The following is a 144179-nucleotide window of genomic DNA, read 5'->3' as shown; positions in this document are numbered from 1 at the left end:
TTAGCGCCCATAGGAATATTTTTCTGTTGGTTGCTTTTTTTCTCCTATGTACATAAAATATGTTTCAGTTCCCTTGCATGTTTTATAGTTTTTAGAAAAATTGACATTTCACATAATATATTACAGCATATTTGTTATTTAATTGCTTCCTCACCTTCAGGGTTTGCTATTTTTGCTTTTTTTGTTGTGTTTTTCTTATTCCTTCTTCTTTGTTAAGTTTCCAGGATTAATTCTGTAAATATTTTATTCCTCAGTGTCAAGCCCATGGGTTATCTGCTTCCTAGGAGCCACCCTGACTCAGTGTAATTTAATATTGGTTGATAATCCTTTGCCAAGGATAGTGTGTATGAGAATATGTGCTTAAAACTTCAGTTAGTTTATACAACAGCCTTAGCTTTCACTTCTTCTTTGCCTAGGTCCTGAGAGTCAGCCTGAAGTAAATGAGTGGTGGGCCTTTCTTCTTTCTCAGCTGTCTCCTGGGCATGCACATGGCTTTCTGTGTTTGTGAGGGACTTTAAAGCTCCAACAATATGTCAGAGCTTTTCAAAGCTCCTTATGATTATCTAGATATTCAGGATTTTCTTTTAAATTTCTGACCAAGCTCTTATTTACCTGAATTCATAGTTTTATTCAGCTGTGCTTTTCCTAGCAGATTGATATTGTTTAAGCCATCCAGTGGTAAGACTTTTTTTCACTGAGCTGAAATCTTTGTCCAAAAAATAGCCAAAATATCCTGGGAACAGAGGTGCAATTTCAGACAAAATATCAACTGTGCTCAGATGATAGCACTTTTAATAGAGCATCACATGACATCAGTCCTCTCAGCTGGTTGCTATACTGCTGGCTTTTAATACATACTCTGCCAATGAGCTTCAAGGGAGAGGGAATTGAAATAGCCTCAAATGACAACATTATAGATCTCTCCATCTTTCTGAAGTTTACTAGTATCTCAGATAACTTTCTGTTTTAGCTGTGGCTTTGATTAATTTCCAATGCTCTGAAATCATTACTTTTGGTTGTTTTGTCAGTGCTTTCTCTGTTTTTGCTAAAGGAAGATTTCATGGTGTTCTCAGTCTGCCATTCCAGAAGTCAATCTCTTAGCATTTACATACATAATTATTCTAATTTCTTATTCTTTTACCTCACTTCCTATCAATATAAAATGTAATACTCACTAAATGGAATCAACATAATCCAGACTCTTTTAAACACCTCATACGCAGTAGACCCCATACAATTAAAAGTTCCTAGACATGTGAAGAAAGAAGCAAGAAAAAAGAAGGTAGTAACAGAAACTAGGTCATTTTAAGATAGCTATATTTATGTCTTCATTGAATTTTCATTTGCATTAAATGATTTATCATGTAGAAATTTAACTTATTAACTTCATACATCCCAAGTTATTTTTATAACTAATGAAATATAACAGTGACCAAAAAAAAAAAAAAAACAAAACAAAAAACCTGAAGACATCACCTTACCTGACTTCAAACTATACTACAAGGCTACAGTAATCAAACCAGCATGGTACTGGTACCAAAACAGAGATATAGAACAATGGAACAGAACAGAGGTCTCAGAAGTAACGCCACACATCTACGACCATCTGACAAACCTGACAAAAACAAGCAATGGGGAAAGGATTCCCTGTTTAATAAATGGTAATGGGAAAACTGGCTAGCCATGTGCAGAAAGCAGAAACTGGACCCCTTCCTGAACCTTACACTAAAATTAACTGCAGATGGATTAAAGACTTAAACATAAGACCTAACACCATAAAAACCCTAGAAGAAAACCTAGGTGAAACCATTCAGGACACGGGCATAGGCAAGGACTTCATGACTAAAATACCAAAAGCATTGGCAACAAAAGCCAAAATAGACAAATGGAATCTAATTAAACTTAAGAACTTCTGTACAGCAAAAGAAACTATCATTAGAGTGAACTGGTAACCAACAGAACAGGAGAAAATTTTTGCAATCTACCCATCTGACAAAGGGCTAATATCCAGAATCTACAAAGAACTGAAACAAATTTACAAGAAAAAAAACAACTCCATCAAAAAGTGGGCAAAGGATATGAACAGATACTTCTCAAAAGACATTTATGCAGCCAACAAACATATGAAAAAAGCTCATCATCACTGGTTATTAGAGAAATGCAAATTGAGATACTATCTCATACCAGTTAGAACGGCAATCATTAAAAAATCTGGAGACTACAGATGCTGGAGAGGATATGGGGAAATAGGAACACTTTTACACTGTTGGTGGGAGTGTAAATTAGTTCAACCATTGTGGAAGACAGTGTGATAATTCTTCTAGGATCTAGAAATAGACATACCATTTGAACCAGCAATCCCATTACTGGGTATATACCCAAGGAATGATAAATCATTCTATTATAAAAACACATGCACATGTATGTTCATTGCAGTACTGTTTACAATAGCAAAGACTTGGAACCAACCCAAATGCCCATCAGTGATAGAATGAATAAAGAAAATGTGGGACATATATACCATGGAATACTATGCAGCCATAAAAATGGATGAGTTCATGTCCTTTGCAGGGACATGGACGAACCTGGAAACCATCATTCTCAGCAAACTGACACAAGAACAGAAAACCAAAAACCACATGTTGTCACTCACAAGTGGGTGTTGAACATTGAGAACACATGGACACAGGGAGGGGAACATCACATACCAGGGCCTGTTGGTGGGTGTGAAGGCTAGGGGAGAAATAGCAGGGGATGGGAGGATTAGGGAGGGATAACATTAGGAGAAATACCTAATGTAGATGACGGGGTGATGGATGCAGCAAACCACCATGGCACGTGTATATCTATGTAACAATCCTGCACGATATGCACATGTACCCCAGAACTTAAAGTAAAATAATAAAAAAAAGAAAAACAAACAGAAAAACCCAATGACTTCAGTAACTAGCACGTATTCTGTTTTTATTTGAAAATGTAATGGAAACTTACATTTCTTATATTTTAAAAATCTATTCTTCAATTATATGTAGGTTTCTAGTGACACAGAGACAATGCTGCCTACTCGCTGACTTTCCTTCTTTTTGCAAACACAACTCTAGAACTGTTATAAGCATTCTGACTTACCAAGAATGGTGAACGTCTCTTTTCTAACAATACTGCAAAGGCTCCTGAGAAGATAAACTGGAAACAAAGATCACATTTATTAATTCCCAATCATTATGCTTATGTATAAACTTAAAAAGTAGGAGAATTCTGGAATGTTTTAACATAAAGAATATGAGACCATTGAGAAAATCATCCCGGACATAATTCCAGGATGTTTAATATTTGTGGAGATGGGAGAAAGCCATAAAGTCTCTGGTTACTAATATAATGTATGTATTGGAAATAGAATCTCAGGGCATTCTGAAGTGACTTTACGGAAAAAGGAGTATCAGTGTTTCCATAGTTTTTGTCAATCACAACTTAATTAAGTCCATATGTGAATTATAAGAAAATGCACCCAATTAATGAATTTACTACTGTGCAATGTTATATCTCGGTGACTTCATGTGAAAATACTTTTAATGTAATGCTTAAATATTTTATTAATAGAAAATGTCATTCATAAAATATCAATGATTCAGTTTACATATTTAAATATAAGAATTACATAATGTCTTCCATAAGTAGCTTGTTCTGAGATCTTGCATCATTTCGTGACACTTGTTAGAAAGATGGCAATTATGGTGTATCAGAAATTTATTTTTCTCACTGGTGCAACATTTACAAATACATAAAACTTTCCACAGCATTAAGCAACAAACAGGTCAGTTAGTAGTATGGGAAAGGGATGTTCTTTTCCCAGAAAAATCTGGAAACTAACATGTCAATACTAAATAGAATTTTGAAGTAAAGAGGATCTGTGTTTGAGTTCTTTGTTCTTTGCTTTCTCTGTGACTCAGGAAAAATTATTTAACCTATAACTTAGTTTTGCTTTTTCCATTGGTAAAATGAGGATATTCTGTTACATTGTTTTATTGTGATAGTGTTGTAATAGTTGCATATAATGTTTCAACTTTTTTTTTGTGGCAAATTAGGGGCTTGTAGCACACTCTAGCCACTTGGAAATAAGAAAACAGTGCATAAGGATAAATTCTGTAAGCTTTAATTCAAGAAGGAAAATAGAAACTCACTGGTGTTGTTAAGGACACCCAGATCCTAGGGAAAAGGGCATGGGCAAACAGTCCCTGTGATGGTGTCTGGCTGATAAAAGTGAGTGAAGTCCCAGTGTGTGAGAGAAGCAGAGAGCCTCCTTCTGTGACTCATCTTTCCATTGGAAATCTAAGCAACCCAGGCTGAGGGTGAGCATTTTGTTTCTCCCAAGCTCTGGAGCTAACTGGAAAAGCTTGGAGATACAGAAAGGGAAAGACGCTGGGAAAAGCTGCAGACATTTTCCCAAACCCAGGCCCCATCGCAGGCCATCATTTTTTTTTTTTTTTTTTTTTTTTTTTTTTTTTTGAGACGGAGTTTCGCTCTTGTTACCCAGGCTGGAATGCAATGGCACGATCTCGGCTCACCACAACCTCCGCCTCCTGGTCTCAGGCAATTCTCCTGCCTCAGCCTCCTGAGTAGCTGGGATTACAGGTACGTGCCACCATGCCCGGCTAATTTTTGTATTTTTAGTAGAGACGGGGTTTCACCATGTTGACCAGGATGGTCTTGATCTCTCGACCTCGTGATCCACCCACCTCGGCCTCCCAAAGTGCTGGGATTACAGGCTTGAGCCACCGCGCCCGGCCCGCAGGCCATCATTTTTAATCTGAGTGTATACAAAGTCAGTCATTCTACTGTGAGCCTGTCGCATGGCCACGTGAGGGTCATAGTCTTGGACCAGAGATTGGAGTTCTTGCCCTGGAGTGGGTTAGGAGGCTCCACAGCTAGAATTGTGGAAAGTGCCTCAGCAGTAAGCACTGGAATTGTGCTCTCCTGTGTTGCAGGCCTGAGGTGGGAGCAGAGCTGCTACAGTTGTGGTTCTTTCTGGCAATGAGACTTTCACCCATAGAATGATTTAGGGAGGATTCCCTCTTTATCTTTTGGAGTAAGTAGTGTCAATACGATTGGTACCAGTTCTTCTTTGAAGGTCTGATAGAATTCTACTGTGAATCCATCTGGTGCTGGATGGGTTTTTTTTGTTAGTAATTTTTTGTTACCTTTTTAATCTCACTGCTTGTTATTGATATGTTTACTGATTCTATATCTTCCTGGTTTAATCTAGGAGGGTTGTGAATTTTCAGGAATTTTCCCGTCTCCTCTAGGTTTTCTAGTTTATGTGCACAAGGTGTTCATAGTAGCCTTGAATTGTCTTTTGTATCTCTGTGGTGTCAGTTGTAATATCTCCCATTTCATTTCTAATTGAGCTTATTTGGATTGTCTCTCTTTTCTTGGTTAATCTTGCTAATGGTCTATCAATTTTATGTACTTTTCAAAAAGCCAACTTTTTGTTTCATTTATCTTTTGTATTGCTTTTCCTCCCAATTTCATTTAGTTCGGCTCTAATCTTGGTTATTTCTTTTCTTCTGCTGGGTTTGTATTTGGTTTGTTCTTGTTTCTCTATTTCCTTGAGGTGTGACCTTAAATTGTCTATTTGTGCTCTTTCAGGCTTTTGATGTAGGCATGTAAGGGTTAAACTTTTTCCTCAGCACTGCCTTTCCTGTATCCCAGAAGTTTTGATAGATTGTGTCACTATTATCACTCAGTTCAAAGAATTTTTGAATTTCTATCGTGATTTCATTGTTGACCCCATGATCATTCAGGAGCAGGTTATTTAATTTCTATGTGTTTTCATGGTTTTGAAGGTTCCTTTTGGAGTTGATTTCCAATTTTATTCCACTGTGGTCTGAGAGAGTACTTCATAGTATTTCAATTTTCCTAATTTATTCAGACTTGTTTTGTGTCCTATCATAATGAATAGAATGTATATTCTGCAGTTGTTGAGTAGAATTGTTCTGTAAATATCTGTTAAGCCCATTTGTTTCAGAGTATAGTTTAAATCCATTGCTCTTTTGTTGACTTTCTGTCTTGATGACTTGTCTAGTGCCGTCAGTGTCCCCCACTATTATTTTGTTGCTATCTCATTTCTTAGGTCTAGTAGTAATTGTTCTATAAATTTGGGAGAGCCAGTGTTAGGTGCATATATTTTTAGGACTGTGATATTTTCCTATTGGACAAGGCCTTTTATTATTATGTAAGGTATTTCTTTGTCTTTTTAAACTGCTCTCCATTTAAAGTTTGTTTTGCTTCATATAGGAATAGTTACTCCTGCTAGCTTTTGGTGTCCATTTGCATAGAATATTCTTTTCTACCCCTTTACCTCAAGTTTACGTGAGTCCTTTTGTGTTGGATGAGTCTCTTGAAGGCAGCAGATAACTTAGTTGGTGAGTTCTTGTCCTTTTTGGAATTCTGTATCTTTTATTCTAATACTGTCTTCTGAATTCTGCATTCCATGACCAGCAGGCTACTTGACATCTCCAATTGAATATTAAATAAATATTTCCAACTCAACATTGTCAAAACAAACTCATCATCTTCCTCTGAAAACCAGTTCTGTACACAGTCTTCCCTGTATCAGTTGATTTCAAGTCATTCCTATGAGCTTCAACAAATACCCTGGCATCATCTTTAACTTCTTTCACACTCTACACCCAATCCATCTATATATTTAATTGGCTCTACCTCAACATACGTCTAAATCATTACTTTTACCACCTTCACTACTAACAACTTTGTTTGAGTCTCACCTGGACTTTTATTTTATACTTTAAGTTCTGGGGTACATGTGCAGAACATGCAGGTTTGTTACATAGGTATACGTGTGCCATGGTGGTTTGCTACATCCATCACCCTGTCATCTACATTAGGTATTTCTCCTAATGCTATCCCTCCCCTATCCTCCACCCTCTGCTATCCCTCCTCACCCCCCTACCCACTGACAGGACCCAGTGTGTGATGCTCCCCTCCCTGTGTCCATGTGTTCTCATTATTCAACACCCACTTATGAGTGAGAATATGGGGTGTTTGGTTTTCTGTTCTTGTGTCAGTTTGCTGAGAATGATGGTTTCCAGCTTTATCCATATCCCTGCAAAGGGCATGAACTCATCCTTTTTTATGGCTGTATAGTATTCCATCACCTGGACTTTTGAAGTAGCTTTCTAAAAAGTCTATTTGGATCCCTTTATTCTCTTTTTAACACAGCAACCAAAATGATTCTTTTAAAACCTAAGCCAGGTTATTTAACTCTGTTTATGAAACACTCTAATAATGACAATTTTAATTATGGTAAAAGCTAAAATCTTTACAATGGCTTACATAGCCCTATATTATCAGGGACCCAATTATTTTTTCTAATTTTTTTTTACTACTATTGCTTTTGCTCACTCTGTTCCAGAAATACCGACTACATTTTTCTAGGAACCCTTCAACCGAAGACTTCATCTGGACTAGACTTCAATCTGACTGTTGTCTCTCCTGAGACCTTCTTTCCCCAGATACCTTTGTGGTCAAAACTATTAATTTTTCAAGTTTGCTCAAATGCCACTATGGTATTTTGAATTCTTGGTCACAATTTTTTACTTTTAGGTAACAATAATATATTTTCATACTCTTGCCATGATCTCATGGTGGTTGGATTATGCTTCCCTACTCTTTAATGTAGGATTTGATGATTTTATTTGTTTAAGCTGGGATTTTAACAAACATGACCCAAGCCAAGGCTTGAAATGGTCTTGTTTTATTAGGATTGTCTTATTATGTTCTTGCCTTTCAACATGAGCACAGTATGTCTCTAGTAGCCACTAGTCGAAAGGCAATAAGATACATATGGAGTGGATCTGGATCTGTCCTATAGCTTGAAACCAGGCCAAGCACAGCTGAATCTCTGCCAAGTCTGCACAACTAGAAAAATAAATGCTTGCAATTGTATGCCTCTGGGTTTTTGGTGATGTACTATATAACCATAGATCATTTTAGAGTCACTTTTTTGATGAACCCTACCTTGACCGTTGAATTTTAGATGATAACAGATATCCCTTTGCCACTTTCCCAAAAATTCTAGTCCCCCTTAGCCTACTCTTTCTCTTCTATAGCCTTATCATCCTTTAACATACCACACTATGCTTGAATAAAAGCTCCATAAGAACTGGGATCTTTGTTTTGTTTGCTAATGTATCTCAGGCACCTAAAACAGTGCTTGGCACATAATGATACTCAGTAAGTACTAGTTGAGTGATCAAACTTCAAATGTGATATTTTCATACTCTTGCCATGATCTCATGATGGTTGGATTATGCTTCACTGGTCTTTAATTTAGGACTCAGGATTCTGTGGGAAACATGGCACATCAACCATCATCATATCCTTCTTTATGATACTCTTTAAAGACAAGGACGCATCACTCATCATACTTTCAGATGCAGTAAAATTCAATTTCAAAATCTCTGTTCAATTTTACCGAATACTTTGTGAATACAACAGGAAGATTTTATTTTTCTTTCCCTACACAAATTGTATATATCCCACTATTTCTGCTGCAATTATGCTCTCTTATTTTTTACTTGCCCCACTGGCAAAATAAATAGCATTTGGGCAGTTGAATAGTCACTAACCACTTTCTGTTTTCCTAAAATGCCCTTTGTGCAGCTTACCATTTTTTTCCATATTCGAGAAGAATGTACAAGGTAGCCTTTTAACAAAATAGGCTTTTATTATTAAATAATATCACTGATATTATTTAGTTTTTGAATCTAAATATTATTTTGCTTTTGAATCTAAGTTTTTTCATACTGGTATATTATTTTCAACCAGATAAAATGAGTTCCTTGAGAATAGAGATTGTACATTTTCAGTGTTCAGTCTCTAGCACACTGCTTGACTGATAAACAGTCATTAAATGTACTAAATAAATTAGAGAATAACAATAAGAAATTTGATTATTTACTCACAAGCAAGGATGACCAAAATGGGTATCCTGTTAATAGTGCAAGAGGAACATACATGGCTCCAAATGCAACAATTTCTGTGAATAACAAATATATCCAGAGTAGTCCCAGGCAGTGAATAAATATGCCAGTCATTATTTGTATGACCTGGAAGAAAATAACACTATCATTCATTACTATTTTAGTTCAACCTTTGAAAGGGATATACATCAAGAAAGAGCCAAGGTGAAAATGGAAGGTGATGACCTAACAGAATTTTAAATTTCTCAACATTCAACTCAGATAAGGAGAATTTATTATTATTTCAGAGCAGTTTGTAGATATAATGACTATGTAAATATCTAATAACATTGTGCTAGGAGTCTGTTTATCTGATTGGTTCAAGGGATTATATAGCATTAGTCCTGGAGTCCAGAAGAATTGATCTCCTTTGAGAATTCATCAGTCCCTGTGTGTCAACAATCCTTGACCTGTATGGTCAAGAATTATTGACCTAGGTCAACAATCCTATGTTCTACAGGCAACTAGACTTGGTGTTTCTGATCTTACCTAGATTTCTCTGATCTTACCAAACCTGCTTTTTGGACTTTTGTTTCTTTTGTTCTTCCCACCTCCATAACATCTATAACTGATTTGTATCATAGTCCTGGGTCCTTTACAAATAAAAGGATAGTGAACCTTTGGGATCTTGGTTTTCTGTCACTTTTCAAAGTGGCTATCACCTGATGTGGAGGTCTCAGATAGTTCGTACCCACTGAAGTTATAGGTCAGCTATGACAGTTTCTGAGACATAGGAGGAGGACAATTCTAAGTTGTATGAAGAGCCCTCTAACATATCACTGTAAGGCCTTTCAGTTAGTTTTCAGATAGGTATTTCTCAGGGGTGCTTTTTTCTGCCACAGCTGAATGAGCCACCATTCTGAACCTCCCTACCTACACCTCCAGGTAAGCACAGGGGTTAAGTTTCAAAAAGCTGAAGGAGCAGGACTGGGGTTCCTAACTTAGCATCTTTTGCCTTACTGCAACTGTATTTTCACAATGCTGGGGATTCTTGACACATTTTTCTCACAGATTTTCTTAAAACACTGGACACCGCTACTTGAAGTTTGATATGAGCTTCTGTTTTGGTGTGTGATTCTGGGGAGAACCAAGAAGTGGCTAATTAATGAAAATACTATTCTCACTTACAGATTAACCCCTAGGCAACACAGAACTATGCATTTAGAGGTATTTCAGGCAGTCTGTGGCAGGAAGCAAAGGGAAATTGGAATGGATAGGACTTTTTCCACTGACTGACATGCTGTACACATTTCATCTCCTTGCTTGGCGTGGAACACAATGACTTTCTCTGAAGTCTGAGTTTAGTGAAGGATGTGGAATTAAAAAAAAAACACTTTATTTTTAAGTAATTATAAATTCATACAAATTTTCGAAACAAGTATGGACAAGTCCTTGCGTCCTGAATCCAGATTCTCAGAATAGTTGCATCTTACATAACTATATGACAATATCAAAATTAGGAATCAACTTGGTACAGTGTGTGTGTGCAGTTATGTGTCATTTTAGCACCTAAGCATATTTGCATAGTCACAACTATAATCAAGATACAGAACTATTCTGTCACCATAAAGATAACCCTCATGCTCTATCTTTATAGATATTCTTTTAAATATTTCAAGGCTTGTTTTATGACCCCAAAACACAGTTTTTTTGGTTAATGTTCCATGGGCACTATTTAAGTTTCCTGGGTTTTCTTTTTATTTTATTTATCTCAAACTGGGTGTCCAGGTGAGATATACTTACTAATGTTTTGAAACTGTAGGTTTCAAAACATAAAATAAAAAACCTAGGAATAAATGTGTATTCTTAAGAGCAAAGACAGAGAATCAACCTAAATGCTCATTAACAGTAGACTAGGTAAAGAAAATGTGGTACATATACACTATGGAATACTCTGTAGCCATAAAAATGAATGAAATTATGTCTTTTGCAGCACCATGAATAGAGTTGGAGGCCATTATCCTAAGTGAACTAACACATGAACAGAAAACTAAATACTACATGTTCTCACTTATAAGTGGGAGCTAAATGTCCAGCATACATGAACACAAGAAAGGAACAACAAATGTCAGGACCTACTTGATGGTAGAAGTTTGGGGCAGGGTGAGGATCAAAAAACTACCCATTAGGTACTATGCTTATTACCTGGGTGATTAAATAATCTTTATAACAAACCCTCAAAACACACAATTTACTATATAACAAACCCAAACATATACACCTGAACCTAAAAGTTAAAAAAAAAAAGTAAAAAAAAAAAAAAAAACAAAACAGAGTATATATTCTGATGTTAGCTATTTTAAAAACATTAATTATATCTTACTGGTATTGTGTTCTTATATATACTTGTTTTTCTTGTTTATATCCATGAAATTTTTATTTTAAAATTTATTTTATTTTTTATTGGCATAATGTTTATACATATTTGCGGGGTACATGTAATATTTTGCTACATTTATAAAATGTGCAATGATCAAGTCAGGGCATTTAGAATATTTCTATGTGTTGAAAATGTCTCAAATCCCTCTCTTTTAGGTATTTTGAATTGCTTTGATTATTTGGAGACTTTTTTGGTTCCATGCAAATTTTACAATTCTTTTTTCTATTTCTATGAAAAATGATGTTGGTATTTGGATTTGGAATACATTGAAATTGTAGATTTCTTTGGTTAGTGTGGTCATTTTTCCAATCCTTGAGCATGGGATGTCTTTCTGTTTGTTTGTGTTCTCTTCAATTTCTTTTATCAGTCTTCTGTAGTTTTACTTACAGTTTTCCTTTCACATTCTTGGTTAAATTTATTCCTAGGTATTTTATTTTATGTTTTGAAATTGCAGGTTTCAAAACATTAGTAGGCATATCTCACCTGGGCACCCAGTTTGAGATATATGAAATAAAAAGAAAAGCCAGGAAACTCACTACCATATTATTCCTTGGGCTCAAAGGTCCCTAAATTTTATTATTTTTTTATCTGTACTTTTCAGGATCTTCTTGTATTTATCCAAAGTCTTGGATATAAAATCAGTGGTAAGAATAGGGAGAAATGTATTGACTCCATCTTGTCTACAACTGGCAGCTGGAATGTCACAATGCATGAACTAAAATCAGAGCTCTGTGTCTTCTTAAATAACAGTAGATCTCATTAGAAAGACAATAATATGGTTAATAACACATTTTTTAAAATTCTCAAATACATTTCAACTAATTATTTCCCACTACCAAGACCACATAAGTGGGTAAGGGGATTAGGAATCCACATTTTTTAACATCATAACCTTGAAAATGAGGAGAGAAAATATTGGATTCATTGCTTGTTTTGTGTAAGGATCTTTGTCTGATTCTGGCAGAGGATAAGGCAGATCTTAAATAAGTAGAAGTAATGATAGACGTGTGATGTTGGGGATTATCCTGAACCAGACTTTAATCCTGCTGTTTTAATCTTAATCTGGTTCTACCATCCAACAATATGGGTGGATAATGCAAAATCATCCAGCAATATGGGTGAATACCTGCTATATTTGATGAAGTTGACTGAGAAAAGAGTTGTGTGTTTCAGGGGTAATCTTGAAAACATAGTGCTATTGTGACCACTGTTCATAAAGCTGCAGGGTCTGCAGCTTCTCTTGAATGTAGTTTCCACAATCTGCTCATCCCATTTAGAACCATGTCGTCAGCTTAACTTGAAATAATTTATAGATGTCAAAAAGATATTTCTTTGCCCATTTCCAGAGTCAGGGTTTTCTGAGAGCATGAGTGGGTTTAGATGTTGTTGGGTTATTTACATGTAGCTGATAAATTCATAATTTCTGCTTTATTTACATGAGCCTGATAAATAGTTTACGTGTTCAGGCTGAATGTGGAACATGCAGAGGCTACATAACCATTTCGGGACACTTGTATTAACATTCCTCCATTTGAGGAGTTCATATAGAGGTAGTTATAGTCTCTTCCCTTTATATTTAGAAATTGCAACACTATAATCATTTATTCACTCAAGTGGCATTTAGTTCTTACCCCCAACATTCTTGTTTCCTCTCTTATCCACAGACGATTTCGTGGCATTTTTCACTAAGATACAATAAAGGAATGAAGAATAAATGTGTTCCTTTTTCTGTAGGAAAATAGGAAAATAAATTAATGTTAATCATTTTTTTGGAGGTAAGAAACTTAAAACTTTAGAGGGAAATCCAACCTACAGCTGCTTATTTTTCACTACTTTGTGTCCCTTGAGAGGTTTTTCCATGAAACCACCAATATTACTATCTTGACAAATCCATTAGTTACCTCTCAAATTGTTGTTCACTTACAAACCTTAAATTAGACTGTAGTAAATAGAATATGGTGACTGCCCCAATAACATCAATCGCTCTGAAAATTACTCATATCCCCACATTTACGGGGTCAAAAAATTGGACTTTTGGTTGCCATGGTTTATTCTCTTACTCATTGTTGTTCCCTCCAAATTAAAGTCTGGTTCAGGGGCACCTGAGCAGAAGAACCCATGTCACATCCCTCCACCAGATGCAGGGGAGGCTGGAAAATGAAGTGATGTGTTATATTTTGAAAAGGTGGGCTTCATAAGTTAGGAACCAATAAAAATACAGGGAGGGTGTTCAACAGATAAGAAAATTAGAGCTCACAGGCAGCTATCATTAGAGTTGTATAAAACATTTGTTATTCTCCCTAGCATCCATATTTAATATCCATGAGAATTATTCTTTTATCCTAGCTGATTGGGTCAAAGGTAAACATCTAAATCAAGGTGAGTTCATGATATACTCTTTACAAGATTGTTCAGGCTGGTCTCTTGTTGAGAAGACGTAAAGATTTAGGAGCAGTGGCATTATCATGCTCTTCTCACGAGAGTGAGAGGATAGAGAAGACACCCAGAGAAAAGCAGAGATGGAAAAACAGAACTTCCCAAGATTTTGATGGCTTTCCATTTTCTAGTTCCAATTTCTTTTGGAAACCTGGCTGATTTCTGCCCCTCATACTATGTAAAATACTTGTTCATATATTATAACAAATATATCTTTTTTTTTTTTTTTTTTTTTTTTTTTTGAGATGGAGTCTTGCTCTTGTTACCCAGGCTGGAGTGCAATGGCATGATCTCAGCTCACTGCAACCTCTGCCTCCTGGGCTCCTGGGTTCAAGAAATTCACCTGCCTCAGCCTCCCAAGTAGCTGGGACTACAGGCGTGCGCCACCACGCCCAGATAATTTTTGTACTTTTAGTAGAGACAGAGTTTCACCATGTTGATCAGGATGGTCTTCATCTCATGATCCACCCGCCTCAGCCTTCCAAAGTGCTGGGATTACAGGCATGAGCCACCGCACCTGGCCAACAAATATATCTTAATTTTGCTAAAACTAGTAAGAGATAGTTTCTGTTTCTTGCAACCAATTTTTAAAAATTGCTTTATAGGCTCTGTGTGGTGGCTCGGGCCTGTAATCCCAGCACTTTGGGAGGCCGAGGTGGGTGGATCACGAGGTCAAGAGATTGAGACCGCCCTGGCCAACATGGTGAAACCCCGTCTCTACTAAAAATACAAAAATTAGCTGGGCATAGTGGCAGGTGCCTGTAGTCCCAGCTACTCAGAAGGCTGAGGGAGGAAAATCGCTTGAACCCGGGAGGCAGATGTTCCATGAGCCGAGATCATGCCACTGCACTCCAGCCTGGGCCGCAGAGTGAGACTCTGTGTCAAAAAAAAAAAAAAAAAAAAAAAAAGGAAAAATCCCTTTGTCTTATAACTTTTCTCATATGGTTTTGGTAGTCTCCGCAATCTGCTAGGGGAGATTGTCAGAGTCTAAGCTCTTGTGTTTACATTTTTTCATTTATAAACGTTTCTTTTGACTTATATAAACCATGAACTCCTAAGGTTTAAATTGCCTTTGAGATGGCCCCTTGAGCTTGAAATGGAAAGATAGAGTGAAAAGAGTCAAACTCGAGTTCAAATCTTACCAGCTGTGAGTTCAAATCTTACCTTTTGTGACCTTGTTCATATCATGTATTCTTTCCAAGTCTGTTTCCTCAGCGCCAAAAAACAAACAAAAACAAAAAACAAAAAACAACAAAAAAAACAAAAACAAAAAAACCCCCGTGACACTGTATTGGAGAGCAAGCAAGAGAAACAGGTACAAAATTGAAACTTGAACAAGAGGAACTTACGGTCCGCACCGGACAGTGCCCTACGCTGACTGGATCACAAGGCCAGAGGGGCGTGATCTTGCAGTTGATGCCCTTAGTTCCTGATCTTCCGGCTTCAGAGTTCCGGGGGCAGCCCCTGGCCGGTGGGCGATGGGCGATGCTTCCTCGGTGGTGATGCGAGGTTCCAACGCTGCAGTTATGGTCACGAGCTGCTGCCAGGGGACTGCGCGTGGAGACCCGCGCGGACGCAGATGCTCTGGGGGCCTGGAAACTCTTCTGAGCCTGCTGGCTCTCGGGACAGGAGTGAGAGATGAGGCGTGGGGTGGGATCTGACACACACGAACCATTTCCTGCCCATAGTAGCGTCATCCTCGCTGCACCTGACTCCAGCCTCAGGCCGATTCTCTGGCTGCCTCTGCAGAGACTTTGTTATCAAGCAAATGCCCTTTATCACTTTTCTTATAGGTTAGTATCGGCAAGTCTTTTTACCTTTAATCCCCACAAGGTCTAGAGGGAAGGGTACTACTCAACAAGCTTGGGCTCTGGCCTTTAACTTTCCCTTTTATTTGATAGTTGCGTGTTTGAGCAAAATATTGATCTTCCCTGTTCTTTACGTTGTTTTTCTGTACAATTAAGTGCGCATTTTTGGGGTACCGTAAATTATAAAATATAGAGACCACAGATTTCAGTGTGCTCTTAATCTTGTGCCTGGTGATGACCTGCCAAATGTCAGGCAAACAGTCAAAAAACAAGCAAGCAACAACAACAACCAAAAAACCCAAAAACCAAAACTGAAGTGCACAATCACTGCAGACTTTTTCAGCTTCCTATGAAAACTCTTTAGAGATAATAGTTTATGCCCAGTGAGACTCTGTGCTTAATTCAAATTGCTCGATATAGATAAAATAGCTTTCCATAGCCTGAAAGTAAAATGCGTAATATGAGATATTAGATATAATTATTATGTACATGTATTTTATAAATCAGGAAGTTTATAAAAGAGAGAAAGCACCCATAACATGATGCTTTTATGAATTATTAATATCCTTGTCAGTTGATATTATTTATAGACTCTATATATGATATGCAATTTAAACTTAAAAATATGTCACAAAGTGCTTGGTGTATCAGAACTAAAAATACTTTTCAGCAGAGTGAGCTGTTGGCTGTTTCTCTGTGTAAGTGAATACTGAATGTTATTTTGGAGTGCATCTTTTTGAATTCTTTCCTGACTACATATGCAGCTATACAAATTTAAGGAGATTAGCACCTAAAGCAAAAAAGGGAAGAAATGTTTGTGGAGGGATTGGAGGCTTGTCTAATTGCTCTAGCTAGAACTTCTAGTTGTAAAATAGCAGAGGTGGAAGAGGGCATCCTTGTTTTGTTCCTGATCTTAGAGAGAAATCTTCCAGTCTTTTACCATAGATAATCATGTTATCTGTATTTGTTCATAAATATCTTTTATAATGTTCAAACATTTTTCCTCTATTCCTAGTTTTCTGAGTTTTTGTCATGCAAGGTGTTGAATTTTGCCATATGAATTTCCTGCAACAATTGAGATAATCATATCGCTTTTTCCCCTTTGTTTTATTAATGTGATAAATTACGTTGATCATTGATTTTCTTATGTTGAACCACCCTTGCATTTCTGGGATAAATTTCACTTGGTAATTTTAAATAATTCTTTTTTTTTTCCTTGTAAATAGTATGCTGATAGGTTTGACTTGATAATATTTTGTTGATTGTGTTATCTTCAACAATTAGATCTATAATCTACCTGGAACAAATTTATTTTTATGAATTTATCAAAAGTTATAAGTAAATTTTATTCCAGTGTAAGACAATTTATTGAAAACTATACTTTATATGGCTCTGAACTGTTCTTGTTATAAATCATTTAACAAATGTGTGCATCTATTTCTGAACCCTCTATTCTGTTTTGTTGGTATATTTTACACATGCACTGTCTTAATAACTGGGACAGTTATTAAAAATAACTCTTAATTGCTATGACTCTGACAACAGGCTCTGTAAGTGGCTTCTCCAGTTCTGCAGTCTCAGTGTGGTTATACTTCTTACGCGGCAGCTCAGGGCTCCCCCAGAGAGAAAGTGTCTCAAGAAACAGTAGCTTTAGAATAAGTCTTATTATTGATAAATAAAGCCTTACTACTGTCATTTTGTTACTTGCTTTATAGTTGTGTAGCTTTTCTCTTCCTTTCTTACTGCTTTCCTTAGTGTGTAAGTGGTTTTCTCTGGTAGTATGTTTTAACTCATTGCTTTTTATTTTTAGCATCTCAATTATAGGTTTTTACTCTGTGGTTCACAGGATGCTTATATGAAACATCTTATAGCTATAGTGAGTTGTTTAAAACTGACATCAACTGAACTGATTGTACACAAAGAAAAAATAAACCCAGTATACATTAACTACCTTCTCCTCCCGCATTTTGAATTTTTGAAGTCACATTTTTCTTTATAACAATATTTTTAATAAAGTTTAATTCAAAAATATTTTTAATAGTTTAAAATATTCTTATTTTTAATAGTTTTGCCTTTTAGTCTTCTTACTAAAGCTATAAATGGTTTAAACACTATAATTACAATATTAGTTTTACAATCACCTTAGCATGTTATTCTTTGGGTTTGAAGAACTTCCATTATCACTTCTTGTTGGACAGGTCTAGTAACAATATACTTCCTCAGCTTTTGTTTCTCTGTTAAAGCTCTTTCTTCTTTATTTCTGAAGGATAGCTTTGTTGGGTAAAATGTTCTTGCTTGGCATTTTCTTTAGCACTCTGGCTGTATTGTTCTACTCCCTCCTGGCCTGTAAAATTTCTGGTGAGAAGTCTGCTGCTGCCACGTGTATTGGATCTCTCTTATATTTTGTTTTTGTTTCTTTTGCTGCTTTTCAAATCCTCTCTGTCTTTTACCTTTGAATGTTTGTTTATCATATGTCTTGGGGTGTTCTTATTTGTGTTGAATCTGATTGATGACCTGTAACCTTCCTGTACCTGGAAATTTATATGTTTCTTCAGGTTTAGGACATTTATGTTATTTTTTTGGATAAGCTTTCCACCTCTTTTCCTTTTTCAATTCCCTCTTTAACTCAAATAACCTGAATATCCTTTCCTTTAATATTGTCTTATAGGTCCTGTAAGTTTTATTTATTTATTTTCATTTTTTTCTCCTCTGACTGTATATTTTCAAACAATCTGTCTTTGAGCTCACTGATTATTCTGTTTGATCACTTCTGCTGTTTATGCTCACTATTGCATTTTTCATTTCATTCACTGTATTTTCCACCTTCCAGATTTCTGTTTGATTTTAATTATTTCAATCTCTCTTAAAATTTCTATGATTAATTTCTAAATGGATTCTCTGTGTTTTCTTAAAGTTCATTGAGCTTCCCTACAGCAGCCTTTTTGAATTATTTATCAGAGAGATCACACATCTCCCATCATTTTAGGATTGGTCTCTGTTACCTCATTTTGTCCATTTGTTGAGGTCATATTTCCCTGAATGTTCCTGATGCTTGGGTAAGTGTGATAATATCCATGCATTGAGGGATTAAGTACTTATTTCATTCTTCACAGACTGGCTTTGTTTTTCCCTGTCCTTTAGAGGGATTTCCAGGGATTCTAAGCTGACTTACTGTTGTTTTCCTAGAGCCTGTGACCACTGCAGCTATCTCAGCATTATAAGACACCCTAAGCCCAGGCTTATTGTGAACCTCATGAAGACTTCCAAGGTTGACACAGCTTTCTGGCCCAGATGGACTTGGGGAAGACTCAAGAAGGTTACTGGGGTTGTATGAAAATGCTGAATGACTGTCCCAGTGGCCCAAATAGGCACATCTCCTAGCAGGTCTCTGTACAGGTGGGCTGTGTCCCCAAGTGCAGCAAGAGTAGCTAGAGTTGAGACTGAGCCCTTTTGGGACCTCCTGTGAGAATGAGGCTAGTGGGCCTATCTAGTAACTAGTAAGTTCAGATAAACATGCATGCATCATCCAGCAGATTCTTCCACAAGTGGGCTAGTTTATTGACTGCAGCAGGAAGGGCCAGAGCTAAAATTGGCCCCTCTCAACATCTGCTGTGAAACAGAGGCTGGCATGTTGGTATAGCTGCCTGACTATAACAGGAAGGTTTTGAGCTAAAATCGGGCCCCCCACTTAGAATTTTTAGTGAGATAGAGTATGAGGAGCCCATTCTCAGCATAGAGGACTGCATGCCACCCAGCAAGTTCCTGCAAAGGTAGGATAGTTCCTCAACTGCCATGAGAGGGACCAGAGCTGAGATTGGGACCCCCCTCATGATCTACTGTGGGATAAAGGTTATAAAGCTCTTTCTTGGTGGCTCAGAGGGCACATGTCTCCCAGGAGGACCCTGCAAAAATGGGATAGTTCCTTGACTGCAGAAGGAGGGAATGGAGCTGAGACTGGGCTTCCTTGAAATCTCCTATAGGATGGAGGATGGAGAGCCCCTCTTATTGACCCAGACAGGTAGTCATTTCTCAGCAGATCTCAGCACAGATGGGATAGTTTCTCAACTGCAGTGAGAGGCAGTGGAGCTGAGAGTGGATTCCCTTGGGATCTGCTATGGGATGGAGGTTGGCAAGCCCATCATAGAGGACTTCCAGGTTACAATAGATGAGTAAATCTCCCTCTGGGGTCCTTGTGCGAGTAGCTCTGAGCTGGGACCTCAGCTAAGGAAGAGCCACAGTGTACTTTTCAGGTTCACTGCCAAGATCAATGTCAGCAGGCAGACAAGTCTTTCCACCAAGGCACTGGTGTGCATGATTCCTTCTGGAACCCTTGATAGATGGTTTTGGTTGTAGGCTCAAAGCCACGTGAGGCTGTAAACAAGCCCCTTTGAGGACTAGGACATTAATGGGTTTGAATCTACAAGCAATCTTGGAAAATCAGCCACCTGGGTGTTGGTCTGCACTCTAAAAATGACTTTCCTGGATCTTGGGCTCCCCTGGAATTTGACAACTCCTACCTGAATCCCAAGGCTTCTGCAGAGAGACTTTTGACTTTGAATGGGTGCAGAATTGTTGTTGTTATGGGAGATATGAGTAGGATTTTTCTAGTCTGACATCATCTCTCAGTGTTTTTAACTAACATCAAAATCAACCAATCAATTTATAACTGATCTTTCCTCTGTCTCCATATATGTATTTTCAAACTGCTTAATTGACATCTCTACTTTGATGTTCCATGGTTATCTCAAAGTCAACTTATCCTAATAGAATTTATCATTTTACCCAATTCTGCCCTGCCTTTTTTTTTTTTTTTGGATACAGAGTTTCACTCTTGTTGCCCATGCTGGAGTGCAGTGGTGCCATCTCAGCTCACTGCAATCTCTGTCTCAAAGCTAGGATTCAAGTGATTCTTCCACCACAGCCTCCCAAGATTACAGGCATCCACCACTGTACCTGGACCATGCACAGCTGTATTTTTGTATTTTTAGTAGAGATGGGGTTTCACAATGTCATTATGTTTTAATATACTTATTTTAGCTATGATCTCTCCCACATTTCTAATAAGCTAAAGTCTTCTATTCAAAATGTCTTCCTAATTTTCTCCTTGGTAAACTACTAATTCCCTGCTCAGGGGTCTTTCCTACAGCTTTATTCCTCTTATTTCACATCTGAAGGATTATTATTTCTTCTGTCTTATTTCTACTTTTTCTTTTTGAGACAGAGTTTCACTCCGTTGCTCAGGCTGGAGTGCAATGGAACGATTTTGGCTCACTGCCACCTCTGACTCCCAGTTTCAAGCAATTCTCCTGCCTCAGCCTCCTGAGTAGCTGGGATTACAGGTGCATGCCACCATGTACAGCTAATTTCTGAGGTTTCACCATGTTGTTCAGGCTGGTCTTGAACTCCTGACCTTGTGATCTGCCCACCTCTGCCTCCCAAAGTACTGAGATTACAGGCATGAGCCACTGCACCCGGCTTATTTCTACTTTTTTATACTCTGTTAATTTATGTGTCATACATAGTCTTAACTTGCTAGCTGTTTGTTTCCTCCCTTAAAATAAAGTCTCCTAGCCATCAGGTACCTTGTTAATTGTTGATACTCCTGAGTTTAATACACTATTCATTGGTATACAGTAGAAACTCTGAAAAAAATGAGCTAAGCGCTGAAATTCTTAGACTCAAGTAACCTTACTTTACATTGTTAGGTAACAAACAGTGCAACAACTTTCTGTGGTAATGTTCTACATTAGAAGAGAGAGTGAACTGAATTCAGAACAGATTTCTAGAAAATTCTCCTGATTTGGAAAGGCAGTCTGTTTGCTTTGAAAAGCAGTTGAACAGATGATCCAAACAATGATAAGAAAGAAGCCAGGGGAAAGAAAGATAAGAAAGACAGCAGGTAAGTTCAGGGCAGAAAGTTACTTTAAATAAGGAGAAAAGAAGTCAAAGCACAATGAAGAAAATATGAATTAGAGGCCTTTTGATTCATACTTTGTTAAAGTAGAAGCTAGTTAATGTAGAAGAACCGGATTGTAAAATGTGCTTTTTACTTGTATGGACATCAAGTATTTAAAGTTTTCCTGTGAATTATATAGCAGCATGCCCCAAGTCTTTATAGCCTTCACTCTAGAGATAATAATGAATCTTTTTTTACGGTCCCTTACAAAAGCTCTATTATGGGGAGTTGACAGCTATTCAGAATACCTAGATAACAAATCATCCTGTAATGATCTCATATTTAAATAGGGAAAAGCTTTCCCCTTGCAGCCTAGAAAAACATGAGCAGAGAAATTTCTTGAATGCTGAGGAGAAAAATTCACCTTGTTTGTATTTTATTTTGCACATAACTGCTTTGGTATACAGAGATATCATTAGGACCCACATCAGGCATCAGCAACAGCAAAATTCTTACATTTCTAGAGTTTTTAAAAAGAGCTCTCAGCTTCCTCAGGAACAGATGTAGCATCACCTTCATGTCTTTGAAACTGGAAAAAAATTAGCCTCTTACAAATCGTATGATGTTTCTTAATTTTATACAAGTAACAAACAGATATTTTTCTTAAAAAATATGGCAGTATTGATATTTATAGAGTAAAATCTTAAAGTATCCAATTTCTGTCCCATGCCTTTATTCTTCCTCCCCTCCCCTCCCTCTCCCCCTCCCCTCCCCCTTCCCTTCTCCCACCCTCCTTCCCCTCCCCTTCCCTCCCCTCCCCTTCCTTAGACAAGGTCTTACTCTGTCACCCACACTGGAGTGCAGTGGCATGATCTCAGCTCACTGCAACTGCCTCTCAGGCTCAGGCTCAAGCAATTCTTGTGCCTCAGCCACCCGAGTAGTTAGGATTACAGGCCTGTGCTACCATGCCTTGATAATTTTTTTGTATTTTTAGCGGAGACAGGGTTTCACCATGTTGGCCAAGCTGGTCTCGCACTCCTGGCCTCAAGTGATCCTCAAAGTGTTGGGATTACAGACGTGAGCCACCATGCCCAGCCTTCAACCTACTTGTAACTTTTTGTATACCTCCAGACTTTTATAATAAAAATATCCATAGTCTTCTTGAGCATAAATCTTAATAGATGCCTGCACCCTAACCTCTCATGACATTTCTCAGCTACTACCTATTCCTTCCCTTCAAGGTAATGATCATTTTGACTTTTAGATAAGGTCATCAATTCTATCATTTTTTCCCTAGTTTCATCAACTAAGCTTGCATCCCCAAACACTATACTTTAGCTTTAGTTTTGCCTGGTTTCAAACTTCATATGAATGGGATTTTTAAAAGTGTGAATCTTTTGAGCTTTTATATTCTACATTTTATTCATAAGATCCATCTATCTTGTTAAATACAAGTATAGTTCCTTGTAATTACCATGTCAAATTTCACTAGAGTAATATACCTCAACTTAAGTTTATCTTAATGCATATGCTCCAACATTGCTGTTGGTTATATACCAAGGACTTAAATTATTGATCATAGGATATGCACATCTTAATATTCAGAAGGTAATGCCCAAAAGGTTTTAAAAGTTGTTGCAGCAACTTATATTTCAACTAGGAGTATGAGAGATACTTCTTTTATCCATAATCTTTGCTATTAGTTGGCATTATCAGTATTTTGAAATTCAGTCATCCTAGTAGGTATTTTAAAATATCTCATTGTCATTTTAATTTATTTTAATGTTATTATTACAAGGAATAGATTTATGTCTGACATTTTGTTATTTGTTTTATACAGGTCTCATATATTTTATTTTCCTTTTCTTTTCTTTGTCTGCCTTTATTTCTTTTATTTTCCTTTCTTTCTTTCTTTCTTTCTTTCTCTTTCTTTCTTTCTTTCTTTCTCTTTCTTTCTTTCTTTCTTTCTTTCGTTCTTTCTTTCTTTCTTTCTTTCTTTCTTTCTTCTTTTTTTTTGATAGGGTTTTCCTCTATCACCTCGGCTGGGGTGCAGTGGCATGAACATGGCTCATTGCAGCCTTGACCTCCTGGGTTATTCTCCTGCCTCAGCCTCCCAAGTAGCTGGGATCACAGGCATGTGCCACTATGCCTGGCTAATGTTTTTATTTTTATTTTTTTGTAGAGACAAAGTCTCATCATGTTGCCCAGGCTGGTCTTGAACTCCTGGCTCAAATGGTCCTCCTGACTTGGCCTCCCAAAATGCTGGGAATACTGGTGTTAGCCACCAAGACTGGCCCTTGTGTTCTTTCTTTCTTTCTTATTTTTTTTTAAATTAAACATACTGTATTTATGTTAACTCCCTTGTTAATTTTTAAGGTATAATATTTTTTAGCTTTCTTAATCGCTAAATAAGCACCCTAATTTATCACAATCTACTTCAAATGAATGCTAATTCAATTCCAGTAAAATACAGCAACTTCGTTCCCATATAACTAATTCTCTTTCCTTTTCTTTGTGCTATTATTGTCATATATTCTATATATACATATTACATAACTACCAACATGGTGTTATAATTATTGCTTTTATAATCTTGTAAGTTAAAATTCAAAAGAAAAAAGGAGAACCTATCTATTGAAGAAGGGTTGGTATGATACATGGACAAAATCTAGCCCACTGCCCATTTTCTAAATAAAGTTTTGCTGGAACAAGCCATATCCATTCATTTATGTATTGTCTATGAATACTTTCAAGCTAAAAGGTGGAGCTGAGTAGTTGTGATAGATGGATTAAAGTTACTAATAACACAACCTTAAATTAAGGTGATCATTTTGGATTACTTGGGTGAGCCCAGTGCAATTAATGCAACTATCTTTTAAATCAGTAAAGAAAACACAAAAGACGTATTGACACTGATTTTCATAACCACCTACATAATTGCTTTTACTGGGACTTTTTAATTTATTCATGTGCATTTAAGTTTCATCTAATGTCACTTCCTTTCAGTCTGAAGAACTTCCTTTAGTGTGTCTCATAAGAAATTTCTGCTAGCAACACATTATCCATCTGTGAATGTCCCTATTTCGCCTTCATTTTTGAGGATTAGTTTTAAAGGATAAAGAAGTCCTGCCTTACTGTTTTTACCCCCTGCACTTTAATATCCGACTCCACTACCTTCTGGCCTGCACTGTTTTGTATGAGAACCCAGCTGCTAATCTTACTGTGGTTCCCTAATATACGAAGTGTCATTTTATTTTCTGCTGCTTTCAAGATTTCCTTTTTTATCAGTTTGACATAGAGATGTCTAGGAGTGGATCTTTGTGTTTATTTTACTTGCAGATCATTGAGCTTTTTGGATGTATTGAATATTTTCCATGAAATTAGGAGAATTTAGGGCCATTATTTCTTTAATTTTTACAGTTCTCCCCATTTTTATGGGACTCTCATTATACATTTGAATGGTATCGGAAAGGATTTGGAGGCTCTGTTCAGTTTTCTTCTTTTTTGTTTTTTTCTGTTCTTCGGACTGGGCAGTATCTTTTTTGCTATCTTTATGTCTCTTTATTTTGTCTTTTGTCAGCTCATATCTACTCTTGAATTCCTCTAGTGGGTTTTTCATTTCAGTTATTGTATTTTCAAACTCTGGAATTTCCACTTTTTTAAAAAAATAATTTCTCTCTTTTATTGGGTTTTATTTGATGAATGATTTTTGTCATCCTATAATTCTTCAAACATATTTACTTTACTTATTTTTGAAGTCTTTCTTTGTTAAGTCTAACATTTGTCTTTCCCTCACTCCAAGACACTGTATCTATTAAATGTTTTGAACCATAAGGGTAACTATTTCCTATTATTTGCATATTTTTTGTTGTTGAAAACTGGATATTTTATAAAATATATGGTAGCAATTTTGGATTCTGATTGCCTTATTTCCCAGGAGTGGCAGTTATTGCTAACCACCAGTATCTTGGAATACTAGAAATCCTAACTCCCAGTAACTTGGAATGTGACTGTATTTAGAGATAGGGTCTTTTAAGTAGCATTGAAGTTATAATGAGGTAATTAGAATGAGCCCCAATAGAATATGATTGGTGTGCTTATAAGAGGCTAGGACACAGACACATAAAGAGAGAAGACCATGTGAAGACACGGGGAGAAGACAGCCAAGTGAAAGCCAAGGATAAAGGCCTCAGAATAAACTAACCCTGCCAACACCTTGATCTTGAACTTCAAGCCTCTAGAATTGTGAGAAAAATAAATTTGTTGTTTAAGCCACACAATCTGTGGTGCTTTGTTATAAAAGCTCTAGGAAAGTATTAGATACCTTAAGCCAGTAAGACTTCCACCCTTTCTCAATATATAGCTTGAGCAATATATTCAAAGTTTAGGCTGCTCCAGCTTTTACTTTATTTTTGCAAGGCCTCTTGTTCAACCAAGGGCTCACTAGGACCTTCTTCAGTCTCCTTAGTATGTGTATAGCTTTGCACGTATTTATATTCTTCCAGACCATAGGGGATAAGTAGGATGTTATCAAGGTCCACTGTGACTGTCCTGTTCTCCGAATTTCTCTGTTAAGTTTCCGACTGGTTGCAGTACACTTTTTGTCCCAAAGTATTGTGATCTTAGTCAGGCTAGGAGTGACATTGGCTTTATCTGCTTGTTTGCCACAGGGATTACTGTTGTTTTAACAACCCTCATGGAAATTTCTGACCTCTGCTCCATATAAAACTAGTTATCTCAAGCTGTGAGGCTGCTGGGGGTCACAGTCTGACCCACCAATGTAACTTCTGTGTAACGGAATCTGAGGGTGGTGGTGTATTAGTCCCTTTCACACTGCTATAATGAACTTCCTAAGACTGGGTAATTTATAAAGGAAAGTGATTTAATTGACGCACAGTTCCACACGGCTGGGGAGGACTCAGGAAACTTACAATCATGGCAGAAGGCAATAGAGAAGCAAGGACTTTTTTCACATGGCAGCAGGAGAAAGAAGAGTGAATGAATGAGGAACTTGCTAAGCACTTATAAAACCATCAGATCTCATGAGAACTCATTCACTACCATGAGAATATCATGGGGAAAACTGCCCCCATGATTCGATTTCTCCCACCAGGATCCTCCCCCAACACCTGGGGATTACAGTTCAAGATGAGATTTGGATGGGGACACAAAGCCTAACCATTACAGGTGGGAAGAGCAGGAAAGTCCCAAACATGCCACAGACATCCACTGTTCTTATTGAGGCCCAGCAGATTTTCATAAATAAACACTTGTCAATTTCTTGTATGCTTGGCCAACTTCCTTAATCTTTAGAAGGTTGTTTATTGACAATTTTGTTTAGTTTTATAATTTCATTTTTAGGGAGAGTTGCCATGTCTTCAATCAGCCATTCTGGAAATGAAACTCATTCCCTCTCTCTAAAAATACTTTTACCATATAGTCTTATAGTTGTTTCTGTATTTCAATTGGTTGTTGATTGCAGTAGTCTTCCCTGACCATTCTATGTAAAATAATCTTGCCTTATCTCCTTACTTTGCTTTATTTTACTCCATAATATTTTTTCACCACTTGACATTATTTTATATTTTTATGTGTTTGTTGATTGCCTTTCTCCCACAATGGAATGCAAGCTCCTTAATGGAAAGAACATTATTTTGTTAATCATTGCATCCTTAGTACCTATTACAATGCCTAGCAAATAGCATGCTTTCCATAAATATTCAAGAATGAATGAGTGAATTGTAAGTAATATAGTCTTTTAAGCTTGTGAGAAAATAATCATTCTCATAAACTTTTGTGAGTTGTTATAGTATTTGGGGATGTTAAACTTGATATGGAAATTACATTTCTAGGAATCAACCACCTAAAGAAATAGTGGTTCTGTATGCAAAAATATTTCTATTTATATGTTCACTTTATCATTGTTTATACTTTAGAAAAAACTGGAAACAAAGCTACATATGCAGTAGTTAGGGAATGTTTAATGCTAAGAAAAACAATGAAGGTAATAAAAGGCATTATTTAGATATGTTTTGTAATGGAAAGATATTTCTAATTATTGCAAAAATGCATGTGACAAAGCAATGTGAATATAATACGTACAATTAGTAAAAAAGAAAATGTGTGTGTATTTGTCTTTTTTTGTATAGAATTGGATGTGTGGGTATGATGTAGATTATATTAAGGAAACAGTTTTTACTCTATATGCTTTTTACATTTAAATTTAGTTTTATGTATTACTTGTATAACTTTATGTCTTCTATTTATAAAACAAAAATAAAAAATAAAGGAAATACCACACATTCAATTTTTATTAGTTCTAAACATTTTGTATCAATGCACTTCATCTCCTCATAGAGTGTGCTTACCAGAAATCAACATGTTTGATTTGCCAGAGAGTGGGTAAATACTTACCAACTTACAACAGCTACATATTGAGTATGCAAGTGCAATAGAAAATTCCAAAGGATAGAAGAACAGTAAAATACGTGATACTTCCCTTCCAAGTTTCTATAACCAAAAAACAGGGAGGAATCTTATGTTATTATCTTTAGTGGGTGCAATCATGATCATGGAAGGAGCTACTGGTATGAGAGTCAAAAACAGGAAGGAAAATAAGAACAGATAAACCCTTCACCATTTGCTTTCCTTAGGCATTTCTACTCCTCTGCCCTCTGCTACACTTTCTCTAGCTTTCAGTTCCTCAGTTCAGCATCTGTGGCTTCTGTACTTGATCTCCATTGCTTAGCATTCTTGTCTCACTTCTGACACCTTTTACAGAGTTGTTGGCACAGCTCACTATCTAAACTCTTCAGTTACTAAGATTTGAGTCTCCTGTCTCTCATGATAAGGTGGCCACCAACAGATTTATCAAGCAATCCTTTTCTCTTAAAGCTGCTATTCTTAATGACAGCCCTTCTCAAATTTACGTATGTGGTGATAAAACTCTCACATAGATATTGCTCTAATATCATTTAAAATGATTAGTAAATTGAAAACGAGTTCAAAGAACATTTAACTTGGAAGCATAGATGACTGTGGTTGCTGGAATAAATAAAACAAATATTTTCAACTACAAATCCGATTGGTTAGTTATGTGAATAATATCAGTGCTTATCCTGAAAACATGGGTTTTGTGCTGGCTGTATCTAGAAATAATGACATCATAATTCACTCCCCTCCAATTTCTTCTCTAACTCTTCCTCCTCCTTCTTTGTTGTATTTATTTAATATCTTTTATATTCAAGAAACTATCTGGTGGTAAGGAGTAGATGATAGGAATGCAATGACACATAAAAACTTCCTGATTTCTCAGAGTTTATAATAAAGTAGAAGAGATAGAAAGACAATATAAGGTACCATATAAAATGGATAAAAACTTGCTCAATTATTATTGAGAACAGGAGGTTCACTCTAAGCTATTAGTCTCTGGGAAGGCTTCACAAAGTGGTAAGACATTTAAAATAAGAGTAGGACTGAGAAAAATGAAGGGAGTAAGCAACATTCTAGGCAACTATTTGTATTTGCTTCTTTCTTTGTAACCTATCTTGTTTCAGAAGAAGTTTAATAGCATAAATTAAAAGTATGACAAAATAATTTTAAAATTGAGACATAAAATAGAACCAATAGTAAAGCTAAGATATATATCAGAACAACCTATGGTTTTTAATGTGAGAACAAAACTGAATGTAAGCAATATAACATTTTGAGAAAATGGTAAAACATGTTTTAACTGAAACATAGTGTTCATTTATATATGAAATAAACAGGATGATAAGGAAAAGATGTAGAAGGTATGAAACACCAAGGTAAATAATTTTGATTTAATTTTGTTGGCAGAAACGCACAATCATAAGATTTTAGCTAGAAAGTACTTCTGACCTCTTAGATGACAAGACTGTGAAGAGTCACTTTGCCCATATTCATTATTATTTTTTAATTTTTTAATTTAAAATTTTTTTTAGACCGAGTCTCACTCTATCACCCAGGCTAGAGTACAGTGGCACAATCTTGGCTCACTACAACCTCTGCCTCCTGTGTTCAAGCAATTCTCATGCCTCAGCCTCCCAAGTAACTGGGATTACAGGCGCCCACCACCATGCCCGGCTAACTTTTATATATTTAGTGGAGATGGTGTTTCACCATGTTGGCCAGGCTGGTCTTGGATTCCTGACCTTAAGTGATTTGCCTGCCTTGGCCTCCCAAAGTGCTGGAATTACAGGCGTAAACCACCAAGCTCGGCCCCGTATTCCTTAATTTATATGAGAATTTATATGAGAGTGCTATTTTAAAACTCTCTCCCTGACTGAAAGTGGCAAAAGGTCAGCCAGAGCAGCTCAAATATGAAAACAACTGAGGAGACACGCACGTGTGTGCGTGCACACATACACACACACACACACACACACACACACACACACAGAAAGAGAGAGAGAGAGAGAGAGAGAGAGAGAGAGAATGAGAATGAGTCCCTGGGTCCTTGGCACCCTGGCAGATGATGTAAACTGTAAGCTAGCTTCTGGACCAAGCTTAAGTCAGTAAGTGACCCTTTTTGTCTTAAGTCAACTTGGGTGGAATTTCCTGTTAATTAAAGCCAAGATAACCCTAATTCATAAATACTTAAAAGAATAAACAATATTTGATAATTATAAAGACAGTAGAAAGATGAGGTATTACATCAAGGTTTTGTGTGTAGGAGATTGAAACAAAAAAGTCTTGCAGTATAGTACTTAGGAGGAGGTAAATAATTTCCATTTTATATCTGTGGAGTTTGATACAATAGTGATAGAAGCAGAGCCAAATAGAAAAGTCAAGCTAGCCTTTAAAACAACAGACCGGGAGTTTGGAAGAAAGAACAGAGCACTTAACTAACAGGCATTTTCTTCATTTTACATAAAATAAAACTTGGAAACAGGGAAGTTAAAAAAAATTTCCAGGGGGTTACACACAGGGAGTACTGAGGACAGTATTAAATAAGTGCTCTCTGATTCTGGAGTTTATACTATTTAACCATTTTGCTATATGAGGAACATATTTCAGATGCATGCACTTTTCTGACCCTGCCTGGGAACACAGATAACTTGATAAGTTTGTAACATAAACAAGCCCCTTGTTCATGTTAGAAAAATTGGCATGCAAAATTCCTGTAAAATGTTGGCTGTCTTAGCAAGCGTAAGTATATAATTCTATAATGCCACTAGAAAAAGTTGGTGGCTTAGAGATATAATTCTAATATACAAGTTCATTTTGTGTAACTAATCACAGCAAACTTGTGCTGAAGCTTGTGATTTTGAGAGATTGTAAAACTGATCATTATTCAGATAAATATAGACTACAGTTGTTTGTAACACTGACTGCAAAAGGCAATCCTTGGCAATTATGCCGTATTGAACTGATGATTAAAAGTTTATGGATAAGATGGTTGATGACATATAACTTGAAACAATTGTGCACTTAATAACTTAAGTCCTCCTTCCCTATTCTCTACCCCCAAAATTAGAACTAAAGGTTCCTAAATTGAATGTCTAGGGCAACTGGACAATTTTCTTACAATTTACAGGAAAAATCCATGTTTGTTTAAATAATCACTCATTACACATAATATATTTTGGAGTATTATTGCATTTTTCTATTATTTCTCACTGTCCTCCAGGGTTTTGTTCTCCAGGTTTGGATTCTTTCCTCTGATGACCCCTTTAATAACATGTCACAGGTATGGAGAGGAAGTGTGTAGGGGAGGAGGAGGAAGTTTATCCTCCACCTGCAGTGACTCTTCTACTCATTACTGAAATTGCTACTTGTTTTGTTCTGTTGATAAAACAAGGTGTTTCACTCCAATTTCCTCATTTTAAATGTGAGTCTTTTTAAATGAGCTTTGCTAAGGTCTTTTGCAGCACTATATTCTATGATTCTGAATTTAAAACCAATATAATTAAAATAAATCTATTGTGTTAGTAGGAAAAATCTTCACATTTACTGGATAACTAAATGGAAACAAGCTAGGCTTATTTATATTTAGCATTTTTGGACCTAAAGCAAAATTCACATAAGATGCAAAGATATGCTATATATGAAAAGCTCTATGTTAAGCCAGAAATTACTAGGTGTCTACAATTAGAACTGTATGTGTCAGTAGCAGAATATTTTTGTTTATTTGCAAAATGGTTTTATGGTCCAGGATTATACTTTTCTTGTATTAAGAGAATCATTAAATTACTCTGTGCCTAAAACACAGACACTTACCATTGAAGGTTTCACATTTTTATTTAGTTTAATTCAGCAAGTCAAGAATTCAAATATTCTTTTAATACTTACTAAAACCCACAGTTTAGAATTTTTTGATTTAAAATTTTCAATCAAGAGCTCATTAGAAAATCAAAGAATTTCATGAGGATCAATAAAAGCCTCATGTTACTTCCTAAGATATCATTAAAAAGAATAATTTAAAATCATTATCAAAATCATTAAAAAGAATCATTTAAAAATTAATATGTTCCCATAGAATTGGTCACTTACCGCTTGTCCATAATTCCTATATGACACAGACTTAAAATGAGACAACTCAATTATTGTTAGAGTTACAGCAATGATTGTAGTCATTATGCAGAAGACATTTATGATTAAAGTACATACAATCTGAAAAGGAGACAGAGGGTAAATATATTATATTCAGAACAAACACTCTGGTGTAATAGTTTGCATTGATGAAAAAAGTCATCTAGTTAAATCTTTGATCTAGTTTCTGAAGTCTTAGAAGTATTAAGTCTTAGAAGTCTCAAGTATTAAGAAAATATTTTTCTAATTCATATAAAGGCCAGTTAATCTAGAGGAAACATTAACATCATCAGTTCATTATTCATCAGTCTTCCATTTTGGCTAAAGATTTTGTATTTTTCAGTGGAGCCCATGGCAGCTCAGCAAGGCCACTGCAGGCAGACAGTGTCACTAGACTCCCTTCTTGCTGGGCAGGGCATCTCTGAAAAAAGCAGCAGCCCATCAGGAATTTATAAATAAAGGCCCCAGCTTCCTGGGACAGAGCACCTGGGAAAAGGGGCATTTGTGGGTTCAGCTTCAGCAGACTTAAACATCTCTGCCCAGCAGCTCTGTATGGGGTAATGGATCTCCCAGCATAGCACTCGAGCTCTGATAAGGGACAGACTGCCTCCTCAAATGGCTCCCTGACCCTCATGTATTTTGACTGGGAGACACCTTCCAGCAGGGGCTAACAGACATCTCATACAGGAGAGCTTTGGCTGGCATCTAGCAGGTACCCTTCTAGAATAGAGCTCCCAGAGAAAGGAACAGTCAGCAATCTTTACTGTTCTGAAGCCAGTACATGTGATTCCCAGGCAAGCATGGTCTGGAGTGGACCTCCAGCAAACTTCAGCAGGCCTGCAGCAGAGGGGTCTGAATGTTAGAAGGAAAACTAACAAACAGAAAAAAATAGTTTCAACATCAACAGAAAGGACATTCACTCAGTGACCTCATCCAAAGGTCACCAACTCCAAAGACCAAAGGTAGATAAATCCATGAAGATAGGAAGAAACCAGCACAACAAGGCTGAAAACTCCAAAAACTAAAATGCATCTTTTCCTCCAAGGGATCACAACTCCTCACTAGCAAGGGAACAAGACTAGATGGAGAATGAGTTTGATGAATTGACAGAAGCCGGCTTCAGAAGCAAACTTCTTCGAGCTAAAGGAGCACGTTCTAACCCAATGCAAGGAAGCTAAGAACCTTAAAAAAAGGTTAGACAAAATGCTAACTAGAATAACCAGCATAGAGAAGAACATAAACGACTTGGTGGAACTTTGCGAAGCACACACAAGTTTCAAAAGCCGAATCAATCAAGTGAAAGAAAGGATATCAGAAATTGAAGATCAACTCAATGAAATAAAGCCAGAAGGCAAGATTAGAGAAAAGAGAGTGAAAAGAAATGAAGAAAGCTTCCAAGAAATATGGGATTATGTGAAAAGACCAAATCTATGTTTGATTGGTGTACCTGAAAGTAGCAGGGAGAATGAAACTAAGTTGGAAAACACTCTTCAATATATTATCAAGGAGAACTTCCCCAACTTAGCAAGGCAGGCCAACATTCAAATTCAGGCAACACAGAGAAAACACAAAGATATTTCTTGAGAATAGCAACCCTAAGACACATAATCATCAGATTCACCAGGGTTGAAATGAAGAAAAAAATGCTAAGAGCAGCCAAAGAGAAAGGTTAGGTTACCCACAAAGGGAATCCCAGAATCACAGTGGATCTCTCAGCAGAAACCTTAAGCAAGAAAAGAGTGGGGGCCAATATTCGATATTCTTAAAGAAAAGAATTTTCAACCCAGAATTTCATATCCAGCCAAACTAAGCTTCACAAGTGAAGGAGAAATAAAATCCTTTATGAACAAGCAACTGCTGAGAGATTTTGTTATCACTAGGCTTGCCTTACAAGAGCTTCTGAAAGAAGCACTAAACATCAAAAGAAGAACCAGTACCAGCCACTCTGAAAACATACCAAATTGTAAAGACCATCAACACTATGAAGAAACTGCATCAACTAACAGGCAAAACAACAAGCTAGTATCAAAATGGCAGGATCAAATTCACATATCACAATATTAACCTTAAATGTAAATGGGCTAAAAGCCCCAATCAAAACACACAGGCTGGCAAATTGGATAAAGAATTAAGACCAATTGGTGTGCTGTATTCAGGAAACCCATCTCACATGCAGAGACACACATAGGATCAAAATAAAGGGATGGGGGAAGATTTACCAAGCAAATGGAGAGCCAAAAAAAAAAAAAAAAAGCAGGGGTTGCAATCCAAGTCTCTGATAAAACAGAGTTTAAACCAACAAAGATCACAAGAGACAAAGAAGAGCATTACATAGTGGTAAAGGGATCCATGCAACAACAAGAGCTAACTATCCTAAATATATATGCACCCAAGATAGGAGCACCCAGATACAGAAAGCAAGTTCTTAATGACCTAAAAAGAGACTTAGACTCCCACACAATAACAGTGAGACTTTAACATCCCACTGTCAATATCAGACAGATCAATGAAACAGAAAATTAACAAGGATATCCAGGACTTGAACTCAGATCTGGAACAAGCGGACCTAATAGACATCTGCAGACACCCTAGATCCACAGAATATATGTTCTTATCAGCACCACATCACAGTTATTCTAAAATTGACCATACAATTGGAAGTAAAACACTCCTCAGCAAATGCAGAAGAATGGAGATCATAACAGTCTCTCAGACCACAGTGCTATCAAATTAGTACTCAGGATTAAGAAACTCACTCGAAACTGCACAACTACATGTAAACTGAACAACCTGTCTCCTGGATAAATAAATAAATGAAGGCAGAAATAAAGATGTTCTACAAAACCAATGAGAATGAAGACACAACATACCAGAATCTCTGGACCACATTTAAAGCAGTGTTTCGAGGGAAATTTATAGCACTAAATGCCCACAAGAGAAAGCAGGAAAGATCTAAAACTGACATCCTAATGTCATGATTAAAATAACTAGAGGAGCAAGATCAAACAAATGCAAAAGATAACAGAAGACAACAAATAACTAAGAACAGAGGGTAACTGAAGGAGCTAGAGACAGAAAAAAGCTTTCAAAAAATCAGTGAATTCAGGAGGTGTTTTTTTGAAAAGATCAACAAAATAGATAGACCACTAGCCATAATAATAAAGAAGAAAAAAGAGAAGCATCAACTAGATGCAATAAAAAATGATAAAGGGGATATCACTACCAATCCCACAGAAATACAAACTACCATCAGAGATTACTACAAACACCTCTATGCAAATAAACCAGTAAATCTAGAAGAAATGGATAAATTCCTGGACACTTACATTCTCCCAGGGTTAAATCAGGAATAAGTAAAATCCCTGAATGGACCAATAACAAGGTCTGAAATTGAGGCAGCAATTAATAGCCTACCAACCAAAAAAAGTCCAGAACCAGAAGGGTTCATAGCTGAATTCTACCAGAGGTACCAAGAGGAGCTGGCACCATTCCTTCTGAAACTATTTCAAACAATACAAAAAGAGGGACTCCTGCCAAACTCATTTTACGAGACCAACATCATCCTAATACCAACACCTAACAGAGATACAACTAAAAAAGAAATTTTGAGGCCAATATCCATGGTGAATTTTGAATCAAAAATCCTCAGTAAAATACTGGCAAACCAAATCCAATAGAACATCAAAAAGCATATTCATCATTATCAAGTCAGCTTCATCCCTGGGATGCAAGTCTGGTTCAACATACACACATCTATAAACATAATCCATCATATAAACAGAACCAAAGGCAAAAACCACATGATTATCTCAATAGATGCAGAGAAAGCCTTCGACAAAATTCAACAGCCCTTTATACTAAAATCTCTCAATAAACTAGATATTGATGGTACACATATTAAAATAATGAGGGCTATTTATGACAAAACTGCAGCCAACGTCACACTGAATGGGCAAAAACTGGAAGCATTCCCTTTGAAAACTAGCATAGGACAATGATGGTGTCTCTTATCACTTCTATTCAACATAGTATTGGAAGTTCTGGCTGGGGCAATCAGACAAGAGAAAGAAATAAAGGATATTCAATTAGGAAAAGAGGAAATCAAATTGTCTCTATTTGCAGATGACATGATTGTATATTAAGAAGACCCCAATATCTCAGCCTAAAATCTCCTTAAGCAATAAGCAACTTCAGCATAATCTCAGGATACAAAATCAATATGCAAAAATCACAAGCATTTCTACACACCAATAACAGACAAACAGAAAGCCAAATCATGAGTGAACTTCTATTCACAATTGCTACAAAGAGAATAGAATACCTAGGAATACAACTAATAAGGATCAAGGAAAACTACAAACCACTGCTTAAGGAAATAAGAGAGGACACAAACAGATGGAAAGACACTCCATGCTTACGGTTATGAAGAATCAGTATCATGAAAAATGGCCATACTGCCCAAAGAAATTTATAGATTCAATGCTATCCCCATCAAGCTACCATTGGCTTTCTTCACAGAATTGGAAAAAAAGAGAAAATCTTAAACTTCATATGGAACAAAAAAAGAGCCTGCATAGCCGAGACAATCATAAGCAAAAGATAATAATAATAATAATAATAATAATAATAATAATAAAGCTGAAAACCTCACACTACCTGAATTCAAACTACACTACAAGGCTACAGTAATCAAAATAGCATGGTACTGGTACCAAAACACAGGTATAGACCAATGGAACAGAACTAAGCCTCAGAAATAACGCCACACATCTGCAACCATCTGACTCTTGACAAAGCTGACAAAAACAAGCAATGGGGATAGTATTCCCAATTTAATAAATGGCATTAGGGAAACTGGCTAGCCATATGCAGAAAGCTGAAACTGGATCCCTTCCTTTCACCTTATACAAAAATTAACTCCAGATAGATTAAAGATTTAAACATGAGACCTAACACATAAAAGCCCTAGAAGAAAACCTAGGCAAAACCATTCAGGACATAGGCATGGGCAAAGACTTCGTGACTAAAACACTAAAAGCAATGGCAACAAAAGTCAAAATTGACAAATGGGATCTAATTAACCTAAAGAGCCTTTGCACAGCAAAAAACAAAAACAAAAAAACTATCATTAGAGTGAACCAGCAACCAACAGAACAGGAAAGATTTGTTGCAATCTACTCATCTGACAAAGGGCTAATATCCAGAATCTACAAAGTACTTAAATTTACCAGAAAAAAAGAAAACAGCTGGACTGCTGGGAAGATGGCCGACTAAGAACAACTCAGACTTCAGCTCCCAGTGAAAGTGCAGAGGGTGAGTGGATGTCGCATTTCTAGATGAATTTTTATTGCCCACAGACCAGGAGATTCCCAGGCAGAGGGGTTGCCAGCACCGCTGTTTCAGCCGGCAGGGCTGATTTGGCCTGCGGCTGCTTTGACTGTGCCCTGCCAGGAGGTTCTCTGTACAAAATCCACTGGTCTGGGAGCCCTCTTAGCTGGTGATTGGAGCCCTGAGATGGCAGAGTTGCCCTTTCATCTGAAATAGTGAGCCAGGCCAGGAGATTCCTAGGCAAAAAAACTGCTAGGAACCTCAGCACTGCTGTTTCAGCCAGCTCAGTGAGTGGCAGCACGGGAGATCCCAGTGCCTTTTCAACAGGCGACTGGAACACTGGGTCGTTCAACTGAAAAAAAAAAAAGAACTTGAGTCAAGGAGCCAGGTGATCAGGCTCGGTTGGTCCCACCCCCCACCTCCCACCACCAACAAAAACAGTAATTGAAAATGCTCTGGGTTGAGCATTTCACAGCAAGCACAGCTGAACCCGGGACGGTCCGGCTCTGTGGGGGAGGGGCGTTTGCCATTACTGAGACTTTCCACCACTACGAAGGCAGCCTGCCTTTGCAGAGGCAATCCGCTGTTGCTGAGGCAACCTGCCACTACAGAGAGAGTCTGCCATAACAGAGGCGGGGCCACCATTGCCGAGGCAGTTCTAACTATGCCCATATAAACAGAGCTGCAGGGAAGATCACATGGCAGCTGGGTGGAGCCCACAGCAGCTCAGCAAAGCCTCTGCAGGCAGACAGTGACTAGATGGGATGTTAGCTGGGCAGGGCAGCCCTGAAAGAAAAGACAAAAAGGGCAGCAGCACAACGGAAACCCATAAAGCCCTAACTCCCCGGGACAAAGCACCTGGGAACAAAAAGCGGTTTATGAGTTCAGCTGCAGCAGACCTAAACCTACCTGCCCAGCAGCTCTGAATGAACAACGGAGCTCACAGCTCAGGACTTGAGCCCCAATAAAAGACAGACTGTCTCCTCAAGTAGCTCCCTGACCCCCATAGATCCAAAGACTCACCTCATAAAGGAGAGAATGGACTGACAGTAGGCGAGCATCCTTCTGGGACAAAGATAGCAGAAGAGGACACTGGTAGCAACCCTTACTGGTCTGCAGCTGCTGCAGGTAATCTGCAGGCAAGCAAGACCTGGAGTGGACCTCAGTAGTCCTATAGCAGAGGGGTCAGACTGTTAGAAGGAAAGCTTAAAAAAAAAAAAAAAGAAGTAACTTCGGCATCCACAAACTGGAAGCTCACTCAGAGACCCAATCTGAAAGACAGTAACTACAAAGACAACAGGTGGATAAACCCACAAAGATGGGAAGAAACCAGCGCAAAAAGGATGAAAACTCCAGAAACAAGAACACTTCTCCTAAAAGGGAGCACAACTCCTCACCACCAAAGGAACAAGACTGGATGGAGAAGGAGTGTGATGAAATGACAGAATCAGGCTTCAGAAGGTGGGTAATAAGAAATTACAGCGAGCTAAAAGAACATGTTCTAACCCAATGCAAAGAAACTAAGAACCTTGAAAAAAGATTGGATGAAATACTAAAGCGAATGGACAACATAGAGAGGAATATAAGTGAATTGATGGAGCTGAAAAACACAACACGAGAACTTTGTGAAGCATGGACAAGTTTCAACAGCCGAATTGATCAAGCAGAAGAAAGGATATCAGAGGTCGAAGATCAGCTCAATGAAATAAAAGGAGAAGGCAAGAACAGAGAAAAAAGGGCAAAAAGGAATGAACAAAATCTTAAAGAAATGTGGGACTATGTGAAAAGAACTAATCTACATTTGATAGGTGTACCTGAATGTGATGAAGAGAATGAATCCAAGCTGGAAAATATTCTTCAGGATATTATCCAGGAAAACTTCCCCACCCTAGCAAGGCAGGCCAATATTCAAGTCCAGGAAATACAGAGAACAACACAAGGATATTCCTCAAGAAGAGCAACCCCAAGGCACATTTTCGTTAGATTCACCAGGGTTGAAATGAAAGAGAAAATGCTAAGGGCAGCCAGAGAGAAAGGTCGGGTTACCCACAAAGGGAAGCCCATTAGACTCACAGCAGATCTCTCAGCAGAAACCCTACAAGCCAGAAGAGAGTGGGGGCCAATATTCAACATCCTTAAAGAAAAGAACTTTCAACCCAGAATCTCCTGTCCAGCCAAACTAAGCTTCATAAGCGAAGGAAAAATAAAATCCTTTGCGAACAACCAAGCAATCAGAGATTTCATCACCACCAAACCTGCTCTACAAGAACTCCTGAAAGAGGCTCTACACATATAAAGGAACAACCAGTACCAGCCACTCCAAAAACACACCAAATGGTAAAAGAGCATCAACACAATCAAGAATCTGCATCAACTAACCAACAAAACAGCCAGGTAGCATCAAAATGACAGCATCAAATTCACACATAACAATACTATCCCTAAATGTCAATGGACTAAATGCCCCAATAAAAAGACACAGACTGGCAAATTGGATAAAAAGCCAAAACCCATCAGTGTGCTGAATCCAGGAAACCCATCTCACATAGAAGGATACACGAAGGCTCAAAATAAAGGGATGGAGGAAGATCTACCAAGCAAATGGAGAGCAAAAAAAAGGATGACTTGCAATTCTCATCTCTGATAAAATAGACTTTAAAGCAACAAAGATCAAAAGAGACAAAGAAGGACATTACATAATGGTAAAAGGATCACTGCCACAAGAGGAGCTAACGATCCTAAATATATACGCACCCAATACAGGAGCACTCAGATACATAAGGCAAGTTCTTAATGACTTACAAAAAGACTTAGACTCCCACACAATAATAGTGGGAGACTTTAACACCCCATTGTCAATATTAGACAGATCAACCAGACAGAAAATTAACAAGGATATCCAGGACCTGAACTCAAACCTGGAACAAGCAAACCTAATAGTAATTTACAGAACTCTCCACCCCACAGTGCAATTGAGTTAGAACTCAGAATGCAGAAACTAACTCAGAACCACACAGCTTCATGGAAACTGAACAACTTGCTCTTGAATGTTGACTGGATAAACAATGAAATGAAGGCAGAAATAAAGATGTTCTTTGAAACCAATGAGAATGAAGACACAACATACAAGAATCTCTGGGACACAATTAAAGCAGTCTCTAGAGGAAAATATATAGCAATAAGTGCCCACATGAGAAGCAAGAAGAGATCTAAAATTGAAACCCTAGCATCAAAATTGAAAGAGCTAGAGGAGCTAGATCAAAAAAACTCAAAGCCTAGCAGAAGACAAAAAATAACTAAGATCAGAGCAGAACTGAAGGAGATAGAGACACAAAAAACCCTTCAAAAAAATCAATAAATCCAGGAGCTGTTTTTTCAAAAAGATCAACAAAATAGACCACTATCCAGATTAATAAAAAAGAAAAGAGAGAATAACCAAATTGATGCAATAAAAAACAATAAAGGGATATCATCAAAGATTCCACAGAAATCCAAACCATCATCAGAGATTATTACAAACAACTCTGTGCACATAAACTAGTAAATCTGGAAGAAATGGATAAATTAAACCTGGAAGAAATGGATAAATTCCTGGACACCTGCATGCTCCCAAGCCTAAACCAGGAAGAAGTTGAAACCCTGAATAGACCAATAACAAGGTCTGAAGTTGAGGCAGCAATGAAGAGCCTACCACCCAAGAAAAGCCCAGGTCCAGATGGGTTCACAGCCAATTCTACCAGACATACAAAGAGGAGCTGGTACCATTCCTTCTGAAACTATCCCAGATAATCCAAAAAGAGGGAATCCTTCCCAAATCATTTTATGAGACAAACATCATCCTGATACCAAAACCCGGCAGAGACTCAACAAGAAAAGAAAACATTAGGCCAATATCCATGATGAACATAGATGCAAAAATCTTCAATAAAATAGTGGCAAGCCGACTGCAACAGAACATCAAAAAGCTTGTCCACCATGATCAAGTAGGATTCATCCCAGGGATGCAAGCAGGTTCAACATACGCAAGTCCATAAACGTAATTCACCACATAAACAGAACCAAAGACAAAAACCACATGATTATCTCAATTGATCCAGAGAAGGCCTTTGACAAAATTCAACAGCCCTTTATGCTAAAAACCCTCAATAAACTAGGTATTGATGGAATGTATCTCAAAATAATAAAAGCTATTTACTACAAACCCACAGCCAATATCATACTGAATGGGCAAAAACTGGAAGCATTCCCTTTGAAATCTGGCACTAGACAAGGATGCCCTCTCTCACCACTCCTATTCAATATAGTACTGGAAGTTCTAGCCAGAGCAATCAGGCAAGAAAAAGAAATAAAGGGTATTCAAATAGGAAAGGAGGAAATAAAATTGTCTCTATTTGCAGATGGCATGATTGTATATCTAGAAGACCCCATCGTCTCAGCCCAAAATCTCCTGAAACTGATAAACAACTTCAGCAAAGTCTCAGGATACAAAATCAACGTGCAAAAATCACAAGCATTCCTATGCACCAGTAACAGACTTAAAGAGAGCCAAATCAAGAACGAACTGCCATTCGCAATTGCTACAAAGAGACTAAAATACCTAGGAATACAACTAACAAGGAACGTAAAGGACCTCTTCAAGGAGAAATACAAGCCACTGCTCAACGAAATAAGAGAGGACACAAACAGATGGAGAAACATTCCATGTTCATGGTTAGGAAGAATCAACATCGTGAAAATGGCCATACTGCCCAAAGTAATTTACAGATTCAATGGTATCCCCATCAAGCTACCAATGACCTTCACAGAACTGGAAAAAACCACCTTAAACTTCATATGGAACCAAAAGAGAGCCCGCATAGCCAAGTCAATTCTAAGCAAAAAGAACAAAGCAGGAAGCATCACACTACCAGACTTCAAACTATACTACAAGGCTACAGTAATCAAAACAGCATGGTACTGGTACCAAAACAGAGATATAGATAAATGGAACAGAACAGAGGCCTCGGAGGAAACACAACATATCTACAACCATCTGATCTTTGACAAACCTGAAAAAAACAAGCAATGGGGAAAGGATTCCCTGTTTAATAAATGGTGTTGGGAAAAATGGCTAGCCATGTGCAGAAAGCAGAAACTGGACCCCTTCCTGACACCTTACACTGAAATTACCTCCAGATGGATTAAAGACTTAAACATAAGACCTAACATCATAAAAACCCTAGAAGAAAATCTAGGCAAAACCATTCAGGACATAGGCATAGGCAAGGACTTCATGACCAAAATGCCAAAAGCAATGGCAACAAAAGCCAAAAGAGAAAAATTGGACCTAATCAAACTCCACAGCTTCTGCACAGCAAAAGAAGCAGTCATTAGAACTAACTGGCAACCAACAGAATGGAAAAAAATTTTTGCAGTCTACCCGTTTGACAAGGGGCTGATATCCAGAATTTACAAAGAACTAAAACAGATCTACAAGAGAAAAGCAAACCAGCCCATTCAAAAGTGGGTGAAGGATACGAACAGACACTTTACAAAAGAAGACATACAAGAGGCCAACAAACATATGAAAAAATGCTCATCATCACTGGTCATTAGAGAAATGCAAATCAAAACTACATTGAGATACTATCTCACACCAGTTAGAATGGCGATCATTAAAAAATCTGGAGACAACAGATGCTGGAGAGGATGTGGAGAAATAGGAACACTTTTACACTGTTGGTGGGAGTGTAAATTAATTCAACCATTGTGGATGACAGTGGGGTGATTCCTCAATGACCTAAAAATAGAAATCCCATTTGACCCAGCAATCCCATTACTGGGTATATATCCAAAGGATTACAGATCATTCTACTACAAGGACACATGCACACGAATGTTCATTGCAGCACTGTTTACAATAGCAAAGACCTGGAACCAACCCAAATGCCCATTGATGATAGACTGGACAGGGAAAATGTGGTACATATGCACCATGGAATATTACGCAGCCATCAAAAACAATGAGTTCGTGTTCTTTGTAGGGACATGGATGAACCTGGAAACCATCATTCTCAGCAAACTGACACAAGAGCAGAAAATCAAACACCACATGTTCTCACTCATAGGCCGGTGTTGAACAATGAGAACACATGGACACAGGGAGGGGAGCGCTACACACTGGGGTCCGTTGGGGGGAAATGGCGGAGGGATGGGGGGTGAGGAGTTGGGGAGAGATAGCATTGGGAGAAATGTCAGATATAGGTGAGGGGAAGGAAGGCAGCAAATCACACTGCCATGTGTGTACCTATGTAACAATCTTGCATGTTCTTCATATGTACCCCAAAACCTAAATTGCAATTAAAAAAAATTAAAAGAAAAAAAGAAAAAAGAACACAACTCCATCAAAAAGTGGGCAAAGAATTTGAATGGACACTTTTCAAAAGAAGACATTTATGCAGTCAACAAACATATGAAAAAAAGCTCATCATCACTGGTCATTAGAGAAATGCAAATCAGAACCACACGGAGATATCATCTCATGCCAGTTAGAATGACAATAATTAAAAATCAGGAGACAACAGATGCTGGAGGGAATGTGGAGAAATAGGAACACTTTTACACTGTTGGTGTGAAATTACTTCAGTAAATTAGTTCAACCATTGTGAAAGACAGTGTGGCGATTCCTTGAGGATCTAGAAATAGAAATTCAATTTGACCCAGCAATCCCATTACTGGGTATATATCCAAATGATACAAATCATTCTATTATAAAGACACATGCACACATATGTTTATTGTGGCACTGTTCACAATTGCAAAGACTTTGAACCAACCCAAATGCTCACCAGTGATACACTGGATAAAGAAAATGTGGCACATATATGCCATGGAATACTATGCAGCCATAAAAAAGGATGAGTTCATGTCCTTTGCAGGGACATGGATAAAGTTGGAAACCATCATTCTCAGCAAACTGACATAAGAATAGAAAACCAAACACTGCATGTTCTCACTCATAATTGGGTGTAGAACATTGAGAACACATGGGCACAAGGAGGGGAACATCACACATTGGAACCTGTTGGGGAGTGGAGGACTAAGGGAGAGACATCAGGGGCTGGGGGAGATAGGGGAGGGATATTATTAGGAGAAATTCCTAACGTAGATGATGTGGTGACGGATGCAGCAAACCACCATGACACATATATTCCTATATAACAAACCTGCATATTCTTCACGTGTATCCTAGAACTTAAACTATAATTAAAAAATTTTTATTTTCCAATATTGTAAGCCATTTGGAAGAAAGCATATAAGATATGATTTGCACAAAAGTGGTTGCACTGTAGGAAAAAAAGAAGATGAAAAATGACTGCCTGTAGAAATAGGATTTAGTTGATAAAATTTTAATCCTGGGTTTTCATTATCTAAGGAAATCTATCAATATCTTTAGACATCAGTTTTTTATCTGTAAAATTATGAGAGCAGACTAATTTCTAATGTATGTTTTAGCTCTAAGATTCTAACGTGTCCATTTTCCCAATATCGATCCACTTAAACAATGCATTAATCTTTCATTTGGACCAATTCCCTACTTTGTTACAAGATACAATCCTTTCCCAAACAGGATAGTTCAGAAAATGAAGATTTATAATAGTAAAATGTCTATATCTAAAGTCATTAGGTCCTATTAAAAGTTTTCTAATTATAAAGTTTGTACAATGTTAAAATGTTTAATATCAAACAAAACAAAAACTATATATTCATTTAGAAACCTATATGTAAAGTCATGATTTTAACTAATACAGCATATTTGTCTATATTAAATTATGTTCTTCTAGATTCACCCTTAATTCCTTCACTTATTTTACAGATAGCGTAGATTCCTTCATTGTTTAGATATTATATTTTCATTTAAATTAATATTTAGCTTTGTGACAAGTGATTTCTAGAGATACCTCAAACATTTCAACTTACTCCGGATCGAGTTGGATGCTTTGTTACTCTTATTATGAAGGCTCCTGCAATGATAAACTGGATATAAAAACATATTTATAAATACTTATTGATAATGCTTGCCAATTTAGAATGTATTTTTAACAACTCTCTTGTAAGTCAATTATTTGAAGAATGCTAATTGTAGCAAAATATAAAGAAGTTTTAGTAGACAGGTTAGGACAAATTTACATCATGCAGTATTACAGTGGAAGGTAACAGTAGGGTCACTCATAACAGAAACATATAGGGGACAGTGTGCAGATTCACATTGTGGTAATATGCCAAAGACAGCCTACACAGTCCTGAACTGGGAACCAAGTTTGCTTTTATGTGTATGAGCTACATCATATATATCTCATTTGATTATTGTTTTTAATGCTATCTTTTCTAATGAGATGATGCCACTAATTATGATTACTATGTACATATCCAAATATGGAAAAAGTGGTTCAAGAGTCTATTCCACATCGTGATGGTACAAGACATGCAGTCTTTTTTATGAGATTGTAGTCATTATTAAGGTAATGGTAGAAATTCATGCCTTTGCCTTTGTTTTTTAAAACAGAGGTATTTCATGTTAGGAAGTCTATCTACTTCCAAGAAGTATAAAACTAGCATAAAACTATGCCATATTGTTTGAAGATGGGTTGCACAATTTTCTCAAAATATTCCTTGTCTTATTTGTTTTAGTGATAAAACACTAAAGATCCAAGTCAAAGGCTATTTTTGTCACACTATACACTATACATTGGAAGCCCAAACCTGAACCTTACAAACTGCCCATGGATAATTTTAAATCTATATGTTCAGCACTTCATTCCACAACAAAAGTTGAGATTTTTAAGGAGGTACACAGTGAAAGTAAGAGCTAGCTCAGAATATAAAGTGAAAATATCTTGTGAATTTTGAACCAAAGTGCTTTCTAATGAGATTATCTTTAGATTACCATGTGCTTTAAAAAATGCCATTCAAAGTTTAGGCTTAAGTGAGAAGTTTAGTTTTAAATTATATTTAATTTAAATTTTAGATAAGTTATCCTAGTGGTTAAATATACTATTTTTATAATGTGAATGGTTAAAAACTAAGGAAAATGCATCATTTATTTAGATTTTGTCTGAAAATCCACAATTTTTCTCCGTTTTCTCCCAAGGCAGTGCTTTGACATTTGTGAGCCAGTGAGTCATTTATCATTTATCACCTATAAACCAGTGTGTTATTTATGAGCCATGCATTCTTTATGAACCATGTATCATTTGGATTTTGTGTGAAAATTCAGTATTTTTCTGCAATTTTTTTCCCCAAGGCAATCAGTTGACACTTATAAGCTAGTATGTGTATAAAAGTGGGAAACCTCCTAGAGATCACTGCTTCTTCTAGTGATCACTTGTTGTCTCAGGGGGCAGCCATTTTGTATCCTACAGCCCTCATTCCTGTTAAGCCCACATCTGTTCCATGTATGTCTTGAGTGGTTTCCTTGCTCATTACTGCTATCCAACCATTCTTTCTCCTCCACCTTTGAGTCACATGTCAGGTTCTATCACTCACTATCCCTCATGATTTAAGTAATCTATTGACCCCTCAGCCATTCATCTTTTGGGATGAGGTGAAATTTTGACTCTCTCTTCAAGATGACTTAATCTTTGGTGATTTACACACACACACACACACACACACACACACACACACACACACACAATCTTCTGACATGGTTTGGCTCTGTGTCCCCACCCAAATCTCATCTTGTAGCTCCCATAATTCCTATGTGTTGTGGGTGGGACTCAGTGAAAGATAATTGAATCGTGGGTGTGGGTCTTTCCCATGGTATTCTTGTGATGATGAATAAGTCTTATGAGATCTGATGGTTTTAAAAATTGGAATTTCCCTGTACAAGTCCTCTCTCTTTGCCTGCTGTCATCCACGTAAGATATGACTTACTCCTCCTTGCTTTCTGCCATGATTGTGAGGCCTTCCCAGTCATGAGAAACTGTAAGTCCAATAAACCTCTATTGTAAATTGATCAGTCTCAGGCATGTCTTTATCAGTAGCATAAAAGTGGACTAATACACTAAATTGGTACCAGGAGTGGGTTGCTGCTGAAAAAGATACCAGAAAATGTGGAAGTGACTTTGGAACTGGGTAACAGGCAGACGAAACAGTTTGGACATATCAGAAGAAGTCAAGAAAATGTGCCAACGTTTGGAATTCCCTAGAGACTTGTTGAATGGCTTTAACCAAAATGCTGATAATGATATGAACAACAAAATCAAGGCTGAAGTGGTCTCAGATGGAGATGAGCAACTTGTTGAAAACTAGAGCAAATGTGACTCTTGTTATGATTCAGTAAAGAGACTGGTGACATTTTGCCCTAGAGATTTGTGGACTTTGAACTTGAGAGAGATGATTTAGGGTATCTGGCAGAAGAAATTTCTAAGTGCAAAGCATTTGAGAGGTGACTTGGGTGCTGTTAAAGGCAGTCAGTTTTATAAGGGAAGCAGAGCATAAAAGTTTAAAAAAAAATGCAGCCTGACAATGCCATAGAAAAGAAAAACCCATTTTCTGAGAGAATTTAACCTGGTTGCAGAAACTTGCATAAGTAATGAGGAACCCAACGTCAGTTCTCATGACAATGGGCAAAATGTCTCCAGGGCATGTCAGAGGTCTTCACAACAGCCCCTCCCATCACAGGTTCCAAGGCCTAGGAGGAAAAAGTGGTTTTGTGGGCCAGGCCCAGGGCTCCTGTGCTGTGTGCCCTAGGGACTTTGTGCCCTGCAACCCAGGTGCTTCAGCTTTGGCTGAAAGGAATCAATGTAGAGCTTGGGCCAGGGCTTCAGAGAATGCAAGCACCAGGTCTTGGCAGCTTCCATGTGGTGTTGAGCCTATGGGTACATAGAAGTCAAGAATTGAGGTTTGGGACCTCTGCCTAGATATCAAAGGATGTATGGAAGTGCCTGGATGCCCAGGCAGTAATTTGCTGCAAGGGTTGGGCCTTCATGGAGAACCTCTGCTAGGGCAGTGAAGAAGGGAAATGTAGAGTTGGAGCCACCACACTGAGTCCCTACTGGGGTACCGCCTAGTGGAGCTGTGATAAGAGGGCCATCAACCTCCAGACCCCAGAATGGTAGATCCTCTGACAGCTTGCATTCTGTGCTTGAAAAAGATGCAGACAACACCAGCCTGTGAAAGCCAGAAGAAGGGCTACACCATGCAAAGCTGCAGTGGCAGAGCTGCCCAAGGCCATGGGAGCCCACTTCTTTGATCAGCATGGCCTGGATGAGACATGGAATCAAAGGAGATCATTTTTGAACTTTAATATTTGACTGCCCCACTGGATTTTGGATTTTCATGGAGGCTGTAGCCTTTGTTTCAACCAATTTCTCCCATTTGGAACAGCTGTATTTATCTAGGCCTGTATCCCCATTGTATCAAGGAAGTAACTAACTTGTCTTTGATTTTATAGGCTCATGGGGGAGGGGACCTTGCCTTGTCTCAGCTGAGACTTTGGACTGTGGACTTTTGAGTTAATGTTGATGTAAGACTTTGGAGAACTGTTGGGAAGATTTGTGGAACTTCCCAACAAGTCCCAATAGAAGTTGAATGGTGGGAAGGCATGAATAGTTTTGAAATGTGAAGACATGAAATTTGAGAGGGGCCAGGAGCAGAAAAATTCCCATTTTTAAAACCATGATATCTTGTGAAAGTTATTCACTATCACAAGAACAGCACAGGAATGACTCACCCTTACCATGATTCAATTATCTTCCACTGGGTCCCTCCTATAACACGTGAGAATTATAGGAGCTACAAGATGAGATTTGGGTAGGGATGCAAAGCCAAACCATATCATCTTTCTAGTATCTTGGGCTTGTGGTTCTTGTTCTCTTTTCCAATCCCTGACTCCAAACTGTCTTAGTCACTTACTCCCATAAGGACATTCTCTTGTCTTTGTTGTACCTTTCACATCTTAATTTCAAGTATTCCACCTGATCACCACCTGCTATCTTTCTAGCTCATGTCCTCTACTATAAAAATTTGAACAACCCTTTGACCCCACCTGGATCTATAATCTGAGAACTTCAACTCTCTGTTAAATTCTTCTTTCCATCACTAACTTAAATTTCATGGCCAATCATTACAAACACTCCTTTATATCCACTTGCAACTCCTTTGCACCTTTCCTGTTTTATTATAGTTGCATGGCTAAACAAAAATCCTGATTGTTTTGCTCCTACTGCAGGTCTGCACTCATGCAGCTGACCATGGTCTCAGAAAGGCATACAACCCATATCTTGTTCCTAAACCTCAAGTGTGTCCTTAATGCTGTATGAAAATAAAACTATCTCTCCACAATCCATGTACTCTCTCACTTTTCCTTGATGATTATTTCACATTCTCTCTTTTTTCTTCAAACAACTGATTCACTTGCCCATTCTCAGTCTCAGTTGATGATCCTGCTTCCTAATTCACTGAGATATTTGAAGCTACTGGAAAACAAACAAAAAACTTCCACAAGCTTCCAACATCCTATTAAAGAAAACTGTCCTTTCTCTTTCTCTGCCTTTCCCTCCTGTTTTCATACTTTGAAACCATCTATAATTAGGCTGGATAATTCTTTATTGTGAGGGACTGTCTGAGGATCGCAGGCTATTTAGCAGCATCTTTTGCCCCTGCCCACCTGATACGCACCTCCAGCTGTGAAAATCCAAAATATCTCCAGACATTATACAATGTTCTCAGGGGCAAAATCGCCTCTAGCTGAGAACAACTGCCCTGGATGAACTTTCTATGCTCCTAGCTATTTGTGCACCAAAATTCATCAGGTCTTGCCTACACAAACACTTGTTTCCAATACCCACCCCTATTTACCCATAGCATCAATTTTCTTTCTTTTGGTTCAGTCCTCTCAACAAAGGATGATGCTGTTTCTTTCAACTGACAAAAAATAGTAAGCAAATCCTCTCTTGAGCCAAATTTCCCCAGCTATCACCCCATTTCTGTATGCCACATTACAGTAAAGTCCTTAAGGAAGTTGTCTATTTGCTGTCTGTAATTCCGCTTTTCCTATTATTTTCTTAAATCAATTCCTACCAGGCTTTTGCCTTACAATTCCACCAAAACTACATGTAAAATTTACTACTGACCTCCATATTGCTAAATCCAATGGTCAATTCGTAGTCGTCATTTTATTTGACAAAACAACAAAATATAATACAGTTGATCCTTCCTCACTTCTTCTAACAAAATCTTCACTTGGCTTCCAGGGTGCCATACTCTCCAGGTTTTCCTCCTACCTAATGGCTGTCTAGAAACCACAGGAGAGTGTCAGTAATGAAAAATTTAGAAAATGAGTATTGACTCACTGGGTGAGGAGACTAAAGTGAAGATTGTAAATATGCAAGTTAATCATTCTAATGGATATTATAGTTAAGATTCTTTGTCTTTCACATATCTAGAGACAAACTACTTTATGGTTGGCATTATTTACTCCTGTATCCATATCTCTTGAAACAGCACTTTGTAAATTAAAGGTGCTCAATATATATTTGCTGAAAAAAGGAATCTGACTTTGAATAAATTATCAACATGGGATTCAGTTATATAATTCTCCTGAAAACCTTGTTTATAAATTGTTCCCTATCTTCTACTATTGGCATGATTATTTATTGTATGATTTAAAAAATGTATAGGTATTCTACTCACGAAAGTTCCCCATAAAGTACATCCTGTTTTGTAAGTTATAGGCTCATATGTTCCAAAGACTCCTTTAATTTGTCCCATATACAAAACCAATAGGAAGTACCACATGAAAACATGAAAGACACCAATCATAATCTGGATAGCCTGTGAGAAGAGAATGCTATTAGTACCAAAATAATGTAATTTAAAACACAATTCCAATAAGTGTTAACTATAAGAAGCATTTAGCACCTTTGCAAATACAACAGTAAAACAGCAATGCACCAATGTACTTAACGATGTATTTCCTGGATTGATTATCCCAGAAAGAAGGACCAAATCAGGGACTGAGATTTACCAAATAGGAATCGGTCATACTAGCTCTGGCCAATTCTCTTGTAAGTTAACAGTTTGATTAGATCACTGTCTATTCTCCCTACCTATCAAATAATGGCACAAGAGAAGAATACTGGGGGTGCTTCAGAGAAAATATGGTTACTAATCTACTAGGATGCAGGAAGCCATAAATCCAACATTTTCTTGTACATTAGTAATTAATTAAAGACGAATAACTTTTTGAATCTTAGAAAGGCTTGATTTATCTTTTCATTCAAGGAGCACTTGGTATGAATTTTTTTACAGATACACAGAGACATAATCCAACACAGCAATGCAGAAAATATCCAAAATGGACTTGCTTGAACTTGGTTTTTCCATTGGATAGGGGAAGGAGTACAAATAGGGGAGAATTATTACTCAACTCTAATTTGTAAGAAGATAATGATAATCCCAGTAAATTTATTTCTGAATTTATATGTGAACTGATATTTCATATACTTGATCACATTTTTAATTACTCTTCAAAAGTGACAGAGGATACATAAATTTTATTTTCATATAAATTTTAACAGGAAGCTATTTAATGTTTTAAGAGTTCTAGCTCTTTGCAAAGCAGGCAATCTATGAAACATGCATGTGCAATTGGCTAATTCTAAAAATATATTTTAGAGAAGTTTATTTTTTTTAAAGGAAAGGCCTCTATTTTAGTAACGATCATGCATTTTTATAGATTTAGAATATAAAGTTTCCCCTTGCATCCAATTTGCAAGAATGGTAATATTTCCAGGAGTTCTTTGGATTTGACTGGAGAAATATTCCCCACTAGACTGCAAAATCCTACAGGGCCTGGAGTTTGTTTCTCTTGTTGTTTTATCACCAACCTCTCATATGGTACCCAGAATAGAGAAGGCATCCGGCAAATAAGTCTTATGTAAGCATACTGGTATCAAGAATAGTGATTCCATGTGACTTTCCCAACTGCCAAAAAAAGTAAGTGGGCTTGAAAAATACTATCTCTTTTTATATGATTGACTATTGTTTTATATAAAACTATGAAATATCTAATTAGCCAAAATTTGTAAAGAATTGCCAGTGTATGGAGAAGGAAAAGATAGGTTTTCTTATTTTAAAATGATTCTTAATCTAGAGCCAATATGAATTCCAGGAGATCAGACTCCCCTACCCACTGCTCCCAAGAAAAAAATGTGAAGGACTGTGACATGTACATAATCCTGGGAAGAAGATTCAGAGCTTTCATTCTATGCCAAAATGGTCTGTGACCCCAAAGAGGTTAAGAACCTCTGCTGAATAGTTGAGAAGACTTAGATAATTGATCTACACAACATTCAAATTCAGAGGAAAAGTTCACATCAGTGGAAAAGTTTTCTCCCCTTTGGATGTGAAAAAGCATGATCCACATAATTTCTTGGTGTTTATTAAGAAAGCTAAACTGTAATTCACGTTTATAAATTAATAGACAACTTTATAATCATCCTACTGTATAGATGTAAGTACAGTACTCTCTTTTTTCCTTTTAAACCTTACTTTGATTTCTCTATTATCCTGTGTGTGCTGGTTTAGTCTGTACACTTATATCTCAGCACATATTTGTTTATGAAGGAACATGAGATCAGTCAAAATTTGTAGAAGACAATCAACAATAAACTTTTACCCTTTTGATTTAAACAGTTCTGTCCTTCTTCAGATCCAAGATATCCTTTTAAAAAAAGAAATCGTTACTGATCTTGAATTTAGTCAGTCAAAATGTAATCTTACCCCTAAAACGAGAGAATCTGCTGTTGAGATTTTTGAATTAACACAGGCCATACTGCCAGCATTTCCTCTAGATGATCTTCTCTCTAGCCTTTGGTGATATCTTTATTAGCAAACTTCTACAGAACAATACAAAGCACATACACACGATTTTCTTAGAATAAAATACATAAGTTTGATTCTTCTCTTGTAATTCGGCCACCATCTCCCCAAATTCAGAAGCAATAGCTTTCTTTTTTCTATGCCTTAATATTAGAGGCATCAACTTTCATCCACCTGTTCTGAATAACAGCCTCTGCAACTGAAAAGCCTTTCTCTATGACTAAAACATATCAGCATTTTATAGATATGATCACTGAGTAGTAAATAGTGCCTACTGTTTACAGAGCAAACAGTAACAGAGATGATAAAGTATAAAGAATATCTAGGGAATAGTATTAGAGAATTTTCAGTAAAACTTTCAACAATTCATTTGTAATTCATAATCAATTCAATGTGATTCATAGTGCCATATTTGCATTTTCAAAACCAAGTTCTTGTACTTAAACTCACCAAGTATGTGAGCTTGTGTTTTTTTTTTTCTGACACATACCTGGTACCCAGTTCTTTCTATACGAAAAGAATCTTTTGTTCTATCAGACAACTTATTAAAGTTGCTCCCACAATGTTAATGTATTTCCTGGTCTTTTTTCCCCCTGTTATCCTTACATTTCTCTCAGTTGTTCAGATCATCTCCAAATTTATATTAAGATTAAAAACCTGGCTAATAATTATATCCCTTTGTGGATTTTATTTATTTTTAGATATGGAATTCTATATCACTAGTACGTTCTGCTTACATAGGTCAATAACTTGAGTTATGCCACCTGACTAACATGATCTTAAAATCTGAGGCTTGATCTTTTCAGTAAGGAGGGAATTTGGCCAATTGAACTCTCATTCTCTGTAGTATTAAAATCTCATGACTTAATTATTTCAATAAGCCTTTCTTTTCTAAAATTTGTTTTCTCAATGTCTCTTAATGCTACAGAGACAGAAAAAACTAGTTAGGAATACAGATTAGTTATAGCAAAAGAGAGAAAACAATATGTTATTAACTAAAATAAGCTTTATACGTTCAAACACTATCTTTGAAAAATAACAGTGTTTAGAAGTGATTAAAAGCCATAAAATTACAGAATCCACATAGAATAATAAAGAACAGCATGTCTACATTGCTATTATTTGCCACTTTACAGAAAACAAAATAAAAATAAGCCCTTTCATTTATAAGTAGGCCCTCTTTTAGGTTTGAGTCAACCAATTGTGGATCAAAATATTAAAAGGAATATGCCAATAAAAATACAAATAAAATAGTCAAAGCGGTATAGCAACTATTTACATAGCCTTTGCATTGTATTCGATATTAACTAGAGATGATTTAAAGTATAGGCGATTTGCATGTTACATGCAAATCTACACCACTTTACAATTGGGTCTAGAGCACCCTTTGATGTTGATATCTGCCCAGTAGACACGGAGGGATGACTGTATAGAAAATTCTTTTCAGTTTAGTTGTTAACAGTGGAAGCACCACGAAGTGACTTGGGGAGGAGAATATCTGGCCTCAGTGTAATCTCTATCATGCCTCTACCCAAACCATGCCAGGTTTGGTATTCCTAAAAAATACCAATCAGAGAAAGAAAGTGGGGGTGTTTAAAATTCTCAGGTTAATTGATGAAAAAAAAAAAACTAAGAAATACTACAACATATTCCTGCAATAACTGATGGTTGGAATTCTTTTCGTTTTTTAAATCAGTCTGTGTTTGTGTATTGTAAACTCAGTTAAGCGTACCATTATTTGTAAAAATAAATAAATACATCATTTATTTGTTTTTATTTTTGAGTGATCTTGAATAAAATCACTAATTTATTTAAAATCACTTAAGTCACTAATCCAAAAGCAGCTGAGGGATGAGTCCCCTAACCCTTACTCCCAAACTCATTCTTATCCCCTAAACTTGCTTTATGTAGAAATTCTGAAATAGTCGCAGAAAGCTCCTATCTGGAAACCATTCTCTATCTTTAGCATCTAATTTAGCAGGGGGTGCAACCCCTCGGCGCCTTCAGAATTAAGTCTAAATTATTTAGCAGGGCATGTAAATAAAGCCTGTCGCGAACGGCTCCCTGCCCACCTTCTCAACCTCATCCTGGTCATTCCTACTCTGACCCACAAGCCCGTTAGATGCCCCACTCCGTGTTCCTCTAACATTCGGACCTAAGTCCTATCACAGTGTATTCTTTCGATTTTCAGCATTGGCTTCCAAGTCAATGGGGGCTCCCAGAAGTCAAGGAATTCATTTTGGTGTGTTCAAGGACAGTCTTGGGCTGGAACCCAGATACTCAATATTGGATCAAAACAAGAATGGGGCGTGGGGTTGGTGGTGGTGGTGGGGGGGTGTTGTTAAGACCCAGACTCTGATGAGGGAGGGAGAAGATGACAAGAGAACAGGGAGGCTGTGGGGAGAGGAGCACCGTGATCAGCCTCCATGCCCCTTTATGGCTTTTGACACGAAACCACTCCAGCAAAGCGACATCACTACCTTGCATTTTACTTGTTGAAGGTCCCAAGGAGTTTCGGGTGGGGGGCGCTCGTCCAGCACCCAGTTCGGGTTCTCACGCCAGTGCCTGGGCCTAGATGAAGAGGAAGATCCCCGCTGGCAGCCGCTCAGCGCCAGGTCGCCAGACCCCGCTGAGCGACCATCACAGGGATAGACCGGAGCCCAGGACCAAGCCCACCCTCAGGCTCCTCAGCAGGTGACGGTCTCCAATGGCAACGGCGTGCTCCTACTGCGCCTGCGCACCCGCCTAGGACCCGCAGGGGCGGAGGGAGTGTGTGTGCGCAGACTCACTAGGGGCCTGGCAGCCACGTGGTCAGACAACCGGTCAACTACTGTTTGGTGTCTCTAGGAATGGTTTCTCCAAACATCTATTCTGAGATTGCCCATATTGGTGGATTTCTTATACACACACCTGCTGCACAGGGACCAGGATCACTGAGGAAAAGTCCGCCCTTCACATTTTTTGTCTTCAAAGAAAACTTTTGACCAGAAGTGCACTTTGGAAGGTGCACTTTTGAATGAAGCGGCTGAGTCAATGGCTCGTTTTGTTTTTCTTTAAACGTAAGAGACCAAAGAAGGAAGTTAGCGACGAGAGTAATGCTTAAGGAAACACCAGAATGACTTTTTGATCAACTTGCTGAGGTGGGTTTACCTTTTAGGTGATACATGGTGTTAGTTTTCTATTTGAGTAGTTAAAACAGTGTTTATGAAGAGGTGCGTTAGCTGAGGAGTACAGACCATCCTGTTAGGCAGCTGTGAGTACTTAGGCGTTTAAAGTATCTGGAGAACAGCTCCTCAATGCGATTTCTCATTTATTCATGGAAAATTTAGATTGGCATTGTGGAAAAATTAATCCAGCTTGGAATGCAAATTTTTAGTGAATGATGTAAAACATGCAGAAAATGAGACAGGTTTTTCTTTGATAAGGAAATTTTCTGTGCTTCCAACACCTTTATTTGCTAAATCATGAGTATGTCTAAAAGCCGTCAAGATCTTTTATAGCCTGAAAAATCAACTGTAAACTGGGAAACTTTATTTTTAGTCTCACAGCTACCTCCTTTACATTGAGACTCCAAAGTCCCCTCAAATCAAAGAAAAACAAAAAGCCCAGGCTCATTTTGTATTGGTCAGTATGTCATTGAAGGTAATAGTTTTATTCTTAAGTAATATATCACTTCATTTTCTAACATTATTATTATTTTGTGAATTTCTTGTCTATGAACATTGTCTTGTCTATAAATATTGTCTGATAATATTAAGCATTCTCTTTTCTGTAGAAAGAGGAATCGTGTCTTCAACCTCAGGGTTATGGATTTTTTTTTAAGAATCCATAGTAGAAAGAGCCAGCTCTGATGAGATGGACCCCCATTGTAACTTGCTGCCAAGATTGATGGATTATTTGTGAGAGAAGTGACATGTTTCTTCATTTAGGGCTTGGCCAACAGTCTCAGGAAATTATCATGGATTTGATTTTTTTTTTGGACTGGGGCCAAAATGTGTATTCAGTATAAACATAGGCAAAAATAGAAGACTGAGCCAAACTGTGAGACAGGCCCGGTTCCTTGCACATCTTATTTCTTCTGGTAATATCACAGACTAGTAAAAGCACCATTGATTTTCTCAGTACCTGTAAACTGGATTTGGAAATTCAGAATTCATTTTAATTTTTATCATTTGGTTGTTAAAAACACTGTATTCTTCAGCAATGGAGAGGCAATCAATCAGTCATGGTTTGACATCCAATGTGACTTTTATTTCTTCATGTGGATCATATTGTTAATTTCTCTTGAATTGGTTCCCAATATACAAAAGACATTAGGGAAAATGTGCTGGAACTACAATTCCTATACAATGTTGTTAAAACCATTGTTGGGAATTATTACAAGGACCCTGCTGGCTGTGAGCCCTTATCAAATAACTTGCCCGTATTTCTTTGAGGAATTTTATTTATTTATACACTAGGGATAACAGATGTTTCCTCTATGTAAACACCAGGGTGTTCTAGTAAAGAAAAGTGGAAGTTATGCAAATCTGGGAAACTAAGCAGTTGAATTCATTGTAGAAAAGCAATATCCATACCTATGTATATTTATGTAAAGTCTAATCTATATGTATATATGTATAAACATGCAGGTACACACATATAAGTAGAGAGAGATTTCAGTTTTCATATGTTTACCATAGAACTTATATACTATTCTGTAGTAAAATGCTAATTAATAGTTTAAACTTATCTTGCTTTTTTTCCTTGCATTTACTATGTTGAGGCAATATGTTAATTGCCTTATATTGCTTATTTTATTTAAACTTCACTACATGCCTATGATGTACATATTACTGATATTTTCATTTTAACAGATGAGAATGCTGAGGTTTGGCGAAGTTTAAGAGTCACACAGCTTATAAATGTTAAGACAGATACAGGTGAGGGGATGGAAGGCAGCAAACCACACTGCCATGTGTGTACCTATGCAACAATCTTGCATGTTCATCACATGTACCCCAAAACCTAAAATGCAATAAAAAAAAAGAGTTGAGGTTCTAACTCCAGCAGTCTAAATCTAGCTCCAGAATCTGTAGCCTATCCTCCTACCCCGTTTTCTTTCTCCAAGCCTTCTTCAGAAAGAGCGCTGTGCTGTGACTGTCATGGAATTGCAAAAAGAATGTTGTTGAAGAAATCACAAGGTCTAGGGATGGTTTCCAGCTCCAGTTCTGGCTATGTGTATTCCACTCTCTACTTTTTGACTTCACTTTTTGCCTGTAAAGTTAGCTTCCTGAAGTACACATTGTAGCTTTGTTTGAATGTATGAAATGACATTTGGCCTAAAAGTCCATACCATATTCTAAAGTGTTGCTAAATACTTGGGAGAATAGAAGGAGTTATGAAATATAAAGTGAAATCTTGCATGAGGTCTAAACCAAATGGAGACCCCCGGGAAATGTGTATGGAGAAAGAGATTGAATGAAACCCCTTGAGCATTGCTGAGCTGGCAGAATTTAGTAACAGTAATTGTTTTTAAGAGTGAAGCCAGGGAACTGAGGGAGAGGGGGAGAGCTAGGAGAAAAGAGAGAACAGTTATAAATTATAAATTTTCTTGGTTTGTTTTAAATGCAAATGAATAGAAAAAGAAATCAGTCAACTTTAGGAAAACGCTGGTATCCAAGACCTCTCCAACCTGTGGGAATTAGCAGGACGTATTAACCTTATGGCCCAGTTGGCCTGGTTTCCATCACCGTCTGTTGAAGAATGACCCCAGTTCTCTGCGAATCCCCATTTCCAGAGCATTTCTGGGAGTCCCCAGAATTTTCACATTTGCTCTCCAGCAGGCCTGAGCTGAGCTGTTGCTGTGTAGGGGGCAGCCACTTTCCAGATACATCGTAGTCTTCTCAGTCTTTGCTGCAGTTTCTGCAGCAAAAGAAGGCTGCCTTACCACAGGTGCTGTCTCCCCGGGCTCCCTAAGCACCAGAGCCCTGGAGGTGTTCAAACAGCCTTGCGTTTTCTTCAGTCTTCCTTACAGAGGAGGAGCCTGGTTATAATCCACGCACAAATGAGGAGCACAGCCCTTTCTCCATAGAGATCAGACCTGGTCACCGAGGTGAGGCTGGCTACTGGACTCTGATCTTTCAGCTTGAGCATCAGATACCTGAACTCAAAATTTCTGTGGCATCTTTTCCTTCATGCAAATCACCTCTGCAAATAGATGCCTAGGGACTCTGCACCCCATCTCCAGTTGTCCAAATTCAGGGTAGGTTTGGCCAATATCTACTCTGTGGGAAAAGGGGACAATTGTAATTGATTATTAGAGGGTTGTGACAAGTGCAAATATGCTCTAGGAAAGACAGCTTTCAGAAATATTGTTTTGGCAAGGCATGAATCAATGACACATGTTTATCTAAGGCACATTTGTACACTCTTGAAAGATCATTCTGAGTCCATGTATTTCATGGTGAATTATCGACTTTCTCTAAAGCCTTAGAATTTAGAATTAGAAGACACTCTAGAGTCCTAGAGATGTAATAATGATTTGTGTTCTTCTGAGGAGGAAAGAGACTAAATATAGGAAGTACTCAAGATGTGTGTGTAATGTGTATGTGTGTGTAGCTTAAGTTATATTTGGTAGGCAAAGTCTTTATATACAAATCCAGCATTAATTACTTGTGCATGAAGAAAGCATTTGTTCACTGACATTTAGATAAATTCTACTACACTTCATTTTATATTACCCTACATAAAAAAATATGTAAAGCCAAAATTTTATGTAATAGCAGAGGTTTTTTTAAATCACAAAGTAGTAGTGTAATACTTCTTTTTAAGCAAATGAATGAATAAATAAACATTTTTAAAAGATTTTCCAGAATGAAAATACCATAAGGCCTTTAAATAATAGCAAGCATGTTGCAATATAATATTTCTATTCCAGTTACCTTCTAGGGTCTCAGATCACAGGTCAACCTGGAGAAATTTGTTCACAGTATATATTTGTCAACATCCCCTCAAAGGTACTCTTCGGTATAGCTTGGAAGTCCTCTCTTTCTCTAATCAGTTTATTCTTCATTTCCATGACTTTTCCCACATTGAAAAAACATGCATAAAAGTGGAGCCACGTGGTTCAAACTCATGTTGTTTAATGGTCAACTGTATTATTATATTACTAAATCTCCTCTCTCCTATCAGAGAATGAGATAATTTCTTCCAAATTTATTAAAAGCTTACTATAGAGAAGCATTTCTGTTTGTTTTGGAGTTACAAATGTCTGATTCTATCCAAGACCATAAGAATAGTGGGAATAATGGTTAGGGCAACTGTCTGGACCTGGGAGCCCTACTGCCTGGGTTCAAATCCATGCTTCACCATTTGCTAGCTACATATTTTAAGGCAAGATTTTTAACGTCTCTACCAAAGTTTTTTCATCTGAAAATGATCCTAATAATAGTATCTGCCTCACAGGTGGTCATTGGGGGCACTGAAATAGTGCTTGGAATGTGAGTGGCACAAAGAATGGGCTAAATATATGCTGTTATTATTACTATTATTAAAGCAAATTGAAAAATAGAATATATTTGATAGAAATTTATTTAAAAAATGAACTTTGCTGGAAATGGTTTTCTGTTCCCTAAAATAAGTTACTTTTATGTTTGTTTATTTTACATGTATAGATATATAATGTACCACCCCCCACACACATTTGGGGGGCACCATTTATTTCCTAGACCCTCAGATCATGAAATTTATGTCTTCACTTTTGCTGAGCTGTTGAGCTTCGTGATGAAGAATACAGCATTTCTAATCACCCAAGTTGCTGAATAGCTGGGACCCAGGCAGGCCAGTGACATTGAAATATGTGGCTCTCACCTGATATAATACATCTGCTTTCTCAGATGCAAAAATTCTTTTCTCATTCAGCCTCTTTCCTTATTTTGATTTCTCTGCCTACTCTTTTTGTCTATATTTTTTCCCCTTCTGGCTTCTTTAATGATATTACAATTTCAAAAAGGGACAACACTTTGCTATTTTCAAACTGTATTTATATAACAGAATCTCATTTGATCTCACAACAGCTCCTGGAGAAAAGGCAGATTTCTCCATTTTTGATCAGTCTGTCTTTTTTCTTTATTATTGCTATTATTATTACTATTATTCCTTCCTTATCCAGTTTGGATTCCACAATCCATCATTTAAAAAATATTTTTTACACTGTCCTAAGCTTTCTTGCCCTTCTGCTATTTTGTCATCCCTCTAGCAAAATCTTAACCCTGGATAAAATCAAACAGATCGTTTCCCTGGACCCATAGTTCACCCCGATCTAGCAGCAAGCCCTTGCTGGAGCAATTTGTTCATACTCTGAATTTGCTACCAGATCCTCAAATGTGCCCTCCACACAGCTTGGCAATCCTGTTGCTCTGATCACTTTATTCTCCAGTTCCATGACTTTTTCCATGTTACCATTCTGTTCAATATTCTCACTCTACTTATGCCCCTACCTTGGCATGATGTCACTACTACTTTGACAGGGATAATGTGAGCCATCGTATCAGATCCTCCTTATGTACTCACTACCATTGTTGCAAATCTGTGGATATCTGTGACAATCTCATGACTTAGGTGATGTTTTCCATCTGTCCTTTTGATTTATGAAAACTTACAATGTCATTCATCCCTTCTCTCTTACCTTGATTGTTCTAATTGGCTTTTAAATGTGCCCACAATTCAAAAACAAAAAGCCAAAACTCAAATGAAAACCCTCTATGCAGCATCCTTGTCCTACTGTTGTCCCCTTGCAGGTGAGTTTAATGTACATGAAAATACTCTGTAAGTAGCAATATTTTGTAGTTATTTAAGAGGCAAGATGTTTGATGATATTAATGTATAAAATAATATAACCTCCAACAAGGGCAATTGGACATTTGCTTTCTGAACAGAAAGACAAGGAGATGAATTAGGGAACTCCAGTGACTGGACACCTAGAAAAATCATCACCAAAAAAGGTTTATCAATCTTCTTGGAGCATAGGTCAGATCTACTACTCCACAACCAATATAAAACCAAAATCAAATTTTAAAACATACTGAAAAAGGCTTTTGTTTCTAATGACATTTTATTAAGGAAAAAGTAACATGAACAGAAAAATGTCTAACTTTAAGAGAGTTGCAGAATCATTCTTCAGTCCTCTCTGGTCCTTCACCTTTGCCAGCATGTAGTGGTGGAAATGTAGGAAGACACTGAGAGGGGAGACAGAGCTATCATTAGCGACCAACCTAAAAACAAGTCTCAAACACAGTCTTTGAAGTCCAGAAATAATTGTGAACCATGAAAGACATCTTCTTAAGAAGTTTGTGCAAGTAGTTTTTCCCCATGAAATTAGACTGATGCCCCTTTTTCTTTTAATATCTAGGGGCATAACCTGAGTAGTCGTTGTATCTTGGAGGAGCAGAAGGAGACACTGGTGTCAAAGGGTTGTTTGCATACACAGTTGGAGCAGCCAGGACAGACTGGAAGGAATGAATAAAAACAGGCAATATGGTTATTACAATCCTACATGATTTCCCCTGGTACCATTATAGTCAAGGACAAAGAGCATTCTGGTAAGCCCATATTAGGATTTAGCTGACACAAGTCTGTATTTCTCCAGGGCATTTTCAGATAGTTTTACAAAGAAGAGAGCCAACTCACCATGTTGGTGATGGTGATGGTGATTGTTTGGTAGGCAAAATGTGCTGTGACACAAGCTGTGAAGAACTCCAAGAGGGAGAAGATCATCAGCATGGCTGAAATGCCTTTTCCAGAAAGCTGAAATAATAAGTAAAAAGTGAAATTTTGGCTAATCAGGAGGGCCTCACGTGGGCTTCAAAAAGTTATTGACTCATCAAATGTGCTACTGCTTATACTCAACTCGCTCCACGATTATTCTTCCCTTATCATCAAATGCCTGTTTCAGAAGAATGTAAATCTACTTTGGAATTTCTTTAAAATGCCAGAAGTCTTTCCTTTTGGCAAGTAGACTATCTTGTTCAGAAATTAGAAACAAGGTAGTTTTTTTCCTTTGTGGTGGCCTCACTGTTTTTTAATAAAAATGTTTCTACTCCTCTCCCTCTTCCTCTTTCTCTTTCTTCCTCTTCTTTATTCTTTTTCTTATTATATAAAAAAATCTAATCTCCTTTCCTCTGCCCCACCTTTCCTCCCCGCCCCCCAAAAAAGTTTCTACTCATTAAAAAATTCAAGCAATATAGAATCAGCTGATCATTCCATATGTCACTACTTAGAAATAACCACAATTAATGTTTGATGACTATTCTTCTAGCTCTCTGTGTATTGGGAAAAGGCAGAAGAATGGATGCTTGAAAAGATGCCACGAGAGAGGGGAAAAAAAGAGACTAACCAAGAGAGGGGAGCATCATTTTATAAAAATGGAATCATGTTATTTCTATTTTAAATAAAAGTGTTAAACTCACTTGAACTCTATACAAGCCTTCTATTTGACCAGATACAGTGTAGGTCAATTTTCCTTTGTTCACACTTCTGTTTATTTGGGTCCCATTTGTCTTCCTGTTTCCATCTACAACTTGAGCCCTAGCTGGTGTTTTATATCCACGTTTCTGCATGTGAACATGTAGCTGTTTCAGGGAGAGAGAGAGCTTAGCTGGCCCTGATCACAGTTCTTGCTAGTGAACATGGACTTTGTTTTTTCTGTCTTCTGAGAGTCTGCTAAATGCTTAGTACAGAGGCCTGCTCCATGGCTAGAGGTTTATTCTGTTCCTGTGTATTTCTGCTCTTTCCTTGCTGGTAGCAGAGTACCGTGCAGGGTACTGGAAGGTGTTGCCATTTCTTCTGTTTCTTTGAGGTCCTGGGTACTACCCATGGTCTTGTACAATACAAGATTTGCTTTATCCTTTCTCAGAATGGACTGCTGTCTACTCCAGCCTTCTTAGCTACAGACTGGAGAGTGATAGTGAGACCCCTCAGTATTTTTTGGCTTCCCTTCGTTCTTGTTTCAGTTTTGTTTCTAAGGAAATAAGAGCCAGGCCTAAAAGCTGTGCTTTTTTTCTGCTACTTTGAGTAGCATCAGAGTGATTTGTTTCTCTACTTGGATGCCAGTTTAAAAGCTGGGTTTTTTAAAAATAATTTTTGTTCTTTTGTTTGGTATTTCAGAGGATGATTTTTACTTTTTTTTTTTTTTTTTTTTTTTTTTTTTACCAAGGAGCTTTCTCATCTATTTTTGCCTCCTGATATGGTTTGGCTCTGTGTCCCCACCCAAATCTCTTCTTGTAGCACCCATAATTCCCACATGTTGTGAGAGAAACCTGACCTGGTGGGAGATGATTAAATTATGGGGGTGGGTCTTGTGCTGTTTTTGTGATAGTGAATGGGTCTCATGAGATTTGGTGGTTTAAAAAACAGGAATTGCCCTGCACAAGCTCTTTTTTTGCCTTCCCCATCCATGTAAGACATGACTTGCTGCTCCTTGCCTTCTGCCATGATTGTGAGGCCTCCCCAGCCATGTGGAACCGTAAGTCCATTACACCTCTTTTCCTTCCCAGTCTCAGATATTTATCAGCAGTGTGAAAACAAACTAATACACCTTCTTATATAAGCTTTTCCTTACACTGCAACGTTGTCCTTTCCAAGCACAAAAGTGATCATTCAAATTCCCTGCCTAAAATTCTACTATGTTTTTAACGAGCAAGGAGCGTCTCAGAGCTTGGTGGAAAATGGGTGTGCCAGGAGTTCAAACTATTGACGCTTCCAACAACATATTCTAGGGGACAGGCATCTGATAGCAGTGCTTAAACAACTTTCAGATCATACCAGTGGTTGGAGTCAGGATTTCAGAATCCTTTAGCTGAGAAACAGATGGCTTCATAAGCCTGCCACTCTGAGATCCAGTGGAACAGAATTACTTACACGGTACGGAGTGAACTGATAAGGAAAATGTTATTGTCGTTATTTGTTCAAAATATTGCTATAGTGTCTTAACGTTAATATTTTCTAGATATATAAGGAAGTCATTCCGTGTCTTTCTTAAGATGCATGTAGCCCACAGTAATTTAAATTGAAAAGCAAAAGCAAAACCAACCCCAGTGCAAAATAAAACAAAACCAATAAAATCACTCTTTTGTGGTTTTCCTTTGCTCACAGAATGAAGACCAAAACTGTTAACATGGCCGTTGAAGTAGGATGGAGCTTCCAGTCCAACCTCATTTTATACCATGTTCCTCCATTTCTTATGGATGGTAATTTACGTATCTCTGCCCTCAGGTTACCCTTTCCTCCTAAGATCAGAGTCCATGCATGGCTATATAAGGCTAATGAATGTGTGATTTAGAGCACATTCAGAGGCATGTACTTCCTTTTGCAATTGCTTCATTCCTTGGGTTTCTTTGTAAAAATTGGATGTTCTTATCCCTGTCATTTACCTCTCACTTCATATTTTAGTCTGAAATTAAAAAAAAAAACCAATAACTTGACTACCTTATTTATATAGAATTTCAAATTCTGGGAAAATAATTTTTGGACAATTTTAGAAGCCATAGAGGCCTATCCAAATCCTTTCCCATTGTTCATGTGATTGACAGTGAGATGAGCCAATAAGGGATGTCCGTTAAACCTTGGTCTATCTGTAGAGGTAACCCTCTCACTTTATTATATAGACCTAGAGATCATACGACTAGGTATGTGGCTAGAATAGAAAAACGATTTTCCACAAAAGCTGGTGTACAGTATTAAAAGATAAAAAATAGACCCATTTTATGGGACTGAAAAGAGAGCAGGCAGATAGTAGATTTTGGGATACTTACCACGGCCCAGTAATCTTGGTAAAATTCCCCATTGATGCACATATCTACCAGCAGCAGAATCATTCCAATGAAGGCAAAGATAGAACTAACAATGTTCATTCCAAGGCTGCTTCTCAGCTAATGGAGGTGGCAGAAAAAAGTCAATTGTGTATAGGATCAATGAAGTTAAGTGAAATAACAGTCAATCAAATTCCATGGTTCTTATTTTTTAAAATTTTGAAATAAGTTTTCAAGTTGAAATGATTCTGTTTTCTGCTCTTCTTAGTAATTACCAGAAACATTATTCTATATGCAGCCTAGATGTAGGGTACTTCTAAAAAGCTGTAGAAAAATGTAAATCATATAAAGCAGGCTCTCATCTATTGTATTTTTCTAAAAGCCTCATGCACAATAACAACTATATTTTATTTGAGAGAAAAATGAAAAAACAAATTTCTAATGAGCATTTTTCTGTGGCAGACATTGTGTTAAACTATTTAAATGATCTCATTTAACTCTTACAGCCATTGTATGAGGTAGTATGATAGCATCTGATTTGAAAGGTGGGGAAGTATTTAGACACAACATGTTTGCTGAAAAATTCTGGAATGAATGAAAACCGTAAGTCTCTCTAGGGGCTAAATATGAATCCCCAAATTTAGAAGGAGAAACTCTTTAGGCTTTTGTGGGCAGAGGTGTATAGACAACTACAAAACTTTCCCCAGTTTCTGCAATAGGATTTTGACAAGCAGAAGAATAATTGTGAAACTAAGTCCTCAGCTGACTTGCTAGAGGTGGCACAGTCGAGTTCTTTAGAAGGTGCTTGTGCTGCAGCATGCCTTAGAGTCTCCTGAGGGCCTCTCAAAGCTCTTAGAAAAATTGTCTTAGGTAAATGTCAGTGGTTGTCTCCTCTAAGAGGACAGATTCTATGCTTGGACAATCTCAATTAGAGGGAAGGATCCATAAAGGATGCAGGGGAAGGATGTTTTATTTTGTTTTTGGACTATAACAGGAGTGGTTAATCATAATTAGGCTTATTTTATTTTATGTCAATTTGATTTCATTGTTTTATTCTTGTTTTGTCTGCAAGAGTACGACCTACACGATTCTGTGTTCCTCCTTCCCTGTTCTTTCCTCTTGTGCTGGATTGCATATAGTCTTGGAACCACCTCTGCTCTAGTTGACTCTAGTTCTTGGTAAATCACATTCTTCTTCCTGGTTCAATAGTAGACCAGGAAATTGCAATAGGTGGGGTGCTGTGACTGAGAGAACTGAAAGTCCCATCTTACTGATCATTTTTATGAACAATTTTTTATGGGACAAGTTAGACTCATTTAATGGCAATTTAAATAATTGTTGTAAAACACACACCCAATCTGAGAAAGAGTAGGAAAGATGCACAAATGAAAAAAAAAAAATACAAGACAGAGCTGAGAAGTGCCAGATAAACAGTAGAGGCTTGTGACTGCTGTGGCAAGTAGGTACTTCCTGGCTCCTGGATTCTTCTTTGAACTTCCCGTAATGCGGTGTGACCTGACTGAACCAGGGAGCATTTAGGTTAAAGCTTAAAGAATCCTGATCTTTACTACTTCTCAGCCTTGTGAGTTCAAGGGTCGGGATGTCGAGCTCTGCCATTTCTTAGTGGCAAACTGTGTGGACCATTCTCCCACCCCATCACTCAGACCATGAGGCAACCAATAGATTTTTGGGGGGAAACGTGCTCCCTTTTGCATTTCCCAAATCCAACTTTTCAATTTTCCTCCCCAATATATGAAGCTAATCTTTAAAGGAATTCAAAAAGTAGAAACAGTCTAACTTACCAGAAGAGGAGAAAGCTCCTTTGGTGCTAATATAGAGAGAGAGCCAGAGATAATGAACTGTGGAAATGAACAAATTTATTTGTGAAATGGGTTAACTGGTTGTGCTTGGGAATTTATCTTTATATGAATGGTTAGTCTATTTATGTTCATCTAGTTTCCTTCTCAAAATTTTCTCTCATACTTCTGAATTTTCTGGAGTCACTCTCAGGCATACATCCTTGACTTCTTTTTTATTTTCTTCTCCTTAGTTTCTGGCCTAAGAAGAAATGTGTAAGCATTCCTTGTTCTGAGGCTTACTGCTCAATTCCTTCTCATAATCAATTGCATTTTTTTAATTAAAAAAAATTTTTTTAGAGATAGGGTCTCACTACATTGCCCAGGCTGGCCTCAATTTCTTGAGCTCAAGCAATCTCCTGCCTCAACCTCCCAAGTAAATTGGACTACATGCATGCACCACCATGCCTGGCTTATTTGCATATTTTTAATCATGTTTCCAACCACCTTTTTATATTTATTTTTGTCACTCTCCCCACAACCTATACATTTCCATCTCAAATGTAACAGGAAACCAAAACTTTGGCTTGCTGATTACATAATTAGAGTAAATTTTTAAGAATGGGATAAGCTCCTAGGTAAAATGGGGAATAAATTCCTGATTTGTTATGCTCATTCAGAGCTGTTAATTTTTTTACATTCTCTAGCCCTCAGTTGTAGAGCTTTATTGAGAAATGAGTTGTGAATTGGCTGGAGATATCAATATTCTATAAACCAAGAAGGAGAGGTGTTCCAGCAAACTACTCACAGAAAGGCCGCCCCAGAATGGGTATCCACCAACAAAAGCCAAAGAGAGAAAACTTAAATTGCTTTTATAAAGGAAGCTTATTAAACCCAAAATAATTCCAAAACCAAGGTGCATCAATCCAACCATGATCTGGATTACCTGAAAAAAGAAAAAAGACATTTTAAAATTACTTCTTCACTTTCAGAGGTGTGAAACATTACTGTCATTGCTGCTCCTGCTTATTTATTGTCAATTTTGCTGAGATCCATGGTTGTCATTCAGGCACGCATCTGAAGCAGGAAGTGGACCAGGAGGATTCCGACATATGCTAGAATAACGGGAGTGCAAGGCCCTTAGCATAAGGCTGTGTTTTGAGGTATTTGGGGAGACTTGCTGGGGTGGTCCAGGAAGAATTCTTCTTAATCATGCATTAGCATCTCTGAGGGCCTCTAAAAGACTCTTATGAAAAAAAAAATACTTTAGCTGTGGTGTCAGTAGCTGCTTTTTCAGATGGATAAGTTCTCCGCTTGAGTCATCTCAGTTATGAGTAAAGGAAATGGTGGAGATAAAACCATTTATCCGACATGAATTATGTGCTTGGTCGTATGCTGAACATTTTACATTTATTGTTTCGTGTAATCCTCCCATAACTGGACTGAGTCACAGAGACATAAAGAAATCAGGTATCCAAGGTCACACAATCCCTAAGGGGCAGATCTGGGAATTTCCTGCGACACATTGACTCCTGAGCCTGTCTCAGGTATTCAATACTGTCTTCCCTCATGCTCAGCTCTGCTCTGCCTTTTCCATGAAGTCTTGGAGATTACACCCAATTAATTTTTTTTCTAAATTTCTGTTGCATCTCATAACATAAAACAAACTTTATTACTTGATTTTGTATACTCATTTATATTGTTCTTTTTTTAAAAGGTGCAGTTATGCACCTTTTAAAAAAAGAACAATATAATTTTCTTACCAAGAACAAAATAATTTTCTTACCAGTCATTCTTCTTACCAATCATATATTACTAAAAGTAAGGTATACATCTTTCAGCTCTTTATACCTCTTATTGCACCTCCCTTCATTGTAAATAAAGATAGATTTCTGAGGAAAAACCATTTCTAGATTGATCAAAAATTTGACTGCATATTTGAAATTTATTTTTCTCCATGTTTACATCTTATCTATCCAGGAAAACTGTAAATGCAAAGACTGCTGTATTTATTTCTTCAATAAATAGCTTCTGAATACAAATAAATTAAATTAAAATTAGAAAAAAAGAAACCAGTTTCATAAACAATGCTAAAAGTTTCCTGAGACTTTGATAAAAACCATGAACCTTTCTCCCTTAAAAATTATTCTTGCACATTCACACACACACACACACACACACGCCATACTTTTGCATATAGCTTCGGAAAGATGATGGGCCTCCTTTAGCTAATCTCACTTAAATAACTCCTGCATTAGACTTTATATTTGGTTTTTACAACTCTTCTGTAGAGCAGCAATTCAGCCATCTGGCCACAAACTTTCCATCCTTGTCCTTGCTGTCATCTTGATGAGGGTCAGTTAGATCTGCATTTGTACAGGCCTCGTTTCTCCTCCTACAGCACTGGTGGTACCATTTACTAGGTCAACATTGCGTATGGGACAGACTTAAAATCTGGACCTTCCATTTGTTTGCATTTTTGGCCACAGAAGCACTTTAAGGTCTGAGTTGACTGGCACAGATGTGCCACGTCCTGCTCCCTGTAGCTCTGGCACTGTCGTGATGCCTGGGGCCTGCTGATGGCATAGAAATAACAATCTTCCGGGAGAGGAAGTAGCTTTGCCAACTGGAGCTTTTGAAAGCAAAACTTCGCATTCTTTTGAAGTATTTTGAAATACTTTAACATATTTCTGGCACCAGGCAGCATGCTTCAGTGGCTCCTCATTCACTCAGTCAAAGCCAAAGCCTTCCGCTCTGCAGGCCTCACCAGGTGTGGCCTTTGCCGGTCCTCTGCCCTCCTGACAATTGCTCCCTCCCTCGCTCATTCTGTGTTATTTTATTAGCCTCCTCCCTGTTCTTTAAATATATCGCACACATTTTTATCTAAAGACTTTTACACTGGGTGTTTTCTCTTTCCCTGACATCTGCAGGGCTCACTCCTAACTTCAGGTTTTGGCTCAAATGTTATGTTCTAAGGAAAGCCTGTCCTCACTACTTTGAAATTGCTGCCTCCTCACTGCCTGGTACTGCTTAGCCTTTTTACACTTCTTCATTTTCTCTATATCATTTGGCACCTTCTAACACACTATGTACTTCACTTCTTTATTATGTGTACAGTCTGATTTCCTACATTAGGCCATAAGGGCAGAGATTGCACCTGCTCTGTGCTCAGTGATATTCCAGGCACCTGTGTGGAGTAGGCTGTATGTGGGGATGTTAGTTTGTCTCATTGATTTATTAGGAGCAGGGGATTTTCTCTATCTGGGAGGAGGAGGATGAGAAGGGCCACCTCCACAGCTTGGTAAATAGTCTGCTGCAGAAGAACTTATGCTCATTTTTACGTCCCTAAAACATCCAAACTTGAAATAGGTAGTAAGATGGCTAGAAGAGTTTCTGGCACATAATGAGCATCCATTTACGGAATGCTCCAGCAGAGAAGTTGGAGCTATGCACAGGGAGAGACTTAATATAATTTGGTGGCATTGTGCTATTTGGAAAGCACAGCAAAGTGACTAACAATTCTACGTAGGCAGGTGGAATTTTCTCATAATTAGGGCATTTTTGTTTTTACGATGCCTACAGAAACAACATAGTTCAGAGTCCCCTTTGTAGAAGTAAGGTGACAGTTAAGCCATAGCATCTCTAAGAGTATTGTTGAGAGAGGCACAGCAGATGGAACATCTTCCAGTTCTTTCACACTCAGCCTTTCCCAGACTGCCCATTTGTAGTTCCCTTTTTTGGGGGCAGCCATCAGTGCTCGTTTTTATGTAAATTCACCTTTAGGCAAATACCAGGCTTGTAACAAATCTAGAGATGGGATTGAGATTGTCCAAAAAGTCTTTTGAAGCAATGAAATCAAGCTAGATGTAGTGGTGTTTCCATCATGTCAATATTACCAAATCCTTCAGCTAGGAGGCTCCTCTGTCTCCTGTTAGATTTGTGCTTGATCTAAAATAAAATGAACTCAAGGGAAAGTCTATAGGCAGACTAAATATTTCTATCTAAAAGAGATAGCTTTAGAATGACATTCAGAACTGTTTAACAATTGGATAATATCTTTTCTCTGATAACTTATAAGAAGATATTGCAAATGTGAAATTAAAATTCTGGTAGTAAAGAGACTTACCCCTAGTGCCTTTGCTTCTTCTTTGAAGGTTATTACTGCCATTCCCATACTTGAATTTATCATTCGTGTATTTCCTTGACCCGGTTGACTGCCAGCAGAGGTTTCTGGAGATCTGATAAACCAGGGCTGAGCATACTGAGCATCCTGGGCTTGGTTTTCTGAGTTGATTGAACCCAGAGGCTGTTGAGATCCAGGAGCCAGAAAGCTGCTTGGTGGGTAAGGGTTGGGTATGGTTTTATGTAGTCCAGCATGGCTTATTGGCTTGGATGACATCTTTATGTCCTAAGTATCACAAAACATACCAAAATGATACATTTATCCAGAAAAGAAACTAAAGAAAATCTTACCAAATGTCAAATGTCAATTATCTATGCAAATGGAGAGAGCAAGTGAGCAGATAATGGGCCATAACAACTGATAGAAACATGGTTCTCAAAACTCCCCAACCCCCAGGCCAAGGACTGATACCTGTCCATGACCTGTTGGAAACCTAGCCACACTGTGCAAGGTGAGCAGCAGGCAAGCATGACTACCTGAGCTCTGCCTTCTGTCAGATCAGCATGGCATTGGATTCTCACAGAAGCGTGAACCCTACTGTGAAGAGCACATGCTGGGGATCTAGGTTGCATGCTCCCTATGAAAATCTAATGCCTGATGATCTGATGTGGAACAGTTTCATCCCGAAACCATCTCTCATCAGAGAGATGCTATGCTGCGGACTGAAGATAGGGGAAGGCGTCCATGAGCCAAGGAATATGGGTTGCCTCTAGAAGCTGGATGAAGCAAGGAAACAGATTCTTCCCTAGAGTCTCCAGGTCATAGTGTGCTGGTATTGGGCTTCTGACCTACAGAACTGTCAGAGAAAAAAATTGTATTGTTTTAAGCCACTCTGTTTGTGGTAGTTTGTTATATTAACAAATAGAAAATTAATATAGAGGCCAAGTAATACAGTACTTGGATGGCAAGGAGAGCAGTCTGAGGTTAAAATTATTTGTCAGTAATTGGGAAACTAGATAGTTCATATATGCCCACTTAAGTTGATTCTCCTGTTTGTTAGGAAAAATACTCTTATTTATTTTTTATTTATTTCTGTCCTTCTGAAAGCTTAGAGCATCTCAGGCCCCATGCTGCTAAGGGAAATTTTGTTGGCAATAAGCCAGAACAACTAGATATGGATAATAATGAGTATTAATCTTTGAAAAAAATTATGACACTTAAAAATTTTGTCTTCAGCCTTAGATTTCTTTCTTTTTTTTTTTTTGACATCTTCTCAAACAACTTTATTGTGCTTAATGAATGTCAAGAAAGTTAGAGTAATGACTATCTCATTCTTGGTATGAAGTATGAATACTATGAATAATCTATTGGCATAATGTATCAATGGTATCTAACAGGGACATATTCAGACCCTGTGGTCATAGAATCCAGCAATTTTAGGGTAGGAAATACTCTGTCAATTTATCCTGTCTCATTCCCCTTCATTTACAGATGAGACATTGAATCTGAATCAAGTTAAGTGACATGCTCAAGGTTACATAGAAAATATATGACAGAGTTAGGACTCCAAGATGGGATTCTTGGCTGTTGACTCAGAATCCCTTCTCCCAACCCCCAGTCATCCATACAGCATTGCACTGGACACTTGCATCTTGTTTTCCAGGCCGGCCTTGGTGGCAGGGTATTGACTCTACTGCAACTACCCAACAACAAAAATTCTGTCTTCTGATGCCATGAAAAAAGAGGCGTTTATAAACCAGATTAACTTCTTAGTGATCAATTAATTAATTTAGTAAAGCTTCTCTTTATCAAGCCTTAGGTGAGCTGTCTAGAGAGCTAACATTTATTAAACACTTATAGTAGGCAGAGTAGGGTCTGTACAGTGTCATGTTTAGGAACATGACTTGGGATCTCACAGCAGCTTTGTGGTCTCTGACAAGTTTGTTAACCTCTCTTTGCCTTTGTTTTCTGCCTATAAAATAGAGCTTATAACACTACCTTCCTTAGCGAGTCAGTTTGAGTATTAAAGAATTATCTTCTGCAAAGTATGTAGAATTGTGCCTGTTACAACTAGAGGCTTGGCTCTATTATTATTGCTGTGTTAAGTGCATGATACACTATCTCTGTACCCTTTACAGAACCCCGTGAGGTAGGTACTCTACTAATATTATCCCTACTTTGCAATGACCAGAATTGAATCCAGAACTTGCACTCATATCTTACTCTCTGAGGCTAGATACAACTGAAAATGGTTGAAAACTCAACAAAAAGGAAGAAACCACCATTCTGAAATATCTGATTACAAAGGGATTGTTTTTTCAAAATGGAAACACATTTTAGCCCACAAAAGTTTATTTTGAACAAGGAAAAATAAGTTTGTAATTGTGATTCTTGGAGTAACTCCATGTAACTCTCAATAGCATCTGAGAATGTGAGGTTATACACCCTATGGATCTGGTTTCTGTGGCCAAATACTGCTCAAGCCCTCTTTTCTAATCCTCAATCTGCTACTTCAGTAAGGGGCTTTAAGCAACTTTCTTAATGAAATCCCTGTTAGCTCCTATGTCTCGACTGTAAAATGACTGATGATGCAATATAAAGGGGCTAATGTAAGGATCAAATTAGTCTATGCAAATTATGCAAAATGGTTGAAACAGTGCCTGACACAAGGCAGAGCTTAATAAAAAGTAGTTATTATATTATTATTAGATCCAAAGGTATTCGATCTTGTTTTAGGCAGTAGATGTAGCCATAGGAAAAGTTTATAAAAGGAACTGAACAGGGTCAATGTCAAAAGCAAGGAAATAGGAGAGGGGTACTCAGAGTACAGTCATTAACCAGAACAAGAATTTTTTTGAACTTTTAAAAAGTGTACAATTAAACAATTGTCCATGTTTCTCCATGTATATGATTTCATTACATTCTCCTTTGCTGCTGATCATTGCCTTTTTTTTGTCTCAAGAAATTTTATAAGGAAAATTCCATACTTTTCATTTATTTAACAACAGTTTTCCTTTCATATCTGCTATTTAGTTTCTAGACTTAGAATTTAGTTTCTGGACTAAGAGCTGTAAGTTTCATATAGAACTCAGATTATTCATGGCTAGGTCTATAGTTATTCTGACTACTCTCAGAATACATTTTTACTAAGTCGAGTTCTAGTTTTATAAAAAGAATTAAAGACTGAGCCAGTTCAGATTCTTTAATTGTTCAATTGAAATGAAGATAATTCTGTAAATGATACATGAGAAGGGAAACTAATAAACAGATTATTTTCATAGATTCTACCTATTGACTTAGTAGGATTTTTCTCAATAGTTGGTAAGATATTTACCATCAGTTGTCCTTTTTTTAAAATAAAAATTAGAACAACTGCAATTATTTTTAAGAACAAGAAACACATAAAAAACATAGGAGCTGGTCGGGCGCGGTGGCTCAAGCCTGTAATCCCAGCACTTTGGGAGGCCGAGGCGGGCGGATCACAAGGTCAAGACATCGAGACCATCCTGGTCAACATGGTGAAACCCCGTCTCTACTAAAAATACAAAAAATTAGCTGGGCATGGTGGTGCGTGCCTGTAATCCCAGCTCCTCAGGAGGCTGAGGCAGGAGAATTGCCTGAACCCAGGAGGCGGAGGTTGCGGTGAGCCGAGATCGCGCCATTGCACTCCAGCCTGGGTAACAAGAGTGAAACTCCGTCTCAAAAAAAAAAAAAAAAAAAAAAAAAAAAAAAAAAAAAAAAAAAAAAACATAGGAGCTCTGATGAGATCAAAAGTAAAGACTAAAGCAAATAGAAAAAACCGTATCAATTTGCTCTGTGATTAGATTATTTCAAATAAACATGGGAAAATTTGACTTTGTTCTTCTCCTTCTCCTTCTCCTTCTGCTTCTTTTTTTGAGACAGAGTCTCACTCTGTGGCCCAGGCTGGCATGCAGTGGCATAATCTCAGCTCACTGCAACCTTCACCTACCAGATTCAAGCGATTCTCCTGCCTCAGCCTTCCGAGTAGCTGGGACCACAGGCACATGCCACCACACCAGGCTAATTTTTGTATTTTTAGTAGAGACAGGGCTTCACCATGTTGGCCTGGATGGTCTCGATCTCTTGACCTCATGATCCACCCCCCTTAGCCTCCCAAAGTGCTGGCATTACAGGCGTGAGCCACTGCACCCAGCCGATTTTACCTTTTTAACAGTTTCTTTTTACCTCGTTTTCATGCTAACTTCACTTTTAACAGAGCGAAGATGATTATTATTTTCAAGAGTACTTTATAGCATAAAGCCAAACATAAAACCAAATCATTTCCACAAAATCACCCAGTACATCCACAGGTATACACTTATATCACCTTTCACAAAATGCTGACCTGGTGAAAATGAGTGTTTTTTCCCCACCTATTTTAATTTTAATTGTCTTCTTGTCAGAAAAAAAGTACCTTAATTAAAATGTGTTACAAAACCTCCAGTATTTCTTCTGTGTTCTGTGTTGCCCTGTGGTAGCCATATAATAATCATCAAGTGCCCATTGGGTCATGGCCTTGTCCTTTTTGGTCGATGTTCATGTAATGGCATACAGTTGAACCTACTGTTCACCTTTCTTAGCATTAGTAGCATTAGCATTTTTTTCTTTTTTTTTGAGATGGAGTTTCACTCTTGTTACCCAGGCTGGAGTGCAATGAAGCGATCTTGGCTCACTGCAACCTCTGCCTCCCAGATTCATGTGATTCTCCTGTCTCAGCCTCCTGAATAGCTGGGATTACAGGTGCTTTCCACCATGTCTGGCTAATTTTTGTATTTTTAGTGGAGATGGGGTTTCACCATGTTGGCCAGACTTGTCTCGAACTCCTGACGGCAGGTGATCCTCCTGCCTCAGCCTCCCACAGTTCTAGGATTACAGGCATGAGCCACCATACCTGGCCAGTATTAGCTTTTTTTTTTTTTTTTTTTTTTTTTTTTGAGACGGAGTTTTGCTCTTGTTACCCAGGCTGGAGTGCAATGGCACGATCTCGGCTCACTGCAACCTCCACCTCCTGGGTTCAGGCAATTCTCCTGCCTCAGCCTCCTGAGTAGCTGGGATTACAGGTACACACCACCATGCCCAGATAATTTTTTGTGTTTTTAGTAGAGACGGGGTTTCACCATGTTGACCAGGATGGTCTCAATCTCTCGACCTCGTGATCCACCCGCCTCAGCCTCCCAAAGTGCTGGGATTACAGGCTTGAGCCACGGCGCCTGGCCTTTTTTTTTTTTTTTTTTTTTTTTTTTTTTTCCTTTTGCAGTCCCTTTTAGTTCTTTTATAGCAATCAACTTACTTTTTCATTCCTCTCCCGTTTTTTTTTTTTTTTTTTCTTGTTTCATTAATGGTTTTATTTTCCCTCATTTTTCAGTTGGCCTCAACATAGAGTCAAGAAATTGTCTTCATCCTTCCAGTTGAGAAAATGGAACCCACACAGGTAGATCAGCCCCACTTTGTGCCCATTGATTTGGGGGAGAGATAGGCAAAGAGTTTTCACTGGACTTACTTTGTTCCTTTGGCACCTCTGTGTTTTCTCGTTCTCTGCACCAACCTGTGTGCCAGTACCAGATATTCACCTGGGTTTTATAGGTAGCTTTTATGTCCGTGTTTCAAATCAATTTGTCTTGTATCTTTATGCAGTTTCAAAGTCCTTTTATGGCTGTTTCTGACAACCTGTGTGCCAGTACCAGATATTTACCTGGGTTTTATAGGTAGCTTTTATGTCTGTGTTTCAAATCAATTTCTCTTGTATCTTTATGCAGTTTCAAAGTCCTTTTATGGCTGTTTCTCTTTCACCTCAAGTGATGTACGTGAATTTGTAAATTTTATAATATGCTGTGACTTTACATCTTTCTCTCATTTTTATGGGGAATCCTATTCTGACCTTCCCAAACACTTTCGTATTTATTTTCTCCAGCTTTCTGATACTTAATCATTGCAATATCGTATTGCATTTTAATGCCTATTAAATTAGATGAACAAAATTGGAAAATGCAGATAATAAGAAAAGGAGAGTAAAAGCACTCAATCTCCCAACAAAGACATAGTTAATAATAGTATTTTCATTTTGATTTATAGACTTTTGTATGCACATGTATGTATTTTATACATATGTGACTTAGTAAAATCAAGTTAGATCATAATGTGTATATACTTTATAACCTGCTTTTTAGCTTAATGTCCCATAAATAACTTTTAATATCAATAAACATATTTATTATAATTCTTAATAGTGGCATGCTATTTTATTTTTTGGAAGTGTCCTATCACATTCCAGTTATTTATTTTAAATTATATCTCAGGTACACAAATCTGACAATAATCCACAACTAACATAACCACTATTACACATAGCTTTTGGCTCTTCTAAAACTGTAGCTAAACAAAAATTACAAAGGAAATAATGATTTCTTGCCTTGTAAGTCTGTAATACCCATTTGAAATGAACATAATACATATCACTCTTTAAATTTCCACTATTTAAATAAACTTGCTTCTTGCTTATTAATTTGTTTACTCTAACTTTGATTGATGGTAATGCTAATTGCAGAGGATAATGCATTTCTAAACTGTTTCTATGTTTTGTTTTAACAGTACCCATAGTAGAAAAAATCAGTCTCACAGAGGTATGTTGACAGGAACAGAAGAAATTTTGGAATAATTTCAGAAACACACAATATTTATTTAAAATTCTTATTTAAAACAAGTGATATCATATTTTAAAAATACATATTCAGTCCATCAGTAGTCACTTCCTACAATATAATTTTTTTGTCTTTAATTTTTTTCCTTTTGATAAAAAAAAGGATTCTGAGATAATGTGATATTTTTCTGTGTCTCGCTGATTTCACCTATTGATCTGTTTGTCTATTCTTTCACCAGTGCCACACTGTCTTCACTACTGGAGCTTTATTGTAAGTCTTGAAGTTGGGTAGTGTCAGTCCTCCAACTTGGTTCTTCTCTTTAGATACCATGTTTGCTAAAAAAATTCAAATATGCAGATATAGAGAACAAAATGTTGGTTAGCAGGGTAGCTGTGGAGGAAATGGGAGATGTAGATAAGAGGATACAAAGTAGCAGATATGTGGATGAACAAGTCTAGAGAGCTAAGGTACACTGGGAGGACTACAAGCAATACAATTGTAATATATATGGGATTCATGTGAAATGAGTAGATTTTGCTTCTCTTGCCACAAAAACAAAAAGATTGGGTAACTACATGAGATGATGGGTATGTTAATTTGCTTCACTACAGAGGCTTTTTGCTATCTATATGTATCTCATAACATCACCCTGTATGTTTAAATACATGCAATAAAATATATTAATAGAAAAGAAAAAATGTATCTCAGAAAGATCAATTTTCAATGTTTGGACTTCTGAATTTTATATTCTCTCAGAAGGAATAGAAAATTTATAAGGTGAAATTGGTAACAACTTGTTGCAGATGTGAAATATCAACATCATCAACCATTTTCTTGTAGTTGTTATGTACCATCACTATCTGTAAATACTTTTTTTTCTAAGCTTTTAATGTTTGTTTTTGCCTTGTAATCTTACCTGCCATTGTAAAACATGTTGCAGTTTTTCTTTGCATAGAATTATCATAATCATAAAATTATTAAAGATATCATACAAGTAAGTGATTCTGGTTATAGGCACATCTTTGAAAAGTTGAGATTAAACTGGCTTCCTGTCTTGATGAAACACAAACAGTTCACGACCTATTTCAAGTGTTTTCAACAGAGCTTTTCCAATGGAATAATTGGTTATAAAGAATGTTTCTTGAAGAGGACCTTTACATCCTTTGTTAGTTGTATTCCTAGGTATTTTATTCTCTTTGTAGCAATTTTGAATGGGAGTTCACTTTTGATTTGGCTCTCTGCTTGTGTGTTATTGGTGTATAGAAATGCTTGTGACTTCTGCACATTGATTTTGTGTCCTGAGACTTTGCTGAAGTTGCTTATCAGTTTCAGGAGATTTGGGGCTGAGACAATGGGGTCTTCTAAATATATAATCATGTCATCTGCAAATAGAGACAATTTGGCTTTTTCTTTTCCTAATTGAATACCCTTTATTTCTTTTTCTTGCCTGATTGCTCTGGTTAGAACTTCCAATACTATATTGAATAGGAGTGGTGAGAGAGGGCATCCTTGTCTAGTGCCAGATTTCAAAGGGAATGCTTCCAGTTTTTGACCATTCAGTATGATATTGGCTGTGGCTTTGTCGTAAATAGCTTTTATTATTTTGTTATACGTTTTGTCAATACCTAGTTTGTTGAGGGTTTTTAGCATAAAGGACTGTTGAATTTTGTCAAAGGCCTTTTCTGCATCTATTGAGATAATCATGTGGTTTTTTGTCTTTGGTTTTGTTTATGTGATGGATTACATTTATAGATTTGTGTATGTTGAACAGAACTACAAACCACTGCTCAGTGAAATAAGAAGACACAAACAGATTGAAAAACATCCCATGCTCATGCTTGGGAATAATCAACATCATGAAAATGGCCATACTGCCCAAAGTAATTTATAGATTCAATGCTATCCCTATCAAGCTACCAATGACCTCACAAAGCTGGAGAAAATGACTTCAAACTTCATATGGAACCAAAAGACAGCTCACATAGCCAAAACAATCCTAATAAAAAAGAACAAAGCAGGAGGCGTCACGCTGCCTGACTTCAAACTATACTACAAGGCCACAGTTATCAAAACAGCATGGTACCAAAACAGAGGCATAGACCAATGGAACAGAATAGAGGCCTCAGAAGCAATACCACACATCTGCAATCATCTGATCTTTGACAAACCTGAGAAAAACAAGCAATGGGGAAAGGATTCCCTGTTTAATAAATGGTGTTGGGAAAACTGGCTAGCCATGTGCAGAAAGCAGAAACTGGACCCCTTCCTGACACCTTACACTACAATTAACTTCAGATGAATTAAAGATCTAAACATAAGACCTAACAGCATAAAAACTCTAGAAGAAAACCTAGGCAAAACCATTCAGGACATATGCATAGGCAAGGACTTCCTGATTAAAACACCAAAAGCAATGGCAACAAAAGCCAAAATAGACAAATGGGACCTAATTAAATTTAAGAGCTTCTGTACAGCAAAGGAAACACTCATTAGAGCTAACTGGCAACCAACAGAATGGGAAAAAATTTTTGCAATCTACCCATCTGACAAAGGGCTAATATCCAGAATCTACAAAGAACTAAAACAGATTTACAAGAAACAAACAAACAAACCCATTCAAAAGTGGGCAAAGGATATGAACACACTTTACAAAAGAAGACATCAATGAGGCCAGCAAACACATGAAAAATGCTTATCATCACTGGTCATCAGAGAAATGCAAATCAAAACCACATTGAGATACCATCTCATATCAGTTAGAATGGCGATCATTAAAAAATCTGGAGACAACAGATGCTGGAGAGGATGTGGAGAAATAGGAACATTTTTACACTATTGGTGGGAGTGTAAATTAGTTCAACCATTGTGGAAGACAGTGTGGTGATTCTTCAAGGACCTAGAAATAGAAATACCATTTGACCCAGCAATCCCATTACTGGATATATACTCAAATAATTATAAATTGTTCTATTATAAAGACACATGCACACATATGTTCATTGGGACACTGTTTACAATAGCAAAGACATGGAACCAACCCAAATTTCCATCATTGATAGACTGAATAAAGAAAATGTGGCACATATACCGTGGAATACTATGCAGCCATACAAAACGTTGAGTTTGTGTCATTCATAGAGACATGGATGAATCTGGAAACCATCATTCTCAGCAAACTGACACAAGAACAGAAAACCAAACACCATGTTATCACTCATAGGCAGGTGTTGAACAATTAGAACACATGGACACAGGGAGGGGAGCATCACACAGTTCAGTCAGTAGGGGTGGGCTAGGGGAGGGACAGTAGGGGTGGTGAGGGTGGGGAGGGATTAAAAAAAGGGTTGTGAGGGGAGAATATCAGATATAGGTGATGGGGGATGAAGGTAGCAAACCACCTTGCCAGGTATGTACCTATGCAACAATCCTGCATGATCTGCACATGTACCCCAGAACATAAAGTACAATTAAAAAGAAGAAAAAAAAAGAATGTTTCAGTTTTCTCAATTTTAAAATATATTTTCTGGAGTTAGAGTTGACAAACCAACTTTAGCATATTACATGTTGTAATGTGGTCCTATAGAGCATGACCAATATGACGCTCACACCACATACAACTTGTTATATAAGCCACATGCATAATGGTTTATACCCTGTTCAATGAGATGGAAGTCACCACATGATACTACATACTACTCTCCAGACTTGATCTTAGCCAAAAGGCTGAGAAGCTGTACATGCTTTATTTTCATTTTCTGTATTTATGCCTTCATGAAATGGCAAGGAAGGAAAGAAGGAAGGGAGGGAGGGAGAAAAGGAGGGAGGGGAGGAGGGAGGAAGGGCGGGAGGGAGGAAGGAAGGAAGGAAGGAAGGGAGGGAGGGAGGGAGGGAGGGAGGGAGGGAGGGAGGGATTCCAGTACTGGTCTGTGGTCTATAGTTTCAGTAACACAAACCTGTCAACTGTTATGACTCCATGTTTGCCAGACAGGCTCTATCCTGCAGCTAGAGGTATAGGGAGTCAGGTCTAGTCTTCTGAGAAGGGGAATGGTGAGAGCAAGGTCACTCAGGCTGAAAGGGTCAGTAAAGAAACCACAGTCCAGTAGTATAAACTGGGTCAGAATAAATACAGGAAGAGGAGAGGTAGCATGCTTAGGGGTCCTAGAAAAAGTATAGAAATAAATTCTAAATCTCAATCATTAGTGGGTGAAGGATGGTAGTATATTCAATATCAGGTTAGGATTGATTTAGAAATAATATCACATGCAATTTAATGGATACTGTTTGGCTTGCATAAACCTTCTTTATTTAATTCTTCCAACAATGCCTATTAAATTTAACTGTCATTTTACACACAGGAAACTAAGTCGCAGCATGGCGAACAATATGACTAAGATCATGTAGTTAGAAAGTGGTAGATGGTCTGTCCAGGGGCGTCTGAGTCCAAACTATAGTTTTCTGCTAAACAGGGCATCTTCTGCGACTGAGAGTCTGACTGACTCTCTAGGTAAACTTGAATCAATCAGCAAGAGTGGAGTGAGAGGGAGGCGGAGTGCATTCATGAATGAATGCATGGGGCTTCCACAGCATGGCTTTTCACAAAGCTTGAAACTCCATGTGTATGCAGTATCTGATCCTCAGTAGTGGCCTCCAGTGACATGTGTGGTACGGTTCAGAGGAGCAATTGTGACACGATGGTGACAGATTTTACCACCAGGTGTCCTTCATGGTTAATCTTTGCTTTAAAAACATCTTGCTTCTATTGAACAGTTATTCTTTTATTCTTTTTCTGATATAAAAAGAAGTTGACTCAGAACCTTGGAAAGGCAAGAAAATACATTTCTCTGCTTCTCCCCTAACACTGTGCAAGCCTAAAAAATGAGAAGTGGTTGGGAATCTTACAACAATACTTGTACAGTATGCCCACTTTAGTCAAGTATTTTGAATCTAGAGAAAGTATTTATCTGCTAAAGACCTTGAATTTCTCTAGTTAGGGATGAATTGGTTCTGTGACTCTGATTTAAATTAGAAAGCAATAAAAAAAAAAAAAAAAAAACAGAGCACAATTTGTAATTCACTAAATACTTACTGAGGGCCAGGCACTATTCCAGGCTCTGATAAGTGAATATGGTAGAAAATGCTTATGATAATCCTAGATTTTGTATCCTGTACGTACTCTAGTACTAATCTAGTACTAATCTACCTGCAAGTTTCAATTGGGTGTATCAGCCAGGTTTCCTAAGAATAGACTCCTATCATCAGAGTCTTCCAAGTTCATGGATGGTCCAAAAATCTGGCATGAATTTAATGTGGAAGGGTAAAGGCTGCAGACATTGCTAGATTCTTATATCTTGTTTATGCTAGGTTATACGATGTCTCTAAAATATTAATGCCTTTAATTTCACAGATGAGAATCCATTTCTAATAATGCTATGTCATAAGCCACTCATATTTTTAAAACTTGGACATGTATTATGCTAATTAGAAAAGGGTCTAATATCAATACCACTGATTGCCTTTGAAGGGTAAGTTTTGTGATTAGAGTGCCATTTCATTTCCACTCCTAATTAAAGTGGAAGGAACACAAATTTCTATTATAGCCTAATGCAACAAAAAAGTAATCAGTATTACACCATCTACATGGAAATAGGTAAACTACAGGTATTGTAGCACTAGTCCTAACCCTCAGGTGTTCAGATTCGAATAAGATCGAGAATTCTGCTTTTTAACATTCACGCCCAGTTGAAGGAAGTCCTCCCTCTGAGTTTTGAGAATCACTGGATTATTCCTGTAGAAGTACTATAGGAGGCTAGAAGAAAATGAAAGGTGGTAGCTAAGCCAACTCTATACCCACTAAATGGACTACTCAAAAACAAAAGTAGTAAACTATTGATACAGGAACTGAAGAATCTCAAGGGCGTTGTGTTAAGTGAAAAAAAAAAAAAGCCTACCTCAAAAGATTACAAACTCCATGATTCTATCTACAGAATATTCTTAAGGTGACAGAGTATATGTTAATGAACAGACCAGTGGTTGCCAGGGATTAGGGATGGGATTGGACTGTAAAGGGGTAACACGAGGGAGTTTCTTTTTCCACCATAAATCAAGGGATTTATGGTGGTGGTTATACAAATCTCTACATGTGATGAATAAACTGAATATCTGAGGGTTAGGACTACTGCCACGATATCTGTAGTTCACATAACTTCCATGTAGATGGTGCAGTATTGATTGCCTTTTAGTTGTAATTAAGCTATAATAGAAACATATGTCAATTCCACTTTAATTAGGAGTGGAGATGAACTGGCACTCTAATCATAAAAGCTACTCTACAGAGCAATCAGTGGTATTGATATCAGACCCTTTTCTAATTAGATGGAAACTTACTACAGTCTCAAGTGTTTGGGGGATAGTGGAACTGTTCTAAATTCCAATTGTGGTGGTCACATAAATCTCTACATATGATGAATAAACTATATATACACACACAAAACACAGTGAGTGCATTTAAAAACGAGTGACATTCAAATAAGTCCTGAGGTTCAGTCAGTGGTGTTATACAAATGTCAGTTTCCTGACAGTTTAGGTAGTTATACTGTGGTTATATCCAATACGCACATGAGGGAAGCTGGCAGAAGGATACCTAGGAGTTCCTTGTAGTATTTTAGCAAGTTGTATGTGAATATAAAATTATTTCAAAATAAAAAGTAAAAACAAAAGAAATCAACAATAACCAGCCTATGTTGAAGTTGCCAATGTAGTAAGGATTAAAGATAGTGTCTGAAAAGACAAATGGGGAAGGTAAAACCCATGGAGGTTGAGAATATGACAGAATCTCATACAGACACCCTGTGTTCAGATGTCTGTTCTCCTTCTTTCTGGTTGTGATCTCAGGCAAATTAGTTAACCTCTCTGTGCTTTAGTCAACTTGTCTTTGAATTTGGAAAATAGCAGTATCTGTGCTGAAGTGTTATTGTGAAGCTGAAGTGAAATATGTGTACAGAACACATTTATTGATGTTTGATACATAGGGAGGACGCCAAAACATGTCATTTTTTTTTTTGTTAGCAATGTGGAGAAAGAATCATCAAGACTTAGGTTAAAGTGAGTGTGACGACCAGAGACCAGTGAAGGATCCTGGAGGAGAGGACAGAGTCGTCATGGGTAGACTTAGTGCAGGTAGCTGTTTGGAGGAGGAGAGTCGTCTTTTGTATGGAATACACGAATGAAGCTCACCTGTTGGCTTTTGGGAACAAGGTACAGTATTAGGAAGATACAGAAAAGAGAATTAACTAAAAATAGTGAATTGCACTACCTCCTTTTCTCAAAAAGTTTGAGTCAAGAGAATAAAAACTGAAGTACTTAAAGCTGATCTCTGGAATACTGACAAGTGAAAATTTCTATATATTTATGGTGTACAACATGATGTTTTGATATATGTACATCTTGTGGAATGATTAAATCCAGCTAATTAACACATCCATCACCACATATACTTATTATTTGAAGGAAAGGAAAGTTGTGTAGAAGATAAGGCAGGTATTTACTTTTGTTTTAATTTGAGTGCTTTACAGCGGTAGTGCTAATGGAAATTGTGTTGATTTCACTAAGTTCGTAAAGAAAAAAGTCTAATACAGTTATTCAAAGATAATTGAATGAGCAGGGACTGGGGATGCTGAGGTGAGTAAAAATGGTCATTACCTTCAAGAAGCTTATATCCTAATGGCAGAGTCAGACTCAGTGAAATACATAGTTATTATGAAATCCAATCAGGCTGTGAGACAATAATTTAAAGTGGTTGGTGAGGAAAGGCTTTGCGGAAGAGGTCATTCTGAACCTGCCTTTGAGCAAGTCTTTCTCTGTAATGGGAGGGTCTGTGGGGTCTCTGGGGCTAAGAAGCAATCTTTGGTTTAAAAGTAGCAGCATGATAATTTAATTTTGGCCAATATTGCTGGCTAATTGTGGTCCTGTCATACTCACTCATAGACTTTTTGTGAGATCTGGAAACTCCCATCCGTTGGAAAGGGTGAGAGTCCTGGTCTCTTATTTAATGGTCACTTCACCTTTCATAGCTTTCTCTGGAGTTGAGAGGATAGGGCAAAGAGATGGAGCTCCTCCATCCCCATGTTAGGGAACAGAGGGGAGGGGGTTTGGGGAACACAGGACTGGCCAGCCCTGATCGCCATCATCAGATGGACATCCTGTTCACTTCCTCTTCCCATCATGAGTTTCTGCTTTCTGGAGTAAAAGGTGAAGGAGGTGCAGTTTGGGCCTAACCTCTTGGGGGGCAAGTTTGCTCCTTCCTGATCCTTCTCTGATTTTACTGGATACCCCTAAACACACCTTAGCTTTTGCATTATTAATGGAAGGTCCTGTTGATGGGTACTGTCATAAACTGTTTTTGTTTTTCAGAAAAGCAAACCAAAAGATCTGTAAACAATGACGTTTGCCAAGTGTTGGAAATAGAGTATTTCAGAATGAAGCACCATCATCTAAGTGTGAAGAACATAGAGCTAAACAAAGAAGCTGCCTCTTAGAGATGTTCTATTCCAGGCCTCTGCTTTCCATCTGAGAGTGAATATTCAAATTTAAACTACTTTATTAATATTATTTTTTAAATCTCTCTGCCAGAATTTCCATCAAGAGTCAGTAATATAGCTGAGTAGTTCACTGAATCTATCACATAATTGTTAAGATGTGCCATTATTTTATATAACACTAAGAAAGAAAATTCTGCCACTTAACCTGTAATACTGTAAGATTTCAAAGATGTTACACAGTAGGAAAAAAAGTAAAGAGTTAATACAGTATGGTATGCCTTTAGATGGAAGATAGATTTTCCTTTTTAGACTTAAGATAATTGCAGAAACAATGAATATTTTATAATTAGGCTGAAGTTTGAATTCCAGTTCCTCTGTTGTGTGACCTTGGGAAGTGACATTTCTTTAAACTCTATTTCTTCCTCTGTAAAATGGGATTATACCCCCCTTCGTTGGGTTGAGGTGAGGAATAAATGATTTACTGGATGTAATGCTTCTACCCTAATCCCTATCCCATGGTGCACATTTAAAAAAATTAGTTTTTCTTCTTCTTATTTTAAACCAATATTATTGTATTAATTTAAGTCAAGTTCCTCCTGTTTCAATCCTCCGAAGCATAGGTATAGTTCTAAATTGAAGAGCAGTCTTAGTCACCGTAGAGCATTTTTCTTTCTTGCCATCTCTGCCTCCTTACTTTGTCCTCCTTTCTGTCTTCCTGGTTGAAATGTAGAATTCAATGATTAATTCCCTGTATTGCTTTGCACATAGACACAAACATTCTCTGCTTGTTGAATAGTTGTATATGATCATCAAAAGGGGCAACTCTAATTTTTACCTATTGTGGAAAATGTCTTCTTCCTAGATAATGCTATAGAATGTTCAATATTGCCTCTCTAATTTCTCTAAGATTTTAATCATACCCTCTTTAACTCACTGCATCTCTTCTGTCACCAACTACCTTGTTTATTGAATTATCTCCTCAAAAGGATTTTTAAATTTTATTTCTTCTGTTTAGAACTTTTGAGCATCAAAGGATACTGTAAAGAAAATGCAAATACCCACAGAAGGGGAGAAATATTTGCAAATCATATGTCTGATAAGTGTTTAGTATTTAGAATACATAAGAAATCTTTCAAATCAACAATAAAAAGATAATCCAATTAAAACTTGGCAGAGGATTTGCATATATATTTCTCCAAAGAAAATATACATATGGCCAAAACATATGTGTACAACAGGCATCTGAAAAGATGTTCGATGTGATTAGACACTAGGGAAATGCAAATCACTACCACAGTGAGACACTACTTACATTCACAAAGATGGCTATCATCAAAAAGAAAGTAACAAGTGTTGGTGAGGATTTAGAGAATTAGAGCCCTCATACTTTTCTGGTGGGGACATAAAATAGTATAGTTGCTTTGAAAAATTGTTTCCCAATTCGACAAAAAGCTAAATATAAAATTACTATATGAGCTAGTTCTCGTCCCTCTATTGTGCTCCTGAACACTAGCACTTATTTCTTCTGCGTGACTCTATTTTTGTACCCACTGACTGGCTCCTCTTTATCTCTCCCTCCTCACTACGCTTCCCAATCTCTGTTGACCACCATTCTATTCACCACTTCCATGAGATCCTTTTTTTAGCTCCCTCATATGAGTGAGAACATGTGACATTTGACTTTCTGTGTATGGGTTATTCCATTTAACATAAAGTCCTCCAGTTCCATCCCTATTGTAGCAAATGACATTATTTTGTTAATTTTTATGGTGGAATAATATTTCTCTCTCTGTCTCTCTCTCTCTCTCTCTCTCTCTCTCTCTCTCTCTCTATATATATATATATATATATATATATATATATATATTTCCATTTTCCATTTTGTTTATCCATTCATCTGTTCATGGACACTTGAGTTTATACTCTTTGTTTTTATGAATAGTGTTACAATAAACATGAGAGAGCAGCTCTCTTTTTGATATTCTGAGTTCCTTTCTTTTGGATATATACCCAGCAGTCAGATTGCTGGATTAAAGCTTTTGATAGCAAAGAAAATAATTAATAAAAAAATAAAGAGACCTACAGAATGGGAGACAGTATTTGATAACCATTCAACTGACAGAGGATTAATTAACAGAATGTATAAGGAACTCAAACAACTCAATGCAAAAAAAATCTGATTTGAAAATGGGCAAAATAGACATTTCTCAAAAGAAGACATACAAATGGCAAAAGGTATATGAAAAAATATTCAATATCACCAGTCATCAGAGAAATGCAAATGAAAACTACAATGAGATATAATCTCACTCCAGCTAAACTAGCTGTTTTAAAAAAAAAAAGAAAATAAATGCTGGCGAGGATGTGGAGAGCAGGAGACAGTTGTACACCATTGGGGAATGTAAATGGGGACAGCCACTGTGGAAAACAGCATGGGGGGTTCTTCAAAACCCTCTTTAAAAAGTTAGAGTAAATTTTATAGTGTGTGAAACAAATCTCCATACAAATAATGTTATGAGATAACCAGTGATATAAGTCAGCCCAGAAGAACTAAATAATAGTATAATGTCCTAGTGCATATGACAAAATCATTGTTGAATAATATAGCACAGGTGGGAGCTCAATAAAAGTGGAGTATTAGAAGAAAACCTTGTGGAATAGAAAGCATTTGAGATGAATCTTAAAGCATAGGTAGAAATCAGTAAGAGAGAAAAAAGAGAAGAATATTACATGTCGGGGAATAATACCTAAACAGGATGAAAACAAACATTTTGTGTTCAGGAGCAATAATTGAATAACCAGGCCAGACTGTGGTTAAATTAGGGTGTAATGAGAAGGCAGTAGAGAAAAGTTAAAACCCATGTCAGGTCTTCTATATCTGTGGCATCTGGACTTCAATTGGTAAGCACTGGAGAGTCATTCAAGGTGTCTAAGTAGGGTTGTAGTGATTCTAATTAGTCGTTTGTAATGTAAGTGAAACAGCTGGAGCAATTGAGAAACTAGACCTAAATTGAAGGCTAGAAAGAAGAGAATTAGATTTTAGAGACATTTTAGAGTAGACAAAACTTAAAGTACATGAGGAACTTCATTAGATACAGAGTGAAAAAGGAAGAAATCAAACACATCTCTCAGCTTGGAGTATGGACGATGGGGGAGGAGGCAAATGGAGAGAGACAGGAAGCTGAAAAGGAGGTGCATGGGAATTGGACCACAGGCTCAAACTGGACCAGCTCTGCAGTTTTACATTGCAGATAGGAGATCATTATGAAATAATTTGCAAATACCCAGACATGCAAGCTTGGAAATCAGATGAGTAAACAGGATTGAAAATGCAATTACATAAATTAGTCACCTAAAATTGATAGAGTTATGGGAATGCATAAGAGTTTTGGGGGAAGGTGACACTTTGTAAGGAATGTGCACATTTGGTTGTCTGAAAAAAATGAAACTAGTGAAGATGAAATTGTGTATGTCTAAGAAAGTAGGAGAGAGACTTAAGAGTGGGCCATCTTGGAAGCTAAGGAAGGGCACGTTTCTCAAAAGGCAAGGAAGCAACAGGTCAGTGTGGTTAAAAACAAATCTCACAGAATTAGAATTGAGTAGAATCCACTGGATTCAACAATTAAGAAGTCATTGGCAGCATTTGGGAAGACAATTTTAGAAAAGTATTAGAAAAGACAGACTGTAACTCACTGAAAAATGTACGCTATATGAAAACATTCAAACTTGAACGAAGACTGCTTGTGAGATGTTTGGTTGTAAAGGAGAGGAGAGAGAGATTCAATGGTTTGCATGGGCATCTAGGCAAGCAGTTACCTTGGAATGGTGGGTGGTCTCAAGCCTATAGGCACAGCTAGATAAAAGGGCTACATTCATTCAGCAAATTCAACAAATTCTACCTCCCACGTGCTTGTTAGTAAGTGCTATGGATATAGGAGTAAACAACATAGACAATAATTCCTGCCTTTGTGAAGTGTACAGAATTTAGATACATTAGCCTCACTAGTGAGTACTCAAGAGGATGGTGTGGTTTAGACACTTCTGTTCACTTAGAGCTAAGGTTCATTCACATCACTTTTAATAACCCATTGACAATTGGGTGTTGTTAAATGTTCTTCAAAGCAATTCTTGTCCAACTTGGATGGAAACAACCACAACAGCCACTACAGTAGCAACAAAGGTATGAGGTGCAGCACCAATGACAAGAACAATATTGCTCCATGAACCAGGTGAGATCAAGGAAAAGAGAAGTCCCCAGCGCTAAAGCATCAGAAAACTCCCATTGTATAAATAACCCTGGCACCATTTTTCATCAACTTCTGCAGTAAGAGAGTTGCCCAGATGTTAATCCGCAACTTTCTGTGCTTTTATCTTTATAGGAAATGAAACTTGTTAAAGTTACACTTTTGCATTTTTGCAGGAAACAGCTGCAGTGAATCAGAGCTGATGAAAGGAAAAATGCATCACGAGATGGAGATGACAGAAAACTTTATTAATACATTAAATGTGACACAATTTTTCTTCTTTTAAATAAACTTGACAAATTAGGTGCTTGTCAAAAAAATTAGCTAAGATCCATTTAGGATATACTATTTTGCAGACCTTTTGTTTGCCAATGCAGAACTGCAAGAAATTCTCTTAAAGACTCTTAAGTTCTTTTGAAAATGTTTAATTAGGAAAGCTGCGAGAAAGACAAATTTTTAAAAAGGCTATCATTGAATGGGACAAAAAGAAGTAGACTTCAGCAGAATTGAGTTTTGTGCAGGCATTTTAGCATTGTAACCTAGGATGCATGCTATTGTTTAAATCACTAGTTTTCATGGCAGCTGTACTGATAAAAGTACTTCAGCTGAATTAAATTTAAAGGAGTTTAATTGAGCGATGAACAATGCATGAGATCAGGCAGCCTCCCGAGCCAGAGTAGGCTTGGAGACTCCGGCGCAGTCACGGGGTGGAAGAAGATTCATGGACAGAAAAAGAAAAGTGATGCACAGAAAATGGAAATAAGGTATGAAAACAGCTGGATTGGTTACAGATCGGCATTTGCCTTATTTGAACACGGTTCAAACAGTGGACTACGTTTGATTGACCAAAACTCAGTGATTGGCAGAAGTGTGGGCTACGGTCTGTTTATACCTCCACTTGTTACAGTTACAATGTACAGAAAAACCTGTAAACCAACCTTAAAATACGTAAAGCGGCAGCTTTAGACTAGACATGATTTAACTGGAGTTATCTGGGGAACTTTAAAAAATCTCGAGGCCTGATGCTAGCCCAGAGATTCTAATAATTACATCTGGGCTCAGCTTAGGCATCATGGCTTTGGAAAACTCCCACTTAATTCTAATGTGTATCCATTTGGTAACCTCTATTCTGGATTCCTTCTGTGGAGTCCAAAATATACTAAAACTTAAAGCCCAAACAGTGTGGAGTAAAGTTGTGTCCTTCTTTCTTTCCTTTATTTCCTTTCTTTCCCTCTTTTTCTCTTCCTTCCTTCCTATTTTTCCTTCTTTGTTTTGTTCTTCTGTTTTTTTCTTAACAACAAAGTTACCTATTTTTTCTTTGGTTGCTTGTGTCTCTGGTGTCATATTTAAGAACTCATTGCCTATTCTTATTCTAAGGTAACAAAATATATACCTATGTTTTCTCCTAAGCGTTTTATAGTTTTAGCTCCTACCTTTAGGCATCCATTTTAATTTTTGTGTATGGTGTGAGGTTGGTGTCCAATTTTATTCTTTTGCATGTGGCTATCCAGTTGTCCCACCACAATTTGTTGAAAAGATAGTTGTTTTCCCATTGAGTTTTCTTGGATCTTTACTGGTTATCTCTTAATACATATACTTATATCATTCTCAATTAGGCACTAAGATTTTTGAGGTCAGGGAGCTTCTTTTATCTTTATACCCCTCCATACATAACAGAATGCTTTACCCATAGCAGGTACCTGATGAATGAATGTCTCTTTCTCCAGCCAGATAGTAAGTTCTAAGAGGAGACAACGTACGTATTCTTGCTTAGCATTTTGAACTGCTGAGTAGGCTGAGGTCAATCGAGGATAATTGAAACTTTGCTTTGATTTTGCCACCACATGATTCTATTGTATTCATTTATTACCTGGTCCTTTTTAGCTCAGAACACACAACCAGGTTTTGCATAAAAGGAAACCCAGTGAAGGACTGAAAGACTTAACCTAGGAAAATTTCAGATTTGAACCCCTCCATCAGTGTTTTAGGTTATGCATCAAGAATTTAAAACAAATCAAATTTCATAAATGAACTCATGCTAAATGAATCTGAAGTAACTATTCCTGTGCATTGGATCTTCTACTATTCTCTTGTCAAAGTGAAATTAAAAATACACTTTCTGGGTTTCAAAAGGTGCTAGTACTTCCTACTGGTAGACTTTGACAAGACTTTAAATGTGAAGCTACATTTTGAATAAAAGAGAAAACATGTATCTTGCTCCTCATGATTTCTGTGCTCTGAAAGTGATTTGTAAAAAGAAAGAAAAGGAAATTTCCTACATATTCAATTATAGAGGAATGATATATTTATCTATATTGATTCATGAAATCCTAAGTTGAAATTAATGAAATTATGTATCAATAAGGAAAATATATATAATATACTGTTACATGTAAAAAGCAAATAATATGCAGTGGTTATAACTGAGTAAAAAACCATCCTGTTTGCCTGGGACTATCTTAGTTTTAACATTGAAAATCCTGTATCCCAGGAAATCCCTCAGACTCAGACAAACTGGGATGATTTATCACCTTATTATAAACAAAGATTATAAGAAAACCAGAAGAAAATGAAAAGAAGTTATGTCAGCCTCCTAGTCAATGAGTGCAATTGTTTTTTTTTTTAAAGTTTGTTTCCTTTGTGGATATAACATTATTTTTACAAAAATACAAATTGAGAGGAAAAACTGAGGCTAGAGAATGTATCTTCCACTTCTTAGCAAAGCATGTTTACTATTGGCCAATGCTATTATTTGATTCTATATTGCTAAAGGGGTAATCAGGGAGAAGATCATAGGAATTTTCATTCTTCTTTAATAATAGACATTAAAGGTGTCTCCTATTACAAGAAGTTATGTGAGGTCAGCAAAAACTAATTATTTTTATGACATACATGACTCAAAATTCATAGAGAACCATGGGTTTGGAGAGGAATCCTCATATATATTTCAGAAGTGGAAAAAAAATAAGATAGAAATAAGACCTTGTGTTTTTTGAAAGTTTTCTGATTTTCATTTTTTTCTCAAGCCTCCTCCTACCATGTCCTTTTCCTTCTTCTCTAGTTTCAGGCAAAATCACCTGCCATATATATCCAGTCATTGCCTGGAGTTCTGGGAGTAAGGAATCTATTATCAATGACCTATCCCGTGAACATTTTCTTTGGGAACATGTTTAAAATACATAGACATGAATATTTGATGAACTGACACCTCACATTTCAAACCTAGATTGGGGTTATGTAAATAGGAACTCAAAGGTGTCAGAACCTCCCATGGTCTAATGTTCCAAGAGTAAAGAAGAACAGAGAAACACCCATGTTGGAATCAGCTGTTGCAGAAAAGAATAAAAAGATACTTTTATTAATTTAGAATGAATTTTGAGAACTTTACATAGACAGAAATAATTTTTCTAATTATAGGGAATATCTTCCACTAGTAGTCTCTAAAAATGTAGAAATATCATAGGGAGTGAAAATTACATTGTCCCTTTACTGACCACAGTCTGGCAGCACTCATCATGTAGCAAATACCCAAATAATAGACTATGGATTATAGTGACTTCACCCCAGGTTAACATTTTTCTAGGAAAGGTACTAAGTAAGGTATATCTGAATTGAAAAGTAGGGCAGCTATTGCCTCAGATTTGGTATTTTAATTAGATTGCTTCCAAGTATGATATTCTGAGAATGTCTATAGCACATAGTATCTGCTTTATACAAACTACCAGTTAATTATATATTTATGATGCAAGTAGTTTTCCAAATGTGGTGAAAGTCTCAGCCTGTTTCTCCCCATGGGCAAAATCTGATTCTGATTCTCTTATCTCTTAGTGCTTGTTTAGTGCTGATCAGACTAAGTTCTTGATAAAACCTGTTGACTTGGTTCTCACAGTTTATGCAGACATTGAAGAGACAATTTGGTTATTTCAAACATCACATCTTATTTGAGTAAGAAGACCTGGTTATAAAACAAGGCTCTCATAATTACCAGTTGTGACTGTTGACAAGTTACCTTTTCTTGTTTACAAGTTATTTTACCTCTTTGAATTCCTTGTAAAATAGAGATAGGGATTCTTTCTTGATCATGGAATATCAAATGAAGTTATTTCCTGAAATACGTTGTCATCTGGAAATTATAAATACAACTAAGTGTTGATTATTATTTGAGATTTGGGTACCTCATTGTGGCATTTTCTATGGTCATTTTTTTTTCTTTTCTTGCATAAAGGCTAAAAAAGGTAGACATGCAATCAATAGCCTGGAGTGGGAGTTAGGAAAAGTTAAGGCAGAGACATGTCCACACAAGCTATGCGGTTTCTACGAAAAGCAGATGAGTATTGGCCATTTAGAGCTTCCCTCCCAGGGTGTGTTGACTCTAAGAATGTACCACAGTGTCAGCCCCATAGAAAGATAGATGGAATAGGTTCTGCATTGTTCCTAATTATTGTTATTTTTTATTGTCCTTAAAACGATGCAAAAGGGACTCTGCCAAACACGTAGATGTGGGGAAAAAAAAGTTTAGGGATATCACGGAGCAGTCATATATCCTTTCTATCAGGTACAGAGTCTCCCTGGTTGCTGATAGAGAAAAATGGAAAAACCTATCCAAGGACCAGGTTAGTAGGAAATCACATTCTGAAGCACTCATTCTGCCTTTTTTCAATGTAAGAAAGTTGCACAAAAGAATAATTACGACAATGCAAGCTGCTGCAATGGCTGCATTCTCTGAATGTAAGAGAGGAAGAGCTATGGGCACTCCATGCAGAGGCCAGATGGAGAAGTGGAGGGTATGTGCAGAGTACCTCAAGAAATGAAAGTCAGCATGTCTCCTGGAAGCTATGAACACTAATGTTTAAAAAAGGAAACAGAAAACAGAAGAAATCATTTAAGGGGAGCTGTCATTTTCTATTGGTGAGGATTCCTGATCTTGGGGAGGTTCTGGAAAGTTTGCTTCCATTTCTTCTTCTTCCTCTTGGATTGGAATAATTTCAATGTCTTCTTCATTCTTTGGTTGGGAAGATGTTTCAGTTAGTTCAACCACTTCTTTTATTTCAATGGCCTGTTCTTTTTTTTCTTCAGCTGACAGGAGAACTACGTTCTAGAACACAAAATTAAACAAAATATTCTTACCTTTTACCATTGGCACCTTTGTCAACAATCTCTAGAAACATTTATCAAGTCCCTCCTGGTTTTTATGCTACTTATGTAATTTATTATATGGCTTTAAATGCCAGGATTCATTTCTCGGGTGCTTAAATCCTTATTAATTCACTTATTAAAACTCAAGTCTGAGTAAATCTTCAAGGGCAGTAGACATTTACCACAGTGCCTGGAATGACCACGTGGTATTGAGAAAAGAACACTGCAGTAATAGAGGAGTTTAGCTTTTAGTTCTGATTTGCCTTTAGTGATTATAACTCTGGGAGAATAATTTTCTCTCTTTGATACTATTTTTCTTTAAATGCAAAATGAAGGAATTAGTGATGATTTCTAAATTCTATTTAACAGTCTGGTTCTGAAGCAGTTAGTAATAGATGTATTATTGGTATATTTTTATTTCCCATTTGTGGAACTCCTTTAACTTATTGTTTTGGAAGAGGAATTAGGTGAAAAGGAGGGAAGGGGTAATATTGAAAAATGAAATAAAAGAACTAGTGACTTTAGTCAGCCTTCAACCTTCAACCATTTTGCTTTTACACATTAAATACGGAATCATGAAATCAAGATGAAAGCCTGAAGTCAAGCAGGGATGGTTAGTATAAAAGACACACAGAAGCCAGGTGTGGTGGCTCACGCCTGTAATCCCAGCACTTTGGGTGGCCCAGGCAGGAGGATCACCTGAGGTCAGGAGTTCAAGACCAGCCTGACCAACATGGTGAAACCCCGTCTCTACAAAAATATAAAAATTAGCCAGGTATGATGGCGGGTGACCGTAATTCCAGCTACTCAGGAGGCTGAGGTGAGAGAATCGCTTGAACCTTGGAGGTGGAGGTTGCAGTGAGCCAAGATTGCGCCTTTGCACTCCAGCCTGGGTGACAGAGTGAGACTGCATCTCAAAACAAACAAACAAACAAAAATGTAGAATGTAGAATTGTGGGTTCTAACTACAGACTTATGTGAAATTTCAAGGCATTGTTCCATACTATTGATATTATTTGCTTTCCAGAAATATACCAAGACCATTTTTTTAAAAAATCAAGCTCCTAGTTTCAAAGTCTCATCAGATTACATTCTCCATAAATGATCTTTTGTGGAGGTGGATTTTTTTAGAGGAAGATTGTGGTCAGAGGCGCTGCTACTTACAGATTTGGGTCTGGAGCACATTCTTTTCCATTCATTCTCAACAATGCCAGCTATTACAAGCTCCTGGAAGAAGGCAAAGATCAGCATCACTGAAAAAATCCCCTGAAAAACAACAGAAGAATGAGGGTTAAAATGTAATAATGGCACAAAGAACATTCTTAGTGTTAAGTAAGTTATTGTTGACTATAATTGAATGATTCAGAGATCAATTCTTTAAACAAGTAATGAATTCCTAGCTGTGAGAACTGCTAGTACAGGAGACAGCATCCTTATAACCCTAACTCTTAGCACAACTTTCAGCACACAACAGATGGTTAATGTGTATTGCTGATAGAAGATAAGGTATAAATAATCAGTTGAAGAATCCATTCTATACAGGAAAGGTGAGTCTCAAATTAAATTGTATTCAGTCTTAGGTGGTGTGGCATCATGCCAAGGAGACCTCTTTATTCTTGGGAAATGCATTTTTTTGTCTCCTTCAAACTCTACATTTAGAAGTCCTTGGGCAAAAGATATTCATAATATCTTAGGTATTTCTTCAATGCTAATCTTACTTAATCAAAATAATGACAAATATTAATGTCATTAATGATGCTGGCAATAATTAATGTTAAAGCCAATGCCTGTATAGCAATTCTGTGTACCAGGCACTGTTCTAAATGCTTTGCAGATATTAACTGACTTATTCCTTAGAACAATCCTATTAAATAGTGTTACCATCCTCATTTTACCATTGAAGAAATTGAGGCAGGGTGTGACTAAAATGCTTGCCCAAAACTACATAGGCAGTAACTAGGAAACTCAGGTAGTCTGGATCCAGAGGTAATTCTCATAATAAACAAGTCATCCTTCCTCCCTGGAAAGAAATCCAATTTCACACTTACCAAGAACACTTACCAAGAACAGAGTTTGTATGCTGTAACAGTATTGCATAGATGGAGAGTTTTTCTCAGAGGGATTAACTGGTTCACAGTTGTATATGTTAATAGTTGGCGTGTAAGCTCTAATAAGATTCAGACTCTCCATTTTTAAAAAATGGGAAAGTTTAATATTAAGTATGTCCATGATTGAAAGAATCATTCCAGAAATGGCAGCAAAGAGGCTCAATGAATTAATTATCATTTTTCCTTTGACCTGAAATGGAGACACAGAATTATTAATTAGGTTTGATTTTCCTTTGGAAAACATAATCTGGGAAGGAATTCCAGATGCCACTCCCCTGACTCACAAAGCAACTACAACTAAATATACTGAAGTTCTCTCAGTTGTTTTTAGCCTCTTTGTCACTATAAAATAAAATCATTTTATGCCATTACCATACATTCATTTTATAAAAGCAAAAATTCTAGGAGTAACCCTTGATTCTGTATCTTGTATCCTTGCACTTCCTTCACTGCCACTGCCACCATCCTAGTAGGCATTCAATAAATATTTGTTGAATAGGTGAAGATAAATATGCTTCAGTTTATTATCTTCCTTCATACATAGGTAGAGGGAAGAGAGAGAAGAAGGTTCTTGTATCACACTTCAGTGGGATGGCATTGCGAAGTACAGGTTGGGAAGGTTCAGATAAGAACCATCTAGATCTGTACTATCAAATACATGGAAATAAAAAGCAGAAGCAACAACAGTAACAACACCTACTCCCTGCTGACGTAGGCTGCAATCAGCCCCAGTCAATCATCTTACAAAACACAATTAGGGCTGATGTCTTTTGAGTGACATAGGTAAGAGAATATCAGTGTGGATGTTTTACCTTACAGGGACAATAAAAGGTTGAAACAGGAAATTATATTGACAAGTACCATAATGGTATGGGATTATTGATTATTATTTTAGGCTACACATATTTCATTCCTGGCTCTATGGCCTACCCGTGGTAAGTCAGTAGGTCTGGCTGTATCTGCAGAATAATTTAATTTTCATAAAATTTTTTTCCCCTCAAACTGAGTTTGTCAGACCACTTTAAGAGAGGAACCACCTTAATCCACGCATTCCCTCATTGATTATAAAAGTGACTCAGTTTAGTAAGTAAGAGACAGTGATGGGGGAGGATTTTTGGGGGAGCAAACTTGCTGGTAAGCCCTTTTCATCCATACAGCATCGGCAGCTCTGTAGGCCAGTTTCTTCTGAATGTAGACGAGTCCCTAGGGGTTTTATGAGCAAGACCACAGTGTAGCACCTTATAGCCTCTGAAGCACCATCACACACACTACTGCATTTCTTTTCCATTGTGAGGTCACATGCTAGCAAGGACTGTTACTCCTGCTTTATAGGTGAAAAGTCAGAGGTATGTAGAGATAAACTGACTTGTTCAATGTTACACCCCCAAAATAGCTAGAATTTGAATCAATCATGACATTGATCAGATAATTTTCTGAAATGTTGGTCTGGGAGAAATTGCAGGGCTTTCAGAGAGGTCTATTATTTTCACACAGCATTTAACATAAGACTGTAGGTACAGTTTTCATGGATCTGTTTTTAGTTCTGTTTCCATGAACATCCTTCAGATAGACCTCACTTGTAAGTTTTTCATGAATAAAATCACAGTAACATCATGGATGGTCTTTGCTTTATGGGCTGAGAGTCTGTGTCACGTCAGCTCTTTAAGCCTCTCAGTTTTTGACCAAGAAAATAGGTACTTCTATGACACGTGGGAAAGAAGGACATACGGTTACTTGCCAAACTCTTCCTGGAGTTTTTCTCTGTTGCTGCCAGGAGTGATCCAGAAATAATATACTGTAAAAAGAGAGGTGAGGGAGTTGGAGAGGAGGTGGGCAAAGCAGGAGAAAGGAGAGAGGGAGATCACTTTTTAACGTTGAGAACTGGTCAGAAGCCTGTACTTTCAGCAACTGTCACACAACTATCCACCCATTTTTATCAGGTTTATTCATTATTCAGCAGTCATATTTCTCCTTTATTCAGGCTCAATAACACTCTATTCATGCCTTTTACTCCATCATCTGAGGAGCTGTGACTAGGAATATAATAAGACCAAAGAGACAGAACTCATATTTACTAATCAGTCCATACTCACACCATGAACTTAAAAGTTTTATTTTTACTTTTTCTTTGTTTTTAATTTGTGGAGCTGCTCTTTGGGTTCACAGTGACTTAGATGACTCTGAGGCCCTCTGACGGGTGAACTGATACAGAAGGCAATAGCTGACCTGAATGGCACAGGCACGCCATTAAAACACTGGCTATTACAGGAAATGATGACGACTATTGCTCATCTTCCTTTTCTCACGTTCAGGCTGTAGAATGGAGGAAACTCTTGTTCTAACCCATCTCTACTTGTTTGGAACATTTTAATCCTGGACTTATCTTTATAGTGGCAACTATGAAAAGTGTCATGGGGAAATATACATCACTGTCCTACGTGCCGCACCCAGACAGGGTTACAGATTTGGAAAGCATGTATATAAAACAGCCAAAAGAGTGCTGCTCTGTTGATAAATAAAATGAGATGGATTTGGGATGGGACGAATTTCACCAGGTACCACAGTAACTAAACAGAATTGTAGGGAAGAAGGAGTAGATGGGAGGAATGGATGCTCCTGCTCCCTCTTGCTTTCCAAAACATCTTGCTATCTAGTCCAAATGTCTAGTGCCACCCTCCCAACCAGAACTGCCTTTGGAGAGTTCTTGCTTTGGAAAGTCCCTGTGAGATCCTTGCAGAGCCTCTTACCCTGAATTCACATGAAACAGGACCACTGACTCAACCATGGTGGGATTTATACTCAATTTGGTCACCCTCTCTTCTTAATTACTTTAACCCAATAATATTTCCTACTCATATATTTCCCTCAACTCAGAAATAATCTGGCATATCCCTGTGGAGCCTTTTAACATTTTTGCTTGCACCATTTCCCAAATGACTACCATTCATTTACTCACCATAATGCCTCCCCAGAGAGGATACCACACAGTCACACAGATGGGTGCATACACCCCTGCTGGGATCATCAGAAGACCCCCCAGGGCAATGTGGAAGAGCCCATTCATAATCTGGGCAGCCTGGGGAAAGAAGAAAGGCAGTGATAGATGAGCTGAAAGCATCACTGCTATCAGGGAAAGGCAAGGTTGGAAGACATGGCTCCTGACTTGGAGCTAGGAGGAATACCTAAAGGAACCAGTTGGAGGTGCCAAGAATTTTGTATTTTTCTTGTTTGAATCTGTTGCCTCAACTACAAGTGACATTTCCAGGGAGCAGGTATGCCTGGGGTTCTGGAAATGGACTGGGATTGGAGACCCCTAAATATACAAGCCCCAAAACCACAAGGTGACCTAAGGTCACCCAGAGGTGATCCAGGTGATAACTCCTCTGATGCAACCCTGATTTGGCCCACTGTGTCAGACATAAAGAACACATCAAGTTGGATCCCAGTTCTTCAAGTTGGATTGAATTCTGTATGTGACCTACAGCATCAGCTTCTGTTGGCCACAGAATCCCTATGACATGGGGCATTGAAGGCAACTGACTTACCCCCAAAGCCTTAGATTCCCTCAAGAAGAAGCTTTGCGTGGGACCCACCGATGAAGACATCCTCCCCAGGATTGGTTTTGGACCAGGTTGCGTAGCAATAAGGCCTTTCATTGGCTCTGCTGGGAAAGTCCCATTTACTGAATTTCTGGGTGTTGTCATTTTGCTCTCAAAACTCCTAAAAATAAAACAAATAGCAAAGTGAGGAAAGCAAGAACAAGATTTTTGGCAATTTTACCTTGTGTCATGCAGCTGAATTCTTCTCTCAGCTTTTCCTCCATGAGTGTCATTGAGGGTAGACATGGCCTCTTCTGTGGGACATCAGATCTGAGGCAAGGCCTACTGCTGAGTTCTGAGAAAGGGTGTGGAGAGGTTGCCTTAGGCAAGTACATATGGACCCAGGAGTCCTTGCCAGTGTTTCTGGCAACTGGGTTTGGGGCACACTTTATCTTCGTAGAGAACACCTTGCATATATGACTGCATGTCCTCTTTGTTTCTTATTCCTGGATGCTTTCTTACGCTTTAATATTGGAAAATGTATTTTCTATGGACTTGTCCTTCTGCTTATCTGCCTTTGTCCATTATGATGGGCTAGAGGCAACACTGCAGAGTATCGTGAGGACAATATGTAGAAGCAGGAGGGGTCGATTCCAGGCCTCCCTCTGTCTCTAACTCTGCCACCTTGTGCAAGTCACATCAAGAAGGCTCTCTAGTCTGGGTGCAGTGGCTCACACCTGTAATCCTAGCACTTTGGGAGGCCAAAGCAGGCGGACCACCTGAGGTCATGAGTTCAAGACCAGCCTGGCTAACATGGTGAAACCCTACCTCTACTAAAAATACCAAAATTAGCCAGGCATGTTGGTGCACACCTGTAATCCCAGCTACTCAGGAGGCTAAGGCAGGAGAATCGCTTGAACCCAGGAGGCAGAGGTTGCAGTGAGCTGAGATCGTGCCACTGCATTCCAGTCTGGGCAACACAGTGAGACTCCATCAAAAAAAAAAAAAAAAAAAAAAAAAAAGGCTCTCTAATGTGGTGAGATTGTGGCCTCCTGAGTCAGATTGCCTAGGTTTAAATAGTGATCCCTCTATTTGCTCTGAGATGTTGTGCAAGTTCTTTAAATTCTCTGGGCCTTAGGTTCAACTGTAAAGTGGGAATCATAATTCTCGTGGGCCCCTATAACATTTAACTGGGCTCATGGTCTGTGCATGGCTAGTGTCTTTTTGTTCAGGTGTAGCCCAGATGTCAGCCCCTAGAGAAGCTACCTTGAACCCTCAGTCTACAACATGTACTCCTGTTTGCTCTGTTTTACAAAATCCTATTTTATTTGCTTCATGGCATTGATCACTGTGGGAAATTACCTGATTTATTTACCTGTCTATTGTCTATCTTTCCCCACAAAATCAAAGTTCCATTAAAGTAGTGATTTTGTTCTCTCTTTTTCAGTATCTAAAATATTTCTTGAATTTAGTTACTTCTTAATAAATATTACTGAAAAAATAAATGTATGCAAGGAACCCATGTTGGAATAGTTATTTTTGTTGCTATTCTTGTTCTTCTTTGTACCTTACTGAGCATTCATTTCTATTTTATCCTTCTGTAAAGAACAATAGGCCTCTCTGAGATGCTGTAAGACATAAATAAGTTAACGTATGCAATTGTGCCTATTACAAAAGAAGAGTGTGGTAAATACTATTTATCAGTTTTCATGATTTATTCATTTCTGAAGTGAGAAGTCAATGAATAAGGTCTTTTCCAGCTCAAACATTTTAAGATCCTGTTCAACCTTCATCTTGGGTTTCCTTAGTATTCACTTGTGTATGTTACCCACTTATGTGGACTCTATTGGATCTTTCCTGGAATCTGAAAATTCCGCTTTTGGGGACACACCTTTGATCTTGTCTTTATTGATTGTGAGTCACGTAAGATGTCTTAGAAATCAAGACTGTCTATCCAAGTCACATATCTTACTGAAGCCAGTGCCACATCCCCGCCATTAGACCACAGGCTGAGGTATATCTTACTGAAGTCAATCAGAGCTGAGTGGCTGCAGGTGTGCTGTAAAACAGGCAGCTAGTAGTTACTCACATTTGTACCTGTTTTAGAGTTAGAATTAAATTTTACACATGGCATCTCATCTGAGCCTTATAGGATTGGCAAGGGGTCAATCATCACTCTGTTTTATAGAAGGGAAAACAAGGGCATGGAAAAGTTAGGTTACTTGTTCCAAGTTAGATAATTAGTAAATATTTATTTGTTTGTTTCCATTATAGGGTCTCGCTCTGTCACCCAGGCTGCAGTGCAGTGGCATGATCACAGCTCACTGCAGCCTTCACCTCCTGGGCTCAGGTGATCCTTCTGCCTCAGCCTCTGGAGTAGCTGGGACTACAGGCAAGTGCTACCACACCACATAATTTTTATATTTTTTGTAGAGATGGAGTCTTGCCATGTTTCCCAGGCTGGTCTTGAACAGCTGGATTCAAGCAATCTGCCCACCTCCACCTCCCAAAGTATTAGGATTATAGCTGTGAGCCACCATGCCTAGCGAGTAAAGATTTAAAATTAAGACTTGAACTGCTCAAATGAGGAATCCAGGGTATCAGGCTGCTTTGTCTACTGTGAGAAACAGGAATTCGGCCTTTCCCTTATGAAATCCTCTTTTCTCCCTCCAATATATGGACTATTTGAATAACTATAAATTAATTGAAAATTATTATCTGTTTGGGGCATGGGCTAGTGGGAAGACAAGAAACTTTGGTTTTTCTCACTTGATTTTGCCCCTGACCTACATAGCTAGATGTCACATGGTCCTGGGGATCTGCTTTGTACCACAAGCTACCCTGTAAGACTGCTAACAAAAAGAAATGTTTTAATATAGCTCACTAAAGAGTTTGCAGACTGATTCTGGTCACTAGGTAGGATTTCTAGAGCTAGTGCAAACCTCAGAAACCATTCTGTTCATTTCACAAATGAGGAAACTGCAGGCTGGGTTTAGAATCTGCCTTGGTAAAGACCTCATACTTAGCAACAGAGCCAAGTTAGAACGCAGTCACCATGTCTCTGATGTTGATGCTTTTTCAGCTGTACCACAGGTGAGTCCAGATAATTATAGTTGTTTACTGAGAACCTACTATATACTAGGGATCTTGTATATGGTATTGCTAATTCGGTCAACACCTTCCTAAGTAGGCATTTTGACTACTTTTTGCAGATGTGGAAATGGAGATTCAGAGAGGTTATTTTTCCCAAGGTCCTATGGAAAGTACAGAATGAGCTGGGAGTCACTACACTACGTCCCAGAAGGGTAATTTTAGTGAAGATAACTAAAATGCAATGGTCGTAATTGTTTGAACTGAAGGAGATGATTGGACTGCCATTGTTTTAATTTCATTTTATTCATCAACTGCTTGATTAAAGCTGTGTCTATATTATTGGTGAGAGAAACCTTTTCTGTAAGCCAGTTCTACCTGGGCTGTGCCTGTTGTGACTAATGGCAAGAATAACCATGAGGGCCGTGTGTGTGTGTGTGTGTGTGTGTGTGTGTGCGCGTGTGCGCACGCGCGATATTTTCTCTGTTAAAATGGTATCTCATGATGACAACTATATTTCTACAAGCCTTAAATATTTGTATGAAATAGTTTATAAACAGAAACATGAATGTTTTCTCTATTTTTTATTTTTTATGGAAACTATTGCTCTGTCATATATATATCTGATATATATGAGAGGTAAATATATAAATTGATTTATGGCATTGAATGCCATAAATCTGATATATATATATATATATATATATATATATATATATATGAGAGGTAAATATATAAATTGATTTGTGGCATTCAATGTTTTTGTTTATATGTTTAGTTCTAATGAAAAACTTTCATTTCATGAGAATTTATAAAAGAATAAAACTAGCCCACACACTCCTATGGAAATTGTAGATTCACACAGTTTTGCCTTATCGTTAAAATAAATTGTTCACAATGACTTAGTGCCCAATGCACAGCTATGCTCAAAGATTAGTTGGTAGATTAGTAGGAGTTATGGACCACATTCACCAAAATATGATAACAATAAGATTTTACATTTGCTGGTGCCAAAATCAGAATGGATATTAAAATCAGGACTCAGGTTATCACTCAGTACCCCCATTTAATTACTCAAACTAACTCCTGCAAATATATATATATATTTAATCATTTTTAAAGGCACCCTTGTTTTCATGTGCATCCACTGAAGAAGAATCTCACAGCCTTCATGGGTTTTGGTGTGAATAGACTTTTATGTCCACTAGTACCATCATATGCTGAGAAGTTTAAAACTGCCTCACTTTTGTTACCTCCCCTTCCTTACTTGCCACTCAAAATAGCTTTGCGTTTTTATCCTTTCCGGCCTCCCGTGCACTTATCTCCGAGGAAGAATGCTGTTGCTTCCCTTTCCTCTGTGCTTTTCAGCGCTTCTCAGTCCACCAAGCTGTCAGCCCTTCCAAGAAATTATTTCTTCTTTGCACCTTCAGTCTCAATTTCTGACGATACGTAGCAGACAGAGTTACTCCCAGCTCTCTTGCTTGCTCCTCTTGTGGTTTAAGGTTAGGATAATAGTTGCCTTCCCCATTTCAAAGTATCATTTTAGGAAAATGAGATAATTTGCAATTGATAAGATGCTAAATGTTCCTTTTATGACTAAAATGTACCGCGGTGTCCCTGAATCCCAAAACCCTCTTCTTTTAATCTAGCAATGTCCTTAGTCACTGCCCAGGCTCCCTTTTTCTTCACCGCAGCTTCTTCAAAGCTGCTACCCACTCTCTTCCCTCACCTCCTCGCCACCCACTCACTCTTCAATGCTTTGCAACTAGTTTCCGCCAGTCACTGGACTGAAACTGCTCTTTGAGGACTGTGCTGCGAAGTCAGTGGTCTTTTCTCAGGCCTCGTTCCTTCAGACTGTTTTATTGTTTCTCCTGCTACCCAGGCTTAGATAATTGGGACCACATTTCACATCAGCTCCGTCATCTCTCACTCCATCTTCATCTTGGCTATTGGTCAGTCAGTGGTCAACAAGTCGTCAAGTCATGCCATTTCTACCTCTGCAGCACATATTGCACGTGGGTCTTTTTTCTATATCCAGTGATACCTGTGAGTTTCTAATTTCCATTCATGATTTAGCACACAACTTTTGCTTTTCTGCCTTCAGTCTTTTTCTTTTCTAATCCACTGTCTACAAGGGTGCTATGTCAAGCTCCTGATCACTGCTTTGAATGATGCTCTTCCTGAGCTTGGACTCCTTTGCTGGCTTGTCATTGCCATGTGATCCCTCAAGGCCTTTGGAATTCAGCCCTGTATGACTTTCCAGGCTCATATCCCACCATTCCCATCAGAGCCACTGGTTTAGACATGTTCTCTACCTTCTTCCCTGAATCCTCTCAACTTTGAAGTGCTCCTTCTCCCTCTCTCTTTACTTTCAGTCCAACTCTTGTTAGATATGCGTATCACTTGAGGGCATTCCTGTTCTCCTAGCCTGATTGCAAGGAATTCTTCAGAGCTCCCAGCTCTTTGCTTTCCTTGCTAAACACCAACTACTTTCTTCAGAGAATCCTGCGTTCTACTAGACTTGCATAAGGAACCTGTTTTCTATGTGCTATGAGCTCGGTAATGTTAAACTGAACATCAAGCTACTTCCTCAGGGCAGGTTTACAAATGCTTACAATGGCCAGGTGTGGTGGCTTATGCCAGTAATCCCAGCACTTTGGGAATCTGAGGCAGGTGGATCACCTGAGGTTGGGAGTTCGAGACCAGCCTGGCCAACATGGCAAAACCTCCTCTCCACTAAAAAATTAACAAACAAACCAACACACACACACACACACACACACACACACACACACACGAATGCTCACAATGCTGGATTGAAAATTTCTTCTCACCAGATTCTCCATGAGATTAACCCATTATATGGGAAACAGGGAAAGGGAATCACTTATATAGTGGGTTCAGGAAACAGTAATGACATCAATCCTTCTTTTCTTTCATTAGAGCTCCCTCCTATCTCCAGTCTCCAGTGCCCCCTCTCACTCTTTGTTTCCTATGTAACAGATTTGAGGAAGGATTTTGTGCTCAACTTGGTGTCCACAAATCTCCTCCAGATAATGTGAGCCTGTAAAGCCACCTATACATCTAGGTGTATTTACATTTAATGTAGACAAAAGCATTTAAGGGAAGAGGAATTGGATTTTTTTTTCATTATGGCTATCACTGATTGTTTTCTCATTTGGTATTGGGAAGGCCTAAGGGATTCTGGATTTTAGTTATAATTTTCATAATGCAGTGGGTATTACCATTGCCTCCATTTAACAGATGAGAAAGCTGAGGCTTTAGAGGTTTAACAAATTTGCCCCAGTTATATGGCTTGTAAGTGGAAGACCTCCAACAGTTTAGAAACCATGATTTAATCTATATGTTGCAATCTACTACTTTTGTGGAATGATTCACAGTTGACTGCAGAGGGTAATTGTAGAGAGGGAGAGTGGTTAGAGGAGTGAGTGGGAAGCAAGCCTTGATATAATCGCCCCTCCTTAAGTCATAGAACTATTAGGAAGCCTGACTAGGGAAACTAGAATTAAAACCAAGAACCTCCAGTCTTCAAAACCATTCTATACCTTATCCATCACCTCCTTTAAGTCATTTAAAGAAAGCAAATTGATTCCTTACCTGTGTCTCTAAGGCCTCAAGTCTCAAGGGCTGATTTGGATGTTAGCGGTGGAGTTCAGTGGGTGCTGCTAGTATCTCACGCACACTGGAAGGGTGAGTGAGATAGTCCAGGCCTGGGGATGAAATCGCTGATAGATATCAGGTGACAGGAAATCAGTGGCTTCCGCGACCTTGAGCTTCGCTCCGATTACTTTGGTTTAACACTTAACCAAAGTTGAAGGAGGTACAAAAAAAGTTCCTGCCTTACCAGGTTTCACTTCTTGAAAAAGACCCCAGGGGACTGCCTGGCCTGGTTCATGCTACCTTAATTAGATAACTTCTGCAGCCCCCACCCTATAAGCAGGTGTGGATGGTGGGTCCCTAAGGACAAGAAAGAGTCTAGAAGTTGGCCAAAGATGGGCTGTTAGCACTGACTTTTACCTTCTTGCCTCACTTTTAGGGCTGAGTAGGTGTGGAGGGGGCATCCATGCAGAGATTCAAGAATCATGGAGCCTGTACTCTAGGGAGCACTGTCCTTAGGGGTCTCCAAATAGTGTCCTCATTTGCTCACACTCAGATTTCTGATGAACCACGTCTGTATCTCGTGTCAGATTTAGCAGAAATGGCCTAAAAATATACTTTAGTGCGGTAGAACATGTACCGAGCTACTCAGAGCAAGAATTAGCCTTCATATTTGGAGATACACATTGAAATAGCACTTTTACTTCTGAACCCACCTTTTTCTACCATCCATCTAGTTCCCTTGTGTCCCTCTCTTTTTAAAACTAGTCTGGAGCTTCAGGGTCATGAAGCCCAGTACAAGCTCAAGTGGGGAAATGGAAGAAGTTGGTGGTATCAGGAGAGTCTAGATATTTGGGAAGTGAATCAAAGTTTTGCCCATAGATGTTGCCATCTTTCTCCCCCTACAATATTTAACTTTTATGTTCATATGTTGGATTTTTAATTACGTTTTAATTTCCTTGCTCATTGCTTTATTGTTTTAGAGACTCAGAGCTGTAGTGAGGTAACTATTTGTTCATTTAATCTAAAAGGATGAAATATGGCAGGCATCTCTGTTGCCTAATCTGAGGTTCATTCCTGTCTCTCTCTTTCGTCTTTCATCTCTCCTCTCTTTCTCTTTTGGTCTCTCTTTTTAAATTTAAGACAGTTTGGAACCATGCAGTTAGATCCACTGGGTAGAAGTCGTTCTGGGGAGGCTAATTGTGGTGTGATATTAAGAAATATGCCACCTTTTCTTTTTCTTATCATTGGAGTGGTTCATTAGAAGAACTGGCTACCATTTGAATAGAGAATTTAATGTCTTCAAGAATATTCAAGTAAAAGCCATGCAGTCACCTCTCAGAAATGCTGTAGAGTGAAGGAGAGTGGGGACAGAAGATCCAGCATCCATTGAACATTCTAATTGCGGGTCTGTGTATACCAGCTGAAATGCTTGAGTGGTTGGCGATGGAATGGCCATTACTTAGGGTCTGAGCTGTGGATGATTGTGAAACCTGAGGTTTGAGTCCAGGATGATGGGGTGGTTAGAGGCATGCGCCTTCATTTTAGTTGACGTGGGAACAGAGTCAGAACTTGGCAAATGTGTGGCAGCAAAGGGGCTTGAGTTGTGGCTGCACAACCTGGTCTTTTGCATCCTTTTCTCCGTTTGAGCCCTGTTTTTTCCCCAGTCAGTCTCGGGCTGTTTGCTACTTTGTGCCCGACAAGATAACTTAAGGTGGCTCTGCATATGATTCTTCCCAAATAAACTTGAATTTGAATTGGTATTAATACATAAATGTTTACCTTATCTTTGCTGATTTTGAATGATCATTATTTTAGTGCTTGAGTGTGTTGAAATTCCCACTACAATTTGGATTTGTCAATAGCATCTTATTTGACGTATCACCATCACCCTTCCCCTAAGGTTTGAGACTATTTTATTAGTTTAATAACATATTTAAAATACTTCTCTTTGAATTAAGCCTATTTTTATTGTCTAGTGGCCTTGTTTCCAAAAGACAATCTCTTTCTTAAAGTCTGCATAAAGTATTCCAACTTATATCTAGTTAGTATTTTCCGGATGTGAATTTCCTTTTTATTCCCTGCATGTTCTAGCACTCCAGGTTTTTTTTTTTTAATCCTCACCCTCTTTTATGAAAACTATAGCTACATCATCATTTGTGTCCTTGCCTTACTTAGCCATTGTCTCCTTATCCCTCGAAAACAGGATCAGTTTTTCTGATTGTCGTGTCCCTGCCAGTGCTGAGAAAGAATGATTCTGTTTGGCTCTTTCTTTCACCCAGGTGATCATCACCAGCCTCTCCAATATTAGGAAGTAACATTATGCCATGTTCCCAACTGCTCAGCAAGGCCCTGGCACACAAAATTATCTGCTATTGGAGGGTTTTAGGGTCAGAGAATTGGTAAGGGAGACACAGGGTTCCTCAGAGGTGAGGCTAAAGATCTAATTGCAAATAGAACTTGGTTACAGGTCAGAAAATCCCACTGCTGCACTTATAATTCATACTAAGGTAAATGTAAATTCAAGTACTTAAGAAACTTATGGTTTATAGGATCATCTTTCTGTTCTGAGGGACTACTTCCGTTTGAAACAGCTAGGAAGGTAATATTAGTTGAATAATTGCGTATATTTGAAGAATTGTCCACAAAAAAGTCTTAAAACACATATAATATTGATTCTGTTTTATAATTGTGGAAACTAAAGTTCAGGAAATGGAGGAAGCCAGCCCCAAGTTGCAAAGCTGGTAAATAATAAAATGTGATGTTGAGAGCAAGAAAATCTAAATATAAATTTTCAAAACTACCATTTACTAAGGGATTTTTAAGTTCCAGGCACTGATAAAATCACTTTCCACATTCCATTTAAGGTTCACAGTAAACCCAATAGTTAGGTATTATTATTATTGCATTCTAGTCTCAAAATTTTAAGCCCACAAAGATTAATTTGTTCAAGTGACACAGCTTTAAATGGCAAAACATTTATTATTGTTAGTTTTAAGACATAAAAATGTCTAATGTACTCCCACGTGCAGACTCCTGGATCATTCCATTTGCTTTTGTTATGTGGGAATATAGCTGAAAAAACAAAATGCAATTATCTGGCCTCACAGTTATTGAAAAGATTTTTTTCTCTTATGCACTAATAAATATGCTATCATTGGAGACTGATATGTAATAGAAACATTTTTCTGCAGATGTTGACTATAAAAATATCATTGTATAATAAAAATTTATTGAAAATAATGATGTCCATTTGCTTTCTCAATTATATTTCTCAAAAAATTAAATAATATAGGCCAGGCATGGTAGCTCACGCCTATAATCCCAGCCCTTTGGAAGGCTGAGGTGGGCAGATCACCTGAGGTCAGGAATTAGAGACCAGTCTGGTTAATATGGCCAGACCCCATCTCTACTACAAAAATTAGCCAAGCATAATAGTGCATGCCTGTAATCCCAACTACTTGGGAGGCTGAGGCAGGAGAAACACTTGAACCCAGAAGGCAGAGGATGCAGTGAGCTGAGATCATGCCACTGCACTCCAGCCTGGGTGAGAGCAAGACTCCTTCTATAAATAAATAAATAAGTGATAGAGTATTTATAACAGTGAGACAAAAAACCACATATCCACAGCCATGATTAGAGATGCGAGAGTGTCGCTGATACCTTTGAAGGCGCTCATGTCATCCTTCCCCAAGCCACCCTCTTTATCAGAGCTCACCATTATACTGAATTTGGTGTTTTTCACTCTCCTCCTTTTCATTTTATTTAGTCTTTCCACATGTGTTTATATTTCACACAACATATTGCTTAGGTTTTGTGTCTTCTAATCATTATTTAGGTAGAATTAGTAAGGTGTTCTTATGTGACTTGCTTTCTTTTACTCAACATTAAATGTGTAAAATTCATCTTTGTCGATTTGTGTCAAGTAATGTATTTTTACCAATATGTGATCCTCCAGTAGAGAATGCAGCACAATTGATCTGTTCTCTGTCCATGGACATTTGAGGTGTTGCTGACAATCCTGCCCTGAAAACATTTGTATGTGTCTTCCATTGCACATGTGCAAGAATTTCTCTTTTGTATATTAACTAGCAGTGGAAGTTGGGTGATAAAGTATGTGTATCTTTACCTTTACTGGGCAATTAGTTTTTAAAGTGGTTGTCTTCATTTAGACTTGTACCATCGTGGTAGGAGAGTTCCTTTTATTCCATAATTACTTAAGAAATAGAATGCTTTTCATATGTTAACTTTTGTTTTCCTCTCCTGTGAAATGGCTGTATATGACTTTGGAGTAATTTTTCATCAAGTTGTATTTTTCTATAAATGTATAGTAGGATTTTATATATTCTATATCACCTTATTTTTGTTGGTTATTTGTGTTACTTAAAGGCTTTGATTTGTAGCTGCTCTTGTCACACTTATAAAACATTCTTAATAACAACCAAGTTGGATGTATCAGTTCTTTCTGGTACTATTTATGTTCTGAGATCTGTTTAAGAAATTTTTTTACTACCTTGACCTCACAAAAAATTCTTCTACCTTTATTTTTAATAATTTTAACTTTTTAAAAAATAAATTTTATTTTAGGTTCAGGGGAACATGTGCAGACGTTTTATGTAAGTAAGTGGCATATCACAGGAGCTATATATATAGGTAATTTTGTCACCCAGGTAATAAGTGTGGTACCAAATAGGTAGTTTTTTGATCTTCACCCTCCTCCCATCCTCCACTATCAAGTAGGCTCCACTGTCTGTTGTTCCCTTCTTTGTGTACCTATGTACTCAATGTTTAGCTACCACACACGCAGTATTTTGTTTTCAATTCCTGTGTTAGTTTGCTTAGGATGATGGCCTCCAGCTTCATGTATGTTGCTGCAAAGGACATGATCTCATTCTTTTTTATGGCTACATAGTATTTCATGATGTATATGTACCATATTTTCTTTATCCAGTTTGCTGTTGATAGGCATTTAGATCGATTCCATGTTTTTGCTATTGCAGATAGTGCTGCAATGAACATACACATGCATATGTATTTATGATTACAACAACTTATATTCCTTTGGTTATATACCCAGTAATGGGATTGCTGGGTTGACTAGTAATTCTGCTTTGAGTTCTTTGAGAAATTGCTAAACCACTTTTTTTTTTTTTTTTTTTTTTTTGAAACGGAGTTTCGCTCTTGTTACCCAGGCTGGAGTGCAATGGCGCGATCTCGGCTCACCGCAACCTCCGCCTCCTGGGTTCAGGCAATTCTCCTGCCTCAGCCTCCTGAGTAGCTGGGATTACAGGCACACGCCACCATGCCCAGCTAATTTTTGTATTTTTAGTAGAGACGGGGTTTCACCATGTTGACCAGGATGGTCTTGACCTGTCGACCTCGTGATCCACCCGCCTCAGCCTCCCAAAGTGCTGGGATTACAGGCTTGAGCCACCGCGCCCGGCCTAAACCACTTTTTTACAGTGGCAGAACTAATTTATAATCCCCAGCAGTGTATAAGCACAACAACTTGCATCTACTATTTTTTGACTTTAAGACAACATTTAAACCTAGTTCTGACTTAAAAGCCCAAGACTTTGCATCTTTAAATATATCTTAAGCCTCACACATCTGTATGTCATTCAGTTGCCAAATATTTTTCATCAGAACCGAACTTCACTGAAAGTAAAAAACTTAGTTGTTTTTTTTTTCTGCCATTTTGTGTTCCCTCATTCTCACAAATGTACCTAGAACCTAAGCTTCTTCCAGTAAATAGCAGAAATGAAAGCCTGTTACTTATTTCTTTGAGTTTGCTGAGTTTTTTTTATGCCATAAGCAACATAGGATAATGAGATTTGAATTTAGGGACCTTGACTCAAATCCTCTTTCTAAATCATACTCCCTTTCTGAAAAGTTAACCACTTTGAGTCTTAATTTTTATGACTATGACAAATGACATACATACCCTGAGAGCTGTCAAGACAAGTGAGATGATACAGGTAAGATCTCTAATACTTAAAAGGTAGTCAGCCAGTGAGAGGCAATACTGTATAAGGTAGTGGTTCTCAAAGTGTGGTCTGAGATTGCTTGGGGTCCTTGAGACCTTTTTAGGTGCTCTATAAATTAAAAACTGTTTTTATAATAATACTAAGACCCTATTTCTCTTTTCACAAGTTTATAGTGGTATACTTCATAGGCTACAGCAGGCGTCCCCAAACATTTTACACAGGGGGCCAGTTCACTGTCCCTCAGACCGTTGGAGGGCCGCCACATACTGTGCTCTTCTCACTGACCACCAATGAAAGACGTGCCCCTTACTGAAGTGTGGCAGGGGGCCAGATAAATGGCCTCAGGGGGCCGCATGTGGCCCACGGGCTGTAGTTTGGGGATGCCTGGGCTACAGGATGTGAAATATAACAGATTAAGTGCAGATGCTGTTAAGAGAATCCAGAGGAAAGTAGTGCCTTCCAAACTTGCTTGGCATTGGAATTAAGGCCTTGGATTCTGGAGCCAACCGCCTGTTGATATTATGGCTCTGCCATTGCAAACTTTGTGACCTTGAGCAAATTACTTAACCCCTCTGTGCCTCAGTTTCCTTTTCTGTAAAATGGGTATGATAATACAGTTCACCTCCTAGGATTTTTGTGAGATTAAATGAGTAACACTACGTAATACTTAGAATGATGCCTGGAATATAGTAGTGGTTCCACCAATATTTGCCCTCACTATTTTTACTATTGTTGCTATTCTAGTTGATTAGCTCTTTAACATCGATGATCTTACAGCATTAATGTAGAATTTGTGGGCCAAACCATTCCTCCAACCAACTCATCTTTCCACACACCATTTGAGTAGGAGCCACTGGCTAGAATCTCTTAGCGAAATTAACAGGCGATGTCAACAATCAGAGAAGTTAGATGACTGGATCATCCCAAACTCTGGCCTTCGGTTCATATCTTTGCAACACCACATTGCTGTCCTTCAGTTGAATGCATGACTAACAGAAGTGACAATACCAAGATGACCATTTGATTTGGGGAGAGGGGCAGATGGCATTGCCAAGAGGCAGGATGCGCTTTATCAGTCAAAATGTCCCCAGAACCTCCCTCTCTTAAGCTTGGGGAGTTTCACTCAGGGTGGTGGCAAAAATATTAAGGAAAAAATATTAGCGATAGCTCTAAGGAATAATCACACACCTTCTTAGAAGGCTGAGAGGTTTTCGCATAGTTTCAGTAGAAGTTTCAACTGAAAGCAATCTAAATCCCCTTTACATTTAGTTAATAAGAAAAGCAAATAGCTAGGGCATATGGGGGGTTTATTTGAATAACTTGTTTACTCATGTGGTCTTAAAACTAAACTTTGAGCTGGATGGCCCTCTTGTGGGGAGGTCGACTGGGGAGATTACCCTCTAATTTCTTTAGGCTCAGAACCTGGCCTTTAATCTTACTCTGCAGGTGTGTTGACTTAAGAGCCTCTGTTATTAAATTTTACTGAATTAATGTGAGTCTCATTGGCTGGTGAAGGCTGGCAGTCACAACTGTTTACAGCACTCTCCAGGGAGTCTGCAAGCAACCCAGACACTCAGTCAAACTGGCAAAGCATAATATCTGTGTGTCAGCATACTTTATTCATCCATTGTTGAGTCCGGGTTTGCAGGACAGACCCCCGCAGGTGGTGGCCCTGACATTTGAGCCACATCCCTTTGCTTCAGAGTTCTCAGCCTTAAGATTCTATATGTCCTTTGGCTTTTCCTTACAAGCAGAAGTCATTGCTAAATAATATTATGACACATCTTTATTCCCGTAGTGCTAGTCAACAACATTGATCACAATCGCAGTCATCTGAGTGGCACCCCAAAATTGAGAAAGGCAGAGAAATGAATAATTCAATAATGCTGAAAGTCATCAATGTAATCAAAATTCCCTGTAACAGAAGAAGAAAACAAAGAGTAATGATGTTAGTGCAGTAATGGTTTTTCTGATGATAATGATGTAGTGATGCCCACGTAATAAAAACTCCCCCATGTATCTCAAGTGTATCTGATGCTTAGGAATCAAATCAGTGGAGGATCATGGGAATATACATTTATTTTAGCATACCATAGCATAGAATATTATATTTTTAGAGAAAGGCATATAAAATAATATGATTTTTGATTTGTATATGTAGGAAATACTCCATTTTATAAATGCATGAAATGCAAAGAAATGCATATATAAAAGGTGGTCTAATGAACAGGAAGGAAAGAATGTGAAGAAACAGGATCAAGATGGAATTAAAAATAAAAAAGGAGGCTGGGCCCAGTGGCTCATGCCTGTAATCCCAGCACTTTGGGAGGCCAAGGCGGGCAGATCATGAGGTCAACAGATCAAGGCCATCCTGGCCAACATGGTGAGACCTAGTCTCAACTAAAAATGTAAAAATTAGCTGGGCAGGGTGGTGCACACCTATGTTCCCAGCTTTTTGGGAGGCTGAGGCAGGAGAATCTCTTGAACCCGGGAGGTGAGGTTGCAGTGAGCTAAGATTGTGCCACCACACTCCAGTCTGGGTGACAGAGTGAGATGCCATCTCAAAAAAGAAAACAAGTGTATTTTATCTTTTTTTCTTTCCACATCAAGGCATATCACATTTTTATCACCCCAGTAGGTTCTCTTGTGTCCCTTCCCAATCAATTCTCCCACCCGACTGAGAGCCAACCACCCTTCTGATTTCTAACATCACATGTTAAACTTGCCCGTTTATTTTCTATCTGAAATTGTTTGACTCAATATAATAAATTGAAATTCATTCATGCTGCTTTATGTGTCAGTATGTTCTTTTATATTGCTGAAAAGTATTCTATTATTTGAATAATTATATATAAATTATATATATTTTTAGCCATTCTGTTGTTGATAGAAATTTGAATTCCTTACCAGTTTTAACTATGATGAATAGGGCTGCTATAAACGTTTTCATATGTATCATGAGACATAAAGTAGGTGTATGATTAACTTTGTTAAAAAACACCAAATAGTTTTCCAAGTGGTTGAACCATTTTACATTACCATTTTCCATTTCCACCATAAGGTTTAAGAGTTCCAGTTGCTTCACATTCCTTCCAACACCTGGTATTGCTGGTCCTTTTAATTAAAATGATTCTAGTGGGTATGGAGTAGTGTCTTATTGTGATTTTAATTTGTATTTATCTGATGATTAATAATGTTGAGCATGTTCTCACATGCTCACTAGCTATTCATTCATCTTTCTTTGTGAAATATTTGCCCAAGTCTTACTCTCTATTTTTGGCCTTTTATTATTGATTTTTGGGAAGGCTTAATATATTCTGGATATGGGTATTTTGTGAGATTATATGTATACATATGTATATAATATAATATACATATATAATATATAATATATATATAATATACATATATAAATATATGTATAATAAATATATATTATATAATATATATTATATATATATAGAGAGAGAGAGAGAGAGAGAAAGAGAGAAAGAGAGAAAGGGAGAGAGAGAGGAAATTTTCTCCCTTTCTGTACTTTGGTAGTTCATTTTATTTTATTTTTCCCCTCTGGTTAGTCCTTTTAGGTTCTATCTAAGAAAGCTTAGTCTACTCCCAAGGTGGTGAAGAAATTCTCCTAAGTTCCCTGCAGCTCACCTCCTCAAGCTTTATAGTTTAGGATTTCACATTTAGGTGGATCACTGATTCATGTTTGAATATAAAATCAATTGTGTACTTCTGGTGTCCAGTGACTTGGCCATGGCATATTATCATGTAAAATGCTGAATTTGATTTTCTAATATTTTGTTTCAGATTTATTCACGTTTACAAGATAGAATTATCTGTAACTTTTAAATATTTTATAATGTCCTTATCATATTTTCATGTCGAACTTGGGAAAGACAGCCTCACAAAAATACTTGTGAGTTGAGAAGTGAACTTGGAAATAGTTTAATGTTTCTTTTCTAAATGTTTGGAAGAATTAGTCTGCTCCTGCAAGGCTTTGCTTTCTCTTTTTTGAGAGAAAGTTTTAACTTATGTGTTTGATTTTTTTATTAGATATAAGACTAGTCATATATATATATATTTTTTTCTGTGTTAGTCATGGCAGGTGGTTTTGCATAGTTTTGGTAGGTAGGTTTTATAGGGAATTTGTCAATTCATTTAAAGCATCAAATATTTTTTATGATCATTTCATCTAAAGCATCAAATAATTTTTATGTTCATAATATTCTTGTATATTCCTGGCTATTGTATTTATAGTGATATACCATCATTTCTGATAATGATAATTTGTGTTTTCTCTTTTTTTAATACCTAGTTTATAAATTTTATTAGTTTTTCAAACATCAAAATTTTAGCTTTATTTTATCTTATCTATTGTTTGTGTTGTAGTTCATTAGTTTTTTATTTATTTTATTATATTTTATTGCATTTTAGGTTTTGGGGTACATGTGAAGAACATGCAAGATTGTTGCATAGGTACACACATGTGTGGTTTGCTGCCTTCCGTCCCCTCACCTGTATCTGTCATTTCTCCCCATGCTATCTCTTCCCACCTCCCCACCCCCCGTCCATCCCCCATTTCCCCCCAACGGACCCCAGTGTGTAGTGCTCCCCTCCCTGTGTCCATGTGTTCTCATTGTTCAACACCCGCCTATGAGTGAGAACATGTGGTGTTTGATTTTCTGCTCTTGTGTCAGTTTGCTGAGAATGATGGTTTCCAGGTTCATCCATGTCCCTACAAAGGACGTGAACTCATCGTTTTTGATGGCTGCATAAAATTCCACGGTGTATATGTACCACATTTTCCCTATCCAGTCTATCATCGTTGGGCATTTGGGTTGGTTCCAGGTCTTTGCTATTGTGGACAGTGCTGCAATGAACATTCGTGTGCACGTGTCCTTATAGTAGAATGATTTATAATCCTTTGGATATATACCCAGTAATGGGATTGCTGGGTCAAATGGGGTTTCTATTTTTAGGTCCTTGAGGAATTGCCACACTGTCTTCCACAATCGTTGAATTAATTTACATTCCCACCAACAGTGTAAAAGTGTTCCTATTTCTCCACATCCTCTCCAGCATCTGTGGTTTCCCGATTTTTTAATGATCACCATTCTAACTGGTGTGAGATGGTATCTCAATGTGGTTTTGATTTGCATTTCTCTAATGACCAGTGATGATGAGCATTTTTTCATATGTTTGTTGGCCTCCTGTATGTCTTCTTTTGTAAAGTATCTGTTCATATCCTTTGCCTATTTTTGAATGGGCTTGTTTGTTTTTTTCTTGTATATCTGTTTTAGTTCTTTGTAAATTCTGGATATCAGCCCCTTGTCAGATGGGTAGACTGCAACAATTTTTTCCCATTCTGTTGGTTGCCAATTCACTCTACCGACTGTTTCTTTTGCCGTGCAGAAGCTGTGGAGTTTGATTAGGTCCCATTTGTCTATTTTGGCTTTTGTTACCATTGCTTTTGGCGTTTTGGTCATGAAGTCCTTGCCTACACCTATGTCCTGAATGGTTTTGCCTAGATTTTCTTCTAGGGTTTTTATGGTGTTATGCCTGATGTTTAAGTCATTAATCCATCTGGAGTTAATTTTGGTGTAAAGTGTCAGGAAGGGGTCCCGTTTCTGCTTTCTGCACATGGCTAGCCATTTTTCCCAACACCATTTATTAAACAGGGAATCCTTTCCCCATTGCTTGTTTTTGTCAGGTGTGTCGAAGATCAGATGGTTGTGGGTATGTTGTATTTCCTCTGAGGCCTCTGTTCTGTTCCATTGGTCTATATCTCTGTTTTGGTACCAGTACTATGCTGTTTTGATTACTGTAGCCTTGTAGTATAGTTTGAAGTCCAGTAGTGTGATGCCTCCTGCTTTGTTCTTTTTGCTTAGAATTGACTTGGCTATGCGGGCTCTCTTTTGGTTCCATATGAAGTTTAAGGTGCTTTTTTTCCAGTTCTGTGAAGAAGGTCATTAGTAGCTTGATGGAATAGCATTGAATCTGTAAATTACTTTGGGCTGTATGACCATTTTCACGATGTTGATTCTTCCTAACCATGAACATGGAATGTTTCTCCATCTGTTTGTTTCCTCTCTTGTTTCGTTGAGCAATGGCTTGTAGTTCTCCTTGAAGAGGTCCTTTACGTTCCTTGTTAGTTGTATTCCTAGGTATTTTATTCTCTTTGTAGCAATTGTGAATGGCAGTTCGTTCTTGATTTGGCTCTCTTTAAGTCTGTTACTGGTGTATAGGAATGCTTGTGATTTTTGCACGTTGATTTTGTATCCTGAGATTTTGCTGAAGTTGTTTATCAGTTTCAGGAGATTTTGGGCTGAGATGATGGGGTCTTCTAGATATACAATCATGTCATCTGCAAATAGAGACAATTTGATTTCCTCCTTTCCAATTTGGATACCCTTTATTTCTTTTTCTTGCCTGATGGCTCTTGCTAGAACTTCCAGTACTATATTGAATAGGAGTGGTGAGTACTGAATAGGAGTGGTAAAAGAGGGCATCCTTGTCTAGTGCCAGATTTCAAAGGGAATGCTTCCAGTTTTTGCCCATTCAGCATGATATTGGCTGTTGGTTTGTCATAAATAGCTTTTATTGTTTTGAGATACGTTCCGTCAATACCTAGTTTATTGAGGGTTTTTAGCATAAAGGGCTGTTGAATTTTGTCAAAAGCCTTCTCTGCATCAATTGGATAATCATGTGGTTTTTGTCTTTGGTTCTGTTTTTGTGGTGAATTACATTTATGGACTTGCATATGTTGAACCAGCCTTGCATCCCCAGGATGAATCCTACTTGATCATGGTGGATGAGCTTTTTGATATGCTGCTGCAATCAGTTTGCCAGTATTTTATTGAAGATTTTTGCATCTCTGTTCATCGTAGATATTGGCCTGAAATTTTCTGCTCTTGTTGAGTCTCTGCCGGGTTTTGGTATCAGGATGATGTTTGTCTCATAAAATGATTTGGGAAAGATTCCCTCTTTTTGGATTGTCTGGAATAGTTTCAGAAGGAATGGTGTCAGCTCCTCTTTGTATGTCTGGTAGGATTGGCTGTGAACCCATCTGGACCTGGGCTTTTCTTGGGTGGTAGGCTCTTAATTGCTGCCTCGACTTCAGACCATGTTATTGGTCTATTCAGGGTTTCAGCTTCTTCCGGGTTTAAGCTTGGGAGGATGCAGGTGTCCAGGAATTTATCCATTTCTTCCAGGTTTACTAGTTTATGTGCATAGAGTTCTTTGCAATAATCTCTGATGATGGTTTGGATTTCTGTGGAATCTGTGGTGATATCCCCTTTATTGTTTTTTATTGCATCAATTTGGTTATTCTCTCTTTTCTTTTTTATTAATCTGGCTAGTGGTCTGTCTATTTTGTTGATCTTTTCAAAAAACCAGCTCCTGGATTTATTGATTTTTTGAAGAGTTTTTTGTGTCTCTATTTCCTTCAGTTCTGCTCTGATCTTAGTTATTTCCTGTCTTCTGCTAGGTTTTGAGTTTTTTTGATCTTGCTCCTCTAGCTCTTTCCATTTTGATGATAGGGTGTCAATTTTAGATCTCTCCTTTCTTCTCATGTGGGCACTCATTGATATATATTTTCCTCTAGAGACTGCTTTAAATGTGTCCCAGAGATTCTGGTATGTTGTGTCTTCATTCTCATTGGTTTCAAAGAACATCTTTATTTCTGCCTTCATTTCATTGTTTATCCAGTCAACATTCAAGAGCAAGTTGTTCAGTTTCCATGAAGCTGTGCGGTTCTGAGTTAGTTTCTGCATTCTGAGTTCTAACTCGATTGCACTGTGGTCTGAGAGACTGTTTATTATGATTTCCGTTCTTTTGCATTTTCTGAGGAGTGATTTATTGCCAATTATGTGGTCAATTTTAGAGTAGGTGTGATGTGGTGCTGAGAAGAATGTTTATTCTGTGGATTTGGGGTGGAGAGTTCTGTAAATGTCTATTAGGTTTGCTTGTTCCAGGTCTGAGTTCAGGTCCTGGATATCCTTGTTGATTTTCTGTGTGGTTGATCTGTCTAATATTGACAATGGGTGTTAAAGTCTTCCACTATTATTGTGTGGGAGTCTAAGTCTCTTTGTAAGTCATTAAGAACTTGCCTTATGTATCTGGGTGCTCCTGTATTGGGTGCGTATATATTTAGGATCGTTAGCTCTTTTTGTTGCAGTGATCCTTTTACCATTATGTAATGTCCTTCTTTGTCTCTTTTGATCTTTGTTGCTTTAAAGCCTATTTTATCAGAGATGAGAATTGCAACTCCTGCTTTTTTTGCTCTCCATTTGCTTGGTAGATCTTCCTCCATCCCTTTATTTTGAGCCTTTGTGTATCCTTGCATGTAAGATGGGTTTCCTGGATACAGAACACTGATGGGTTTTGGCTTTTTATCCAATTTGCCAGTCTGTGTCTTTTGATTGGGGCATTTAGTCCATTGACATTTAGGGATAGTATTGTTATGTGTGAATTTGATGCTGTCATTTTGATGCTACCTGGCTGTTTTGTTGGTTAGTTGATGCAGATTCTTGATTGTGTTGATGCTCTTTTACCATTTGGTGTGTTTTTGGAGTGGCTGGTACTGGTTGTTCCTTTATATGTGTAGAGCCTCTTTCAGGAGTTCTTGTAGAGCAGGTTTGGTGGTGATGAAATCTCTGAGTGCTTGCTTGTTCACAAAGGATTTTATTTTTCCTTCACTTATGAAGCTTAGTTTGGCTGGATAGGAGATTCTGGGTTGAAAGTTCTTTTCTTTATGGATGTTGAATATTGGCCCCCAATCTCTTCTGGCTTGTAGGGTTTCTGCTGAGAGATCTGCTGTGAGTCTAATGGGCTTCCCTTTGTGGGTAACCCGACCTTTCTCTCTGGCTGCCCTTAGCATTTTCTCTTTCATTTCAACCCTGGTGAATCTGACAATTATGTGCCTTGGGGTTGCTCTTCTTGAGGAATATCTTTGTGGTGTTCTCTGTATTTCCTGTATTTGAATATTGGTCTGCCTTGCTAGGTTGGGGAAGTTTTCCTGGATAATATCCTGAAGAGTATTTTCCAGCTTGGATTCATTCTCTTCATCACATTCAGGTACACCTATCAGATGTAGATTAGGTCTTTTCACATAGTCCCACATTTCTTGAAGATTTTGTTCATTCCTTTTTGCACTTTTTTCTCTGTTCTTGCCTTCTCTTTTTATTTCATTGAGTTGATCTTTGACCTCTGATATCCTTTCTTCTGCTTGTTCAATTCGGCTGTTGAAGCTTGTGCAGGTTTCACGAAGTTCTCGTGTTGTGTTTTTCAGCTCCACTAATTCACTTATATTCCTCTCTATGCTGTCCATTCTCGTTAGCATTTTGTCCAACCTTTTTTCTAGGTTCCTAGTTTCTTTGCGTTGGGTTAGAACATGTTCTTTTAGCTCACTGTAGTTTCTTATTACCCACCTTCTGAAGTCTGATTCTGTCATTTCATCACCCTCCTTCTCCATCCGGTCTGGTTCCCTTGCTTGTGAGGAGTTGTGATCACTTTTAGGAGGAGAGGTGTTCTGGTTTCGGGAGTTTTCATCCTTTTTGCGCTGGTTTCTTCCCATTTTTGTGGGTTTATCCACCTGTTGTCTTTGTAGTTACTGTCTTTCAGATTGGGTCTCTGAGCGAGCTTCTAGTTCGTGGATGCTGAAGGTACTTCTTTTTATTTATTTATTTATTTTTAAGCTTTCCTTCTAACAGTCTGGCCCCTCTGCTGTAGGACTGCTGAGGTCCTCTCCGGGCCCTGCTTGCCTGGGGATCACCTGCAGCAGCTGCAGAACAGTAAGGGTTGCTACCAGTTTCCTCTTCCGCTATCTTTGTCCCAGAAGGATGCTTGCCAACTGTCAGTCTGTTCTCTCCTTTATGAGGTGAGTCTTTGGATCTATGGGGGTCAGGGAGCTACTTGAGGAGGCAGTCTCTCTTTTATTGGGGCTTAAATCCTGAGTTGTGAGCTCTGTTGTTCGTTCAGAGCTGCTGGGCAGGTACATTTAGGTCTGCTGCAGCTGAACTCATAAAGTACTTTTTGTTCCCAGGTGCTCTGTCCCAGGGAGTTGGAGCTTTATGAGTTTCCGTTGCACTACTGCCTTTTTTGATTTTTCTCTCAGGTCTGACCGGCCCAGATAGCAGCACACCTAGCCACTGCCTGCCTGCAGAGGCTTTGCTGAGCTGCTTTGGGCTCTGCCCAGCTGCCCTGTGCTCTTCCCTGCAGTCCTGTTTATATGGGCATAGTTAGAACTGTCTTGGCAACGGTGGCCCCGCCTCTGTTATGGCGGACTCTCTCTGTTATGGCAGGTTGCCTCGGCAATGGCGGGTTGCCTCGGCGACGGAGGCCTGCCTCTGTAGTGGTGGAGAGTCTCAGTAATGGCAGAAGCCCCTCCCCCACGGAGCCGGACCGTCCTGGTTCAGCTGTGCTTGGTTTGGAGGGCTCAACCCAGAGGGTTTCCAATTACTGTTTTTGTTTTTGTTGTTGTTGAGAGTGGAGGGGTGGGACCAACTGAGCCTGATCACCTGGCTCCCTGACTCAGAATCTTTTAAGTTGAACGACCCCGCGTTCCAGTCACTTGTTGAAAAGGCGCCGGGATCTCCTGTGCTGGGACTCACTGAGTCGGCTCAAACAGCAGCGCCGGCTCCTGGCAGATTTTTTGCCTAGCAATCTCCTGGCCTGGCTCACTATTTCAGATGAATGGGCAACTCTGCCATCTCAGGGCTCTGATTGCCAGCTAAGAGGGCTCCCAGACCAGTGGCTTTTGTACGGAGAACCACCGCAGCAGGGTGTGGTCTAAGCAGCTGCGCGGGCCAAATCAGCCCCGTGGGGGGCCAAAACAACCACACTGGCCGGGACTGCGGTGCTGGCAACCCCTCCGCCTGGGTATCTCCTGGTCTGTGGGCAATAAAAATTCATCTAGAAATGCGGCGTCCACTCACCCTCTGCACTTTCACTGGGAGCTGAAGTCCTGAGCTGTTCTTAGGTGGCCATCTTCCTGGCATTCCCGTTCATTGGTTTTTATCTCTACTCTTTGCTATCTCTATTATAGAATACTATATCCGAATTCTTTCATTTTCTTTAAATTTAATTTTTAATCTAATTTCTTGATATGAATATTTAGATAATTTATTTTTTAGTCTGTTTTCTTTCCCAATACTTGCATTTGAGTTTATAAAGCTTCCATTAATCATGCTTTAGTTGTAATCAATTTATATAAATATTTATATTAATTTGTTTTTAATATATTTTTATTTCTATTGTAAATTCTTTGAGCCCTGTATAACTTAGAATTTCAAAGCAGTTTTTGGGATTTATTTTTGCCTTTTAAAAATGGACATTTAATTAAATTCCATTGTTTTCAGCGAATTTTAATCCTTTGAATTTTGTTGAGGCTTGCAGGCTCAGCATATGGTTAATTGTTGAAAATGTTCCAAGTAAAATCTCTCAATTTTGTCAGTCTTCTTTGTTTTCTTTTTTTGAGATGAAGTCTCACTCTGTCACCCAAGCTGGAGTGCAGTGATATAATCTCTGCTCACTGCAACCTCCACCTCCTGGGTTCATGTGATTCTCCTGCTTTAGCCTCCTGAGTAGTTGGGATTACAGGTGTGCCACCATGCCCTGCTAATTTTTGTATTTTTAGTATAGAGACAGTGTTTCACCATGTTGGTCAGGCTGGTCTTGAACTCCTGCCCTCAAGTGATCTGCCCATCTCAGCCTCCCAAAGTGCTGGGATTACAGGCCTGAGCCACTGTGCCCAGCTATTTCACCTTCATTTTTGAAGAACATTTTCACCAGGCCTAGATTTCTAGGTTGGCATTATTTTGTTTAGCACTTTAAAGATATAATTCCATTGTCTTCCCACTTCCACCAGTTAGTTAGATAGGAGGAATAAGTTCAAGTGATCTGTTGTACAGCAGGACAGTAATGACAGTATATTATATTTTTAAAAATTTTTACTTCAAGTTCTGGGATCCATGTGCAGGATGCGCAGCTTTGTTACACAGGTAAACATGTGCCATGATGATTTGCTGCACCTATCAATCTGTTATCTAGGTTTTAAGTCCCACATGCATTAGGCATTTGTCCTAATGATCTCCCTCTCCTTGTCCCGCTAACCCCCAACAGGCCCCAGTGTGTGATGTTCCCTTCCCTGTGTCTATGTGTTCTCATTGTTCAAGTCCCACTTATGAGTGAGAACATGCGATGTTTGGTTTTCTGTCCCCGTGTTATTTCGCTGAGAATGATGGCTATTGTATTCTTAAAAGTGCAAAGATGGTGAATGTTAAGTGTTCTCACTGCAAATGTGATAACTATAGTAGGTAATGCCTTTGTTAATTAGCGAGGTTTAAACATACCACAATGTATATATGTACTTCAAAATATACACAATAAATACATATGATTTTATCTGTCAATTAAAAATGTCAGTTGACAGTATTATGTAGTTGTTTGGTGTAGTGTTCTATATATGACATTTAGGTCAGTTTTATCAATTGTGTTCAAAATCCTATAATTTTATGGTCTTTCTACATATTCTTTCAGTTGCTGAGAAATGTGTGCTGAAATTTCATGTGCTGATTTTAGTTTTCTCTACTCACATTTTTCAGTTGAGTTAGCTTTTCCTGTTGGTTTTGAGTTGTTATTAGGAGCCTTTAAACTTAGAAATGTAATGTTTCTCTTGTGGATTGACCCTTTTACTATAGGAAGTTCCCTATCCTATGGATACTAATGATTCTTAAGTCTATTTGTTTGTTACTAGTGTAGCTGTTTCTTGTAAACAGACTTCAGTCGTGGTTTTTTTTTTTTTTTTTTTTTTTAACTTTTATTTACTGGGACAATCTTTTTTTTAATTTTCAATTTTTTGATTTTCTATTTTTATGGGTACATAATAGTTCTAAATAGAAAATCTTCTATTTTGCTTTTTATAATTTTATATTCCCCAAGGTAGTTTAAAGTTTATTATTTCTGAAAACATGATAAGTATTGTGGTTTTAAAATCTCTTCAAATATACTTACTATCAGAAATGTATGGGTGGTTTTGTTTTTGTTATATTCTGTTTCTATTAGTTGTTATTCGCATTGTCTTACTTATTTTTATGCCTCCTTGAGTGCTTACTGTTAATTTTCAATGGAAAATTTTATAGGAATTTCTTAAGATTAGTGACATTTTTCTACTAGATAAACTTTGGTTTTGCTTCTGTCAGGTACCAGGGGCACACATATGAAGACCAAATTCAGGTGGAGTATTTGGCTTACGCAGTTCATGTTTAGCAAAGATCATTGGGGATCAGGGCATGTGAGGAGGTTGTTGAGGGGTTTGGTCTATGGCCACTTTTCAAATACTTTTTCAACTTTGTTCAGCAAGACTTCTCTGCTATTTTGGGGCAGGGTACTTTGTATATCTTTTTGCTTTTACCTGAAGAGCATAGTAGCCTATCAAAGACCTAGTTTAATGTGGAGAAAGTCTCTTTTAAGTCTTGGTCCCTTGAGTGGATATGAATGAAGCCTTGTCTTTTTTCTCTTTCAGTCTACACAGGCCAGGGATTGGATTCCAAATGGATATCACTGGCAAATGGGCCTGAAGGTATAAGCAGTTTTGGCGCTCTTCAGAATTCCACTTGTAAATTTCAGGTTGCAGGCTTTCATCTAAAAATTGATCCAGTAGTTCCAGCTGATGTTTCAGCTTTTTAATGCCTTTAAGTTCATTTTTTTTGTCTTTTAATATAAAACTTTTGTTTTCAGAGAAGAGTTGATCCAAATATCCATACTTACCATCACCAAAAGCAGTCTCCCTATTTTCTGTTCCTCAGTCCTGCTTGCTTGCTTGCTTTTTTTCCTTTCTTTTTCTCTTTCTCCCTCCTTCCCTCACTACCTTCCTTTCTCCTTCCTTCCTTCCTTTCTTCCTTCTTTCTTTCTTTTCTTTCTCTCTCTCTCTCTCTCTCTCTCTCTCTCTCTCTCTCTCTCTCAGAGTACAGTGGTGCAATCTCAGCTCACTGCAACCTCCGCCTCCTGGGTTCAAATAATTGTCCTGACTCAGCCTCCTGAGTAGCTGTGATTACAGGTGCACCACCACCCCCAGCTAAGTTTTGCGTTTTTAGTAGACACTAAAAATTTCTCCATATTGGCCAGGCTGGTCTTAATCTCCTGATCTTATGGTCTGCCCACCTCAGCCTCCCAAAGTGCTAGGATTACAGATGTAAGCCACTTTGCCTAGCCTCAGTCCTGCTTTCTATGAACTTGGTGCATTCAAATGTCAAGTATTTCTTAGGCTCTGCCATAAGAAATATCTTCTATTAGGAATCCCTTTGCCTTAGGGAGTGGGTTTTCAATTTCCTCAGCAATTTTTGATGAGTTTGTTAACTCCCTTTTTCTCTCCATGTGGATCAACCCTTTTACATTATTATTATTTTTTTTTCTTTTGAGATGGAGTCTCGCTCTTGTCACCCAGGCTAGAATGCAGTGGCATGATCTCGGCTCACAACAACTTCCACCTCCTGGGTTCAAATGATTCTCCTGCCTCAACCTTCCGAGTAGCTGGGATTATAGGCATGCACCACCACACCCGGCTAATTTTTATATTTTTAGTAGAGATGAGGTTTTACCATGTTGGTCAGGCTGGTCTCGAACTCCTGACCAGCTTACATTCTTTTACACTAATCTTAGTAGTATTTTGAAAGGAGCTGAAATAGATGCCTCTTTTTAATCTTATCATTCTTTATCGGAAGTTCAGACTGTTAAAACCAGATCAAAAACTGTGAAAACACACCACTGTGATTCTAATGTACATATGGAACTTTGAACTGCAGCCATACTGCTGTACCTTTAAGTTTTTAGTATATCATTTTATATTTGTATTACACTGATTTGTGTATATGTTTTATCTCTTGTGTTCCTGTGAATTCCTAAAGGTGGGAGTTATAATGTGTTTGTTTTTCTCTTCCACAATGCCTGGCATAATGTCTGTCAAATATTACGGATTTCATAAATGTTAGTAAAAGAAAATACATGTGTATGCACAGCATTATCTGGATAGTGCTGATTGAGTGCTAATAAATATTCTCTATTTACGCCTCACTATATAGATCAACATACTTACCATGAATAGGACAGTAATGGCTTTACACTGACTATTTTGGTGAGAATAGCCACAAATGTAGTTTTGATCTAGGATTAAACCAAATGTGAGGAGAATGATTCCAGCTGTTGCTCCCAGGGCACTAAGTAAATTCATGATTCGGCTCAGTATTATCTGAAATAGAATAAGAACATAACAATGTGACTTAGGCCTAGACTGTACTATAAACAAAGCAGTGAGTGCAGAGAATGGAGAGCAGGATCTTAGTCACAGCATCGCAATGACACGAGGCAGCTGTGTGATCCTATGTGCATTGCTTCACATCTTTGGGCTTCAGGCCCTTATCTACCCAATGAGGAGATCTGGTGAACTTTTAATAATGTTTCCATGCCCCATATTCTATGCATAAGTTAATTCTCACTCAGTTGGGAGGAAGGGTGTGCCTAGGACAATTGCATTTTGATGCTCTGGTGAAAGTCATGGTCTACAACTACACTTTTGTTTTAAGACTCCTATGTTTAACTAAATTCTGCACTTCTCTGCCATTTTAATTTCTTCCTAAAATGAAAAACTAAGGATTTTCAGTCCTTTGCTAAAATCATGTATTGGCATAGTAATATCTTATGTCTTCAATTATTTGAGTAAAGTAAAAATATTCTACTTATAACTTATCTACATCTTTACATTCAGTAGCACTGTATTCTTTATTTTGATATTCTGTTATGGTTTAGATTGTCTACAGTTTGCCTTTTATATGAGTCAAAGTAGTGCCTGTCAAAGTGCCTAGTAAATACCCAAAAACCAAAAAATAAGTAACTGGAATATTGAAATAATTCTACCATTAATTGGCTGGAAATTTTAACAAGCTATTTAACAATTCTAAGCCTGAGTGTCTTCATACATAAAATAATAACTGAACTAGATGACCTAGAAAGACTTTCTCTTCTGGCACAGTGGCTTATAATTCTAGAAAAACAGGAAGCAAATGCTGTTTATTGGTATCAGTACTTGATAGTTTGTGGAATTATGGTGACCTAATGACTTAAATTTTTTTTCAAGGACAGGATAAATTATTTAAAAGCTATATATTTTTAATAAAGTAGAAATGTAACTTATTACAAAATATATTTTTAACTAAGTAGAAATATAACTCACCAGAGTTTCTGTGGTTTTCCTTTTCAGTGCAATTAGGAAGGCTCCAGAATTAATGAACTGTTAAGAGGAATAAATATCTTAATGATGGCCATGTTTAGCTGATGTTGAGTTCTTACAGAGTAGACTTCCATGCATTTCTTTTACATGCCTGCCTTCTGAGTTTGCACACTCCTCAGGGAAGTGAGAAGGTGAGTTGCTTTATATGAGTTTCCAAAAATGGATTAGTGGATAAAACACTGGACTGGAAATCTGCTTTAGTCCTATTTATTTGAACACTAACATTTTTAAAAAATGATACAGTGCTTTGGTTTGCTCATCCATGTTCCTTTGATAGCTATTGTGGACTCAGCTTTGATCTCATGACACAGTGATGTCAAGTCAGTTTATAATAATTAAGATTGGATTCCATCTTACCACAGTCCAGTGTGTTCTCTTGGATGGGAACATAAGGCAGGGTTTCAGCAAATGTGCTGCTAATTCTTTAAAAGCTCCAATTATTTTCTTGGAAGTGGGTCACATGTGGTAGCATCATTGTCTAGTGGAAATTTCAAAGCTAATTACGGGACATCCATCTTTAAATTTGCAGCCCCTTTGTGAGTATTTTCCAGCCTCATCTTTCCATCCTCACTCCCTATGCTGAACTTTGATAGTTCATGTAATAGAAAATGCTCTCCCATTCCTTCAGCCTTTGCTCATATTTCTCTCTTGGCATGCAATACATGATCCTTACACTCAGGCATCCCGACTCCCATCTTCTGTGGTGTCCTCATATGATGAACCACTCACCCTTGAAAACTTGCTCAAGCTAGAAATGTCTCTGGGCAATGTCCTCTCTGTTTTGTTGGTGCCTTTCCTATGGAGACAGCCCCTGTGTCTATTCTCCCTCATCATACTTCCTGGCAATTGTCTGAACTGAGACCTTGAACTCAGGGACTGCTTTCTTCTTTCTGAATCCATTGTCATGCCCATTATCTGCCACTAAATTAGGTCCTAAGTTAATGTGTATCAATTGTGACTTCATTGGGTTGAATAAATACCTCTCTGTCACTCAAAAGGTATATTTGAGAAACGCTCTCCACTCACTTCTGTAAAAAATAAATTGTTCCTTTGTCTCTGCCTAGATAAGCACTTTCTGCACCTCTGCAATAACATTCATCCCACTGCCTTGAAGTAACCTGTTTACATGTTTTCTTGCTAGACTGAGAGGTTTTTGAGGGAGAGGCTCATTGCCTTGCTCTGTGTATCTGGCTTGTAATAGATGGTAACAAATTTTGAATGAATGAATAGCCAAATAAACAATGTCAAGCAAAAGAAATATTCCCAAAGGAACTTCAAGACCTGATGGTGGAATATCAGTGACTGTGATGAATTAATGGGGAAATAATTTCAACAAAGTCAAATTTTTGTGCTTTTGTATCATACAACTGGATCTAGCTTATTTCATTGCTAAGAATTCTCTAACATCCTGGTTAGCATGGCTTCAAATTGAACTTGATTGACTATACTCACCAAAACAGAGCCCCAGAATGGATATCCTGAAAGAAATATAAAGGGAAACCTTGGATATGGTTTTACCAAGGTGAAAAGGAAGATAACTCCAAAAGAAAAGGTCATAATTCCAAACAGGATCTGGATAGTCTGCAAATAGAGGGAAAAGTTATGGTGAGGAAAAACAAAGTGCCCTTCTGTTTAGAAGATCTTCTTTTCATTAAAAGGATTTGGCAATTATTCTCTTTTGGTAATTAAAGGAAGAATAATAGAAGTCCCTTTATGATGCTCCTGGGTACTTCCTTTCTTTTTTTTTTGAGACGAAGTCTCGCTCTGTCACCCAGGCTGGAGTGCAGTGGCTTGATCTCAGCTCCCTGCAACCTCCACTCACAGATCCAAGTGATTCCTGCCTCAGCCTCCTGAATAGCTAGGACTACAGGTGCTCGCCACCATGCCCAGCTAATTTTTTGTATTTTTAGTAGAGACGGGGTTTCACCATGTTAGCCATGATGGTCTCGATCTCCTGACCTTGTGATCCGCCTGCCATGGCCTCCCAAAGAGCTGGGATTATAGGCGTGAGCCACTGCACCCGGCCCCAACTCTTGGGTACTTTCTTGATTCTGCTATCTAGTATTTGATGATAGGTAAAATGATCTGAATCATTGCTGCTGAAAATGTGGTCCACAGTTTGGCAACATCAGGATCACCTGGGAGCTAGAAATGAGAACTATCAGGCCCTATTCCATGCTTACTGAACAGTCTCCAGCTGAGGCTGGGAAATCTGTGCCTTCATAAGCTCTTCAGCTCTTTAGCCCATAATTACAAACGTTTGAGAAACACTGAATTCTAAATCACTATACCAGCCTGGCCTCGAGTGTGATTGGACTGTGAGGAACTCTGCCTGGAGATGACCAATTCTCTGAGCCTGTTAAGGTATTGTCACACTCTCAGGTCCAGAGCACTCCTCATCTTTTCAGTTTATTTATTTTTTTCCCTCTCTGAGCCACTCTTGTGATTCACTGTGACACCAAGCAGTGGTTTGACAAGTGCTAGGGAGGACTAATGAGAATGACATGCAAAAATGGAAGGTGTAAAACTTGTGAATCTGTGTGCTCTGCTCTCTTCTTCTCAGTCCACCTTCTCAGTCTGAGTAGTCTCACTTTTTAAGTAGGTGAGTCCTAAATGACAGCATTTTTTGTCAAGTACAGACCCACATTATTAGTTCTTGCCAAACATCCTCTCTAAATGTCCCACTAACACTCTATATTCACTTTGTCTTAAAAGAAGAATTGGCATGGGCTCCTACCTTAAAACATATGCGAAGAGATAATTTCCCTATCCTGTTACCTGCCTCAGTAGAATAAACATAGGGGCAAGTCTTACTTACCCCTAAGACTTTCATTTTTGTAGCAAATAATTTTTGCAAGGGGCTTTGAGTTGAAAAGGTCATGGCTGAAAAGTCTGTTGACTCATCTTCTGGACCACTGATTTCTGGAGGAAATACCAGAAACACTGGACTGTGTGCAGTGCTTGAATCCATGGTGGTGTTGTTGATAATTTCAAAGGAAAGGATTTGGTTGGCACTTCAGTCTAGACCATGTTCGTTTCTTGTGCTAAGGTTGCTGGGAGCACTGGAATTGTTTGCTTTGTCTTGGAATTATAGAACCATAGAGTCACAGAGGCATAGAATCTCAGGACTGCGTGAGATCCCAAGATGGCTATAATTAAAATGCCAGGGAATGGGGATCAGAGAACCTGACAAGTAGCCCTAGTTTAGTTAGGAACTTACCGTGACTTTGGGCAAGTCACATCCTCTCTCCTGGTTTTCGATTCCTCATATATACATTGACCAGATTGGACTAGATGATCTACATATAAAGACATTTTAGGGCCAAGTGCTGTGGCTCATACCTGTAATCCCAGCACTTTGGGAGGCTGAGGCGGGCAGATCACCTGACATCAGGAGTTCGAGACCAGCCTGGCCAAACCCTGTCTTTACTAAAAATATAAAATATTAGCCAGGTGTGGTGGTACATGCCTGTAGTTCCAGCTACTTGGGAGGCTGAAGCATGAGAATCACTTGAACCCAAGAAGCGGAGGCTTCCTTGAGCTGAAATTGCACCACTGCACTCCAGCCTGGGCAACAGAGCGAGATTCTGTCTCAAAGAAGAAGAAAAAAAAGACATTTTAATTACTGAATGGCAACTAGAAAACTAGATACACATTTATTCCAGTTCCCTATCTTCAGACACAGCAAGAATGCAAAATCTCTCAGGCCACAGAACAAATTAACCACTTCTTGAAATATAGATAGCATCTATTTTTCCTGTCCCTTTGTGTTTTTGCCACCTGATTTAAGTAGCTTAACTGTAACAAATCCCTCAAAATGTAGTTACTTCCAGCAACCACCACCGGCTTTTGTTTACATATCTGTGGGTCCTTGTGTGTGGTTTGTCTCATCTGGGGTTGCTCAGAACTTCTCTACCAGGCTCTCTTGTGCAACTGTGGTCACCTGGTGGAGTGCCCAATTACGTGAGTTAGGATGGACTCACTCATGTTTCTGGCAGTTGGCACACTCTCAGTTCTCTTCCAATTCACAGATACTTTTCAAACCTCTGCTGAGTCATGTGTGCTAATGTCATATTAGCCAAGCAAATTTCATAGACAACCCAGATTCAAAAGGGAAGAAAATAGGCCCCTTAATGTCTTCATGGGAGGATCTGTATTTTCATCTTGAAAGGCCAAGAATGAAGGGAAGGGAACAATTTGTGCCTATTTTTAACTGTACCTTGTCATTTTCTGGTGTTTCCTATGGAGATCAGGTCTTCCTTAATTGAACCTCATGATGTGACAGCCTCTAGCCACTTGCCAGTTAAACATTTGAAAAGACCACCCCTCCATCACAGTTTCTTTTCTCTGAATGTACCCATCTCTTGTTCCGTTTCCTATGGATATTGAATCATAATGGTGATTATCCTTCATGAACATCATCTGATGTTGCGTTAGTATTCCCTAAGTTAAGCACGCTCTGTTGCAACATACTTTTATAAAACACCATTTTACCCTAATTATTCAGGTTTTAACTTGGCTCTAGACCTTTCCTGATTTTCATGTTTTCTCCCTCTAAGCATGACGACTAGCACAGTGTTCTAATAGTTATCTGACGAGTGGTAGGAATGTAGCTTTAATGTTTATTATTCTTTAATTCATGCAAGCGAATTCTAGTGATGCAGTGGAAGATTTACTCTTTGGAGAAGAGAAACCTAGAATGAACCCCACGTCCTTCTATTTACCAGTTATGGGGTCTAGGCTAAATTACCTATTAATTTACATATATAAAAACATTACATTTCTTTTATGAGAATAAAAATTGTTATACAGTTATTGTGAGTGAATTTTAAAGTACCTGGAATGTAGTAGATACTAAGTGAATTGTAGTAATAATAAAAATAAAAGGAATACATATTATTTCTCTTATCGTTGCCATTTTTAGCATTGTGGCCAGATACTTTGTCTTGCTTTATGTTTGCATTATTTCCAAAGTTCATTTTAGTTGATTCTTTACAGGCTAAATGTATTTCTATGAGCTTAGCTATAAACTGGAAATGTCACACTGAGTCAGTCCAGACATTATTTTATAATTTCTCCATTTCAGGGTGGCTGTGGAACTCCGTGGCTTTCTGCTAATAAATACATTCATACATTGATGACATGTATCTGTTGAGTACTTAAAAAATTTTCCATATCCTTGGATTTCTTCTTCTTTTCCAATCTGCCAAAACCTACACTTTTAAAGGAAAGTACTCTAGCCTTAAGGTGGTTTATGGAATATTGTATGTCTTTATATTCATTAATCTTCTAAAAGTAAGCCTTAATTTCAAGCTTCTTATTGCAAGGTATTTCAGAGAAGTTATGATGATGCAAGGGATCAAAGTTCTCTGACCCATAGTCAATAGGATTAGGCCTTTCCTCACAGCCTCTCTCTGACTCCCTTGCTGGAAAGTTTTAAGAAAAATACTGTATTCTTTCTCTCATTCTTCTCTTATTGCAACTGAAAGTAATTTTTTTGTTTTGTTTTGTTTTTGAGTTTCTTTTGTTTTTCTCTGTTGCAAAGCCCTCCTTTAAAAAGATCCATATCCGTACTCTGGGGAGAACAACTCTGGGAGCCGAGTTAGAGCAGTCAACTCTTGTGGCCGGATGTCACCTGCCCAGGAGTCCCCAAATCCCCTAGTTTTCTTTTGTTTTTTTAAATGATAAAGAATAATAGTGTCTTTAAATCTTATTTCATGAATGACGGTAACGTTCAGCGTCACTCTCAATGTCTCCAGACATTTCTTGGAAGGAGCAAGTGAACAGGAGGGAAGGGGAGCAACTGAGGCTTCTATCATTCTGAAGTGGCCTCAAGCTCTGATTTTCTGCCTTATTGAATTCTCAGTTTTTTCTGCATGTCTGGGCTTCTGTCTATGATGACTGTTTTTCTCATTGCATTGTCCTGCTGGTTATCATCCTAAGTCTTCACTACTCTAAGGTAGTATCAGCACAATCTTGCATATATAGTATACTTTAAAAATAAGATAGAAGACCCTTCTACAGAAACTACAAAGGCAGCCCCAGGGATTTCCTATTGTATCTTCTGACATAAATACTCTAATTACTATTTTTGGACTTACACATAGATATTAGATATTCCCTTTGTGGCTACCTAGGAATTTTATGTTTAAAGAACAAAAAGATACTTTGTTTCATTGTGGTCAGATGAGATTTTTATGACCTCACACCCTTTCCCAACCTGCAAGAAGAAAAAGGGTATATTAGTCTGTTCAGGCTAGAATGACTGCTTCCTTTTAACAGTGCCAATTTATTTCTCATACTTTTGGAGGCTGTGAATTCCAAGGTCAAAGTGTCAGCTAATTTGGTTCCTTGTGAGATTTCCCTTCCTGGATTGGCAATGACTGCGTTCTTTTTATGTCTTCACTTCGTCTTTCCTCTGTGTGCGCACAGGCCTGTGAGCACACATGCACACACACACACACACACACACACACACACACACACACAGAAAAAGAGCATGAGAGAGAGTTCTGGTTTCTTTTCATATAACGGCATTAATCCCATCATGAAAGATTCACTTTCATATCCTCATCTAAACCCAATAGCTTCAAAAATTCCATCTCCAAATATCATCACACTGTGAACTAGGGCTTCAACATATGAATTTAGAGGGGGACACAGTTCCGTCAATAGCAGGGAGATAATTCGTATAATTCAGAATAAAGAGAGATACTTTGGTGGCCTAAACTAGATAAAGTTTATGCCATAAGGAGTAATACCAACTAGTAAGAGAATTAGTTTTATAGATGTTTTATTATGGAAAAAAAATTGAGCACCTCCTGTGCCAGATATTTTAAACACTATACATGCATTAATTATTCAGTCTTGACAACACTGTGCTGAGTACTACTCCTATTCATATTTTATAGATGGGAAAACTTAGGTACAGAGATTTTAAGAAACTTTCCCGAATTATATTCCCAGCTAGTAAATGGTGCTGGGTCAAAATTATGATCCAGTTGGTTTAGATTTAGATTCCATGAACTTAGTTTGATGCTTCAGAGCATTGTCTTGAGACCTAAGGCTTTCTACAGTGATGCATAAAACCTTAAGCCTCTGACCAGAAACTTCATATTTGAATCCTAGGGTAGGTAGGGGAGGAAAAAAATCACAGGGATCACTGGGGAAAAAAAAGGTGTGTGTGCTAGTGAGGAAAGTAGAGTGAGAAATGAGAATCTCCCAGTGTCCAAAGAGCACCTTGTGATTTGATGGAGGACATTATGGCTTAAAAGGAAAGCTGCACTTTCCTAAGGACTCTTTGTGTCTGTGTGGTTCACTAACAGTAAGATTAGCCTTTTAGAAATGTGATGGATCTACATGCCTTTATAGGTGTCATAACCACAAGTGAGAGGTTGCATAAATATAGACGATGATTTTCCAGAGAAGATCTCTTTATCCACATTTTAAAATAATGCATTTTTGTTCCTGCTAATGATATGTCTCCATGAGGACTTGCTTGGTATATATTTGTATCCCAGGAACTCCTCTGATCTATGCAGGTGATTTCAACTAAGAATTATTCCAGATTGTGGCCCCAAGACAGTGAGTATAAATGAGACACAATGGTTAACTTTATGTGTCAACTTAACCAGGTCATAGGCTTCCCAAATATTTAATTTAAACATTATTTTGCCTGTGTCTGTGAGGGTGTATATGGATAAGATTATTTGAATCACACCTATGGTATGGGCTAGTTGATCATGGTGTTCCTAGAGGTAAAATAGATAGAAATCCTATTAAATTATTCTTTGATCTATATAAGCAGAAATATTCTAGGTCATGTGAATGAAAGTCTAGCCTGAATCATAAAAATAGAGACTCAGAGCCCCTCCGTCAGTTCCCAGACCTGAGCCAGTTTGCAGACCGGGAATGAAATTCACAGACCCAGAAAGAACTCCTTGAATGAAAGGGGAGACCAGGTCTCCTTGAAGAAGGACCTGGTGCATTACCAATAATTTGTACTGTTAATCTTGCTCACAGCCTTCCTCAAAGGGACCTGCAGCCTTCTTCCAGGATACTGAGCACTGAGGAAAAGGAAATAACCGGACATCTCAGGGACTACCAGACACTGATGCTGAATTTATACTCATTCCAGGAGACCCAAAACATCACTGTGGCTCACCACTCAAAGTAAGTGCTTATGGAGGACTGATGATTCATAGTTTTATCTCTGGTTAATCTCACAATGGCTGCAGTGGTCTCCCAAATCCATCCTGTGGTTATTCCCCCAATTCCAGAAGGCATAATTGAAATAAATATACTCAGCAGGTGGTAGAATCTCCATATTATTTTCTTACCCTGTGGAGTAAGGACCATTATGGTGAGTAATACCAAGTGGAAGCTCTAGTACTGGCTCTGCCTAGTAAAATAGTAAAGCAAAAGCAACACCACATTCCTGATGGAACTGCAGAAATTAATAAATCCATCAGTAACTTAAAAGATGCAGGGTTAGTGACCCCCAACACATTTATTGGAGAGGTTATAGAGATTAATGACACCATCAGCAACTTGAAAGATACAGGGGTGCTGATCCCCCCCACATTCCTATTCCACTAGTATGTTTGGCATGTGCAGAAGACAGATGAAACTTGGAAGATGACAGTGGATTACCAATTGCAGCTGCCGTACCAAATATGGTTTCATTGCTTGAGCAAATTGACACATCCTCTGGTACCTAGCATAATGTTACTGATCTGATAAATTCTTTTCCTGGATAGCTATTAGTAAAGACCACCAGAAATAGCTTGCTTTCACATGACAAGGCCAACAATATACATTCACTGTCATACCTCAGGGGTATATCAGCTTTCTAGCTCTATGTCATAATTTAGTTAATGGGGATCTTAATTGCCCTTTCCTTCCACAAGCTATCACACTGATCCATTACACTGATGACGTTGTGCTGATTGGACCTAGCAAATAAGACATAGTAACTACTCTAGATTTATTCATAAGATATTTACATGCCAGAGTGTGGGAAATAAATCTGACAAAAACTCAGGGTCTTGTACCTCAGTGAAATTTCTAGGGATCAAGTTGTAAAGTTTATTCTCTGTAGGTTTATTGCCAAGTTAAAAACGAGGAAACTGAGGCCAGCACAAGAAAATTAGATGCCAATCTATTAAGCTCCCGAGTGAGGTTCTGTGGTCCTGGGGAGAGGGGCCAGGGAAGTCGTGCCTGACTCCTCTCAGTAGTGGGGTTTTATAGGGAGTGAAGGTGTTCAATTGGATTTGGAGAAACAGGATGTGGATGTGGTGAGCTGCTATTGGTAGGGAGGTGGGACTTCCAGTTAGTGGGCTAAGTGCTGAGTGCAGAGGGGATTTCCAAGGGTGGGGTTAGGTGCTGAGTGCAGAGGGGATTTCCAAGGGTGGGGTTAGGTGCTGAGTGCAGAGGGGATTTCCAAGGCGGAGCTAGATGATCAGTATATTCTGATAATGTAATTATCAAGCAGGGAGGGAGTGGGCGTGTTCAGACTCCTGGCGAGGCAGCCAGTCTTACACAAGTGGTGTGGGGAATATTGAGAATCTCTGCCAGCATGAGGATAAGTTGTCACAGCTGGCTTCCACAACCAAAAAGAGGCACAGAATCTAATGAGTTTCTTTGGGTTTTGGAGGCAACATATTCCTCACTTGGGTGTGTTACTCTGGCCAATTTGCCAAGTGACTTACAGAGCTGCTACTTTTGAGTAGGACCAGAAGAAAAGGCTTCACAACAGGCCTAAGCTTCTGTGTAAGCTGTCTTCTGCTTGGACCATACCAACCAACAGATCTAGTGGTGCTTGAAGTGTCAATGGAAGATAGGGATGCTATGTAGAGCCTCTGGTAAGGTAGGCTTCTATAGATTTATTGCTGAATTTTGGAGCAAAGCCCTTGCATCCTCTTCAGATAATTGAATGGGGTTACTGTGCTGGATGGGGTGATTGTTTCTCATGACTATGGGGAAATTAGACCACTACTTCACAATGGCGATAAGGAAGAGTATGTTTGGAATATAGGAGATCTCTTCATGCATCTCTTAGTGTTACCATGACCTGTGATTAAGGTCAATTAAGAAAACTACAACTCAATCAAGGCAGGACCACTAATTGTCCAGGCTTTTCAGGAATGAAGGTTTGTACCAGATAAAGAACCATGGCCAGCTAAGGTGCTTGCTGAAGGCACAGGGACTACAGAATGGGTGGTAGAAGGAGGTAGTTATAAATACCAGCTATGACCACATAACCATTTATAGAAACTACACACACACACACACACACACACACACACACACACACACACAGAGTCTGTTCTCTCTCATTCTCTAATCATGTAACATAAAGCATGTTTATATTATACTATTAAGTATTGTTAACTTTATGTCATAGAATTTATGAGACATCATAGAATTTAAATCATAAAAGTTATCAGACAGTAAGAAGAAGAGTAAACATTACTCACAGACTTTACCCCTTCTTCTGAGAAGAGGTTGGTACATTTCCAGTTGTATGTATGACAGTTGTAACTTATTATGAAGAATTATGACTTTTAGTCTTTATTTGAAGATTAAGTAGGGCTTAAGGAAATGCATATGAGTGTCAGGTTGACAAGGAGTGGACCTTTGATGATTAATTGTATGCATCATCTTGATTGAACCATAGGTGCCCAGATTTTTGGTTAAAGTTCATTCTGAATGTGTCTATGAGATGTGTCTGGATGAGGTTAATTAACCTTTACGTTGGTAGGCTGAATAAAGCAGATTTCCCTCCCCAGTATGGGTAGGCCGAGGGCCTAAACAGAACAAAAGCCTGAGAAAGAGAAAATTCACTTTCTCTGCCTGACTGTCTTTGAGCTGGGACACTGGTCTTCTCCTGTCTTCAGACTAAGACTTCAAGTGGAATTTAAATTCTTGATTCTGGGGTCTTTGGGCCCAGACTGGAACTATACCATTAGCTCTCCTGGGTCTCCAGCTTGCAGATCTTGGGATTTTTCAGCCTTATAATCATGTAAGCCAATTCCCTATCTGTCTGTCTGTCTGTCTGTCTATCTATCTATCTAACTATCTATCTATCTATCTATCTGTTTATCTATCTAATCTGTCTGCCTGTCTGTCTATCTAATCTTCTTGGTTCTGTTTCCCTGGAGAACCCTGACTAATACACTAGACTAGGAGGAACTGACCATGCTCCTTACTCTTGCTCTAACCTGTGCCTCTTCCTCTGTTTTGTTGTTGGTAATGATGTCTCAGCCACCTAATCTTTTAAGCTAGAACAGATGGTTCATTCTTCATTTTCCTTAATTCTACACCTCTAGTTCCTGTTCCATCTGGACAATTTTACTCTTGAATTATCTTTTTAGTCTCTACTCTTCTATACATCCCTAGATCAGACACTTAGTACCTCTTTCTTCACTATTTCAAGAGTTTCCTAATTAACTCCCTGCCTCCAACTTTATTCCTCCAGTTCATCCTCCACACTGCAGCCAGAGTAATCTCTGCAAAAAACAAAACAAAACAAAACAAAAAAAAAACACCAATCCAGGTAGTTCCTGCTTTAAAAGTCAAAGGTGTTTCTAATAAATTAGGAAAACATTAATTTTTTTAAACTGTGTGGATTTTTCCACATGTGTACTGTTTATGGGAACCCACAATCTTTCCTGATTGTGGGTTATCTTTAATGAGAAAAGGAATTTTGCACAGAAATTTAAGGTTATTAATAGTGCATTGTAATTATAAAAAAATGAATGAAATCGGAGAGAGATCCTAGAAATATCGACTATAGAATTTTTGAAACAGGAAGAGCAAAACACAGTAGTTAAGGCGGGGTGATACACATTGAAAAAAAAAGGGATAGTTAACCTTTCCAAAAGTATCAAAGAGATAAAGGGAAATAGGATTGAAAAAAAATGATTAGGTTTAGAAGATTGAGGGTAACTGATAGCTTTTGATAACACAATTTCCTTTGACTACAGAGTGTGAAATTATGTATTATAAGGGTTGAGAAATTAGAATCAGTAAATGCAGGCATAGAGAAGGGAGCTATAGTTTCACTCAATGCACTACAGTCTGTCATATTTTCTGTTATGACATCTGCATCTCTGTTCTTCCCTAATTTCTACTTTCCTATCTCTAGATATCTCTTAGTCCCTCCCACTCCATCCATCACATTCTGTCTTCATTGCCTCATTCTATCTCATTAATAATTGAACAAACTCAGTCCATATATCCTCAACATAGATATGAAGAGGGAGAGTAAATGAGAGTATTGGAAACAGCAAGACAGGGAAATGGAAGCAATTTTTGCTCCTTGCTGACTCTTTTGGTTCATGAACCTTTAAAGAGCCTTCATAGACTTCCCTGTGGTTGATTTTCTGGACTCCTGTAGTGCAAAAAGGGGGAGACAAAAAATACAGCATCATAGCAAAGTAGGTCCATTAAATATTAAGTTATAAAATAAAATTGTAATTCTAAATTAAAGCACTAACTTTGATGACAAGGAGTTTACATGTGAATTATTTCTTCACATGCATAAAGTGCTGATACAGTGTTATTATTTGGTTTGCTGTCATTTTATTTTAAGTAAGGACAAATTCCTTGAGTGCTCTGCATGCCCTTCATTTTTTGGTAAGATAATTAGATAGCAACCACAGTTGAGAACATAGGTTGGAGGAGATGACATTGTTTTTTCCTAATTTAATTCCATTACTGGGGGCAGTGTGGCACTTGGGGATAGATTCTGCGTGTTATTCAGAGTCTTCAGATTGCTGTTGATCTTTTGGTTCACATGAAGTAGAAGTTAAATTCACATCTTCTTTATATGAATTTGAGGAAGCTGAAGTATTTGGTTGCACATCTTGTTCCGAATCTAGATGGGACAAATAGGCTAAACACGTGTCTTGTACTGAGCTTTGGCCCGAAGAAGAATGGAAATCTGGCTTCACGTCTTC

General features: G+C 38.0%; 5 protein-coding genes across 9 annotated transcripts in view; all 5 read right to left on the bottom strand.

The window, feature by feature from the left end:
- Positions 1 to 13097, bottom strand: part of LOC101028006 (membrane-spanning 4-domains subfamily A member 5-like) — a 23548-nt gene extending 10451 nt beyond the window's left edge. Inside the window, exons 1-3 of the mRNA XM_003920466.1 lie at positions 13050 to 13097; positions 8982 to 9125; positions 3127 to 3183 (exon numbers count right to left, since the gene is read on the bottom strand). Coding sequence (XP_003920515.1) covers positions 3127 to 3183; positions 8982 to 9125; positions 13050 to 13097 — 249 coding nt within the window. The remainder of the gene's footprint in view (positions 1 to 3126; positions 3184 to 8981; positions 9126 to 13049) is intronic.
- An 8868-nt stretch (positions 13098 to 21965) lies between these two features.
- Positions 21966 to 56006, bottom strand: MS4A13 (membrane spanning 4-domains A13). 3 transcript variants are annotated; one of them, XM_003920183.3, is made up of 7 exons: positions 55788 to 56006; positions 53209 to 53324; positions 51118 to 51258; positions 45400 to 45456; positions 32074 to 32193; positions 27973 to 28068; positions 21966 to 22147 (listed from the first exon to the last, which is right to left on the bottom strand). In XM_003920183.3, exons 2-7 carry the CDS (start codon positions 53257 to 53259, stop codon positions 22088 to 22090), a joined length of 525 nt encoding a protein of 174 aa, XP_003920232.3. In that variant the 5' UTR covers positions 53260 to 53324; positions 55788 to 56006; the 3' UTR covers positions 21966 to 22087. The 3 variants fall into 3 exon arrangements, with proteins under 3 accessions (XP_003920232.3, XP_010333525.3, XP_010333529.3); XM_010335223.3 differs by lacking the exon at positions 32074 to 32193; XM_010335227.3 differs by lacking the exons at positions 32074 to 32193; positions 45400 to 45456.
- Positions 56007 to 62378: 6372 nt separating this feature from the next.
- Positions 62379 to 77642, bottom strand: MS4A12 (membrane spanning 4-domains A12). 2 transcript variants are annotated; one of them, XM_074401550.1, is made up of 8 exons: positions 77536 to 77642; positions 72018 to 72299; positions 68700 to 68837; positions 67898 to 67954; positions 66099 to 66215; positions 62977 to 63093; positions 62708 to 62795; positions 62379 to 62525 (listed from the first exon to the last, which is right to left on the bottom strand). In XM_074401550.1, the coding sequence occupies exons 2-8, from the start codon at positions 72288 to 72290 to the stop codon at positions 62485 to 62487; spliced, it is 831 nt and encodes a 276-aa protein (XP_074257651.1). In that variant the 5' UTR covers positions 72291 to 72299; positions 77536 to 77642; the 3' UTR covers positions 62379 to 62484. The 2 variants fall into 2 exon arrangements, with proteins under 2 accessions (XP_074257651.1, XP_010333505.1); XM_010335203.3 differs by having other exon boundaries at positions 62393 to 62795.
- A 16180-nt stretch (positions 77643 to 93822) lies between these two features.
- MS4A1 (membrane spanning 4-domains A1) lies at positions 93823 to 109098 on the bottom strand. 2 transcript variants are annotated; one of them, XM_074401549.1, is made up of 7 exons: positions 108946 to 109098; positions 102292 to 102418; positions 101655 to 101774; positions 100437 to 100493; positions 98652 to 98888; positions 97755 to 97856; positions 93823 to 96549 (listed from the first exon to the last, which is right to left on the bottom strand). In XM_074401549.1, exons 2-7 carry the CDS (start codon positions 102400 to 102402, stop codon positions 96337 to 96339), a joined length of 840 nt encoding a protein of 279 aa, XP_074257650.1. In that variant the 5' UTR covers positions 102403 to 102418; positions 108946 to 109098; the 3' UTR covers positions 93823 to 96336. The 2 variants fall into 2 exon arrangements, with proteins under 2 accessions (XP_074257650.1, XP_003920231.1); XM_003920182.3 differs by having other exon boundaries at positions 102244 to 102418; positions 108946 to 109097.
- A 7605-nt stretch (positions 109099 to 116703) lies between these two features.
- Positions 116704 to 134291, bottom strand: MS4A5 (membrane spanning 4-domains A5). Its single transcript, XM_003920181.4, has 5 exons — positions 134036 to 134291; positions 132670 to 132798; positions 131161 to 131217; positions 130027 to 130179; positions 116704 to 116847 (listed from the first exon to the last, which is right to left on the bottom strand). The coding sequence occupies exons 1-5, from the start codon at positions 134186 to 134188 to the stop codon at positions 116737 to 116739; spliced, it is 603 nt and encodes a 200-aa protein (XP_003920230.1). The 5' UTR covers positions 134189 to 134291; the 3' UTR covers positions 116704 to 116736.
- Between the last annotated feature and the right edge of the window lie 9888 nt (positions 134292 to 144179).

The sequence above is a fragment of the Saimiri boliviensis genome, chromosome 6 (assembly GCF_048565385.1).
Source record: "Saimiri boliviensis isolate mSaiBol1 chromosome 6, mSaiBol1.pri, whole genome shotgun sequence".
Classification (NCBI taxonomy): Eukaryota; Metazoa; Chordata; class Mammalia; order Primates; family Cebidae; genus Saimiri; species Saimiri boliviensis.
The sequence above is the reverse complement of the archived record's forward strand: the minus strand, read 5'-3'. Positions and strand labels throughout refer to the sequence as shown.

Bases quoted from the DNA above. Each gene is read 5' to 3' on its own strand.
- MS4A13 (XM_003920183.3), bottom strand. From the start codon at position 53,259: ATGGCCTGTGTTAATTCAAAAATCTCAACAGCAGATTCTCTCGTTTTA. The intron at 45,457-51,117 runs GTGAGTAGAATA...TTTTATATCCAG, and splicing joins GTACTTTATGGGGAACTTTC to TTTATCATTGCAGGAGCCTT. The intron at 32,194-45,399 runs GTAAGTTGAAAT...TCTCCTTTTCAG, and splicing joins AGCATCCAACTCGATCCGGA to ATTGTATGTACTTTAATCAT.
- MS4A12 (XM_074401550.1), bottom strand. From the start codon at position 72,290: ATGTCATCCAAGCCAATAAGCCATGCTGGACTACATAAAACCATACCC. The intron at 63,094-66,098 runs GTAAGTATCCCA...TTATTATTTCAG, and splicing joins ACCAAGATTACTGGGCCGTG to CTTTCTGGAAAAGGCATTTC. The intron at 62,526-62,707 runs GTTATGCCCCTA...CTCCCCTCTCAG, and splicing joins AAGATACAACGACTACTCAG to TGTCTTCCTACATTTCCACC.
- MS4A1 (XM_003920182.3), bottom strand. From the start codon at position 102,402: ATGACAACACCCAGAAATTCAGTAAATGGGACTTTCCCAGCAGAGCCA. The intron at 100,494-101,654 runs GTGAGTAAATGA...CTCTTTTTACAG, and splicing joins CTCTCTGGGGAGGCATTATG to TATATTATTTCTGGATCACT. The intron at 97,857-98,651 runs GTAAGTGTTCTT...GTTGTTTTTCAG, and splicing joins GCATACAAACTCTGTTCTTG to GGGATTTTTTCAGTGATGCT.
- MS4A5 (XM_003920181.4), bottom strand. From the start codon at position 134,188: ATGGATTCAAGCACTGCACACAGTCCAGTGTTTCTGGTATTTCCTCCA. The intron at 132,799-134,035 runs GTAAGTAAGACT...CTCTATTTGCAG, and splicing joins CAAAAATGAAAGTCTTAGGG to ACTATCCAGATCCTGTTTGG. The intron at 116,848-130,026 runs GTAAGTATGTTG...CTTCTGTTACAG, and splicing joins CCATTACTGTCCTATTCATG to GGAATTTTGATTACATTGAT.